The following is a 144,179-nucleotide window of genomic DNA, read 5'->3' as shown; positions in this document are numbered from 1 at the left end:
TGGGCCAAGGTTGTAGTTACGAACAAGGTTGATATTCAGGCAGGGGGTCTCAGTAGAGACTCTGATTTTATTAATTTTAGCATTATTGCAAATAATAAGTTGCTTGAAGAGTTTGGAAAGTTTTTGAGCGTGCCTATTAAACCGTTGCCTTCGTGGTGAACCGGTGCACCGACCGCCAACTAGTTTAACAAGAAAAAAGAAAACGTGGTGTTAAACAGTCGTGCACGATGACAAGATAGGACGCATACAAGCGCCCGTATCTGTCGTATCCCCGTTGTCGTATCTTGCCTCCGTCAAAGTACAGTTGCCAGCAAATGTTTGCGGGATGTGCAGCGCGTGGCCGAGCGGCGCAAAACTGCCTTGCTGCGCCATCTGTAGCCAGCGGGCGCCGGGCCGAGGCTCAAGTCATAGAGTTTCTTACAGTATACACTAGAGAGGAATCTGGCGCTAGCGTCTATGAGGCTCACATCAAGGTCGTCTGTGTCGTCATGGGCCGCCATTATACATCGCGCTCGCCTTAGTTTCATCATTGGCTTGGATTGAAACGTTTTAGTGACCGCAAATTTAAACGAAGTGCCACAAAAACGCGAAGAATAGTGTTCAATTATGTAAGTGGAAAATAAAAACAGGCTGTTTTAAAAATAAGAAAAAAAGAAGTAAAGCGTATTTTTGCGGAACGGTTGTGCCTGGCTATTCCGCAGGCCAAGGTTGTAGTTACGAACAATGTTATTATTTGGGGGGCAACTCATTAGAGAATGTGATTTTATTAATCTTACCATTATTTCAAAAAATAAGTTGTTTGAAGAGTTTCGAAAGTTTTTTGAGCGTGCCAATGAAAACGTTGCCTTCGTGGTGAACCGGTGCACCGCGACCGCCAGCTATATGTATAACAAGAAAAATGAAAACGTGGCGTTAAACAGTCGTGGACGATGACAAGATAGGACGCATACAAGCGTCCGTATCTGCCGTATCTTGTCTTCGTCGAAGTACGTTTTGTTTCTTTTTTTCGTCGGCCACAAATTTCGCGGCGGCATATTACCCGCTCAGTCATACGTCCTTCGACTGCGGCATGAGCAACGTCAGGTGCGATCACGCATTGCCTGCTGTTTAACTAAACACGGCTACCACAGAAACGGGAGGATTTCGGCTTCCTTGTAGCTCGTAAACGTGTGAATGCATAGTGAAGAAAGCAAATCCCAAAAACCGCTTAAGAATCCAGTTGTCATGCCAAGCCCAAGCCAAAAATGATGTCTTCCCATGAACCCCCATGACGACATGGCTTACGAGGCGCAGTTTCCTCTCTAGTATACTTACTAAGAAACTCTATGGCTCAAGTAACTGGCGAGCTACGCGCGCCTTGCGCTTGCCTGTCCTTTATTTTTTACCGGACATCTCTGATCACTCGCTTGCCCGTGACATGCTTTGGATATTCGCGGCAGCCGCGGTGGCGCCGCGTGACCATCGCCGTCGTTCTGCTATCACTGGTGCTACAAAATACGCAGCCCGCGGCCGCCGTTTGCGCGGCGCGCAATATTGTATAAATCTTAGGTTATTTTCAGACTACCGACGCAAAAGCCATATCGTGATCTATGGGCGTAAAAAAAACGGCGTGTCACGCAGTTAGGTAGCCTGAGACGTGAAATGACGTCATTCTTTATAATTATTACGACAGTTGCGGCAACAGTTTGAACCCGGCCTTGTCTTCCAAGAGGACCTGCTGTTTGAGCACGAAATATTTCTTTTTATTTTATTTTTGACCTAAGCACCAATAAACTGTTAGATGACCCACAATTGCCATTGTTTTCGTCTCAGCGGCTAATTATCACAAAATTCGTTATGGGGAGTTCTCCCAAAACAAGAGTATTAGCTGTTTTCTGTAACCGCACCTCCTCCTTAGGCTGTCATGTATTGACAACACACGGGAATTCAGTATCGTTTACAGCTTCCCTAAAAACTAACTATGGCAAGTAAGTGTGATTCGGCGTAGTGCTCACGTCGTCTTCGCGGCCAATTTCACTATGATGTTTTACGTGATACCTACATTAGACTGAGCGCTAGTTCATTCAGCAGAGAGTTTGCTTTGCTGCAAGATTAAATTTGGCGACGCGAGATTTTTCCATGCACCCCGCCGACGGACGCAGCTTCCGACAAGTTGCCTAAATAGCTTCTGTAAAATAAATTTAGTCGTGGGCCATTACATTACCTAGAAGATAAGATTTATTCGATGTTACGCGCCGTGCAAGCGGCGGCCGCGGGCTGCGTATATATTTTTTAGCACCATACAGTGATAGCAGAACGACGGCGATGGTCACGCGGTGCGACCGCGGCTGCTGAAAATATCGAAAGCATATCACGGGCAAGCAAGAGATCAGAGATGCCCTGTAATAAATAAAGGACAAGTATGCGCAAAGCGCGCCTAGCACGCCAGTTCCTTGAGCCTCGACCCGGCGCTCGCTGGCTGCAGATGGCGCAGCAATGCAGTTTTGCGCCGCTCGGCAGCGCTGCACATCCCGCAAACTTTTGCTAGCGGCTGTACGTTTTGTTTCTTCTTTTCGTCGGCTGTAAATTACGCGGTGGCATATTACCCGCTCAGTCATGCGTTCTTCGACTGCGGCATGAGCAACGTCAGGTGCGATCACGCACTGCCTGCTGCTTCACCGAACACGGCTACCACAGAACAGGGAGGATTTCGGCTTCCTTGTAGCTCGTAAACGTATTGATGCATAGTGAAGAAAGCAAATCCTAAAAACTGCTTAAGAATCCAATTGTCATGGCAAGCCCTAGCCAAAAAGGGGGTCTTCCCATGAACCCCCACGACGACGTGGCTTACAAGGCGCAGTTTCCTCTCTATACTTACTCACTATACTATACTATACACTCTTAGGCAAAAAGGACTAAAAGTTCGTCCTTTCGGGGACTAACGGCCTCTGCCACAATCATTAGTCCCTTTGGGGACTAACTGCGAGGGGACGAACGGTTAGTCCCCCACCCGGATGGTCCGTTCCGGTACTCCCCAAGGACGAACAGCGTAGAATGCAGAAAAAAGAAAAAAACTCAGGCACCGCCAGGGATCGAACCCTTGACGCACGGAATTATACACAGGAAGCCCGACGCGCTATCCACTAGACCACGCCGGCGGGTGATTACAGCGTTAGATAATATTCAAATCTACAGCGTGTAGTTCTGTGCATAACGCAACAGATCCACTGCAACTGGTGCCCGAATTTCTATCTGTGCAAGCGAACGTGACCGCGTTTCGCGCCTTGCACTTAGCGCTTTGCTAGGTTTAGGGACTATTGCTCAGTTCGATTCGAAGTAGAGCCTCACAACCGTAGTTTTTCTCGTAAATTACAATCAACTCGTCGTCGCCTAGTTGCGATAGGTAGCTGGGCGATCGGACGACTCATTTGTTTCCGCACAAATTAGCGCAAGCTAAGTGCTTTCTTAGTGTTCGATACATATGTTAAGTGCTCTATGTAACGTAAGTGAAAGGTGTCGTCTGTGTGAGTGTCAGAATAAGGAAACATGCCATATTTTCCTGCATCGGCGAAATCGAATTCGGTATTGCTTAGCCTGAATTCTTCAAATTCGCGTCGCTAGACGATTGCGACTGGGAAATGCAAGCGGGTTTTACAGCAGTTGCAGCATTGTCATAGCTTTGGTGCCCAAGGCAATTATGTACCGAGTGTAAAAGAGAACTTCGAGACGCTTACCTGTAGCGAGCATTTTTGTTTTGCAGTTGTCATCAGCAACATGCGTTTTTTCTCGTCTGTTAAACATATACATATTCATTACGCTCAGGAATCCACTTTTGCTATTGTCACTAATTTTTGCGTTACTGTTAAGGCGCTTGAGAGCTTTCATTGGCCGTTATTACCTTGCACGAATTGTATACAACACAGCGTATCAACATAACCTCGCTCCGTGCAGTCAACATAGGCTCCGTAACATAGGCTTCGCCGCTCCTTGCCATTACCCGCCGCTCTACTAACCCTAGGCGATTTTCTTATAACTAACATTAATAGTTTCTCCCGTGGCACCATCTAAAGCACCCAGTGACTGCAATGGCTTGTGTTTTGGAAATATAAAACTGTTCGCAGACATATGCGCGAAAGGGCAACGACGACGCCATTAGGGGATTAACGACGCAGCAAAGAGACTAACTGCGTGCGTCTTCCCGTTACTCCTTATAGGTGGGCGGGGACGAACAGTTAGTCCGCATTTATGCACACGGCACGTATTCTGCCGCAGATACTCCCCTTGAAGATGAACGGTCTCCCGCGAAGACTAACGGCTGTATTTTAGTCCCTATTTTAGTCCTTTTTGCCTAAGAGTGTACTATACTACTATACTTTACTATACCATACTATACTACTATAATATACTATACTACTGTACTATTATGCTATACTACTATACTTACTTACTTACTATAGTATACTTACTAAGAAACTCTATGGCTATAACTACCCTTAGCCCATCCCTTGAACGAGGCATGCGCTTTTTTATCGCTTTATCATTCCGGGAACATCAGGTGTCATACATCCGTTTCTAGTACACATCAGCTACGCCATGTAACACCATCGCCGTGAATCCCGAACTCACAGCTTACACTATAAAAAAGCAATATGGCGTACTGCTGTTGAACGTTGCTACTATTTTAACAGCTTCAGTTTTGCTAAAAATAAAGTTTGCCCTTCCTGCCTCGTTGTGAAACTTCGACGTACGCTGCTTCCTCTAAATTATTTTTCTCACAAGCGCAGTGCGCAAAGGCTATGCCTGACACTTCCTCTGTGTTCAACGGTACATGTCACCTATTACCTAGGAAGCATCCCACATACTAGTATTGCAGTAACGTTGTAAGCTGTTTCCTCTGATATTTAAGGCCGTGTCTAGATTGCGGTCCGATGGTATTATAAGAATGCCACTATATCGACGTCCACGGGCATTTTGTAACAAAATTGCCGCGTCTGGCACTACATCTCTCTAGATAGCGAAAGCTAGACAACCTAACATAAAAGGAACATAACATGACCTAATGCGCACAAAGCCATCAATTAAAACACCAAAGCTAACCTAAACCTTAAAAGTATAGTTGAATTTAAAGATGAAAAAAATACGGAGGTAAAAGTCGATTTCGAACAACCGTCCTTGGGATCAAGAAGCTAACACGGAACCGCTTCAGTGCAACGACAAACGCTTTGGCCAGTGATAGCTTAGCCTTAACTATTCGAGTGTCGTCGAACGGAACTGTAGCCGTGCTATAGCGACCAGCTAGAGTGCCGTCGAACGGCAGTCAAGACACCACAAATATTTAATGGTGGCGTACTCGCCACTTGTTTTCAATTGCCTCGTTTCCAGTGCCCTCGCGTGACATGCGTGATGTCACTTCGCGCTATGCACAACGTTAATTCAATGAGGTCGTAACATGAAACCCGAATCTAAACCAACCATAACAAGGCAAAATTGCCGCTATTAACAAAGACAAAAACGCGTAGAATTCATTTTAAAAAACGCTTTTACAATAAACAATAAAAATTGTTATACCCGCTGGGGCTCGAACACAGGCGGCCAGCGCCAGTGACCACAGCTTTACTTCGAGGCTAGAGCCCCAACAGCGGGGTTCTATTAACAGTTGCTCAAGAGAATTGCGCGCGACGTAACATCACACACGGGATGTGGGAGCGCTGCGAAACGAAGCTATGGAAAGGCGCGTCCCGGCAACAGCTACATCAAATCAAAAGCAGGAAAGATTACTGAATTTCAAGGCAGAAGCATCCCGCAACGAAATAGCTTTAGTGTGCTGAGGATAGGTTGTGTCATTTCGCCAAGACCTGGTGGCATCATTTTGTAGCAGTGTGAAAACTCAGCTAATCTGGACCGGACGGACGAGTGGTGGTAACGGGTAAGTGAGGTGGGGTGGAGAGCTTGAGCTTGGCACTGAGTTTGAGGTGAACACAATTCAACACAAATTTCTCCCTTAGCCCGAGGGACATTGGGAGCATCGACCGGCCGCATCAATTCAAATTATCGCCAGTGAGTTGTCAAGTAGCAAACGGTAAGAGTGTGCCGCCCTAATACCGAATAGTGAAACCTGTTACTTATAAATAAATTGCTCACTGAGCGAGAAACCAGACGTCCACCATCCCCAACACTAAAACAGCTCCCTGGGAAGCGTTTCCTAATTTGAGGCATGCCATAGTGCGCGCTAAGTCTCTGCTGCGCCAACAGGTGGCGTCCACGCCGGTACGCTTCAGATAAAAGGAGAGGAAGAACGAAGTCGAACGAGCGAAAAGCCAAACTGCGAAATTCCCTGTCGTCGTGGATTGCAACATGACCTGAATTAATGTGCGATGCGAGCTAGTTGGTACTTCATCATGGGAACAGGTTAAGCGCCAGGCACAACTGGAGGAAGTAAAACAGGACAGGAAGCCCCCTTTCCTGTCTGTTTTACTTCCTCCAGTTGCGCCTGGCGCTTAACCTGTTTCCAACATGACGGTACAGCCGAAAGGAGCACCGGCCGAGCACGTGAAAGACTGATCGAAGCCTTTCGAAAGCCCTGCGATTAATCGGAAAGTAATGCGCCTTAAGCGGCAAATTACAAAGCCCTCTCATAACGGGAGGCGGAAGTGCCTCAGCCATTCATGTGGACATTCAAGATTTCGCATTCAAACGTGCAAAACGCGCTTCGGGGTTTTTCGAAATCCGGGTTTAATGCAAGCGGTAAAACTATCAAGTAATGGAAAGGTATACACCAAACAACAATCTACACTCGAAACGACAACTAGCCCACATTGATGTTCTGCTAACATTACGTGGGGGCACGTAGCCACGAGAAAAGAGTCTGTAGAAAGTCGTATATATGGCTACTCGGGTCGACTGCGAAGAGGTTATGCTTACACAAGTGACGTTATCACACTTATAATCAGCTCGTATACTCCGAATGAACATAGCGTCGCTTTATATACGGCGCGCCCAAGAAAATGGAGGTTAAAAATGCAAGGCTTTTTTTGGTATATCTGAATACCAAACAGAGCTAATAGATGAGCCGACGAACTTCGTTCATCGCCTCGTCAATTTGTTTTGTTTTGAATTCGGATAGTTTGCACCAACCAGCCCATTTCTCGCTTAGAAACGGGTATGTCCTAACAGAATTCTATCTCAGGTGGTTAAAATGAAGGTACTCCCACTGTCTCTCCGCCTACATCACCGTCCGGGGAGTAAGGGCGTACAACCAATGCTAAACCCTTGACGACTTCAGATGAAGACACTTAACGACATATTAAACGTCTTGAAAGAAAGAAAATGTAAGCTATCAGACCATCAAACCGCCCAACGGAAAGAACGCAAGAGAAACGCTTAGGGACGGCAAACAAGCGTGTTTACACAGAAATATTTGGGGTTGAATGTATAATTTCTTCTGGCGTGGATCCAAAGCGCACATATGTTTCTCGCTGCAAAACGCCATGCTGCACAGCAAACAGAGGTACAGATGGAATGTCGTGAAATACCACAGACAGCTACAGCGTATATAGAAGTCGCGCAACCTAGCCTGGCTGTCAGAATCGACGCGCGCTCAGTGTTCGAAAGGATTGCCACCGCAAACCCACTTCGTCTTCTGTTCGCAGAGGCCAAGAAAATTGTATTCGGACTGCGTTTTTAGAGGCGAAGCTCATTCGGCGTGTCTTGTCGTCTCACGTAGTCAGGGTACTAAAGCACCGGGACACTCGTTTTTCAACGTCTCACGCTATAACGTAACGCGTACTAAAACAACGAACCGGGGCACTCGTTCTCCAACGCCTCGCGCTGGAACATTTCATCTCAACGGGCAAAAACGCGTACTAAAGAAACATACCGGGGCACTTGTTTTCAAACACCTCGCGCTGGAAAGCTTCGGGCTTCGAAGACACGAGACTTTTTCAGCAAACCTATATACCTGTACCAACCACGGTTCATCTCAGTCGGAAACGCCAAGGCGCTAATGCCTAAGACGCCGAGCATTCAGCATCGAAGCTGCATTTAGGATGATAAAGCACCTGTAAACAATGGGACCACCTACCCCCCCCCCTCCACCTCCCCCCCAAAAAAACACTTTGTTCGTGTTAAAGGTCATGTTTACAGATTATGTTTGACGGCTAGGCAGGACCTAGAGAAACTAGTTGAGCGCAAGCGACAAGCCGGACAAGAAGACAAGAGAAATTTCATCTCAAATTCCATCCCGAAATTGGTTTCAAACGCCACGTTTTCTCGTGGAAAGCATTCTCCTTAGCATGCGGCGGTGTGTGAAATGAAGAAATGAAGACAACTTAAGGCCACTCTGCCTCTCATTTAATGGATTTAATCCGGTTCAACGCAAGAGAGAAGTCGCCACCGCCTCAACAAGAGCGCGATTGCTATCCTCCCAACGGCGCTTCTTCGGCGCCCAATCAGCGAGGGCCGTGTGGCAAGAGAGTGAGAGAAAGACTTACAATATTCGAATACACTGATACATGGCATGCTTCAACCGCTCCGCAGGTTTCAGGTTAGTGGAGATGGCCAGGAATTTCTTTAATGCGTGGCATTCTTTGCCGAGTACCCCCACAGCCAGGACCGTGTAACGAAACGCATTTAAACAATATTGCCGATTTCGCGGAAGTTCCACTTTTAATCGTTACAATAGCGGAGACAGAATGGAGACAGAGTTATGAAGAACCAAAAAATAATAAAAATTAAGAAATGGCGATAATGCTGAACCGTGTGCATTTTCGCGAACCGTTATGCATATTTCGCGGAAATTCTACCTTCAAGCTTTACAACAGCGTAAATGGACATAATTGGTCGAACAGAAGTTTGATAAGCCCAAAAATGAGAACATTATAAAAACGAACACCGAAAATGGCGAACCGTGTAACGACCTGCATTTCCAATATAGCGCATATTTCATGGTAGTTCCACCTTTAATCGTTAAAAAAGCGTAAATGGAGATACTCTGTATAACGGAGTTTTGAAAAGCCGAAAAATAAGAAAAATACAAAAAATAAAAATGGCGAACCGTGAAACGCCCTTCATTTACACACAGGCTGCGTCTAATTCCACGCCAGCCCTGAGAATTACCTCCGGGGAATTCTCACGGCAGTTTCCATAAAAAAGCTGGCTGGCCTAAACTTTGCTCAATAATGTCACGTCCTTACGTAACGCAACATAATATTACCTCACCGAGCCTAGTGTAATGTAATCGAACGCGCCATAAATTACTGAAATCCAGACTAACTGCAATAAACCTGATCTAACCCAGCACAATGACACCGAAAAATTGTGAAAGCTAAAGAAAACATCGCAATGCCGGACTGGAAGCTGAGCCTTCTCGCTTAAAACCAAGTACCACAGCGCTACAGGCCAGCTGAAAACACGGCTTTTTAGGGAATATTTATCCCAAAGAATCTCCGCGTAGCGTGCTTAGCCAATAAGAGGCGACTGCCGTGAGAAATGTCTGACGGTAATTCTCACCGTTGCCCGAATAATAGACACTACCTTACACAAAAATGCAGCGTTGGCGGAGGGAACACCTCAAATTGTTATATTAACGTAAATTTAGATAATTGTTCGGACAGAATTAAAAAAAAAACAAAAAACTGGCTGTAAGGAACTCACACTCTAGACAAGTGGAACAAGAATGCCACGTGTTAGTAGAATACTCTCTGAATTTCGGCAGATTTCTCTATCTGCGCTAATCTCCGCTTTGTGTACGCGGCCATTCTGCGCTGTAAGAAAAGGAAAAGATGCAATGTTGTGAAATACTGAAACAGAGACAACGTACGTATATATGACTTGGTAGCGCTACTTAACTGTGCAGTTCGAATTGATGCGCGCTCCGTGTTAGAGAGAATTGCCACTTTCGGGGACACGCGCTTCCTAAGACGCCTAGCGCCCTCCTCGGCGGTAGCCCTCGACGGCGAGCGTAACGGAAAGGGAGGGAGCAATAAAAAATCGTAGCTCTCGAACGGAAGCAGGTTTTTCAAAAGTACTACACGAAATACCTAAAACTACCTAAAGTGCACTCGCGGGGAAATCTATTCCACTGACAGTATCGTTCACACACGCGGAATCGATATGGTGTAATATACATCTAAAAAATAATGGTCAGGCGATAACCATTGGTTCCTTTTATCGTCCTCCCACATGCACCAACCCGGATGTTTGTCGGTCCTTATCGGACTTCCTGTCTACTCTAAAAAACGATTACATGCTAGGAGGCGATTTCAATATGCCGCAAGTGCTATGGTTAAATCAGAAATCGGTCTTAACAGATTCGTCTGCACTTTCGTTAAGCTTTCACAAACTAGTTCTGCCCAATGACCTTTTTCAGTTTGTAAACGAACCCACTAGAAAAGGGAAAGAGCAAGCTTCTGTTTTAGATTTACTATTTGCAAAGAGACAATCCCTTATCAAAGATGTTAATGTCATCCCAGGCACCAGCGACCATGACGGCGTTCATGCCTATTTGTCCCCGCTTAACTGCAAAAGAGTGCACACCAATCCGAGAAAGGTATTTTTCTATAACAGAGGTGATTACGCAGCTTTATCGGAAGAACTTCAGTATTTTCTCCCAGAATTTAATGAAATGAGCCACTCACTTACTTGCAATTCATTATGGGACGCACTGAAACATAAACTGGAACACTTAGTAGAAAAATATGTCCCTAGTAAAGTTATCTCCCGTAAAAAAACGGGCTGATAAGCCATAGATGACTGGAGATACTTTGCTGCTAATTAAGAAAAAACGTCGTCGCCTGAACGCGTACAGGAAAAGGAAAAAACCTAAGCATTTTAATTGCTATTAGGAAGCTTGGCAACGATATAAAGAGTCGTAACAAAGACTCCAAGGAGAAGTACTTTTGTTCTCTAAGAACGAAGCTTAAAGAAAACCCCAAGGAAATGTGGAAATTTGTTAAATCTCAGGGCAAGAAACCTACAGGGGTACCCAGCCTCCAAGTTGATGGTGAAATACTTACGGACGACTCTGAAAAAGCTACTTGTCTTAATCATTATTTCAAATCAGTCTTTGCACCCACCTATTCAGGAAACCTCCCTCCTGTGCCTGAAACGATAGGCCAAGTTATGGGCCCCATAACTATCACCTATATTGGTGTCCTCAATCTGCTTAAATATGTTAAAGTTAATTCAGCTGGTGGACCCGATGGCATACCGAATTACGTTTTGCATGCTTGTTCTGAAATCATTGCCCAATTTCTGGTTACCTTGTTCACCATAACGCCCGCTACCGGTGAACTGCCTTGTGACTGGAAAACCGCTAATGTGGTCCCCATTCACAAAAGCGGCTCCAAAAGCAACCCCGAAAATTATAGGCCCATTTCCCTTACTAGCGTGTGCGGAAAAATTCTTGAGCACATATTTTATAGGGCAGTAGTTAAACATTTAGAAAGCAATAATTATTTTACAAACTATCAACATGGTTTCGGGGCTGGCTTTTCCTGTACGACTCAATTGCTTGAATTTAGTCATGACATTTTCTCCTCATTTGACCAAAACGAACAAATATATTGTGTATTTATAGATTTAAGAAGGTCTTCGATTGTGTTCCTCACGCCTTGCTTTTACACAAACTATCTTTTCTTGGTTTGACTGCAATGTAATGCAATGGATAAGGGTATCTTTGGAAAATCCGCACGCAGCGCGTTGTTTTGCATGGGTGCCAATCTGATGCAGTGAGTGTCTCTTCCGGTGTTCCGCAGGGGTCTGTACTGGGATCTTTTCTTTTTGTTGTTTTTATCAACGACATTGTAGCTGATCTTAACTGCAAAGTGCGTCTGTATGCTGACGACTGTGTCATTTATCACCGTATAACTAGTTTGCATGATACATTCCATCTTCAAAACGATCTACATTCAATTCAGCGCTGGTTTAAAAATAGAAAAATGACGTTGAGTGCAATGAAATGTCAGCACATTACTTTTTCGCGCAGTCGTCAACCCATTTTGTCGAAATATGTTCTTGACAATGTGTCCCTTAACACAGTTACAGATTTTAAGTATCTCGGCATTTACTTCTCATCTAACCTCTCCGGGAAAAGACAGGTTGAACATGTTTGTTCTTCCGCCCCCCGAACGCTTAACTTTCTTCGGCGCAATTTCAGGTCTGCCCCTCCTAAACTGAAATAACTTTTTTATTTCACCCACGTAAGGTCCATCATGGAGTATGCGTGAGCCGCTTGGGACCCGCCACTTGCCTACTTATGCGAAATGTTAGAACGTGTAGAAAACCGTGCCGCGTTTTGCCACAGGTGATTACAATTTCCGATCCAGTGTTACATTACTTAAAAACCAGCTTAACTGGGAACCCCTAAAAGAACGCAGGCAGCATGTCAAACTTAATTTGCTTTATCGTACCTATTTAAAAAAAACTGGCATTGATCCTGACATCTTTCTGTTTACCCCACATTTTGTATCTAGACGGCGTGACCATAGTTGGAAAATTCGTGAAATACCTCACCGTACAAATGCTTTCAAAGATTCGCTCTTCCCTCACACCATTAGTTTGTGGAATAAGTTGCCAAGTGCTATAGTTTATTGTACCACTGACGCGCTTTTTAGTAAGTATCTGTTAGACTTGTAGTTCTGTTTTTATTTTTGTATTTGTGACGATGTTCAGCGATGTATTGTAGCCTGACTGACTGCCACTTGTATATGACCACATGTTCAATTTCCCGCTGCTATAATGCCATCTTGGCGCTGCAGGAAATTAAATAAATACATAAAAAAGCATTATTACGGGTTCCTCGCGCGCGTAAAGTTTGCCAACCGGGGCCCTTGATTTCTTATTTGTTTCGCAATACGAGCGGTTACACTAGTAATACACATAAAGATTTTCAAAAACAACTTCGCGAAATACCTACAACTACTTAAAGCGCACTCACAGGTAAACGTTCAGCCGTGCAGAGTATAAATCGTTGGTTCCTCGGCCCCCTAAAGTTTTCGAATTCCCACGGCAAGCCTCCTTGATTTCTTCCTCGTGACGCGATACTGTAGCTGCAAATTGACATTTTTCAAATTGCATTCGGGAAATACTTAAAACTACTTAACGCGCACTCACGGGAAAGATAACCCTGAAAAATAAAAACGGGAGAGATCAGGTGGGGGGATCGCAAAATTGTTCACGGAAATTTATCAAACGCCATTTTATCGAACTCCCGGCGGCCGTTTCATCGAACATTTAAACGTTTGGGCGAAGTCTTTTCGGCCCCTGTACAGGCCGTTTCTGCAAGGTGTATTCTGTACACCTACATTTAAACGACACGGAGTCGAAGGTTAGTCCTGCACATGATTAGCAAACTAATCCCGGGTCATCTCCACTAACGTGAAACTTGCGGAGGGGTGAAGGGTGTATATGCTTGGCGTTTTTGCCCACGGAGATGAAACCATTTGGAGGTAGGATATACAGCTTTGCTGTAAGTCTCGTGTCTTTGAAGCACGAAGCGTGCTAGTGCGAGGCGTTGGAAAACGAGTGTGCCAGTGTGTTTTTTAGTACAAGTTTTTGACGACGGAGATGAAACGTTCTCGTGAGAAGCGTTGGATAACGAGCGTCCCAGCGCGTTCGTTCAGTATGCGTTACGCTCTAGCGCGAGGAATTGTCAACGACTGTCCCGGTGTTTTAGTGCCGTGACTACATGATGCCAGATACGACGACGACGATGACACGGGCCGCCGACATCCCGAGCCCCTAAGAGGCTTCAACACCGACGGCATAATATTATTGAAGGCAATTTTCCCAATACCCAATAACAACGCTCTGAATAATGAACGAATAACTCAATCAACCAATCAATCAATCAATCAATCAATCAATCAATCAATCAATCAATCAATCAATCAATCAATCAATTATTCCATCTATCTATCTATCTATCTATCTATCTATCTATCTATCTATCTATCTATCTATCTATCTATCTATCTATCTATCTATCTATCTATCTATCTATCTATCTATCAATTGATTTAAATAATCAAATTATTTAAATAATTGATTGATTGGTAAGTTAATCAACAAAGGCAATTATTATGTTTTATGTATATAATAGGTGGCAGGGATTTTTACTTTGCGAAAAGCTGTATATGGCTCGCTCGACTTCATTTCCACTTGTCGCGCCCCGTAAGCGGTATCGTCCAGCAGAACATGCTTTGCGACGAAGCCAACACTCCCGCGAAGCTTCTGTAGTTCTGCATCTCGGGAAAAAATCACGTTGCGATAGGATTGCCATGTCACTACTCCCCGCCCAGTTTCTTTACTTATCTTAATTACACTGAAACGAATGAATGACGCTCGACGGATCAAGCGGCTATACAATCGCAGGAAGTTTTATCCCAATCAATATTATGAGTAATTGCCAGTCGCAGTTTTAATACAAGTAACACAAAGCCGCTGCTCCTGAACCAATCCATTAGCATCACAGTGGTTCCGTGAAACGAACAGCCTCATGTTTGTCTGCTAGGATAAAACTGCCGCCTCCCAAGTTTCATTATTAAGGAACTGAGAAATAAGCTAAATAAGCTAAATCACAAATTAGCGACTTGTTATTTAGATTATTTCTGTTTTTTTTTTTTTTGTAGAATCAAAACAAGCTTTTTAAAGGTAGTTCTGCTCCTTACACGTACGCTTAGAGTGAGCCCGGTCAATGAATTCAATAATAAGGTATTAATAAATCGCAATGCCAAGCACATTACCAATTCATTTTGTAACACTATAGTTATTGGTATTTTGCAGCCTTTCTCATAATCACCTACCAGCCCCCTTGGTAGAGAGAGGGGGGTATAACTTGTTTTTCTCATGAAGACGACTGTCGCAGCTCTCGTCAAACCAGCCTATTCAGCCTATTCATTTTTTTTCTTCTTATAATAGAAGAAAGCGATGTTTATCTGGGGTGTCCATGATATGCGCGACTTGAAGAAATAATTGCCGATGGAGCTACCGAAGGCGAAGAAAGAGCGATTCCTGGACAGGAGGCGCAGTCGGTAGGACCCCACGCGCGAAAAAGTGTAGCCAGCAATGTTCCTCGATGGGGGCGACAGGCGCCAACGGTACTGGTAATTGTGTCTTCAGCGGTTTCAAGCTCGGGTGGCTTTCTGTTGCGCAATTGAGGTTGTGTGGGCTCATGGTGAACGTATAGCTTTTTCTTGCATCAATGCAGTGACGCTTCGGAGGCCTGTAAGGTTTTCAGGGGAAACCGAAAATATATGAGGGAAAAAGGAATCCGGGAGAGATTCAAACCTAAAGACGAGGATGCGTAGGGAATGGGTGGAGGCTGGCACAAAGAATTAAAATGAAATGAAAGTATGCGTGCAGCCCTAATACGGGAATGAGTGGTATTTGTAAGCACAACCCGCACAAGCTTTATCAGCGGTTTCCTCTGTAAAAAAGCTAGCGACAACAGTGTTTGCAAATTCATTTTAGCGTGACAGCCCAGCATACATACATCTTTTAGATGGGACTGCATCTCATTCACTCGCCTTGTCAATGCAGCGTCGTCGGCGTTGTTGTCGGCGTCCGCCCCTCCCCCATTCTCCTCGCCGCGCCAGCTGCGCTCTCCGCCGCTCACCCCCTGTCCTCTCCGATGCCCCTCTCTCCCGAGGGGCATTGGATTGGATTTCAATAGATTGGCTTGGCTTGGCTTGGATTGGATTTGGAATGGATTGGATTAAAGTGGATTGTGTTGGATTGTGTTGCGTCATATCCGCGGTAGACACATTGGCGCCGGCGCATGTGCAGCACTCTCTCTTCCGCGGTCTCCTCTCCTTCGGGCGCGCTGCGCATATAACCGGTGTGCCGCTCTCCGGCAGTCTTTCGGTCGACGGTTGCTCTCCGAATGCGCTTGAACCCCCCTCAGCGTCGCATCATACCAGGGTTCCCGCGAGGGGAGGTGGGCGTAATTTTTTTCATAAGATTTTCTGCCTTTTTGGGGGCAACGGAATGTTTGTAAAGCTCATTTAGAGAAAACGATATAAAAATGCATTGCCGCACCTTAAACACTGGCTAATGGACCTTCTTCCAATAGCGATCTGCGCATGCGCGGACTGGCAGTCCGCCATTCTTGGCAGTAGCCTCAGGCGAAATAAAGAAAAGGGCGCCCCCTCAGCTTGCTTCTTGGGGAGCGGTTATGCTTCCTAAGGCTGCAAGTTTTTATTTCCTGTTTTCGGACAGTTCGGAATGAGTTCGTACGTGCACACAAAAATGGCTTTCAAAAGAAAGGAGCGAAAATGTTTGAGGCCGACCACTCTGCGAGCACTTGACTACCAGTAAGGGAGAAAAGGAAATAAAAAAGTGAAGAAAAAGGGGCGCTCCGGCCACTGCAGATTTGTCACACGAGCGTGCGCACATACCGTGACATTCATGTGAAAAACGCGGGTGACGGGTGGGTGCGGGAGGTACAATCCTATTGTCGAAACACAATCCGAAATGCAAGCCTTTGAGTAATAATTTTACTGTAGACCACTCCATAAATATTTACTACGTTAGAAAAACTCATGGAGAAGTGCGGTAATTGCTGTTAACGCTTGCTTCCAACACATATGTACAGTTGCAGCACCTCGCACGCACGCTGCTGAAATATTTTACAGCGCAAGGAGCATATCCCGCAGGTTCCTATTTCAATGGCTACATTTGGAGTGCATTTCTAGAGGTAAGAAGCCGCATTCATTGGACCGAAGACGCCCACTGGCACGCCGCCCGCGAGCGCCCTTCCGTGTTTTTTTTTTTTTTTTTTGTAGGTGTAGGAAGGGTGGAGACCCAAAATTATTTGGGACTTTTGTGCACGTCCCGACCCTCCTATTTGCTTCTTTGCATGATTAGGCATGCTTCAGCGGAAAGAAGGGGGACCCTTGGGGCGCATTGGTAAGACCTGCTTATGGCCTCCCGAGTAGGGGGAGAAGGAAAAAGGAAAAAAATAAAAAAAGTCTCCTCCTCGGGACGCCACGTGGTGTCAGATTTTCGAAGTTTTCGGGATGTCCAAATGCGGTGCAATCCTCTCTGCTACTAGCCGAGAGGATTTGCACCGCATTGCGCAACGGTAGGGTCCAAACAATCACAATTTTTTTAGATGAACGCGAATTTTTTCCTCGTATACGAAGAGCCAAGCACTGTCTGAGATTTTGAACAGTCCGAATAGGAGCAGATTTATTATGAAAACATCGCGCGGCGTATTGCCTTTTTTTTTCCTTTCTCGTTTTATGTCTGTTTTTCTCTTTTTTTCCCGTTTCATTTCTTTCTTTGGTGTCAAAATACTCCACGTATTGAGTGCTACCTGCTTCGGAAGTAAAACACTATCCCGGGTACCCGAGAAGCTAAACTAGATAGGCGCAACCATGCTACGACGGCTCTTGGGACAGAAACAGCACTCCGTCAGCACAGAAGAACCTGGCCACCCTGGTGTAGTAACTGGCCTCCACCTCCCATAATTGACCAACCCAAGCCCGGACGCTCATTATCCAGTAGCTATAGCGCACCTGGCCACGGCAGCGGTCAGGCAAGCAATACATCAGAGAGTGCTAATAAGATTAGGTAAAGGCACAGCGCCCCGGGGACTTGAACTTGGCAACGTTCAACGCCATTAGAGGAGCTCTCGGACGTTAAGTGGGAGATAATTTGTATAAGTGAGGTTAGAAGATCAGGAGAAGGGTTCATAGAACTGACTAGCGGGCATATTCTGTGCTATCGGGGATCTCACGAAAAGAGCACGGGGTAGGATTTTCGATCCATCCGAGCATGGAACGCGGAAGAATTCTCCAGTATTAAGGAAAGAGTCGGAGTAGTTGTGATCAAGCTAAACGACAAATATAAGTTAAACAAGTTCAAGTCTATGCTCCAACGGCTGCCTACGATGATGAGGCCGTAGATAGTTTCTACGAAGACGTGGAGTGAGCAGTGGCTTAGTGAAAAACACAGTTTTTAATTGTAATGGGAGACTTTAACGCAAAGTGAGGCAAATAGAGTAGGAGAAAAAAAAAGTGGTAAATTTCGGAGGAGGCACTCCCAATAGACTGGGAGATGCACTGTTTGGATTTGCGGAGAGAAATAACCGGAGACTAATGAACACTTTCTTCCGAAAACGAAAGAGTAAGAAATGGACATGGAAAACTCCCGACGGGATGACAAACAATTGAATTTACTTCAATAAAAGTGACAACCCAGGTACTCCCGGGGACGTGGATGTTGTAGGTAAGATTTGTTCCGTGGTCATTGAAGGATTAAGCGCAGAGTAAGGCTGAATCTCAAACGGGAAAGAAAAAAGAAAAAAATTACACCATCTTCCGGTGGGGAACCCTAATGAGGATGCGAAGCATCATGGGGGTTTCGTGTGGTTCCATTGTGTTGCCGTTACGTTGAGTTATCTGGGCTTTAGTAGCGCCAGAGGGAATTCCGCATCCGGGTTCACACCGGTGGCCAAGGCACACAAGTACTGTTGTGTTACGGTGAGTAGGCGGTGGCTCTCGAGGCGCCGAAACTCGTCCATCATGTTCTTGTCGATGTTGTCGTCTCGATGGTAGAATCGGTAGTCTCCGTCAGCGTTGGTGAGGTAAATGTTGTTGACATTGGTGCACCGGCTGAGAGCAACGTACACGCCCTCCACTTCGCAGCTTTGTCTTTGTCTCCTTCTTCTTCTTCAGCGGTTCCCCTACGGGAAGATGACGATGGTGGTCGAACGCGTAGCTATCTCGTGATGGATTTTTTTGGTTGGCCAATCCCTAGGGCCATCCTGCCACAATCATCATCAGAGGCGATGCGGACGGGGCACGGACGCGGGACATCCCCCCGAGCAAGAGATGCTTCGCATCTACAAATGGTAGTGGCTTAGCTCTGATTACCTTGGATATGCAAAGCAAAAGCTTGGCTTAGTCTGATTGAGTATTGGTTTCTTTTTGTTAACCTTTGATGCAGCTGTATTGCCGACCACGGCCCAAGGGCGTTCGGCTTCTTTCAAAGCTCACAGAAGGAGGTCCGGCCTCGCTTTCGTTCTCGGAGAACGCGGCGTTCCTGTTTTACGGCGAACGCGGCGCAAAACGAGTCCCATATTCTGAGACGACCAAGTGGTACATGCGTGGAAGGCCGTGGTCTTGGTCGGCTGCCGATGCGGGACGCAGGACGACGGAGTCTAAAATAACCCTCCCGAACGGAGTCGCTCTTCTAAACGGCAAGAACAAGGAAAATGATGACACCCCTATAAAACAACCGAACAACAACAATAACAGAGTCAGCAGCGGCGATTTGAGAAGCAGCAGGTAGGAAACAAACTCATAAACGAACTCACCAAACAAAGAAACTTACTGCGAAATGTGAAAACATAAAAGTGTAGAGCACGGTTGATTAAATTGACTTAACGTAGCTGTAAAAATTGTTTTACAAATTCAGAAAAAAAATGACATCCGTTAGTATAACATGACAGACATCAAGGAAATGTTGGAAATAGGAGGAAACTTGAAGGCAACAAAGAGGAAGCTGGCTATTGGCAGATACGGAATGTACACACTTAGAGACGAACAGGGTAACATTACCCAAACATAGACGAGATAATAAAAAAGTGGAAAGATTCTACACCAGGCTATACGCCAGCGACGCTGGACCAGGGGGAACCACTGAGCCTACAATCTTAGCTTGCAATGTTCTGCCAGTAACAAACGAGGAAGTAGAAAGGGCGCTTGAGGGCATGAAAAAAGATAAAGCTGCAGGAAATGACGGTCTAACCGCAGACCTTTTAAAGGAGAGTGGATATATGTAACTAGAAAGCTTGATAAACGATTCTAAGAACGTTTAGGGACTTTAAAGTTACCCACAACCTGGAAAAACGCCACCACAGTTTTACTTCCCAAGAAGGGAGATTACAAAGATGTTAAGTACTACAGACCCATCAGACTTCTGTCAGTTGTATACATGCGGTTTAGCATGGTTATGGTTCACCGCAGAAACACCAACCTCGATTTCAAACAACCCAGGGAACAAGCTGGTTTAGAAAAGGATATTCTACAATGAATCACAGCCATGTTATCAACCAGAACCTAAAAAAAATTCCGATTGTACGGACAAAGCAGCTGGTAGAATGTTGCTCGACATATTTCCGTAATTTAAAAACCGGAGAGAAGTTTAATAACTGAAATTCGGAAGCACGGCAAGTCCGTAATAAATGTGGCAGTCCGTAGTTTTTCGAACATCACGTACTTAATTTCACGGACTCAGCGTATTGCGATTACAACTTTCTGCGAATAACAAAATGCAACGTTCGTAATATAACGGACGCACCGTATTGTTATTCCATCGTTTCCTGAATGATAAAAATTATGGTCGATAATGTAACGGACCCATCGTATTGCTTCGACCTCTTTCTGTAAATAAAAAGATTAAACTCGGTAATTAAACAATCCTGCTGTATTGCTACTTTATCTTTCTGTACTTCCAAATCCTTCAATACAAAAGGTAAAAGAGGGCAATGTCTTCTTATAGATTATACGCTAGAATCCCTGTAATATTAAAATAGAGCAGTGTTCATGCGATCCCATACCGTATTTGGTTGAACACGTGCAGCTCTAGGCTTGTACTCCAATCAATTCGACTGATTGGCAATGAAAGTGTATTTTATTTTACAAAAGTGCACCTGTCCTGTTCAGTTTATTCTTGAGTTTCCAGGCGTGTCCACAAGCCAGTGCCTGGAAAAAACAACTCATCAACAAGTTCAGACAGTCTTACGTAATTGAAACAACATGTTGTACTAGAAAAATTTGGTGGAAAACATTATGGTCACTATGGAACAAAATTCTGGGTTCGCGATAAAAAAAACACTTTACAGGACTACAGAAAGGCGGTGAAACGACAAATGTTGCTAAATAACAAGACACAGCGAGGACACACACCCGTGCATTTTCAAGGACGACATAAACCCGTGTACTTACATGTCAGTGTCTTGTAAGTGGAATGTTTTTTTTTTCGTCAAAGCCACTGTCACGGAGGTAAAACATCTTCAACCGAAGAAAGTGTGACATGAAAGTGTGTGAAAGTGTGAAAGTGTGAAACGAGACATATTAAGCTTTCTCGAAACATTTCCAGTTGAAGAAACATTCGTCGTGGTCCAGGGCAAATAAATTGGTCTTTAACAGCGAAGTTTCCGAGAAAGCTGTGTAGCCTTTGTAGACGCACGGCTTCGTCCAGGTGGATGTAAAACTTTCTTTTATGCTGGATGTAAAACTTAATAATTACATAAATACGAAGGAAACGTTTTGGAGGAGCGATTGAGCGTGATAATGACATTACAGTTCCTTATATAAAATTTTACAAAGAAATTTGGCTGTCTCAGAAATTTGTATTACGGGGTTATTTATAGATATAGATGAAAGAGCGTCTACTGTCATTTGAGGTGAATGAAATAACATAAATGTTCTTTTTGTTAGATTAATAATTAACAGGTTATTACTGCACCACAGATTCCCGTTATTTAGGTCTGTATCAAGTTGGTGTGCTAGTGTTGCAGCGTTTTTATGATATGCATAAATAGTTGTATCGTCCGCATACAGAAGGCATTTGGTGCGAGTGAGGGGAAGGGGTGGGTCATTCATAAACAACAGAAATAGCAATGGGCCTAGGATCGAGCCTTCTGGTACTCCTCTATAAATAGGTTTGGCGGATGATAAGTTATCGTTGACTTTCACTAACTGGGATCGATTGGTTAAGTAACTTTTGACAAATTGGAGTGGTGGCCCGGTTATTCCAAAAGATTCGAGTTCATGAAAACGTATTCGGTGATTAATTGTATCAAACACTTTGGTCAGATCAATAAACACAGCCCCAACAAGCAAGCTATCATAAATGAATTGTTTAATGTTTTCAATGAAGTGAATGAGTGCTAGTGATGTGGAGCTACCCTACCGAAATCCGAACTGTTCAGGACATAAGAGGTTATATTTGGTCAAATACGTCATTAGTCTTTTGTAAAATATTTTTAAATACTTTACTGAAGAAAGGAAGAATACAGATTAGTCGGTAGTTATCGATGGAAAGATGATCCCCCTTTTTAAAAAACGGTATAATTTTGCTAATTTTGGGGCAATCCCGGAACATGCCTGCTGTGAACATTTTGTTAATAACAATTGCGAGAACGGGTGATATAACTTTTGAAATTAACTTAACTTTAGAAGGATGAATAAAATCTAATCCAGCACCGGTATTCTTGAGAGATGTAATGACATAGAAGACTTCTTCAGGACACGTAGGACGTATGTACAAAGAATGATCACAAAGACTTAAGTAGGGTAAAGAAGATAAAGCTTGTGGACATTCAGAAGCGGCGAAGTGATGGCTAAAAGCATTGGCTATAGTAATTGAGTGACTAAATACTTCAGAGTTGCGTCTTATTTTTGTTAGGCAAGTTGGGTGATCGTCGCCATTAGGAAATTGTTTAATAACCTGCCTGTTGCACCGGTGTAATTTCCATTTTTTAAGATCACATTTTGATAATAGTCACGTTTAGCGTGCCTTATCAAAGTGGACAATGTGTTGGAATATTTATTTAATCGCGATCTTACGGCAGTATAAAAGGCTGCGATTTAAGTTTTTTGTGAGGGTTACTTTTCTTGTTAATTGATTTCATTAATACCGCAGTAATCCACGGGCTTCTGTGTGAACGATACCAGTGCACCAGTGCCCCATCCATAGCCTTAAGAAAAAGAAATGAAGTTTTTACAGGGAACCTGCACGCATCCATGATTATCTTCGTTAATGCTCATAGCTGACTCTGGTTCGCTACGTGCTGTGATCTTTTGTTTTTTGCTATATAGGGTGCTTTTTTCCTACCAATAAATGTTTTTGAAAGTCAGCGCTTGTGGTGTTACGTTCTTATTCGTCCTTCGTCTGTCTCCGTTCTAAACATCTGACATGAACCAACAAGCCCGGCTGGTTCTCAGAGACTAAGCCAGCTTGTTTTGACGTCATACGAAACGCCATAAAAAATCTTTGATTGATTGATTGATTGATTGATTGATTGATTGATTGATTGATTGATTGATTGATTGATTGATTGATTGATTGATTGATTGATTGATTGATTGATTGATTGATTGATTGAAGTGCTTAACGCGCCCACGCAACGCAGGCGATGAGGCGCGCCGCAGTGGAGAGCTCCGGATTACTTTTGACCAGCTGGGGATCTTTAACGTGCGTTTAAATCTCGTACACACGGGCGTTTATGCTTTTCGCCTCCATCAGAAAAGCGGCCGCCGCAGCCGGGAATCGAATCGGCGACCTCGTGCTCAGCAGCGCAACACCTTAGCCTCTGAATCACCACGGCGGTTACGCCATAGGAAATCGGCAATGAGGATGCAGAGAGAAGGACAGCATTTCCGAATTGCTTTTTCTACTGAATAAAGCGAAAAAAAGGTCGAAACAAGGCCTAGAGACCCCGGGCTACAATTTGTGCTAGTAATCCCGCAATTTTTTCAAATCAGTTCAGTGTCCATTTAAAAGGAATGGTCAAACTTGACGCTTTCTCCCGCGCAATCTCAGTCAATGTCGAAGTAAAACATCCACTTCCCCAAAGTCCAAATTTCTAACTGCCAAAGTCCAAAGCCAAAGTCGAACCTTGCTTAGAAAATGTGTTTCATCATCGTCATTGTTAACCATGTGTACTGCCAAACTATAAGTTGCTGATTACGAAAAGTCTGTGGTTTGCAAATACATCCCATTGTTATGTTATGCGGTGTATGATTGATGTACCCTTTCCGAAAACCTTTGTGTACAGCTGGTTTGCCTGCAGTGATGCATTGAAAGCTTCGCTTTAAAAAGTTTGAGTTTCTTGAGCGGGGGATCATACGTAGTGAAAAAAACACAGCACCACTGGTCGAGGGCCAGAAGAGGGCTCCGCAATTTGCCGATGCAGCGCCTGCCTGGAGATTAGGAAATTAGGAAAGGGCTGTCCAGGGGGCTGGTCAAGTGGCGTCGGGCGCGGGCGCCCAATTAAATACCAAGTTGAGCAGCACAACGATAGGCGGCTCCTGACGATGGCAAGCAAGCGGATCGAGTTTCGAAGACTGCTGTGCAAGGAGCTGGTCAAGTAGTGCCGCGCGGTCACAAAATTCAACAGAACGTTCGACAGTAGATCAACGAGAGTGCCAAATATGTTTTTTTCAGTGTCTGATAATTGTTAAGCACCACACAGTTTTTGTGCTATCAGTAGCCGGTTCTTCCAAGACGGCTATGGTTCTACATAAGTCTGCGTTGTGGCGCTCCTCTCCGGCAAATACTGTACGAACGCGGCTCCGACAGAGTCACAAGTTGCAGGTACATCCGCTCGAAACGAGGAAGTTGGAATAATAGCCGAGAAAATACAGTGTTTATTCGAGCACTGCTGTGCAACGGTGCTTAGGGAAACACGTAAGCAAACATGATATTCATCACGATACCTGCAATAAAGGTATAGAAATAATTGAATGTTTCAAAGCTACGGCGCAAGTACCACAAGTGCGAAATTAACGTATCAAACTCAACAAACCTAATATAAAAGGAACAATGCACAAAATCTCCTTTCAACTTATCTGGTGGTAGCGCACTAGTTGCAGCCACAACTATCATATATGCCTGCATGGCGTACACGAAACTTTGCTCATTTGCAGGGATTCAGTTTCACTGCTACAGACCATTTGTTTATTGCTGGAAACAAAGCTGGCCTACAACAATTACACACTCCCGTTGGGCTCAATACTCTTTTTTATTTATTCAACAGTGTATCCTAGGCATAAACACGTCCATAAACATGTCGTTTGGACGCCTAACATCTAACCCTGTAACAATCAAGCCACTGTTTGACCTGGTGATTCGTTTGTTGTCTTCAAAAGAGCTTCAGCACAAAGTTGATTCTTCATTTCTTCTTCCACCTAAAATATGGGGAATATTGCATACGTAAGTTACTTACTCAAAAACCGGAAAAAAAAACGAAAGCCATAACTTAGGCACTAAACAACTTCATAGAAATAAACCAACTTTTACGTAGGTATGAAATGGGTGTGATGGACATAACCACCGCTTCCTCCTTAATTGTTCTAGCCTAGTACTAGCTGAAAGCATCTGTACGTGCGGCTTTCCAATGTCTCCTTTCAAGGAGTTAAACCCCGTGAGATAGCCTGTTCAGCATGACACATCCGTCGAGAGACTAGAGATGTCCTTTAGGCATTCATATTTCATGAAAAACCCAGTTTAGCGTTAAGAAATGGTGCGCTAGAAGCCAACAGATTCTTCTATAGTGTATCAAATTTCCACGTTGCCGAGGTGGCTCTCTCTAACTAACGCACCCACATCCCAGTTATAAGCGTGCTGCAATTAAATTAGTGCTGGGAACAGAGGTGCCCAATTTCATAGAAGTTTGACGGGCAGGAACAAGAATAGGTTGCTTTAATGTTTTTTTTTCCAGAAAAATACAAACAATTGAAAAGAACTATTGCGTACAGATCTATAAAAAACTGGCACATTCATTGTCAGCGACAACAGGAATAGATACAAAGTTGCCACCGCTGTAAAGAGAACGTAAATAAAATTTAAATAAAAATTTACCGCTCATCTGCTCGCGTAGTTGCAATTGTCGTTGAAAGGCGACAGACTTCTTAGGCCCTGCCACGTAGCTACCTCTCCTGTCTCATCCGGCAACCTCGCAGGCTGTTCCCCTCTTATCTCGGTCAACCCATGGGGGGTTCCCGGAGTTCAATTTTGCTGCATTCGCATTGCTGGCGTGCCACGTGTTTTACTTTTGGGACTTCGCGCCCCACCACGAGACCGAGGCTTGGGCGCGAGCCTTTTTTATTGCATTTTGTGGTTAGAAATCTATTTTAGGCGTGTTTACTTATTTTTATTTAAAATAACAATGCAAGCACAACTTATGTATGCACGTTCTTTCTCAAATAATCGTAACATTATTTTAACAATGCTGTTTGAGCTGGCGTTGGGCCGACGAATGGGTCAAAGAAAACTTCGCCAAGCAATGATGTCATCGCGCGCGCCTGCAATGCTCGACCATCGACAACACTCTGCCCAGCATTCGTGGCCTTATCTACTCCGCGGTCATTTTCACGCCGCCAGTTCACGTGCGTTGGCGGCCCAAGTGGAAAGCGCAGAAAAGCGTGCGCAACAGACGCCGATTTCGCGAAACCGGTTGTCGCCGGTGCAAGCGCGTGCTAACACGAACTACTTTGGGAGAGATGTGACAGCCCACGGGCAAAACGATCCGGCCGTGCCAGTCATGGAGAACTTTCAGCGGCAATTTTGGAAATCCGTGTTACGGGCAACAGCTGCGTCTCCGACGAAGTGAGAGATCCCGAAGATGAGGAAGCGCGGAGTGAGAGCCACCCTGTCGCTAGCGACGACTTCGCTCCAATCATGAATATTGCACCGGTGACGCGACGGCGAGGCGTCAGCGAGTTGCACAAGATCCCAAGTTGCCAGCTCGCATACATTGTATATACTTAAACGATCGAGTATCCATTGCTCTTTGAAGGGTTCACAATGACACCATTCAGAATTCTTGTTAGAGTGCCAAAGCAAAATCACGCATAAACTTAGCCAAACCAAGAATATGCTAGGTGGAGCAGCCAGCTTCGCTGTTTACTTAGTGTTCGCGCCACTAGTGCGAAGCATGGCCTCCCTTCTTTTTGCTGAACCATCTTGACAAATAAGTAGCCTGTTCCAAGTTTATTAGATTGAAAACGATTCGCCTGTAAAAACGTCTCGCAAAACAATTCTTTGCACTGTGGCCAGTCGGCTGAATCGAGGGTCAGACAGGCAGACATGCAGCTGTACGGACAGAGGGACTAAAATGTTCGCGTCTGAGTAGCTCAATTAAGCCTACCGTCTACAACGGATATTTGGGCTCTAATGAGATTTGAACCCTGGTCGCCGGAGCAGCATCCAAGTGGGGTAACTATAGCGCTAGCCATGTACCCTTGCAGAATCCAACAACAATTAGTTTGATCCTTGATTGATTGTAAGGTTTAACGCGCCCACGCAACGCAGGCGATGAGGCGCGCCGTAGTGGAGGGCTCCGGTTAATTTTGACCACCTGGGGATCTTTAACGTGCCCTGAAATCTCGACCCACGGGTGTTTTCGCTTTTCGCCTGCACCTGAACGGCAGCCGCCACGGCCGGGAATCGAACCCGCTACCTCGTGCTCAGCAGCAGAACGCCTTAGCCACTGAGCCACCGCGGCGGGTAATTAGTTTGATACGTGACCCATGCCATGTTAACGTGACGGCACGGGCGTAGAACATGTGCAGGTGGAGGAGATCTGTCACTGTGGGGAAGATGCTCTGTAAATTCCGGCCGGTCCGCCTTTCCGGGCAATTCTCCTCAAAAGGGGAAGAAACTGAAGCGAAACAATAGAGGCAAAGAAGATGCAGCAGTGGAGAACCCTGATAATCGCTGTTTTTTTCCTTCAAATGATGTAAGCAGACCTAAGTGTCCCATGAATTTTGTCATTAATACCGAAAAGAATTTCATTGTTACATACTTCACCACAAACTCCCCGCAGAGCTTCTGGTCTTAACACCTGTGCACTACCTCACGCCAATGTATTGATTTCAGAAAGCGTTTCTCCTCCGCCCCCTCGGATTATTTTCGGGAAGCCTCACCTGCTTACGTGGCCTTTATGTGAAAGAAGGTGTAGCGGGTAGATTTGGCGGGTGTGGGGCCGGGGACTAAAGGAAAAGTATCTGTTGTGCACGAATTTCTTGAGATTTTTGGGGGTGTGCCGTCCTGCTTTTCGTTTGGCATGGCCACTTACACTAACTACTCCCCAGCCAGCACTCAGGAGAGGTGGGTAAGTTAGAACAGAAAAGCGGTGTCAAAAACGGTTATCTCGCTTATAATGTAATCTAGGAACTTTCAAGCACATCGAAAGTAGTAGCATCACAACAAACTTACTGGGAAAGCTGTATTGCTTTCTTCAGTTTTAGCCTGGCTGAAAAAACGAAAAACGCGGCTGCTTTCCCACAAATGTTTTTTCATACACCTGCGTCTCTAGTTGGGAACACGTAAATATGGAAACGATTCTGTTACGCCTACACAGGTCAAGATCTCCGTGACGCAAATACCTCCGTTCGGTAACATCACTTAAGGAAGATTCGCCTTCACTGTTTCGTACAAAATGCGACTGTCAAAGCTGCAGAGATGATCCAGCTTCACACAGGCATTCACCTTTGAGTATTGCGCAACATCTTGCAGTACGCTACAGACTTCGACAAAACCGTCTGATCTAAGCGACACTACCATTCTTTCCCCCATAGCCGCAGCAGCAGTGAGTTTTTGGTTCAATTCAAATCAGTGCCAGGGCCTTGGTGAAGCCAGTTGAGTCTGGTCCGTGCAATGGTCTTCCTTGCAAATAAAACACCTCAATACCTACTTACAGTTGGGTGGTTGCCGGCCTTAATAAACAAGAATTCCGACACTATAACCAAACCTTCCCCTGTACCCTGCCACAAGCATAGCAAAATCCTCTGTTCATTTTAAGCTATGCTCGGCCACGAAGCATGTTTTATTCCACGACGATCGACCTCGCCTATATGAATACATTCATTCCTCCTGTCATTCATTCATTCATCTTACCACGCTCATGACACCGGTATTTGTCCTCAGCTCTTCCTACTAGCAAAATGTTAATAGGTGTCACGCTTCATAGCGCGGGAGCCGTTAAAGCTTAGCCCGAACACAGCGTCAGGAGTAAAGAGCAAAGCCGCGCTCTAGGTCTCGCAGGTTTTCGTGCGCTCCTCGCTTGACGTGTCGAACGTGTCACCACGTTTGCGCGAACCACTCCATAGAGCAACAGATGAGTAGAGCATCGCACGAAAGGGCGAAACGCGTTATCAAGATGTATAGCATTTTCTCGGCAGGAAGTGTGTGCAATAATGCACTGGCGAATCGCATTAGATTGTCAGTCGTACGAAGTTGTGAGAAAAAAAAAACGAGATTCTCGGATGGCTCGCGTCTACGCACGAGTGTCAGTACCCTCGAAATGATCTTCGTTTGCTCTAAGTAAGCGCTTCACAGCGTGTTATCCTGGCTTGGGAGTACTTCCGATGAGCTACTTCATACAAGGCTATTACCCGTTTCTCGCTACAACGCCTCATGTATTGCTGACATATGAATGAATTATGTATCAATAAATTATGCATTGCTGAATTATGTACTCCTGATGATGAGGCATAATATTTCAACAGCCAAGCTGTTCTTACTCGAGGCTTTCATAGGACGAAATCTGGCAACGCAGTCGCAGTGATGTGGACAGGGCATAGCCTAGCGAGGTGGAGACCAAGCGAGAAGTACACATGCAGCAAGTTAACAGAATGCTTGAACGAGACCCTTATATAAGGGCAGTTTTTTTTTAAACTACTGAAACTGGCGACAATGCTCATACTTTCCAACGTTTTTGAGCAAAATGAAAACATTAAGCATAGTTGAGAAAGGACATCCATACATGAGTTTGGTTTGCATTGCTCTTTTCATTAAGTATACATAGCATGTTAGTGTTTTCGACAGCAAATAAAAAAGTATTCATTAAAAACCAGAAGCGCCCCTCGTCGCAGTGTTTGTAGTTATAAAGTAAGAAAAGGCTCCAGTAAATGGTGGATGCATAAGAATATGAAAAATAAGCGCGAACAAGAATCGAACTGCTGGCTTTCAGAAGTTCTATGACGCTTAGCCATGGGATTAATAACACCAGGCACCTTCGCTGTTAACATTAGCGTTCGCCACGTTTAGTCAGTGAAGCTGGGACAATTTTGTTACGGAGCTTCATTGAGGTATGAGAAGGTGGTTTTATTGAATGGGTTATTGTTCTTAATTACTTTATTTTAGTAGAACTGGGGTGTGGATTTTTAAGCATAAATTAGGCCTTTTTAATGATGTGGTTGGAGTACCCTATAAAGAACTCCAGATGTTTTTATAGGTAAAAATGTTTTGTGCTGAAAGATAAGGTTTTCGTTCAACGAGCGCATTTCGTGAACGAAAACATTGGTCACCAGTTGTCGGGTAGTGACAAGAGCGCACAGACGTTTATGGCTGATTTCAGTTCTAAAATTAGTATTTTCCGCACTTAGGTGGTTGCATAAGTCATAGGATCCCTGTTGTAGATGCGTAAATGAAAGCTCATCATGAGGAGTACTGTGATTTTTGAAAAAAAATCACATCAAAGATCTCTAGTGGTAGAAGAAAATTGACAGAAGGGTAAAGCGACTACCTCTACAGGTACGGTTGTTCAATGTAGAACTTTTTAAAACGTGATTAGACGAAAAGAAACGAAGGCAGAAAAAAAAACAAGGAAATATGTAGAAACTTAACCTACTTCATCGCGATGAGTTGGCTTCATAATTCCCAGCTTTCGCCACATTCGAGCAAACCAGTTATGAACAAGCTTGGAGTCTGCATAGGGATTCCGGTGCTCTCCTGTAATCGCGACAGCAACACATAGAGAATATAACTATTTTTGCACAAAATCAAACTGTGCTTAGTAATGAAAGGCTTAGTAATAATAACTTCCAGCACAGCAACTGAACAGCACATATTGTAAGTGATGGCCTAGGCAGAAAATGTGCATTAGGCGGGCCAAATCTGCTATTAGGCCCCGTTTCTCGCGTCTCGGGGCTGCGTGTTTTAAATGACGCGGTGTATATCATCATCATCATCAACAACAACATCAACAACAACAACATAATCATCAGCCTGCTCAGGTCCACTGCCGGACGAAGGCCTCTCTCCTTGAACTCCAGCAGCTCTTGTGCTGTGCTGCTTGAGTCCACAGTTTACAACGGAAGTTCTGTATTTCATCCCTCCATCGTGTTATTCGCCATCCCATATATTCTTCAATGCGAATATCCCGGTATCCACTCTATAACCCTACTTGCCCACCGTTTGTCGGTTCGTCTCAGTACATGGCCAGCCCAAGTCACTTTCTTTTTCTTTGTTTGAAATATTATATCATCAACTCTTTTTTGTTTTCTGATCCAGGTAACTCGTTTTTTGTCCCTGAGTTTTACGCCTAACATTATTTGTTCCATGACCCGTTGAACCGACCTACTTATGCTATCAAGTTGTCTAGTAAGGCTCCAAGTTTCAGCTTTGTAGGTCACAACCGGCAGTATGCACTGTTTGTAGATTTTTCTTCTGAGTGACAGAGGTAGTTTACTTTTCATTATTTGGGAGTGCTTGCCGTATGCCTCCCAGGCCATACCTATTCTGCGCCGGATTTTTCTCTCCTGGTTGGGATCAGCACTAACCGTTTGTCCCAGGTTTTTATATTCTGTTATTTCATCTAGCGTTTCGTTCCCTAAGCAGAAGAAGACGTTCTTGGCATGCTTAATCCTTATTGATTTAGATTTGTTCATACCTATTTCAACTCCAGGGCAGTGCTTTCTAGTTGTTGTTCGTCAAGCATTGTTTGCATGTTTTCTGCAGTCTCACCCAGAAAGGCTATGTCGTCCGCAAAGCTCCGCCGCCTCAAGTATTCCCGTTTATCCCTAATCATATGTTTTCCCAATCAAGCTTTCAAAATATCCCCTCCAGACACGCTGTGAATAGTTTTGGAAAGATGGCATCGCCTTGTCTTACTTCCATTTGGATCGGAACTTTATCGCTTCGCTTGTGGTTGGTTATCCTGCCCATTCGTTCCTTATGTCTTCTAAAAGTCTTATACAGGCTTCCTGTATTCCCGGGTCTTTTCGTGTTCTAAGACGGCTGCAGTGAGTTCGGAATCAAACGCTTTCTGGTCATCTACAAATACCATGTAAAGTTATTTAGTGCACTCTGCGGGTTTTTTCATCACCTAATTGACGACACGGATGGGATCGATGGTTAAATACCCTTTACTAAACTGCAGCTGCTGGGGGGCGTCGTTGGGAATCTAACCTGTCGCCTATGTGGCTAACTATAAGTTTGGTGAACAGCTTGTAAACAACTGAATCTGTTGATGAATCTGTCATTTTTGAGGTCATTGGGATGCTCTTTCTTGTGAATCAAAATAATGTTGGCGTTTCTCATGCTCTGGGCACTTTTTGAGTCTTCAACCAGCCCAAAAAGAAATTACTGCCACCTCCCCTCGCGGGAACCCCTGTGTAGATGCGACGCATAGGGGGTTCCGTTGTTGTTTTCGTTAGGTTGATTCTCCCATCGCATGAAACGTGCCGTGAACCCCCTGCCGCGGCTATGACGCAACGTTGCGCGGCTATGACGCAACACAATCCACTTTAATCTAATCCAATCCAAATCCAATTCAATCCAAATCCAATCCAATCCAATCCAATCCAATGCCCCTCGCGAGAGAGTGTTAGCTATCGGAGAGGAGAGGGGGTGAGCGGCGGAGAGCACAGCTCACGCGGCGAGGAGAATGGGGGAGGGGTGTGGACGGACAACAACGCCGTATGGAGGGACAAGGCGAGTGAATGAGATGCCGTCGCATCTAAAATAGTACAGCAAGCGTTTCCACAACAATATCTCCTCCCTCTTTCAAAATATAGATGGTTATGCCTTCGTCCCCTGTAGCTTTCCCTCTTTTCATAATTTTGAGACTTTCCAATATCCTCTTCAGTTACTATAGTGGGACATCGCAATTTGAGTTTGTACTCTAAACAGTTTCCTTTGGTCTAACGTCACTGGCCTACAGCGTGGTGTCGAATCGTTCTGCTTCCCTTATTATCTCGTCCAAGTTGTGCGTAATGTTACCCTGCTCATCTCTGTGTGCGGACATGTCTTTGCCGATGGCTAGCTTCCTCATATACCCCCGTCACACGGGCACTTTCAATCCGGATTGAAACGACGCGTGATTGCTTTCTCGAGTGTGCTCGACGCATCGCCGCTGCTACACGGCACGTTTTAATCCCGATTGAGAAGTCGCAGCGATTGCACTCACGTGCGCCAAAAAAATGTATTTCACGGCCGACGCCTGGTAACTTTACGTGGTTGTAGATATACGTACCTATATACACGCTATCGCACATTTATTGGAGTCAAGGTATTTGATACAGTTTGTGGTGTTAGTGCAGGGTGCCAAATTCTGTACCATTACTGAGCGGGGACGAGAGTATCACCGCTTTTGTCCGAATGCGCTTGGAAACCTCAATTGCACTTGGGGAACCAGAATTGAGTTCGAGCGGGATCGGGCACGATCGCGATTGAAACTGCCGTTTAGCCGTGCCCGATCGGGATTGAGCTCGATCCGCATCGACTCATTGCTATTGAAAGTGTCCGTGTTGCAGACGTATTAGTTGTTTTCAAGCTTCCCCTTCTTTGCAGCGTTTCCTCAATCACTGTCCTGTTATATGCCCGAATGTCATTTGTTTCACTTGTGCTAATCATTTTCGACAGCTGGGATAATTTAATCCCATCCGCCTCACTTGAAACTTTTACGTTCTGACTTAGCTATTGGTTAGATTTCAGCTGGTTCCCTACATGTTTTCTCTCAAACAGCTGCTGCTGATTTTTACTGACTGCCGATTTTAGGTTGTCACTTGGCCTGTCTGCACTGAACTCGCTCTGCTGCTTCAGAAGCACGAATTTGTTGTGAAGATTTATTTTAAACTTCTGCGATCTCACTCGCACTGACAGCACGTGGGGCTTCTTGATTTCACGAGTTTCCTGGCTTTCTCTTCGGAGATTCAGCCTTAGCTTGCATCTGCCCATCCTGTGATCGCTGCTCCGAATCTTACTTAGCACCTATACGTCTTGAGCGATACTCAAGTTGTTATTGACAAGGAAGTCAGTTTTGTTTTTTGTACTACCCTCATAACTTTTCCACGTTCATTTTTGCTTTGTTTGTAGAAGAATGTGTTCATCAACCTCAGGTTATTTCTCTCTGAAAATCCCACCACTGTATCTCCTGGACTGTTGCAATTGTCAATTCCGAAGTTCTCCACTGACCATTCTCCCGTTTGCTTCTTTTTAATATTATCTTCTTCTAGCATCTCATATGGCTCACACCCCCTTTCTTCACCCCGACAGCAGCAGGCGTTCCGGTGTCCTGCCCTAGGTGCGACAAATCGCACCTGCTTGTGGACCTTCCTTTCTACATGGCAGATAATGCATTTGCCCATTATTTTGCTGCAGCTCATATCATAAACTTGCGAGAAATCTGCCCTCGGAGCTCGTCGACTCAAACCTGCCCGTGCTTTGCCAAAGTCGTGAAAATCAAGTTATATTGGAGTGATAATGTTGTTAGTGGTGTTACCTCATGTGCGTGGTGTTACCTCAATGTTTGTTACCTCAAGTGCGCCAAGTAGCAACTGCTTCTGTCTTCATTTAAGTACTGCAATTTTTGTGCTCTGTTGGCCCCAGGTGTGGTAACAACAGGTGCGAAGAGTGGCTTGAATGCCCAAGCCGCACAGCCAAAGGAACACAGACACACGTTCCGGACAAACGGAATTTAAAGACGCTTAAATCACGTTTGAAAGGTCGTTCAGTAACCATGTTCTGCGATGGCAACACCCGTTCATAAATTGGTCTCGCGTACATAGTACAAACACAATTCTGTGCAACACAGCTTAGAATCCAATGGTTTTCACGTACCGGTCGATACGCTGACTACGACTCCTAGAAGAACTGTGCCAATAGTGCTGAAAAAGCAGCTCCAGAACGACGAAAGCTGAAACTTCGATGCGACTGCGTCAGGACTGCGCAAAACAAAAACAAGAAACAAAAACTTCTATTAAAAATCATGGCCACCGAATTAATAAATTCAGAAAGGTAGTTTTGGAGAATTTTATTCACAATTTCTATGTTCCACACGGTGAAGCTGTACCTGAACCAGTTACTTCTAGAGCTCGCGGTAATAGCAGGCTAGTTTAGAATTCGGCCAGATTAAAGTCCTGAACGTGCGGAGGAACCTCGCAACACGAGCGTTCTGCTGTTATAATCTACTAGAAAACGGTCGCGTGCTAAACCAAGCATATCCCTGTTGTGCACAGCATACGCAACGCGTTGACACTGAACCACTGTTGAGCTCTGTGTCATAGGTGAGCAGTACAAACACTAGTTTTAATGTATTTAAGCGCCTTACGCATTTGCAGACACCTCGAAAGGGTTCTATTTATGTTACGACAACGTTTTTTTAGATAAAATTAATATTTATATAAAATTTAGCTTGAGCCCCATCTAACGGGGCAAATGGTTTGCATCATCCAAGGTGAGGGTAAAGAACTGTTTTCTGTTATTAAACATGTTGAGGAAAACTGCATGCTTTCACGACTGGGGTCCTAGTCTTCATTTTTTGTGGCGATGAGTCCACATGTAAACAACGGAACGCCAGATATTCGGCCCTCCTCAAACGTTTCAGAGCCACGAAAACTCCGCAAGAGCTCCTCTACGTCGAGCAATGAAGTTGGTGTTTAGAAGTATCCCTTTCACATCATCCCACCCTCGCCGGTATACATACGGAGCCGCATTACCATTATAATTTTCCTAACCCTCTCCGGAATATTACAATAGAAAACACGCTTGAAAACACTGTCCCGAGAGCTTGAAATCCGAAAACATGCGTTCAGTTTTGTGAAACGCACAATCCGTTTTGTCCCTAACAAAGCCGAGCCATTCTGCTGTGTGGAGGGAGATGACAAGCCAAGCTGTTAAAACACACGATGCAGAGGGGACTATGAAGGGTATAAAATCATTCACGGAAAATAATTATGTCGGGTAAATAAAACTCGACATAACAACACAGTCTTGTTACCAACCAATTGCAGACTTGCCGACTTTTTCATAAACTAGGATTTACAACTGTTTTCTCTGAGCGTGCCCCTTTGAATACTCCAGCTTTGACAGCAAGTGGCAACTCCACTGCGAACTAAGGCAATGTCAGAAGTCAGTGCAATTCAGCGTAAACTTGTGCAGTCTCAAGCACGAACTCTCTAGCTATTCTTTTTAGAAAGCTTTCATAAAGGACGAATGACAGCTGTTTTCTGTCACCATACCGCTCCCGTCGATCCTCGATTGATACCCATGTATTTAAAGCCCACAGTAATTCTGCAACGTTTACAATTTGGCTGTAAGATGAGTAACTATGCAATGTAAATTAAACCCTAAGCAATCACCGAGTCGCCATAAGTGCCGATTGTCATAAAATTGTTTATGGAAAAGTTTTGCCATAAACGAAAGTTACCGCCGTTTGTTTCCTGGTTGGCTTTCGCGATAAAATTCGCTTAGCCGCACAGCGTTTTTCTTGTGTTGATCGAAGTGCATGGAACTGCAGCTTTACTGAGTGACATTTTAGAAAGTGCTCTGCTCATTCCAATTTATTGTGCTTGAGTTGAACTTACGTGCTGTGTAACGACAACTCTGTGTCATTGGCGGCTTGAAGGAGGTAAGATGTGTTTTCTGCTGGGCAGTATTCTGCTGTGACCGGCATGCGTGGTGCGGTGATTTCGCTTCGAATGGACTGCCACATGAGGACGAGCTGAAGGATGAGCATGACCAGCGTCGAAATGCCTGCGCCCTGCGTGGAGGCACAAAGCAAGGTTCAAGGGTAAGTTTCTGCGGAATCAAAGCATAAAAAATAAAGACAACGCCAAGTGCTGGAGTATTGCAGTCAAGCGATACCATTGGAGCCGTTGCGAAGAGTGCTTGCGATTATTCAGCTCAGTGGCTCACGCATTTGTCGTCTGCTTCCTTCAACCCGATCTAACTGTTTGGGCTACGCCTTCCGATTAGGTTTCGCCCTTTCAAAAATTTGTGTTAGTTTCTTCAAATATTTTTATGAGCAAAGTTGGAAATACTGTCAAAAGTATTGTTGAAGGCCCCCCTTCTCTGGATGTTTTATTGTTCTCCCCCGTTGTGGCAGGGCCTGTTTTGCCATATCCAGCGCCAGCCAGTGAACATTACGACATGTAATTCCATAAACGAAGTTCTTTGCGTTAGTTTCTGTATTCTTGTGACATTTTTTCGAAAGTAAAGAAGCCACCCGGTAGTATTCTCAAACAAAATAGGAAAATGACCTGACTAAAGTCAAACTAAGGTAACTGCGAGTGCTACAAAGCGCGACAAAAATGTTGTTCCTGTTAAAGAAAATTTCTGGTCGTAGGCAGCAGTTTCTAAAAGAGGATTATAGAGTGCATAAAATAGGGCAATGCTATAAAGGCACAACGTTTACGAATGTAAATTTAGGTTGCTGTGGAGAAAGAAATCGCGCTGAAATTTGTCAAATTGCGCAATACAAATTGTGGAGATGTGAATTTAGGTTTCTGTGAACAAAGAAATCCCGCTGAAATTTCTTGAATTGCGCAATACAAATCATGGTAACCGTGTAATCAAAACACTTTTTTTTTCTAGAAGACAATTTTTTCTACAAAACCAAACTGGTGTTCAGACACTGAACAAACCATTCGCTCAGCTCCTGGGAACGCTCATTATGGTGCTTTGGCATGAAGCCCTACATTGAAGCCGGTTACTATTATACTGGTGACAAAGGGAAGATAGTTTCCTCTGGATTTTCCAAACATCCAAGTTCCTCATCGGGGGAATCTCTGGGTAAGAGAAGTCACCCGCAGGCCCTCGTAATGTGAACTTCCCAAACACAAAGATGCGACGTTTCTGAACAAATGTTGGTGCTTCTTAAAACCACCTTATAGGAAGCATGTAGAAGCCAGAAACTGAATGATTTGTTTCCTTACGAGAATTTTAATACGTTTGTTCGTGCGATGCTGCCACATGTATTTTCAGAAGGAAGCCTATCTGCTTTCGTTTGAAGAAAAAGTGGTGTACCTTTGAGTGCACGAAGGGGAACGCAACGGCGAGCAAAAGAAGGCCGACGAAGGGACCTGTAGCGACAGACGACACCATGAGAATAACCTGCAAGGAAAAATGACAAGATGGTACGTTCGTATTTTTTTGTACAAGATGCATTAACCGCAATAAAACGCCACACCCGTATTGCATTTAAACGACACATCATCCTCCAGACGTCGTGTTCGTACATGATTCACGAGTTTCCACTTCAGGCTATATCTGGGATGTTAAGATGGCATACGAACATTACGGCCTCCTAATGTGCATTCGGTGGCGAACTCTAACACGAGGGGAGATGTAAAAACATGTAAGTATATTTTTCGACCCGTCGGGAACCCACAGCGCTTGAAAGGTATCGACCGTCATTTAGTGCAGGTAAGACGATTAACAACACGGAAAGATGACTGCTCGGAAACTCTTCCCCTACTGTGCAAAATGCAGAGTAATATTGGCAGCGTCAGTACCGTATGTAGCTGCCTACAATAAGCTGGTGTTTGCTGAACACGAGGAAAATTTACTGCCGTGAACATTAAATAATATGTTGAACAGCACAAATCGGGGTTTTCAACCCCCAAAATAAATTCGGGCTATGAGGAAAGCCCAGGTTAAAGGATTCCTTACAGTTTAGTGGGATCTTCAGAGTGACACACACAGTATAATCACGCAAGCGTACTTTTGAAAAGCGCCTACTGTGCGACAAGCTCCTATTGTCTGGCGCCATGCCTAATACAGTTTTGTAGAGTGCGTTTTAATGGGTTGGACGCCGCGCACCATGAAGTACACCGAAGCTGCGCTGTCTGTTTCCATTCGGTGGTAAGCTTGTCGCTGATAACAACATTTGTATTCTGTGCCCGCTGCCAGTAGTTTGCGGTAAGGAGGACACAAATGATCGCTTGTTCGTTTTTTTTTCTCGCTAACCAGTTTATATAATATTGCGTTTTCCCGTTTACGGTCCAGGTGTCCTGGTGCAGCTGTTGGGAACCTGTGGTTAGAGCGTGACAGGGCGGAGTAGCATGCGTATCCCGGGACTGCTTTAAACACCTCGGGTAGCGGCTGGGTCACTTTGGTTTTTGCAGCTGAAAAAACTAGGCATGCTCGCATGAAATGTCATTACCATCGAAAAAATGGCGTGTACCCAGCTAAGAGGGCTACGGATGCAATGCTAGTAGTATTTGCCCCATGTTATAGGCATTCGAGAACACGAATTAAAAACATTTCATCGGTCCTCCTTAGAAACAGCTTTCAGCGCACATCGAGCCAGCTTGAATAGAAATCTTGAATGGTGAGCTGACTAGCGGTGTCGGGATAATATGTATTAAGAACAGTAATTTTCTAACCACTATATGAAAACTGTTGTCGGTCACCTCCAGCTGTCCCTATAGGGGAACTTGTAGTTGCCGCGGTCGGAAGCCGCCATTTTAAACTCCTTCTATTTTGCTAAATAACTACTAGCCGCAAGCGGACCGCAAACAAACATGCTGTCGTGTGCACAGGGCTCGCCCGCACTCGGTGCAACCCGTTACAGCACATGGTGGAAAGTTTTAATAATGCATTGCTAGTGCGTTTGTAAAAGAGGCCTCCAAGGATCCCCCAAAAAAACACTAAATGTCTCTTCTCGAGCGGCATTTACCCACAAGCTGTTTGTTGCCAATAGCTGAAATTGCGTTTCCTGTTCAGAAGTCGCTGTTCTCGGAAGCCTTCGGCGTTGCACCATGACTCTTGCTACTGACCTAGTCGTCTTTCCCGTTTGTGGGTGCCTGTACTATAAAAATAATTGATGGTTATTGTGCGCGGCAACTTCAACGTGTAGCTTACAGGTGCTCTTCGTTTTATTCTTCAACTTCCTGCCGATAAAAAAATGCCGGAACATTACCGTGTGCAACATCTGTCATTGGAGATAAACAGCCGGAAATTCACGGAAAGTATAAAGCTGCCGCTAAGCAATGATTTAAACGTACCGAAGGTGTCACTTTCCCAGGTAATAATCTCTACACGGAAGCACAGCGGCCAACCTAGAAATGACTGAAGCTTAAAGTTTACTGCTTTGTTCACGTCAGTATCCTTTATAAAACGTTTTTTAGGTCACGTGTCTTATGTTTCACGACTTCTACTGTCAGAATATGAAATGACTCATGGAATCAAAAAGCGTGCGTTGGAGGTGGCGTCAAAGGACGAGAAACAACACGCACTCGACTGGGAAGCGTTTCATCGCACAAGCTCGTTCGCAACAATTACGAATTAAGCCCAGTTTCATCCTGCTTAAAATCTGCTGAAACAGTGTAGTTGTGTTTCTCTCTTGTCGGCTCGAACATCAACGAGTGCTCGCCTGAGAACGGCAGCGCCGCCTCCGAGCAACTTCTACGGTTCACGCACAAGAACCGGTAGGTAAACGCCAATACCGGGAAGCTCTCTCCCCTCTCTTTTCCCTTTTGGGAGAAAGAGGAACCAGCTCCTGCGACACCACTGCACCCTCTGTCGGGGAATGAAGGCACCCGTGCCATCCATGGGTGACACACGACTTACAGCTGGCTTAAAAAAGGCTCGACCTATAACAGCTAGGCTGTTAAAATACAAACGGGAGACCGCGTTTTATGCAACACCTGAACATCCGCTCAGCCACTTTCATCCATCACATCATGTCCACTGTGGATTTTCAGCCCCAAACGCAAGGGTGCCCGGAAGCAGAACGAATCGCAAAAGAGCAGCACACGTTTTTTTTGCTACTTATCTCTGTGAATCTTGCCCAGGTATACAAAACTAGACCAGCTGTTAGACCAACTTCCCAAGCACTGATTTAACAGCAATGATAGGCCTTTCAACAAACGCACCACTACCCCCATGACGGTATACCGACAGAACAGCACGCGACCAAAGGGCACGCGACAGAAGTTCAGTGACGTAGCAGCATGGCGTCAACAAGACACCCGACAAAACAGCACGCAAGAGAACAGCACAGCGTCAAGAGCGCACACGACAGAAAAAAACTGCGGCACAATAGCACAGCGACGAACGCTCACGCGAGAAAAGAGGACGGCGACAAAACAGCGCACTGCAAGAGCAGAGCACTGTAACAGCTGAGTGCGGGGGTGTAGCTTGGTAGTCTGGCATAGTGCACTCGCGGGCCGGGCTCGGGACGTGTAGCACGCATTTTCTCGGGCCCGTGTCGGCCTCGAACCAAAGTTTTTTTCGGGCCCTGCTTGCCCGGGCCACACCGCACCGGGTCCGTGAAGCTCGGCAATCCTCTGATGCAAATTCTAAATAGCTGACAACAAAAAGTTATTTTGTCGATCTTTCAGGTTAACTGAAAACAAAACGAAACGAAGTGCAGATTCACTACGGCGCTGTTAAAAATATGATAAAAAGGCGATTACGCTAAACAACCCTTCCTGACAATGAAAAACGTCCTTGTGTCTGTCCCTGTTATTTGTGTACTTTGAAGTTTTCAATCATGCAAGAACTAGCCCAACTTGCCGTTTAATTTAAAAAAAAGTTGGGACCCGTCAGCATAGTCGGGAGATGACAGGCCAGAAAACGAGCGCATTCCAGCCACACAGTATAACATAATTCTCTTTTCCCCTGCTTTTCAAACAAAAAAAAAACAGTGACCTTGTACTGTGTGCAGAGTTTTAGGGACCAATTTTTCAAGCACAGCCCATGATTTCTTCGGGTAAGAATTTTTTACAAAACCATTATTAAGGGCAAGAGGAAACAGAATCGCAGAGAAAATAATGCTGCCAACGTAACTAGAGGGAAAGACAAAACTGAAGTGGTGAAACTGCACAGATCGTCTGCTCAAATCTCAGCAAGTAACGGAACATCAAAAAGTGCAATATCTATTGAAGAATTTCAATATTAAAAAAAGTATCCACTTGCTCAGAATCATTTAAGGTATCATCGGTGTGCCTTGATTTCGATGACTGGCAAATGAAGCTCCACGACTGCCGAAAATACAGTTTCTAAGTAAAGATATTTAAGTTGTACAAAGTTTGCTCCAAGTTTGCAGGACATTTAAGTCCAAATTAGTCGTATGCGCTTTGTGTCTACGCTTTTTCGGGTAACAGCAGGCGTCTTCTAGTTCGTGTTCCCGTCGCTGTTCCCGTCGGAATAGCGATGCTATTTAACAATAGTCTGGCGTGCTCGGATTTCTTTTATTGAATTCTGCCAGGCTAAGGCCGGGCTCGGGCTCATATTTTAGTAGTTTGTCGGACTCAGGCCGGGCTCGGGCTCACATTTTAAAAATTTGTCGGGCCTGGGCCGGGCTCGGGCTGTGTCTCTATCGGGCCGGGTCGCGCCGGCCCTAGGAATATCGGCCCGTGGAGTGCTCTAGTTAGTGCACTGCACGAGCCCGTGCTCGGGCCAGGTAGCTCACATTTTCAGGGTCCCGGACCGGGCTCAACCATGAACAAAATTTTTTTTCGGTAGTCACCCTGGCAAATCCCTGAGTCTCGGCAGACGTGTGCCACAAATTTTAAAATGTTGATGACAAAAAGTCAGCTCATTGATCGTTTAGGTGAAATGAAAACAAAAAAGCTAAGCGAAGTAGCCGCGGTGCTGTTAAAAAAATTACAACATCGTGTACTGCAAGTAAAAACCCTCCAAGCCAACACAAGAAAACGTATGGGCGCCATCAGCATAGTGCGAGAGAGTCGTTCAGAAAACCAGAGCACTCTGGCAGTAGAGTGCACGATTTTCTTTTGTCCTGTTTTTCAAAGTACAAAAAAAAACGTGACCTGGACTTTGCTTTTTGTGCGGACAATACCGCCAAAGATAAGCTAGCCTACCCTTGCGTCTTTCTTACACCTTTTATACACATTCTTTGTGCAAATAAAAGCGACTTCTTGAGTAGATGACTTTGGTAGAATAGGAGGAACTTGGCTCCACTTGGATAGGCACCTGGTACAAACCGACAACGAACCTTAGCGAATATTAGTGAAAAAGTACAAGTTAAACTAACTTTCAGCAGAGTGTGCTAGCGTCAAAAATAAATAGGAAGGATTGTTCTTTGGCAAAGGAATTGAATGGAACAATGACAGGTGGAATATCTGCCCAAGAAATGCCTAAAAAAATCGACTTTTCTCAGAATCATTTAGGCGATCCTCAGTCTGCCTTAAGTTCGAAGACTGTTGCGAATGCAGTGCGTATATCGCCGAGATTCTCTCCAAATATACTCTTTTTAAGTGAAGGTATAAACCTTGCACAAATGTAGGTCCAAGTTTTAAACAAATGTAAATTACGTAATCTCACTCCATGCTTATTTTAGGTCAAAAAGATCAAACTTTCTAGTGCTGATGTTTGGAGTCTGGCGGACTCGGGCTGATCTTAAAGAGACACTGAAGTGATTTCTAAACATTGCGGATTACTAGCGCAACTTGTAGTCCGGACTCCATAGGAAATGTTTATACAATTCAGATCGCGTTCGCGCGAATTTATTTAGAAAAAAATTTATTCGAAAATGCTGTCCTCCTCTCTGCAACCTCGCCCATTTTCGGTAGCGCTTTTGTGTGATGTCAGGAGGAGATGAGCTGGCAATTGGCTGCGCTACTGCACGCCTCGCCGGCCTTACGATAGAGTCACTCGGCCCAAAGTTTAGTCCGGAGGCCGCTGACGGGTCGTCGAAATTCACTCGCTCAGTTTAAGCTAAGCCACAACACGTTTGTGAATGGAAGAAGGGGCTTTTGTTTACTTTGTTTTTTGTACACTGTATCAATCTCCCAGTCCGGGTCGCTCCACACAAGTGCTGCACAAGTGCGCATGCGACGCATCGCTGGCTGCTACGCTAGTAGGAAAACCTAAGGCCACTTGAAGGCGGGAGAAGAGTCAGCGACGTCAATATAGATACCAAGGAAATAAAATGAACTGAAACTTTTACCGTAGAGCGTAAAACTAGGAAGAACGAAGCACCTTTTTGCGCTGGGCGAACAAGCACAGCGGTCAGCCGCACGACCACACATCTGCGAACGTTTTTCCGTCTAAGAAGTGCAATTGCTAGACGTAAGATATTGTGGAAGTTCGGGGGACCCTTACTGCACGAGCGCTATACAACAAATACTCACCTAAGGTACTTGAAATGCTAAAACTAAATAAAAGCGTAAACTGGTTATAGCTTATATACCATATACAGGGTGGTGCGACGGTACTTGGAACAATTTAAAACAATTTCCTGAGCGTACCGCCGCTCTGTTTGCGCTCAAACTTACCACGAAGGTCGCATTTCGTGCTCTTTTTTGTTTGATACCGGAAACAACGATGGTACTTACCTGTGTATTTTGAAAATAAATAAAAACAATTTTCGCCTATGCGGAATGGCGGCTATGCCGAAAAGGGCACACTGATTCCGTATATACTGTTCCGTTTGCTACCTGCTGCACTAAATGTCGTTCATGGTAGGTTGTAGCCAAAGATCTCATTCAGTTTTATCGATTGATTGATTGATTTATTTATTGATTGATTGATTGATTTATTGATTGCTTGATTTATTGATTGATTGATTGATTGACTGATTGATTGATTGATTGGTTGATTGATTGATTGATTGATTGATTGATTGATTGATTGATTGATTGATTGATTGATTGATTGATTGATTGATTGATTGATTGATTGATTGAAGGGTTTAACGAGTCGATGGCTCCGGATTAATTTTGACCACCAGCGCATCATTAATGTGCGCCGAAATCTCGTGCACACGTGCATTCTTGCTTTATGCCGCCTTCCTGTTTATTAGCAATCACTCTATTGTATATTAAACCAACCATAAGTCACTACTTCATCGTACTAGGTGATGCGTATTTGCTTCAGGAATTTTTTAGGGGCGAAGCCCCTTAGGGGCGAAGCCCCTTAGGGGCTTGGGCTTTCTGCGTCTCCTGTCGTCGTCGCCTCCTCTCATAGTCGCCATTGGAGTCATGGTGCTAAAACACCGGGATACTTGTTTTCCAACACCTCGCGCTATAACGGTTCTTCCATGTGGGCAAAAAGGCGTGCTAAAAGAACACACCTGGACACTCATTTTGCAACGCCTCACGGTAGAACGCTTCGTGCTTCAAAGACACGACAATTTTCCAGCAAAAGTGTATACCTCTACCCCTCAACGATTTCATCGCCGTGGGCAAAAACGCCATGGCGCCAAGAATACACTTATACACTCCATGCTTTGCCCCTCCCCATGTTTCACGTTACGGAGATGACCCGGGAATATTTTTTTGTTCGGAAACACTGTTCACTATCATATTCAAACTTAGTGTGTTAGTTGCTATAAATTCTGTATTCTTGTATCTGATAAATTTGAATTTTTTACTTTTACAAGGGACACATTCTCGGAAACACCCTATTGTTCATATTCTAAATTTTTGCACACTGTAGGTGTCCTCTCGCTGGAAGAGTGAGCGAGTTCCTGCTTTTAAGGCAGGGTCGAAATTCTAACCTACGAACTACCGGCTAATCTCTATTCTACGCGTGCTTTCAAGCTCTTTCAGACAGTATTGAATATGCTACTCTCGTTAAGTATAAAACACATATTGATAGCTGAGCAACACGGTTTTTTAACTACGCCATCGCCCACTCCAATCTCATCAATTTCATGCTGTACGCGTCGGCAGCTGTGTCAGCCAACTTGATTTGCCTTATTTTGATTTAAGTAAGGCTTTTGATGTCGTCTTCCAGTATCTCTTATTTAACAAACAGTCTCAACTCGCTATACCCCCATCCCTTAACTGCCTCCTATGCAATTATTGACGTCAAAGGTTGTGTTTTTTTAGTGTAACTTGGCAGTCTTCACTTTGTTTCCTTTGTTGGTGTCCATCAGGGCTCTGTACTCAGGCCACTTCTCTTTTCAATTTTTATGAATGATGTTTTGCCGGTGTTTAAGGATTGCGATTTTCTCTTATAGGCTGACGACGTCAAAATATTTCAATTTATTTTGAACACTGCAAGCTGTTCCCCTCTCCATAGAGCAATCTCATCATTTGCGCACTGGTGCGCTTGCAACAAACTTCTTATCATTCCATCTAAAACTAAGGTAAAACATACACAAGAAAAACTGACACCTTGTTCCCCTACGGCATTAACGGTGAAGTGCTACCTCGTTTGGCAGAGGTAAACGGCCTCGGTGTCAATTTTGACAGCAAGCTGAGCTTCTCGTCTCATATACGTATGATCACTCGTAGGGCTCTTCGATCCATTCATGTTGTGTGCCGGATATTATAGAAGTTCAAAGAACCGAATTCTCTTCTGAACCTCTACACTACTATGTTTTCCACGCAGCTTGAGTTTTCTTGTGTTGTTTGTAATAGCACTTGTAAAACAAGCTGTGTGCTCATTGACAGGGTTCAAAATACGATTATATCTATCATTAACCATCCCTTCACCGGTAATAATGACTCTGGATCCTCTGCATTGACGCTACCACGAATAATCTCTAGGCGGATTAAGGCGGATCTCCTTTACCTATTCCAATTTAGTAACGGCTCAGTGTCTTCTGTAGTGCTTCTACAACATTTTCCACTGTTTGTGCCGCAGAAATTGACCGCGAAACACGATTTTTTTATGATCCGAAATGTCTGCGTGGCTTGTGCCCTCTGTTCCGAATGATGTTTTTGTACCACCGGCACTCTGAATGTTTAGATATAATTATTGATTCCCCCGACTCTCTTTCGCAAGCATGTTCGTGAGCTTGTCATGCCATAACTTTGCGCTGTTTCATTCTAGTCTTCGTGATGTGCGACTTTTTGCTGTTATTTCGGCGTGAAGAGCTAGCAACGCAAACCTTTTGCCTTTTTTTCTTATTGCTTTCTTATTTTCCCGTAGCTTTCAATGTATACATTCGTTTTATGCTGTCTATCTCGAGTGGGAGCCATCTAAGATCACTGTTTTTGTACGCCTTATATTATTCCACCAGCGTATTTCTCTTGCCAGTATGTGTGCATGCGTAAAAACCGTTCGCGTGCATTGCCCTATTGCTATAGGCACTACAATTTGTATTAAGGGCTGGCAGTCAAGAAAACCTGGGAAAGCAAAGGGGGGAGTGCGGTAGGTTATAGAAATAGATGAGAAATTTTTTGAGTAAGAAAAAGGTGAAAAAATGCCAGCCAGGTGGGATCCGAATCCACCACCTCCCGAATACCGGTCTGGTGCGATGGCCACTACGCTACCGGCGGGGCTGTTTCCCCACCACTTTCTCTGGTATTTATGTATATTGCAAGACTCGAACACGGAAGACTCGAATGACGTGTTTAATGACGACGCAACCTCGCCGAGAGGCCGTTGCAAAAAGCGATGGTCAAGAAGGCGCGAGGATGAAAGATAAAGAAGATGGTGTGGTGCACGCGTGCGCCACACTGATGATGAGTTGCTAGACGGGATTGGCCATTCGAGTAACAGTTAAGAAAAACAATGACGCCTGTGCTCACAATATATATATATATATATATATATATATATATATATATATCGTAGAGCGCACAGACGAATGGGTAACGAACAAACGAACAAAGTTTGTTCGTTACCCGTTCGTCTGTTCGCTCTGTGGTATTTTCACCGGGCCCATTGCATCATCTTGTGAGGTATATATATATGTATATATATATTTTTATATATATATAGTCTGAAAACAAAATAGGAACTAACACACAGAGAAGAAAAGAAAATAAGAGAAGTAGAGACAGAGAAACACGAGAAAAACGTAAAACAATAAAAGAAGTTGACAGGCGTTTCAGGAAGAGGACTTCCTTTTTTCAGAGTACCGAATAAGATGGTTTCAAGGTTATATATATATATATATATATATATATATATATATATATATATATATATATATATATATATATATATATATATATATATATACACAGAAACATAGGTCGGCAGTCTACAATGCCAAAGGAGGCATAGGGGTGTGGTTAGACACTTTTCTTTTTCACTACAGTTAATTAAGTAAACATTTTTTTTAAATATACAGAAGAAAGAAAGAAAGAAAAACACGCGCCCAGAGTGGGGACTCTGGGCGCGTGTTTTTCTTTCTTACCGTTGTGCCTGTAGCGCACGGGCACATAGCTTCTAAAGCAACGCGGCTTTTTCGACTTTCCCATGACGAAGGGCGCGCAGCGGTCGCTGCCATCCGTGTTAGTGCACAGAAGAGCTGTGACGCGCACTTTGCTATGGTTCCCGCCAGTGCATGTGTTGCCTTTCATAGCGTGCGTTTTAACCGGCAACATCTGAGTTTCATGTGCGTTGTAGATGTCGCGCTGCGCATAGCTTGAAATAACTTCTCCGTTTTTTTTCAAGCCACGCTGCAACATCTTGGTCACTTGCGCAACATCTTGGTCACTTGGTCACTAGGCATCAAGGCTGCCAGAACCGAGACCCTCGCTAGGCTTTCGCAGAATAATATAGTAAGGAAAAGAGGGGCTCGTTGAGGAAACACAGAAAGATAGGTCAGCAGTCTACAACGCCATCTTTCTGTATTTCCTCGACGAGCCCCTCATTTCCTTACTATATTATTCTGCGAAAGCCTAGCGAGGGTCTCGGTTCTGGCAGCCTTGATGCCTAGGTAGCATAAGAGGGCTTCCTGCCAGTAACCCACTCATGACAGGCTGTAGACGTTCGAGTCACGCCCCGGGGGTTGAAAAGAAGGTCCCCTTCTCCCCGTGTAGTCAGAGTGGCGCTGGGTACCACCCTCCAGCGTCAGATACACTTCTAGTAAATATAAATAGCCCAGAAAGTGATTGACAACACAGTCGCCCAGATAGCCGAATTGGTAAGGCATTCGACATGTAATGGAAAGGCGTGGGATCGGTCCCCACTCTGGGCGCGTGTTTTTCTTTCTTTCTTTCTTCTGTATAATTAAAAAAATGTTTACTTAATTAACCGTAGTGAAAAAGAAAAGAGCCTAACCACACCCCTATGCCACCTTTGGCGTTGTAGACTGCTGACCTATCTTTCTGTATATATATATATATATATATATATATATATATATATATATATATATATATATATATATATATATATATATATATATATATATATATATATATATATATATATATATATATATATATACAGATATATATATATATATATATATATATATATATATATATGTGTGTGTGTGTGTGTGTGTGTGTGTGTGTATGTGTGTGTGGTGTAGGTGTGCTTGTTAAAGCGTGTAATTGTTGATTGATTGATTGTAGGGTTTAACGCGCCGACGCAACGCAGACGATGAGGCGCGCCGTAGTGGAGGGCTCCGGATTAATTTTGACCACCTGGGGATCTTTAACGTGCGCCGAAATCTGGAACACACGGGCATTTTTGCTTTTCGCCTCCATCAGAAAAGCGGCCGCCGCGGCCGGGAATCGAACCCGCGACCTCGTGCCCAGCAGCGCAACTTCTTAGCCACTGAGCCACCGCGGCGGGTAAGAGAGAGAGAGAGAAATAACACTTATTTAAAGAGCTCCCCCTCATGGGGCGGTGGCGGCTGCCCACAGGGCCGCAGCGACCTGGAGGCCTCGGGAGGCGACTAGCACCTGGTCCGAAACCTCGGAGCTCCGCATGGCCTGCTCCCAGGCCTGGGGGGTGGGGAGGGGTGGGTAGGGATTCAGCGTGTAATTGTTCAGCGTAAGCAATATTTTCTCGTGTGAATGAGAGATGTGCACATCTTGCGTCGCTGTTTCCTTTTGTTGTGTTTTTGTTTGGCACAATTTTGGCACAATAATAAACATTGATTGATTGATTGATTGATTGATTGATTGATTGATTGATTGATTGATTGATTGATTGATTGATTGATTGATTATACTCCGTTATTATCCTAAAAATTGTAGGGCTACTTCAAAACGTTTAGTGTAAGTGATCGTTTCTATAAACCCTTATGTTTAATTGGAAACAAAAGCCATTTTGAGTTTCATGCTAGCCAAGTCATACTTTTTTTCTGAATTTTGTGGTTTATACAAGTGCCTTTTCTCTCGGTTTCCGGATAGTTTCCCAAATTCGGCGCTGGCTTTCGGTGCTTTCATTTGAAACATACTACATAATGTAATAAACGGGAACATTTTTTCTGAGATAGGAAAGTGAAGAGCAAAACTCGTAGAGAGCATTGTGCGCCTTCTATAATCTTTGTATCAATTTTAAAATCTCAACAATTGCCCCATTTGGCGTTCCAAAACACGTGTCCTTCTGTCGTCGTGCTGTTTTGACGCTGTGCTGTTTTTTTATGTGCTCTTCTGTCACGTCCGCTTTTGACACCGTGCTGTTATCTGGGTGCTGTACTGTCGGCTGCCGTTTTGTCGTGTGGTGTTTTGACGCCGCCCCCACCTTCACTCCCACTATTTTCGATGTCGAGTTTGAAGCCTACTCTTGATATGTCCTAGAAAGGTCTAAATTTATTCGCGTTCTTTTAACCACATAAATGCATTTAGGTCACTCATGTTACAGGTGAACAAATGTAATAGATAATGAATAAAGTTGTGTCACAGTGATAAAAACAGAGATACTTTATTTTTTCACCTTGAAGTGACCCACTACACCCCCAAAAATTATGACGCGTCAATGATTTGAGTATTACCTTAAAGTAATTTTTTTTCATGAAGTTCATGGCCAAAGAGCTAGACTTAACGTTTATATGGTTGAATTTGAGTGAATCACACTAGGAATGTTTCCACTTCCGGTCAGTCGGAGGAAGTTTTATAATGAATCCGCAATGTGGACTCGTCATAAAACCTATTGATTTTGCGAACTTGTTTTCCCTGATTCCATAGTAGTAAAAACCAGCAAAGGTACTTGCCAAGGCTCATTACTTTTGAGGACCCCTTAATCTTAGCAGCCTTAGCGCGGAATACATTGTAAACAAGTTTAGAAGCATATTGGTAACTGCTAAAATATTTTTTCTCAGAATATACGAATGCCCTAACTTGCATTCAAAATTCCCCTTTTTTTCAAGTTACAAATGAATAAACGCCAACGAGAAACTAATATGAAGTTTTGTTTCAGCTTGAAAAATAAACCGTTCTATTTCTTTGTAATATTGATGCGCTCTGAAAATTGTAGGAAACCAAGAAAACAGTTTTCTACACAACCAAATTTTCCTTTCTTGGACTTTCATATAAAAACGGGGTACCTCTGTCGAGAAATAAGAAATGCGAAAAAGTAGACAAACCCTAATAATGGATCCCATGTAGCCGCAGACACAACTGTACATTGTCATAATGGCGCCGATTCCGAATGCTGTAGACGGTAAAACATAAAAATTGCGTTATAGGACCACACGAATTCACCGAAAACAGTATAGTTATTTAACAGCCTTGTTTTAGGAAACGCGTGCGATGGCTGTTTTTATTCTTATGTACAACAAACATCCGTGAGAAATACTGGCGTATGTTTTTTTTTAAAAAAAGCAAGGTTTCGTTGCAAAAAAGATACGTAGCGGTAAATATAGCTGAGGAACTTACCCAATCCACGTGTCACCCAGCCTATTCGCGAATCCGGGATTTTCCAGTGCTGAGACAGAACATCCACGTAAAGAACGGCAGCCTGGGAATTGATCACCGACGATATTGTGCTAAAGAAATTGAAATTGCCATTAGTCGACGGTCTCCAAAAGCACCTTTGGGCACTATCATTTCCCAAAGAACAAAAAAATCAATGAAGATTCCCACAGCCGCATTGCAGGCCACTGTTTGCGAACGCATCTGTACAGATTGGCACCGTTAGGCGTGCGTGTGAAGCAAAACAAAAATCGCTGTCTTAGGACAGTGTAGGAACTGGTTCCCAGATGATATCGGGTAGCAGGAAAGCGTTAACATCACGTCTTTGTTTACTACACTATTACGGCGACAACACAAACTGCAATGATACCAGCTGTAATGCTAGTTGCACTGGCCGTTCTCCCCCCAACGTTGAGAAATTAATCTTAACGTAATGGAAAAAATAAGTTCGTGTCGGAGATAAAAAAGGGCCATCTTTCTTTTTCTGAAAAAGAAACAAGGGTAAACATGGCAGCTACTAAGACAGCAATAATTGAGCTATTTGTTTATTTTTGACTGTTTAAAGCGCCGAAGCTATAATTCCGCTTTGACAGCGCTTGTTGTGGAGCTCTCCGGAATACAGTTGACCACCTGGAGATCTCTAACGTGCGCCGAAATCTGGACACAGGGCCGTTTTCTCGCAGCGGTCGGTATCACACTCGCGTCGTTGGGCTCTCCTGCACAGCCTCCTCGGCCACTGAGCCACCTAGGCGGCTCGCCACACAACCTTGTGAAGTGGAAAGTAAAGCACGGTAAATGTCTTACCTCGTTGAGGCGCTAACAACTGCCGCTAGGAAAAGGCCCGTAAAGCCTGCAAACTCCACAAGGTTGTTCTTCACGTAGAACGGCAAGATCTGCGGTAAAAACATTTGAAAGTTTGTTTATGCGTATATATGCATGCCTTCTTACCTCGTCTGGGCGAGAACTTAATAAAGCGACACAAGCGGTAAATACGTTTACGAGATATCGCTGTACTGCACTATATGTTTAATGGTCATTCATTCCGTCGCAAATTACCTGCCACAGAACGGCATGGTGGACTGTCTGTGCCGAACTGTCTGTGCGTGTGCGTCAGCGCAAGTGAACGACGGGACTACGCGACGTTGCGAAGGGGCCTTCAAGACAAAATGCACGTCCGGTTCATTAAAAAATGCTGTTTGGTCTCCACAACAACAATGTCAGTGTTGTCGCAAACTTCAGAGAAAACGCAATACTGACAAAATTACGCACACCTCCCCTCGCGGGAACCCTGGTGTGATGCAACGCATGTCATGGGGGGTTCCATTGGCGTTTTCCATCGTATTGATTACGCTTATAGCAGGGATTCTCACGCGAAGGGGAGGTGGGCACATGACCGTCGACTGAGACCGCCGGAGCGCGGCATGCCGCTTTATATTCAGAGCGCCCAAAGGAGAGGAGAGCGCGAAGAGAGAGAGAGTACTGCACATGCGCAGCGCGCGCAGCGCCGCCCACCGGCGCCTAGCTATGTGTTATTTATTTTTTTTATTTACAAGATACCTACATCGCCTTGAAGACATTTTTGTATGGGGTACATGAAACATGTACAGACCCGAGGAGAAAAATACATTCATACATGCATCTACACTTTTTTCAAGAGCACTAATTTGTGTTAGTTCAAAAAATGGACACCACCTTTATCATAAACGGGAGAAAAAGAGATCGTTCTTTTGTATGCTAACCAATTCCTCTGGCAAAAAATTACAATCCCGCATTGGTCTGGGAAAAAATAAATAGGAAAAATGTTTATTCTTTGGGATTACTGTACAGTTTTCTGGAATTATCATGACGCATTGATATAGTTTGGCTCGAGGAGGTGCTGTTTTGTGTCAATACTGATTTTATTGTTGTGAATGCAGTGAAAAACATTCAACAATTTTTGATTGATTGATTGTGGGGTTTAACACGCCGACGCAACGCAGGCGATGAGGCGCGCCGTAGTGGAGGGCTCCGGATTAATTTTGACCACCTGGGGATCTTTATCGTGCGCCGAAATCTCGTACACACGGGCGTTTTTGCTTTTCGCCTCCATCAGAAAAGCGACCGCCGCGGCCGGGAATCGAACCCGCGACCTCGTGCTCAGCAGCGCAACGCCTTAGCCACTGAGCCACAGCGGCGGGTCATTCAACAATTTTTGTCGTCTGCACTCTAGTGGTTGCCAGCTCAGGGTAGCTATAATCGTCGAGGTGCTGGCAAACCGGTCATAATTGTTAGTAAAAAAACGCGCTGCCTGGATTTGCAACTTTTCTAAAAATCTTGCTGCGAGATATTCTTGGTGTGGGACCCACACTACGCTTTGGTCTACACGTGTGTTGGTCTGCCTTTTCGGCAGTGGCAGCTTCAGATTGCAGTTGTGGATGTGTTGGTGAGAATCTTCCGAAGGATAATCGGTAGTGGGCAAGGATATCTGTGTAGCTGAGAAAAGCAGTGGGTCGGGATGAGAGAAAAGGCAATGTGTCGTGGGTCGGGGTTAAACTGGGCGGTGAACCTGATCTCGGGGACCGCGGCATAGGTTGCTTCGTTGCCCCGCAGGCCCGCGTGGCCAGACGCCCATACCCCCGGGTGTCCGGTGAGATAATTACGGCAAGCTGTTTGAGGGTCCTTGATGACAGTGCTGTATTCTTTATGTGTGGCTAGGTCGAGGGCTATGGCGATTTTTAGAGCTGTCTTGGAGTTTGTAACACCACAAATTGTACTTCGCAAAACTGAATGGTGGGTTGAGAACCTGTTTGATCTTTTTGCCATTGGCTGCGATTTTAAGCTATTGCTGCAGCTTTAAGAGCTATATTTGTGTTCAGGAAGCTCTAATAAGATAATATTGGCCAAATTTATTTACTATTTAGGGTCCCTCGAATACGTTGTATACGAAGCCCGAGTGGGAACAACCTTTAATGCCTTTTGGTCATTTGTATTTTTCAAAATCTGTAGCCCGATTTTGAAATCTCCGAATAAAAGGATTACTCACTTGATCGTAGCTTTGGATAGACCCAGTAAGCTCAGGATCACACCCACGGAACCAGATAACTAGGGCTAGCGACATTCCAACGCTCACAAAATAAACCGCAGTAAGCATGAAGGAGCCTATTATCAATGTCCTGCAAAAAAAAGTACATAACAAAATCTAAGACTCTAAACAAGCTTTAAGTAAAATATAAGAGTCCTGTCTCCAAGCAAGAAAGCATAATTTGTCTCGGTATTTGTGTCTGTCTATTTCTGTTTTTGTTGTGAGATTTTACTTTGTCTTCACCCGTCATACATAACCACTGTTTGGCGCTCTTTGCCCCGGCTGGCCTTGCGCCATAATAATCGAACCATCATCATCATCATCATCATCATCAACGCTTAGCTCAAGTAAGAAAAGGAATTACTTAGTTACCACATCTGATATAACGATTTTTTAAGAAGAATAACCCTATTTTTGTAAAGAACAGTGATCATAAAAGATAGCACCAGAAGAAAAGCGGAACGGCCATAAGATGGCGCAGCACTCTCACATGCAATTTGATCGTGCACAGTTCTGTATCATTTAGGGGGTTCATAAATAGTGGCGCAAACTCACTTGACCTGCGCGAACAAGTTCAACGTTTTAGTACAAAATCAAAACCTCTTACTTCCGCAAAAGATGGTTAAAATGTGGAACCTAATCACACCACCTGAGTCAAAGTAACAGTCCAAAATTTAGACTGCTTTGACCATACCGGATCGCACAATGTTTTTTTTTTTATTTTTTCTATTGCATTTTCAACAAACAGTCACATCAGTGTCGGTTTAAAACCCGCCTACCGAACTTCGGTGGGCGAAAACTATCATAAACATCGAAAGTACACAATTTCTCCAAAATGGGTAACCACGTAAGCTCCGGGCACTGCATATTAACTACTTCCTTCAGCATACAGAAATTCTGAGCGATGTACTTGCTGTCAGTCTTCCCGTCAGTATCAGATGGGCGCACCGCCATATGACTCGGCCAGAGGGCGTGTAGGCCCAAGAGCATTATCACATCATACGGAACACTGTCATGTTTGTCCACAGGAATGGAACGGGTTCCATTCGGTGTCAAAGGCAAGTCTTTTTTCGGGGTTCGCTGAAGGACTTCCCCCTAAAAAATACGGCATCCCAGCAGTCACTGAAGACGTGGTCTATAGTTTCGGGTTCCTCACACAAAAAAAAAGTCGGAATGGCCCAATCGGATAGACGTCGTGCACAGTTCTGTATCATTTATAGGGGTTCATAAATAGTGGCGCAAACTCACTTGACCTGCGCGAACAAGTTCAACGTTTTAGTACAAAATCAAAACCTCTTACTTCCGCAAAAGATGGTTAAAATGTGGAACCTAATCACACCACCTGAGTCAAAGTAACAGTCCAAAATTTAGACTGCTTTGACCATACCGGATCGCACAATGTTTTTTTTTTTTATTTTTTCTATTGCATTTTCAACAAACAGTCACATCAGTGTCGGTTTAAAACCCGCCTACCGAACTTCGGTGGGCGAAAACTATCATAAACATCGAAAGTACACAATTTCTCCAAAATGGGTAACCACGTAAGCTCCGGGCACTGCATATTAACTACTTCCTTCAGCATACAGAAATTCTGAGCGATGTACTTGCTGTCAGTCTTCCCGTCAGTATCAGATGGGCGCACCGCCATATGACTCGGCCAGAGGGCGTGTAGGCCCAAGAGCATTATCACATCATACGGAACACTGTCATGTTTGTCCACAGGAATGGAACGGGTTCCATTCGGTGTCAAAGGCAAGTCTTTTTTCGGGGTTCGCTGAAGGACTTCCCCCTAAAAAATACGGCATCCCAGCAGTCTCTGAAGACGTGGTCTATAGTTTCGGGTTCCTCACACAAAAAAAAAGTCGGAATGGCCCAATCGGATAGACGTCGTGCACAGTTCTGTATCATTTATAGGGGTTCATAAATAGTGGCGCAAACTCACTTGACCTGCGCGAACAAGTTCAACGTTTTAGTACAAAATCAAAACCTCTTACTTCCGCAAAAGATGGTTAAAATGTGGAACTTAATCACACCGCCTGAGTCAAAGTAACAGTCCAAAATTTAGACTGCTTTGACCATACCGGATCGCACAATGTTTTTTTTTTTATTTTTTCTATTGCATTTTCAACAAACAGTCACATCAGTGTCGGTTTAAAACCCGCCTACCGAACTTCGGTGGGCGAAAACTATCATAAACATCGAAAGTACACAATTTCTCCAAAATGGGTAACCACGTAAGCTCCGGGCACTGCATATTAACTACTTCCTTCAGCATACAGAAATTCTGAGCGATGTACTTGCTGTCAGTCTTCCCGTCAGTATCAGATGGGCGCACCGCCATATGACTCGGCCAGAGGGCGTGTAGGCCCAAGAGCATTATCACATCATACGGAACACTGTCATGTTTGTCCACAGGAATGGAACGGGTTCCATTCGGTGTCAAAGGCAAGTCTTTTTTCGGGGTTCGCTGAAGGACTTCCCCCTAAAAAATACGGCATCCCAGCAGTCTCTGAAGACGTGGTCTATAGTTTCGGGTTCCTCACACAAAAAAAAAGTCGGAATGGCCCAATCGGATAGACGTCGTGCACAGTTCTGTATCATTTATAGGGGTTCATAAATAGTGGCGCAAACTCACTTGACCTGCGCGAACAAGTTCAACGTTTTAGTACAAAATCAAAACCTCTTACTTCCGCAAAAGATGGTTAAAATGTGGAACTTAATCACACCGCCTGAGTCAAAGTAACAGTCCAAAATTTAGACTGCTTTGACCATACCGGATCGCACAATGTTTTTTTTTTTATTTTTTCTATTGCATTTTCAACAAACAGTCACATCAGTGTCGGTTTAAAACCCGCCTACCGAACTTCGGTGGGCGAAAACTATCATAAACATCGAAAGTACACAATTTCTCCAAAATGGGTAACCACGTAAGCTCCGGGCACTGCATATTAACTACTTCCTTCAGCATACAGAAATTCTGAGCGATGTACTTGCTGTCAGTCTTCCCGTCAGTATCAGATGGGCGCACCGCCATATGACTCGGCCAGAGGGCGTGTAGGCCCAAGAGCATTATCAGATCATACGGAACACTGTCATGTTTGTCCACAGGAATGGAACGGGTTCCATTCGGTGTCAAAGGCAAGTCTTTTTTCGGGGTTCGCTGAAGGACTTCCCCCTAAAAAATACGGCATCCCAGCAGTCTCTGAAGACGTGGTCTATAGTTTCGGGTTCCTCACACAAAAAAAAAGTCGGAATGGCCCAATCGGATAGACGTCGTGCACAGTTCTGTATCATTTATAGGGGTTCATAAATAGTGGCGCAAACTCACTTGACCTGCGCGAACAAGTTCAACGTTTTAGTACAAAATCAAAACCTCTTACTTCCGCAAAAGATGGTTAAAATGTGGAACTTAATCACACCGCCTGAGTCAAAGTAACAGTCCAAAATTTAGACTGCTTTGACCATACCGGATCGCACAATGTTTTTTTTTTTTATTTTTTCTATTGCATTTTCAACAAACAGTCACATCAGTGTCGGTTTAAAACCCGCCTACCGAACTTCGGTGGGCGAAAACTATCATAAACATCGAAAGTACACAATTTCTCCAAAATGGGTAACCACGTAAGCTCCGGGCACTGCATATTAACTACTTCCTTCAGCATACAGAAATTCTGAGCGATGTACTTGCTGTCAGTCTTCCCGTCAGTATCAGATGGGCGCACCGCCATATGACTCGGCCAGAGGGCGTGTAGGCCCAAGAGCATTATCACATCATACGGAACACTGTCATGTTTGTCCACAGGAATGGAACGGGTTCCATTCGGTGTCAAAGGCAAGTCTTTTTTCGGGGTTCGCTGAAGGACTTCCCCCTAAAAAATACGGCATCCCAGCAGTCTCTGAAGACGTGGTCTATAGTTTCGGGTTCCTCACACAAAAAAAAAGTCGGAATGGCCCAATCGGATAGACGTCGTGCACAGTTCTGTATCATTTATAGGGGTTCATAAATAGTGGCGCAAACTCACTTGACCTGCGCGAACAAGTTCAACGTTTTAGTACAAAATCAAAACCTCTTACTTCCGCAAAAGATGGTTAAAATGTGGAACTTAATCACACCGCCTGAGTCAAAGTAACAGTCCAAAATTTAGACTGCTTTGACCATACCGGATCGCACAATGTTTTTTTTTTATTTTTTCTATTGCATTTTCAACAAACAGTCACATCAGTGTCGGTTTAAAACCCGCCTACCGAACTTCGGTGGGCGAAAACTATCATAAACATCGAAAGTACACAATTTCTCCAAAATGGGTAACCACGTAAGCTCCGGGCACTGCATATTAACTACTTCCTTCAGCATACAGAAATTCTGAGCGATGTACTTGCTGTCAGTCTTCCCGTCAGTATCAGATGGGCGCACCGCCATATGACTCGGCCAGAGGGCGTGTAGGCCCAAGAGCATTATCACATCATACGGAACACTGTCATGTTTGTCCACAGGAATGGAACGGGTTCCATTCGGTGTCAAAGGCAAGTCTTTTTTCGGGGTTCGCTGAAGGACTTCCCCCTAAAAAATACGGCATCCCAGCAGTCTCTGAAGACGTGGTCTATAGTTTCGGGTTCCTCACACAAAAAAAAAGTCGGAATGGCCCAATCGGATAGACGTCGTGCACAGTTCTGTATCATTTATAGGGGTTCATAAATAGTGGCGCAAACTCACTTGACCTGCGCAAACAAGTTCAACGTTTTAGTACAAAATCAAAACCTCTTACTTCCGCAAAAGATGGTTAAAATGTGGAACCTAATCACACCACCTGAGTCAAAGTAACAGTCCAAAATTTAGACTGCTTTGACCATACCGGATCGCACAATGTTTTTTTTTTTATTTTTTCTATTGCATTTTCAACAAACAGTCACATCAGTGTCGGTTTAAAACCCGCCTACCGAACTTCGGTGGGCGAAAACTATCATAAACATCGAAAGTACACAATTTCTCCAAAATGGGTAACCACGTAAGCTCCGGGCACTGCATATTAACTACTTCCTTCAGCATACAGAAATTCTGAGCGATGTACTTGCTGTCAGTCTTCCCGTCAGTATCAGATGGGCGCACCGCCATATGACTCGGCCAGAGGGCGTGTAGGCCCAAGAGCATTATCACATCATACGGAACACTGTCATGTTTGTCCACAGGAATGGAACGGGTTCCATTCGGTGTCAAAGGCAAGTCTTTTTTCGGGGTTCGCTGAAGGACTTCCCCCTAAAAAATACGGCATCCCAGCAGTCTCTGAAGACGTGGTCTATAGTTTCGGGTTCCTCACACAAAAAAAAAGTCGGAATGGCCCAATCGGATAGACGTCGTGCACAGTTCTGTATCATTTATAGGGGTTCATAAATAGTGGCGCAAACTCACTTGACCTGCGCGAACAAGTTCAACGTTTTAGTACAAAATCAAAACCTCTTACTTCCGCAAAAGATGGTTAAAATGTGGAACTTAATCACACCGCCTGAGTCAAAGTAACAGTCCAAAATTTAGACTGCTTTGACCATACCGGATCGCACAATGTTTTTTTTTTTATTTTTTCTATTGCATTTTCAACAAACAGTCACATCAGTGTCGGTTTAAAACCCGCCTACCGAACTTCGGTGGGCGAAAACTATCATAAACATCGAAAGTACACAATTTCTCCAAAATGGGTAACCACGTAAGCTCCGGGCACTGCATATTAACTACTTCCTTCAGCATACAGAAATTCTGAGCGATGTACTTGCTGTCAGTCTTCCCGTCAGTATCAGATGGGCGCACCGCCATATGACTCGGCCAGAGGGCGTGTAGGCCCAAGAGCATTATCACATCATACGGAACACTGTCATGTTTGTCCACAGGAATGGAACGGGTTCCATTCGGTGTCAAAGGCAAGTCTTTTTTCGGGGTTCGCTGAAGGACTTCCCCCTAAAAAATACGGCATCCCAGCAGTCTCTGAAGACGTGGTCTATAGTTTCGGGTTCCTCACACAAAAAAAAAGTCGGAATGGCCCAATCGGATAGACGTCGTGCACAGTTCTGTATCATTTATAGGGGTTCATAAATAGTGGCGCAAACTCACTTGACCTGCGCGAACAAGTTCAACGTTTTAGTACAAAATCAAAACCTCTTACTTCCGCAAAAGATGGTTAAAATGTGGAACCTAATCACACCACCTGAGTCAAAGTAACAGTCCAAAATTTAGACTGCTTTGACCATACCGGATCGCACAATGTTTTTTTTTTATTTTTTCTATTGCATTTTCAACAAACAGTCACATCAGTGTCGGTTTAAAACCCGCCTACCGAACTTCGGTGGGCGAAAACTATCATAAACATCGAAAGTACACAATTTCTCCAAAATGGGTAACCACGTAAGCTCCGGGCACTGCATATTAACTACTTCCTTCAGCATACAGAAATTCTGAGCGATGTACTTGCTGTCAGTCTTCCCGTCAGTATCAGATGGGCGCACCGCCATATGACTCGGCCAGAGGGCGTGTAGGCCCAAGAGCATTATCACATCATACGGAACACTGTCATGTTTGTCCACAGGAATGGAACGGGTTCCATTCGGTGTCAAAGGCAAGTCTTTTTTCGGGGTTCGCTGAAGGACTTCCCCCTAAAAAATACGGCATCCCAGCAGTCTCTGAAGACGTGGTCTATAGTTTCGGGTTCCTCACACAAAAAAAAAGTCGGAATGGCCCAATCGGATAGACGTCGTGCACAGTTCTGTATCATTTATAGGGGTTCATAAATAGTGGCGCAAACTCACTTGACCTGCGCGAACAAGTTCAACGTTTTAGTACAAAATCAAAACCTCTTACTTCCGCAAAAGATGGTTAAAATGTGGAACCTAATCACACCACCTGAGTCAAAGTAACAGTCCAAAATTTAGACTGCTTTGACCATACCGGATCGCACAATGTTTTTTTTTTATTTTTTCTATTGCATTTTCAACAAACAGTCACATCAGTGTCGGTTTAAAACCCGCCTACCGAACTTCGGTGGGCGAAAACTATCATAAACATCGAAAGTACACAATTTCTCCAAAATGGGTAACCACGTAAGCTCCGGGCACTGCATATTAACTACTTCCTTCAGCATACAGAAATTCTGAGCGATGTACTTGCTGTCAGTCTTCCCGTCAGTATCAGATGGGCGCACCGCCATATGACTCGGCCAGAGGGCGTGTAGGCCCAAGAGCATTATCACATCATACGGAACACTGTCATGTTTGTCCACAGGAATGGAACGGGTTCCATTCGGTGTCAAAGGCAAGTCTTTTTTCGGGGTTCGCTGAAGGACTTCCCCCTAAAAAATACGGCATCCCAGCAGTCTCTGAAGACGTGGTCTATAGTTTCGGGTTCCTCACACAAAAAAAAAGTCGGAATGGCCCAATCGGATAGACGTCGTGCACAGTTCTGTATCATTTATAGGGGTTCATAAATAGTGGCGCAAACTCACTTGACCTGCGCGAACAAGTTCAACGTTTTAGTACAAAATCAAAACCTCTTACTTCCGCAAAAGATGGTTAAAATGTGGAACCTAATCACACCACCTGAGTCAAAGTAACAGTCCAAAATTTAGACTGCTTTGACCATACCGGATCGCACAATGTTTTTTTTTTATTTTTTCTATTGCATTTTCAACAAACAGTCACATCAGTGTCGGTTTAAAACCCGCCTACCGAACTTCGGTGGGCGAAAACTATCATAAACATCGAAAGTACACAATTTCTCCAAAATGGGTAACCACGTAAGCTCCGGGCACTGCATATTAACTACTTCCTTCAGCATACAGAAATTCTGAGCGATGTACTTGCTGTCGTCTTCCCGTCAGTATCAGATGGGCACACCGCCATACGACTCGGCCAGAGGGCGTGTAGGCCCAAGAGCATTATCACATCATACGGAACACTGTCATGTTTGTCCACAGGAATGGAACGGGTTCCATTCGGTGTCAAAGGCAAGTCTTTTTTCGGGGTTCGCTGAAGGACTTCCCCCTAAAAAATACGGCATCCCAGCAGTCTCTGAAGACGTGGTCTATAGTTTCGGGTTCCTCACACAAAAAAAAAGTCGGAATGGCCCAATCGGATAGACGTCGTGCACAGTTCTGTATCATTTATAGGGGTTCATAAATAGTGGCGCAAACTCACTTGACCTGCGCGAACAAGTTCAACGTTTTAGTACAAAATCAAAACCTCTTACTTCCGCAAAAGATGGTTAAAATGTGGAACTTAATCACACCGCCTGAGTCAAAGTAACAGTCCAAAATTTAGTACAAACGCGAGCGGCCCTGGTTCAATTCCGGCCACACGAAGCGCTTTTTTTGAGGCGCTTGTTGTATCTTCACTTATCATCATCATCATCGTCGTCATCATCATCATAATTGTTTTGGAAACCCATTTGTCTAACGTTGGCTTTTCTGCAGTGCGTTTTGCGCAACAAAAGCCCTTATAAGTGAGGGATAGGAAGCCTCGTTTGAAAACAAAACGCCACAAAAGTGCAGCGTCAAGAGTTGGCGGCAATAGCATTTGTGGCACCATTTACCGCATAAGGTGTAGTTGTTGCCCGTGTTTTCAGCCCCGTTATCGCGGAAGAATGGATAACCACAATATGCGAATATGCAGGTGTGGCGTCAAGGTTACTGCCCGATAATTTGAAAAATAGCCCGCGGCACAAATGATATACAAGTAAAAAAAGTGGTAAAATAAGCTCTGATTAGAACTCCACGCCTAACAATTGTGGATCCGATAGGAATACCCGCACTGAGCGCGTCCCTTCGTCTGTCTGTATAAAGATGAGTCTGGTTAGTACGTTGTGGCCTTGCACTTGTAACTGCGTTTTCAAAGGATCTACGAAGCCTTGAATAGTAGTTAGAGCTGCTAATTACAAAATTTGCAACGAACGTTTCCGCAGATAGGGCATATCAAGGGCTTAATACCACAAAAAAGAAAAAAACGAAACAGCAGATACCGACGAAAAGAGAAAGTACTGCGGTTGCTTCGAACTCTTTAAAAACGTGACCGCGAAAGCCTAGTTCGACCGCTTCATGAGCCTTTGGTGAACTTTCTGTTTAAATTTTTTGTTGCTTTTGTAGGGCCACTGCCGTAGCTTCTTCCATGTCCAGCTCCTCCCGACGGCGGTTGCAGGAAGCGGGATTTCCAGCTTCCCCAGCCTGTTCGGCTGGAGCGTACTTCCTCGGTTTACAGAGCTAGGGACTACAAAAAAGTGCACCGCCAGACATAGAAACGCGGAGTGAAGTGTTGCGCCCATGCGGCCGCGTATAGACGGGTCTAGAACATTCTACGGTCAGTACTCCTTTCTCAGAATTCTACGCTGATCTTTTTCTTTTCTTTCCCGGCGCAGGCTTCGCCGATGGCGCTTCGATTTTATGAAGCACAGATTTTCTGTACGCTTTTCTCTACCTCACGCGTTCTAGGTAACATAGTTATATCGAACAGTTTTTCAAATTACAGATCCTAAAAAATCTACACAAATATCTTCGTCCAACAAATCAAGAGCGAATTTACAAAGTCAAAGATACCCACGAAGTAATTTTTGCTCACACCAAAGAGCACGCTGGTGTTCTTGGTAACGAGATAGCCCAGGAATACGCGAACCAACGAGCCGTTATTGGTAACAGTAAATACCCCATAGCAACCCAGTTCTGTGAAATATTACTAAATGAACCAGGTAACGATAAATGAAAATAAATACGAAATGAAAAGGCCAGGGAAACCGCAGCTTATCAGTAGCAAAAATGTACAAATTCTACCATCAAATGTTGGGTTGGATTACTGAACAACACAAGTGACGTTAGGCCATGATGGGTTGCCATTTTAGTTCAAAATATTTGAAAATGGCTAGAAGATTACAAGAAGGAGTTCTCTTTTTTTTAACGCGACAGCATTTTTAGGCTGATTTTTCGATTTGTCGTAGCTTGCAATCCGTGCGCTATAAACCATGCTCATCATGCTTCCGCTGAAGTACGTCATTGGTGCTAACAGGAAACTGCAACTGGGGCAACCAGATACGAAGGGTACCGTGAGTACAGAGCAGCGGAAGATTGGGGAAAGAAGGACAATAATACTACGGCCCATACAAAAAGGATGCGATTTCATCATTCGCCACGCCTGCGCATTAGTGTTCTTTCTACGCCCCGTGTGTACTCTTATGTTCAGCATACACTAGCCCAAGCCGTTGTCGCAACATACACCACCACCAAATCGCCTCTCTGATGACAGAAAATGAGGCTGGCGTCAACATTCCGTCAGCTACCTAAAAAGGCGACCGAAAGAATAATGCCAGTGGCTCAAAAACGAAGGAAGGCCTGGAATATTTCCAGAAAGAAACCAAAATGTATCCCAATAAGAAATAAACCGGAGTGTATGGTGTCTAATTTTACAAATTTTAAAACCCCTTTTCGAATTTTTGGTGGCTTTCTGACCGGTGCAAGCGACGCCGTGCGGCCAACTAAAAACACCCTAAAAATAGGCCAGCACGTCATCTCAGAAAACAGTCACGTAGAATCACTGGAAGGCCCCTACAGAGAAGCGGCCGAGCCGACCTCACAATCGCTAAAATACTGGAAATATTTGACCATTCGGACCACATTGTAAAACACCTGTACAGCAGAAGAGTGGGAATGAAAGAAAGGACAAAACGTATGCAGGCAGTGATTATTGGCCAGATATCGTGCCGCCTGCCGTACTTGAAAAATACCCGCACTGAAGAAGACAGCATATCAGTGCAGTATGTAGGGCACCTCTTAACCACTCAATTTTCACCATCCATTTAAATATTCCGCTTCATTACCCAATCTTTGGCAAAGAGCCGATAAGGGAATGCGCGGTAAGCATGCCTTTTAAAGCAAAGCTTTTTACCTCTACCCCCCAAGGGTTCTTTCGCGACCGTTGGTGTCACCAGAAAACTCCAGTGAACAAATAAAAGAATTTACTGGCACCGCCGGGAATCGAACCTGGAACTAATCGACTAACAGAGCGAGAGCCCGTTGTCTTACAGATTTAGCTACGAGCCCACTTTTTTTTTTCTTTAATACATGGAAATTTTAGAGAGAAGTCAGCCAAGACAATTGACACACAATATAAACACTAACAGACAGCAAAGGGTAAGCACGTCAGTCTAACAAAGGTCGGCACCAATTCAAAACTCAGGCAAGCAAACGCACGCATCCAAAAGATGCAGCCACTCTGGTGGATCACTCTGCGCAACGTAAACGCTCCGTATCAACGCCGCCTGTTCCCGAAAAATGACCTAGGTCGGCTCGGCCTAGGTGGTTCAGCATGCCGATCAGTCATGCGGCACTTCCACAAGCTAAACAAACCTAGGAGCACAAAAACGTCATACGGCACCCGATTAACGTCCTCAAATGGCAAGAAGCGAATGGTGTATGGGGTGATATCAATGTCCTTTTTTAGTGTCCGTTGCAAAACGTCCCAGAAATACACCGCGTCACGGCACAGCGCAAAACAGTGGTCAATAGTTTCTGGTTGGTTGCACAAGCGGCAATTGTCTGACCAAGGGATCGACGTTCCTTTGTCTCGCAGCCATGTTTTAACTGGAAGCGTTTGCGAATGAAGCTTAAAGAAAAACGTTTTGGCATTTGGCGGCACGCACATACGCTTGACACGGTCTAAAACATTATTCGTATGGTCCCGCAAGTATGGCTGGCGATAAAGAGGCACGGGGAATAGATTATGAATTAAAGTGTTCGTCATAGCCGTCCTTGAAAGACTAAACAGGTACTCCAGAGAAAACCGCGCAGTAAGGAAATGAAAAGTATCTACAACTTCTTTTAGAAAACCCCATGGCGGCTTTTGGTTCACCTCACCCGTAGAAACAAGGAGAAACGGCAAATGGTAACTCATGCGCTCTTGAATTACAGTACGTAAAAATGGATGCTCCGCCGACTTGTAGAAGAAAAACGCGAAGACGGGGAAGACAGGTGGTGTACTCAACAAGCACATCTACGGGTTTAGCCGCTGCGTTCTCGCTGAATGCCACGTGAAAGCGTCACGCGACCACTCACGCCCTTCTAGCTGCCCTGTGCGCACCTTGCTCATGTGCTAAGATTTACAAAAATTAAAGGATGCTCACACAAATGCATGGCATCTCACTTCTAGTATATACGCCAACGTGCTAAAGCCTGTGGCCTCCAGTGTTCACGTAAAAAATCACAGCTTCTTGTCGTCCGCCCTCAGGCCAAATCCAGGAATACATTCAAATACTCCTTGATGGCCAGGCCATTACTCCAAGCCCCAGCATCAAGATCCTGGGCCTATATCTCAAGGCAAACTCCAAGAGTGACGTCTCCTTGCAGAGCCACAAAAACAGCATTAATCAAATCATACACATGATCAGGCGACTTGCGACCAAGAAGCGAGGCCTAAAGGATTCCGGCGCCTTTCGATTAATTGAAGCTTTTGTCCTCTCGAGAGTCTCTTACGTCAACCACCTGTCTTCTTCTCGACAAGGAAGACATAGAGATGCCTTATATAATGATTAGAAAGGCGGTCGAGCAGGCCATTGGTCTTCTCATGAGTGCGTCCACACAGAGGCTGCTTAGCACAGGGCTCCACAACACGGTGGAAGAGCTGAGGTCATCTTTCTAACAAGATCCGACTCAGAACTTCGGTGGGTAACCGCATGCTTCACTGGATTGGCTGGGCAGCCCAGAATGTCACTCTGCTTGACGTACTCCCAGACTCTTGGCGACTAAAACTAAACATGCTCCCTTTGCTTAGAAATATGAACCCCTGACATGACGAGGGTCACCGAAAAGCACGGGCTCAAGCGCTAAACACCACCCTCGGTGGGAACCATGCAGTTATCTACACAGACGCATCCAAACATCGACGGCAGCAATACGCCATCATCGTGGCTACCTCCAGAACCAACCTCCTTGCGTGTACCTCGCTTAGGACCCAAGAAATGACGGCAGCAGAAGAGGCAGCCATCACCTTGGCTCTCGCTCAACCAGAGGTTCGGAGGGTAGTCACCGATTCCCAGCAAGCCTACTGGAATTACCAGTAGGGTTGGGTGTCCTGACCTGCACTGCGCGTGCTAAAAAACTACTCCCCGAACGGTTCCATTCAGCTCATCTGGACACCCCCTCACGCTTCACTGAAGGGCAACAAATACGCCTACCCAACAAGCCTGCGCTTTTACCTCCCGTGCTATGGAGCTGCACGAGGACAGTCACCCGCTTGTCACGTTCAGGGAGATGACCCAGCATTATCGCCTTCTTAGACAGACCGTACCTTCCCCTTACCCTGACCTTTCGAGAGAAGAACAAACTACCCTACGGGTCATATAATCCGAGCTCCTTCCCACAGCCTACGCGTCTTCACTTAATGCATCCGAATCGCTACGACGCTGAATGTAAATTTTGCTCAGAAGTAGGAGCACTCCGCCCGGTAATCGGGGTGTGCGACTTTAGCCCTGAGCACCCTCCTCTTTTTCCGTCAAACACCCAACTAGAGCAATGGGAGATGCTGCTGTCCAGGCCATCTCCACCTACCCAGCTTCAGCGGGTGGACAGAACACAGGCCGCGCGGACTGCATATGGGCCCCACAGAAGAAGGAATCATTCCCCAGGGGTGCACTCTGGGCCGTTCAGAAATCTGAACAGAAGTATTTCTTCCGGCAGAGAAGGAGGAGCTTCTCTGCCGCAAATCTCGTCGCCGCCGGCCGCGGCGCAGAGACGGAGAAGTCAGATAGTCTAACACCGGTTTGGAGCTTACTTTAATTTTATAGAAAAAGTTTCCACTCTTGTGCTACACCAATACAACTCAACCAAACACCGTTCATGCATCATGCATTGATTTAACCTTACCAAGAATATCTCTTTGAAGTAATAAATGGTGTGGTTAAGTGCATTTCACTTCTCTCTGGTTTTACTATTTGTAGAGCGATGTGAGTGAATTTAAGTGACGTCGCATGGGTAATCGTTTACAACTTTGCTTTCCAACCACATTCACGGGGTGGATTGGCGCGATTTTTTTTACTTTAGCTTTTAATGCGCATGCATTGACGTTGTTATTTTCTTCAGTGTAATTCGTTAAACCGTTGCTAGTCATGGCGTGTGTCTTGTTCTGCTCTCTCCTCGTGTACGCGTCTTCAGGGCTGCGTTCCACCATTCTTCAAAGTATGTACCAACAGTGCCACCACCAAACTCTTCTACAATATACTTTGCTTCAAATGTACCTGCAGTTTCCTTTGCGCTAAATAACGGGGACCCATATTACCAGTGCCAGCGCTTCGAGGAGTTCCGAACGGCTCTGGATGTATAAACCTCTTCTTGAAGTTTTAGATGCAGAGCATCTCATTCACTCGCCTTGTCCCTCCGGCGTCGTCGTCGGCGTTGGCCGCCCCTCCCCCATTCTCCTCGCCGCGCCAGCTGCGCTCTCCGCCGCTCACCCCCTCTCCTCTTCGATACCGAACACTCTCTCGCGAGGGGCATTGGATGGGATTCGATTGGCTTGGCTTGGCTTGGCTTGGCTTGGCTTGGCTTGGCTTGGATTGGATTGGATTGGATTGGATTGGTTTGGATTGGATTGGATTGGATTAAAGTGGATTGTGTGATTGTGTTGCGTCATAGCCGCGGCAGACGCACTGGCGCCGGCGCATGTGCAGTACTCTCTTTTCCGCGGTTTCCTCTCCTTCGGGAGCGCTGCGCATATAACCGGTGTGCCGTTCTCCGGCGAAGCAACATCCACGCTTGGCTCAAACACCTAGAGTCCACGCCGCTTTACAAGTACGCCAACGTCGTCATCGACTGGGACCGGCTTATGCAGTCCCCTCAACGTTATGCGCGCTATAAAACGCGGTCCCTTCGCCGCTCCGCCTATGCGTCGCATCTACACAGGGGTTCCCGCGAGGGAGGTGGGAGTTTTTTTTAAGCATGCTTGAGTGGTTATCAGTGGTGGCTCGCGGTTCGGAGCCATGGTCACAAAAAAACGGAAGAATTGCGACAAAAGCGAACATTACTCGACGGCTACAGGCCGGTGAAACTATGTCGACTGCATTTCTCGCCGATTTTTTGTGCGCGATACTGCGCAGTAAACCTAACGTACAGGTGAAGGCAGCGAGACCCCGGCCAGGCTGTTCCGTTGCTTGCTGAGTGCAAAGCGGCTTTGTTGCGCGGTTCTTACTCAAGTATATAGATGACAAGTTGGGCTAGTTTGTTCGGATTAAGATTCATGATAAAAAACAGCGCAAGCAACACAGGGACAAAGGACGCACGACGCACTCAGAACTTTGCGTCGTCCTTCCTTCCTTTGTTCCTGCGTTTCATACGCTCTTTTTCATCTCGAATCTTGGTTCCTAATGTATGCGCCACACTGATGAGAGAACGCCTTTAATTGCTGCGCTATTCTTTACATTGAACAAACAATTCCTGTCATTTATAGTCGGAGATAAACTAGGAAATTTTTCCTATTATCTCGAAAGCCCTACAAAAAAGGGGGCGGAAGCGACGTCATTTCAAGGATTGCCCTACACAGCTTTGCTTGACTTTTACAGCTACGGCGGCTAAATCTGGATAAATGGCACGGACAAGTTTTGCTGCGCCTCGACAGAGCCATGGCTCTGAACAAAATTAGCAATGGAGTGCCGCTAATTGTGGAGCGATTTCGCGACATCCTTAGGTTTCCCCGCTGTGCGCCTACTGCGACGTGTAGCTCCGTGAACGGCTTGACATTGTGGCAGAGGCATCACCAAAAGTGACGCCTGCGCTCTTCCGAGTATTTAGTATTCCGTAAGGAATACTCGACAAATGCCCTGACGTCACTTTTTGTGAAGGAATTCCTCTATATTGTTCAGGAAGTCCTAGTGGATCGTGATCATTCTGTTAAAGACGGACAAGTGCGTGTCATGCCGCCCGTCTCTGGACTCATGAGCCACTGCGTGGCATGAGAATGGCCCGGACACTCGCTACGCTTGTCGTAAATGTGGAGCAAACAGTCTTCTAACTAATGGGAGCGAGTCAGGATAAGGGCAACAATAAGACATGAAGTGCGCATGTACTGGCGGATTTTCTAGTGAATTCCCTTGGTTTAAGGTAAATGTAGCCAATATTATAAAAATAAAAGTTTCTGAAATAACCTTGCTTTAACGATTCTTACCTCTGCGCGTTTTTGAGACTCGTAGACGCCATGCACCTCTGTACAACCACTTGATCCAGACAGACTCGGTACATGGCAGCAGTTGTCGAGGCAATAAGAACGGACCACACATTCTCGTCATGAGTCACATCTATGTGGAAGCTTTATTTGAGAATAAGGAAAAAACAAAGTGAGATTTTGACCTTCTTAGTGAACAATTAGTTTAATACAACGCCTACTGGTTTAGGTTATTTCTAATTTGTGAAGTAGCAGCGCGTCCTTTTAATTAGTAAATGCAAGTTAGCGTTTGTCGTCGGACGTTTGTACAGATTAGGCTGTCAAGTTAATTGAACACGTATAGTTTCGAAAAGCACGGAAAAACTTATTGCACAAGCAAGAAATCTGGTGTCTGCATTCCAGATTCTCGAGCACTGAAGCGGTTCGTACACGTAACAGCACACCAACGCCTATCACAGAGATTTTATATTTCATGCAAGTCCTAATACTCGAAAAGCACTATGTGTATACAAAGCGCCGTAACCCGTAAATTAGCCTTGGCTAACATTTACCCCAAAGTTTTCTGTAGCGGAAACTAAACTTACATTATATGAGGCGCGTAGCTTAGTGCACGTGTTAGAATAAACACAAAGGAAGCGATCACACCGATTCGCCACGAAGGAAAGAATGCACCGCCATGACTTACCCATTGGCTACAAACGCTACGCGATGAAAAAGAGCACGGCGGTCAATTGCCCCGCAAAGATTACCACCCCAACGGCGCCGCACTCACCATAGAGGAAATGGTATCTGCTTGGTGGGTATCCGCGATAACAATAGCGGTACATTTGCTCTAGAATTGGGTTTGAATGAGCGAATCATTCATCCATACACTAAGCTGCAAGATTGTGCGCCATCCGGAGGGTCTCTATATTACCGCTGCAGCACCCGGCGGCGCAACACTCACTAGCACGACAAGGGTATCCGCGCAGAGCACAATGGCGCCCACAATTAAGGCCTATTCATTTGTCAATCTGACTTTTATGCTTTCGCATTCACATATTATAAGAGGCCCTGACGCGTTCGCGCATTTCCTGTCACGTCGCGTGGCCAGCACATTAAGAGCAGCGCGCAATTTGAGGGTGTTTGCATGTTCGTGCTAAAATACTAACCGAATGTTTTTTTTTTTTTTAATTCTCAGGACAGACCGTAGAAAAGTTGCAACGCGCCTTCTATTGGTTGCGCGTGCCAAAAAACACTTCATTTTTTTTTATCGAATGAGGTCAGCAATCATTGTAAGCCTTTTGAGAGGCAGCTACCGACTGCGTATGAGCAGTCGGGTTAAGACTAAGAAGAAATGTACGCCCAGAGTACAAGGATTTTAATGGGAATCCTGCATTGAACGCTTTTCTCTTAATAAAACTGTCAGGCACGCCGGCCGGCTTGGAATTTATTATTTCATGCCCAATCAATCGAATAAAAAGCACACCGCTTCAATTCTTGGGGTCGGTAAAAGAAAAATATATTTTTTATAGCGTTAGGTTTATGAAATCTGGTGCCTTTTCGCCGTGGCCATAACATTGTCGGCGTCTCGATAATATATTAAATTGAATTGATGGCTGTTCATTTAGGGAGGAAATAAGACCTTGAAAAGGATGGGGGAGAGTGGGAACATGGAAGAGGCATAGAAATAAAAAGGATCAAACGACATTTGTACTTCGTTTTGTCACATTATTCATTCATTCATTCATTTTTATTTCCTTAAGGACCCCACTGGGGGGTATTACATAAGGGGTGGATATACAGAAAAATACACATTTGAACGCATTAGTTCTATGAACACAGGTGACATTATAATGACATTTGACATTATAATGTCAAATCGGCCGTTGCCAGAGAATCACTGACCCATACAGGGCTGAGCTTATAACGAATCAAACATATTTATACCGATCATTCTAGAGACAGAATTCTACTATTGTCTGCAATAAAGAGCGATCGGCGTGAATTTGACGGACGAGGTTCTGTCCATCAGATTGAATGGAGTGTGGTGTTAGAAGTTCCTATCGTCCGTGTTAAAAGGCGAAGCACATAGAAATAATTGGTGAATATTAGAAACGACTAATTCCTCACCATTATAATATTTATAGGCTATGTTTGTTTTGGTGTTTTAAATGATTGCTTTGCGTTCGTTACGCTGCGTCAGTTTAGGTTAACTTTCGTTACGTGTTCTTGGGATAAACGAAGTAGTGCCAGACGCGATATTTTTGGCGAAACGCCGGAGTACGCCACTTTAGTGGAAGGCTAATTGTAGCGTTGGGCGGCCCTCTAGAAACAGCCTATTCTCAACAGCTTTAGTACCAGTTTTGTCAAGTGGCTTCCACCATGCAAGCTCACAAACTCGGCCAATCAGCCACCACGTTGCTCCGGTATGCGCCGTCCCGACGTTGCCATTGGCTACAACAAGTCATGTGACAGCGAAGGGTGGTATGCGGTGGACTTGAGTATCTCTCCATTGAAGGTCGGACGGCAGTCCTGACTTTACTCTTTGTGGCCGAACGTTACATGTTACCTGCAGTTTTACGTACAGAGAGTTTGGCGCTGATTAGCTCTTAGTTAGGCCACGGTTGCAGTTACCTGATGGTGGGGCTGGAAACAAGTGAAAGAACATTTGCACACGCCCACTGAGGGGGGTTCGCCAATGACGAGAGCGGCTGGCGTTATAAGCTTGCGACCGATTAATCAGCTCCCTTTCCATTGCGACCTCGGTAAACCAACCCACAGTGCTGCGTAAAATGTGGTGTCCTTTATATGTACAGCAGAAAGCATGGCAGAAACAGTGCACGCTTGCGATGTTTTCTGGCGCCTAAAAACTCAACCGGTTAAAAAAATAAAGAGAAATTTGACAGTGATCGCAAAGTTGCGCCGGAAAGCGCGCTGGATGCTTCTGGTGTTTTGTGGCAACCGACGTGTTTGTTGTGAACCTCCGTTCGAGGTTGGATTTGTTCTTTGCAGGGTTTGATTATTGCTGGACACCACCGTAACTGTGCCCTCAGAAACCCTGTTTAACACACCGTATTCCACAATGACGCTTCATGCCTGCGCCACGCTATTTGCACTGTGGCTTGCACTATTTGCACTTATTTAAGCCACGGCGTGGTCGCCGGCCATTTGTTGGTTTCGTAACTCACGTGCCCGAGTAATTCTCGAGGCGCACGTGATCAGGAACAACGCCAAGTCTTGCATCAGTTTGTTTTTCTCGCCACGCAGCCAATAAATCTCGCTGTACATGACAGCCAATTATATCCCCTCACAAGCGGCAGGAAAGCTCCCTACGTTTGATACGAAGGCTGTGGTTGTACATGCGTTTGTATTTGTCTTATTTATCTTTGGTGGAACCGTTCGTCGGCATTTTTTTATTGCACAACAAGGAACTCTGACGCACCGAACGGTCTTGTCATGTGCCCTTTTTTGCAACCCCCTTCGTTTGGGCTATCCTCATTCATTAATGACGTATCTGCCAACTAGTCAGGTACTTTTAATCAAACTCTGCAATGCTCCAGATTCCCACCGTGTAATATCATCACCGGAGGAAAGAAAAATTAGTTTCACTCCTTTTTTGTATTGTGTATTTATATTGCCCTCGAAGTCAGCCTTTCAACTGAACACATGTAAATGAGTTATTTTAGATCTCTGAGCTTGCGTAGTGCTCCTTCCTTGTCAGGCATTCAAGTACGTGCTTTTCACTGCATTTTTGAGACCTACCCGTTTAAGAGTTGCAAAAAATATATCTGCTGTACGCACGCTTTGCAGTATGCTTAACTTCACATTGACACGTTTCGAACCTAGGTGTGAACGTCCACTTACTTTGCGATGTATGGGCGGATACTGAAGTCTTCCAACGGTTGTATAGTACTCTGGGCCCCGCTTGAGTTTACAATTATCTTCACAATCACGGCTAGAGGCCCCAGCAATATGAAGATTAACTGCATACAGTCCGTCCACACAACTCCTCGAAGCCCTCCCTAGATATAAAAAAGGCAAAGGTAAATTCTTGATTATGGGAGTATCAGACCATCATTTCATATTATACAACGGAAGGGCTTGTATTTTCACCCGTGCTGTCATCATTGCAGGCACTCCTTAACGTGCGCATTTTGGGTTACATCTATGCATTAGCAGCGTCAGAAGCGACAGACAAAATGAAAAAAGCTGATATGGTCAAAATATTATATGTAGCGAGTTATTTGCTAGGATACCCTTTATTTATCCCCATATTTAGGCTTGAAATACTTAAATTACCATATATCGAAGGCAATACCAACTATTGTAGAAAGTTAATCTTTTCTGTGCGTTTTCTTTCGGCCGTTTATTTTGTAAGCAACCATTGTTTGATCACCCTCAAGTAAACGAAAGACAAAATTTGGTAAATGTTAGACAGGCCTTAAGCATTACATATTTTTTGGCTCCACCCAAAGATACACACAGCGAGTGAATGACTTGGCAGACATAGTCTTACGTAAAGACTTGTTCAGCAGTTTGGACCTCAGCGCTTAAATCTACGTATACTAAGGGTGTACAAGTTAAGCTAAACGTTCCAGTTTATATTACTACGCGATATATATAAATCCAATTTATGCTTTATCACCAGTGATCTAAACTCAGTAGGCGGTGTTGAATTACCCAGACGGTGTTCATACTGGACGCATATTTCTTTTTTAATTTCTTTGTTAAAAAGGGTACTTTCACTCTAACGCAAAGCGATGGCCTCTTTTTTTAATTAAAGGGGCCATGGAAATGGCATAGAAAGTTGTTTTATTCAAAAAGAGTTGGTGCTTCATGGTGCCTTCAGCAATTGTACAGCCACATAACGATGCCTTATTCACTCAAGAATTGAACAATGCCCAATTTTTACTTCTCCCGCTGTTATCGCGTATGTTTCGGGCATTCCGCAATAACGTATTCTGGGCAAGTACCTGACACGGAAGTTAGCACGTTGACGTAGGCGGCCGCTATCAGGAAAAGCGTGTCTTTGTTACCTTGGTTACCGTGCGCTTCCCTAGATGGCGCAGTGATATCGCTCAAATGCCGCTGTCCTCCATCTCCCTACGTCTGACCGGATTTGTAGCTGGCGTGTGTTGTTACGACTGCGTTTATTCGGTTATTCCTTTCGTGGAACGAACATCGGTTACGAGGGTATAAACAGGGTCACGCAAGGGGCACTGCCGGTTAGGCCATTTGGTTAGTGTCCTATCGGCTGCACGCACCCGACTGCTCTGCAACTTCAGCGGGCGTAATGCGCGGAGCACGCAGTCCTTCTGTTTACGTGTTTGTTCGTACCTTCCATTGTTTACTACAACATTGCTGGTGCACTAAAATGTATGTGAAATATGTTCAAACGCGAGCAGGTCACGCGATTAGCTTAAAATCCCTGTTTAATTTGCGTTGGACTTTGTAGGCCTCAGTCAATTGCAACAAGGAAACATAAGGACAGGGACGAAGCAGCTGGCCACTCGCGATCCTATAATCTGTTTTTCTTATTATTTAGCTGATTTTTGCAACTTTACTTCAAAATTTCTGTCCATGGTATTCTACACAGGAAGTCTTTCGACTGCAGCAAATTTGCATTTTGTCTTCATGACCCCTTTAATTAAAAGCAGCGAACAAATGCGCGAAACATGCCGGTGTTTCCCTACACACTAAAGACAAAATTATGTTGCACCTCCAACCATATCGCCAGTTCCTTCAAGTCGACAAACACGCAATAATGCTGTCAAGAAACGCCCTGGCTACTTGAGTAGCCACAGAGGGTATAGAATACGCCCCGTGGTATAGAAATATCTGCCTGGTAGCTTGATAATGTTAATAGTAAATTTTCTTTTCTGTTTATATGTCTATCTTTAATGTTTTAAGCTGAAATGGAATTACCTAATGCCCTAAGAGGCAATTAAACTAGTTTGTGTTGGTGACTGAAATTTTTAATGTTGGGATTTGAAGCAAGTGCGTCTCACCTGCAACAAGTTTTCTTATCTATGGTATACGTTCGGAAAATACACAACGCTAAAGCAAAATAAAGAAACAGTTACCAGTGCTGTGTAGAGAGTTCCGCACGAACCAATTACGATGTTGGACCAGAACAGAGGAACTTCAAACACTGAAAGATAATATTGCATCAGCTAGAATACGCATGTGGAATATGGGATACGCACCTTTCTAACTTACCTAATACACTTAAATGTGTACAAAACTAAGCGGCAATGTTTATTTTTTAGGACTGCTACTATCTAATCAGCGTCACTAAAGTAAAAAACCAAGCTAATCTCACTCCTTACGAACCAAGGCGCAATGGTAGGCAGCTCTGCTTGTTATATAAGTTATATCATTCTCAAACAGCTTCCAACGTCATTAAAGAAGTACTTCGTCGCTCTGACCGTATGTGACCACCCATTGGGTGCTTACCTAGAAAAGACGCTCACCTTTGCCCATCAGAATTTTTGTTTTATCAAAACAGCGAAAGACTGGAATGATCTTCCCAACGACGCCGTGGTCCACTCTAGTCCAATTTATTTCCACGAAGCCATCGAAGATTCTTTTTCTACTGACTCAAACCACTGCACTATTTGCGTATGCCCACTCCTCATGTGAAATCTCTGTATAGGGGCCTTCGAGGTGTAAATAAATGAATAAATAAGTAAATAAATAAATAAATAAATAAATAAGAAATACCATTTACCCTGTTTGTCACACACCCCGTAAATTAAAAACAGGTTACAAAACATGATAATACGAACACGGTTGTCAGGTCGCAGGCAGTGGTCGAAAATTGAATGTAGGCTTGATAAAACAAGGTACAATCATAACATACAAATATAAAACGAAAACATACAATCACAATAAATACAATAATAACTTGCCATGCATTTTGTTTATACCACCGCCATTTTATCGCTCGTCCTATTTTGATCACTTGCATAAACTTGGAATCACTCATTGTCAAATTAGCACAATTTTTCACTCGTTTCTACCCAGCACATCAAATGACTGGAACTGCCTTCCTGAAGATCCAGCGCAAATGACACATCATGCACGTTTTTGACGCTCAAAATATGCATTTTTTAGATGCGACGCATCTCTTGCTCTGAGGCATGTCCCTCCTGCGTCGGCGTCGGCAGCGTCCGCACGCCACCTGCGCATGCGCGACTCTGCTCCGCTCTTTTCTCCGACAGCTGTGCGCAACACTCTCACTCCGTCTCATTATCATAAACAACAGCTGCGTGCGCGCGCTTCGCTCGCTTCGCTCCGCTCCCGTCGCGCAAGTGCGCCCATGCGCGACTCTCCTCCGCTGCTCCTCTCCTTCAGGCGCTGTGAATATAAAGCGGGTAGCGCGCTGCGGCGGTTCAGTCAGCGCTCGCTATCGTTCGACTCCGCGTGACTTCGATTGATGACTGCGTGCTTGGCTTGATTCTTCCGATGAAGACGTGATGGAAGCGACGGTCCCTTCAGCGAGTGGATTGACGCAATCCAATACCAGCGTCACCCCAAACGCTCAAGGCAACGTTACGACCATAGAGAATCACCCAATGGAAACGCCAATTGAACCCCCCGATGCGTCGCATCACATCAGGGTTCCCCTCGCGGGAAGATGGGCGTAATTTTATTCCAGATGACCCGTCATAATTAATTTCTTTTGGTTTTGCCGCACAGCTGCGCTTGTATCTATCTGTATGTATTTCTCATTTTGTATGCTTTGTTCAGTATAGTACACCACTCTGTGTCAATGCTTCCCTTTGAGATATGCAAATGCACCCTTGCGTTTCTTTTTTGCTTCGCAATGTGCATACACTTCCTTCTGCCTTTTTGATGTGCATGTTGTTGTTTTTACAAATTAGTCTTTATGATGTTATTTATATCGACTAAATGTAATTAGCCAACTTATAACAGATTTCAGCTATTTTACCGCTTTTGTCCTTTGTTGTGTGCTCTATAAACCACTCCTCTCTAGAATGCTTCAGCGATTGACAGTAAGTGAAACAAATGAAAGAAATCAATAGGAACAGTCCTCACTAGCTCCGCTGTGGTAAGTGAAGATGAATTTGCTGATGGTTATTTCTAGGTGATGTAAAAAAAACATTCAGCTTGCGCGAAACTATTTAAAATTATAACTCCACCATTTCAGTGCGATAATGAGGTCCTGGTCATTTCTCTGATCCGCCAACACAGTCATTACCTGCAATAACTGTGTTAAGACTACCCGTCCTGTTTCGGCAACTTCAGCCAAAGCCCACATGACCTTCACAGCCGAGAGGCGTTAAGATCACGTCCGACCTTCGCTATCTCATGCATGTCTCCCTGCGGAGCAGAGTTGTTGACACGTGACGAATCCTTTCCAGGTACACACTTTTGATGCTCCCTTTGCCCTTTGCTTGGTTTGTAATCATCCAGGTATCTTGATATTATTGCGAAAATAACAACGCCCTTTGTCAGGACAAGCCGACGTCCGGTGTCGGCTTTGGCGTCTTGGACCAAAACAAAATTGCCGAAGCATGCACTAGTGGTCCAAGGCTGGTGACACAGCAGAGGTGGTGACCCGGAGACCCGCCTGTGGTACCTCACATTTATTTATGAACTTGCCGCTGAAGGTTCTCCGTGACTGGCAGGTCCGGATCGTTTCGTCCACGGGCTTTCACATCTTTCCCAAAGCGGACCGTGATAGCACGCACTTGCCACCCGTGGCCAAGTCCAAAGCCAACTCCCGCGCTACAAATGCTGTGCGCTGAGAGAAAGAAGCCGTAAATTTAATGGCTGCTCGCCTCGCTGCTGACTCTGCGTCCAGAATGGGGTGATTGTTCAATGGGCTAAACGCTGTTTTCATGACGCGAGTGACCCAGATTCGACTCCAACCACGGAAAGCGTTTCTTTTCCTTTCCAAATAGCTTCCAACATCCCACCCTTCCCATTATCCGCATCGTGGAAACACCAAGTCAGACCTTACTCCCTGAGAACAAAGTGACTTACGCCACAGCCTGCGATCTCCTTACCCGGGCACTCCCAGAGTAGTCCGCCCACCCCAGTCCGCCCGCCCAAACCTGCTCTGACCCCCTCCCACAAACCTACACCGACATCCTGAACCACTACAGAGCCTGCAAGCACACCAATCCCCCTCCTCACTCTTCGCTCTCTGTTTCCGATACCCGCATCTGGGCAAGGACTTCAACTCACACCTACGGCAAGCAAGCATGTTGACCTCCAGCGCATCTCCCCCACCTTGTCTAGATGGGCCCACTGAACCACATACCACCCTCTCCCCCTACCATAGGGCGATGCGAGAGTGCCTTGCGCAGTTGCTAGCTCGAGGACAAAGAAGCCTTGATCTCTCGGGTGAAGGCGAGATCTTGATCTCTCGGGTGAAGGCCGCTCCTGACTCATTCTCTTCTCTCCTCTTTTCTGAATAAACGTTTTTCTCTCCCTCTCTCTCCCTCCCTCCCTCACTCACTCACTCCAATTGGCTGCACATGTTATTGTTCGTCGCCGTTGTTAACCCCGCACTTCTTGGGCCTTTGGGGTGGCCCAGTAGTGAGGTTGCCGGTTCCACGGCGTAAAGATCCCAGGTTCGATTCTTGGGACCTCATTACCCATATTTTTTGTTGAGACGCGCCCTCTTCCCACCTGCTGGTGGGCTCCTTGCCTCCTCGCCACGTTCCCTCATACTTCGAGGTTTCGTAGTGAGACGGGCCTGGCGTAAGACTGTTGAGTTTTCGGTGCGACGTCCGTTTTACAAATTATCTAGAATATTTGCTTCACGTTTGCGATATTATTACCCTAGTGAAACGTTCCGCCTCTACGGAATTATGTGAATACGGAATTCATACGGAGTATTGCGCAATGAGGCTTAACAAACAAAGATAATATTTTGAAAATTGATTCATCGAAGAATCAAACGATTTGTCAAAATAGAAACGTTTGCACCGTTTTGATGTTTCTATATTATTTAAAGCGCCATATAAGGCACCGTATGTTTCCCGCCCGTTTTCTATGTGGGCAGCACTGTTTTCCGAAGTGCTGTAGAACCTCATGAAATGTTCAAGTGCAAAGCTTTTATTGGGCTCCTACTCCCGAAAACGCAGGTTGCTTTCACCGCCAGCGGGGACTTGTACTAGGGCTTGCTTTGTTGCGTTTATCTCCCGTTGTACGTCAAAAAAATGCCGTTGCTGCACACGGACACGATTGGTAAGGTCGATGGAGCGAAGGCATCCATGACCTAAATCCCGATTATCTCTGGGGAAGGACATTCGTATAGCTGAGTATGTTTCCCTACTGCGGATACTTGCTTGTAAACAAGGTTGTAGATTCGTTGCACCAACTGAGAAAAAATAGAAAACCAGAGGTTATATCCGGTGAACAGAAAGACTGGAATTACAGCCTTTCAGGTGATGTGTATTTACCTAGGCTTGTCATATCAGCAAGGAGAATTGAAACTGCCTTTCCTGCGCGCAAGAGGCCGCAGTGTGGTTCATTACGTGGGCTGTAACCGCTTCCTTCCTTAGGCGACAAGGTCTGCCAGAAAAGTGGCTGTACGTATCAATGCGCGACATGCAGAACTGTCACGTGTTTAGGTGTCGTCACGGCCGCTTAAAAATATTATGGCAAAAAATGTAGCGTTCACCAAAAAATTCACCCGCATTTCCCCGAAGGGGAGCATGGGGAAGTGCGAATGCACGGGTGATGCTATGAGGGGGAGTTATGTTGAACTGTGTTGGCATTCGCCCGTTAGTTGCATTTAACACCCCCGCGTGATCAAGTGGGGATTCACCCCCCGTTAGTCGTTCTCTGGAAATCTTGGTGAATTAAAGTGTATGTTCGAGGAGATCACACACACGCAAGTAAAGTGAAACGACAGTATTCTTTATTCAGCACTTGTTGGTGTTGTCGTTGTAGTTGACGGTCATTATGACCGCCTTGTGGTCACTGAAATGTACGGTCTAGAGTTGTTGTAAGACCGCGCGTATCAGACAGTTCCTCGCAAAGGCCAGGTCGATGTAGCTGCCGTTGATGGTGGTGGGAGCCTCTAGCGGTAGGCACGTCATGGAGTGGTTGGCGAGCATGTATTCCATCAAGCACTCGCCGCCCTTTCGCACGTCCACGTTAAAGTCCCCAACAACCACGACCGGGTCCGAGGGCTTTACGCGCCTGGCCACACTCTCCATCGCCGCGTCCACGTATTCGACGACGTCGTCACGCGAGATGTTTGGCGCGAGGTAGAGGGTGACGACCACGATTCCGTCGCCCGAGTACGCGTCGGTGTAGACGGCAGTGTACGGCGACTCGTCCCTGACCGGCGAGGTGGACACGGCGTGTGACACGAGGTTCGCGTAGACGTGACCGACGAGGTAGACGCCGCAGTACTCGCCCCGACTTCCGCTCCTGGCGAAGCAGCAGTCGTCGATGGGGAAGTGGGAATGCACGGGTGATGCGAAAGAATTCTTCTTGGCCAATCGCCCTAAGTGGGTATGTGCTCAAGAAATTAGGAACTCTTCTTGGCCAATCGCCCTAAGTGGGTATGTGGTGCGGATGGACGGACGGCGGTGGACGCGTAACTGAGGGTCGCTTAAGAAGTGCATTCGCACTTCTTAAGCGACCACTTTTTAAGCATTCGCACCAGAAAAGCATTGAAGGACCCTGGTTGGGCGGTGCCGGCACGCTAGATGACGTCATAGCTAGGCGAGGCTTAGCTCCGCCTACGCAGCTGGGCTAAGGTCGGGCCAAGCGCCTCATGCCGGAGGGCGCCCTTGTGACGGGGCCTCGCGCACCAACGGCAGCGCCCCGCAGCACACATTCTCGGCACGTGATCAGTGGTGTACAGATTGACTTTGGTGCCTCATTTCGGTTCATTTCCTAAGATATTCCTATTGATCCAGCCCTGGCTCTCCCGGGGAAGCACCTGGTACAGTGGCACCTGGCACTAGACCAGATATGACCATTTTAATCTCGAAATAACACTCTTTTATTGCCTTTGCACTAGAAAGTGCATATCGGCAAACATTTTCAACGTCAACTCGCCGACAGAGTGTGCCAGAGAAACCAAAAACGAAAAAGTGCGTGTGGATCAGGGGACGTCAAGTCAAGACGGCAACGACGTTGGCTTTGGTAGTGCGTGCCTCAGAAGGTGAAGTTGCTAGGCGTAATGTCAAGTGGTTGCGTTTGCGGCGTTTAACGATGTTTAGGCGTCTCGGCACCGTCTGTCAGCATTGATGCGCAGAAGTAAATGAGAGTGCGGAGCGACTGCACTCCGAGTAGACGGCAAATGAGGTCAGATTGTGATCGAAGGCACCCGGATTGTGTCAGAATGCATCGAAGACCTCCGGTAAGCACGAAAATCCGGCTACTGAGTCTGCAGGCTAGCGCAAACTGAGCTTACTACATTGCGCGGATTCGCCTTGCAAGCCGCATGTGAGAAACTCCAAAATGCGGGCCTTCCAAGTAAGCGAAAGTGTTCGTGGTGGGCCGATCATCAAGTTGAGTAAGCAGACGAGGCTGCGAAAGCTGCCCCTTCTTAATAAAGATCTACCATTAAAGATCCACCTAAGCAATGACGCATTAAGGATTGAATGGCTTTCATTGCGATGTTGAAGTTTAGTGCCGAGTACATGCGCCTTTTGCAGCAGTTGGGCCAGATAATTCGCAGTACATGTTGCCGTTCGCATGTGCGAGCGAGGGCATGGATACCTGTGATCCTGTCTGTGAGCGAGACAGGCGCTCACTGCAAAATATTATTGTCGGGCTGCTATAATTCTAGATTCACTGAGCGTGCTCACCGTGACTAATTGATTGGTACGCCATGGATTCCTTCTTCGCAGACTTGACGAAGCAGTTCCTTTCGCGAGGGTTGCTTTCGTTAATATACGAAGACAGCCCCCCCCCTCTAAAATTATCACTTAAGTTTTCTTCGAGGATTTGAAGAACATGCTTTCCCTGACGACAAAAAGTTGCGCCAAGTTTGCAAACAAGGAATAGTTTTTTCTAGATTCTGGTCTTCATCGTCAAATGACTTCTATATTGAAAGATACTAATTAAAGATTTCATAGTGTAGTCATTTGCGTGGTGTACGTACCTGTTACGATTGTCAGGCTGGCTGCGAAAATAGACAGCGCCCCAATGCTTTGCTGAAAGTAAAGAGAAATGTACAAAATATACTTTCTGCATTGTTTCGCCCTAAATCCTGAGATATTGACCGTAAATAACAGATCTCTCTGACAGTTCATAATATAATATTAATAATCCCCAGACATTTTTTTCTTTCTATTGTTCTTGCTCTGAGCCGCTCTGTTTTACCTGTGGAATCTGTAGATGGAAATTCTGAAGAAAAAAACGTACTGTAAATTAATTAACCTCGACACTTGTTTTTCTTGCTATTGTTCTTGTTTTTGGCGGTTCTATTTTAACTGTGGATTCTGTAGGTGGAAATTCTGAATATAAAAATTCTGAAAATTATCTAATCTAAACACTTTTGTTTTTATTCCTGTCGTTTTTCCTTTGAGCGGTTCTTTTTACCTGTGGAATCTGTAGACGGAAATTCTGAAGAAAAAAAAACGTACTGTAAATTAATTATTCTTGACACTTTTGTTTTTCTTGCCATTGTTCTTCCTTTGAGCCGCTCTAGTTTACCTGTGGATTCTGTAGATGTAAATACTGAAGAAAAGACATTCTGTAAGTTCTTTAAACACAGCCGAATTCTTTTAAAACTCGCAACTGGATATTATATTGTGCTCCAAAATCAACGATGTGATGTGCTTCTCGTCCTTGACAAATTGTGACATGAAACGTAGATTTTGTAGTGTCAAAATTGCTCTATCAATTTCGAGCGTAAACCTTCCGATCTCCGACCTTACTCATCGCTCAGTCCGGCAGGTGTGCTTGTCAGGAGATTTGTTTCGTAGCCCTGTACGAGGTACGGGCCATGGTGTGCCTGTTTGAACTAAGCTTCGACGACACGCTCGGCCATAAGCCGTAGTTGACATCCTAAGGTCAGAAAAAAAGTCAGCCACAGTGACGACGTCGGGGCGCAAGGTTTCGCACGTGTGCTTCACAACATGTTGACGCTAACCGCTGCGTCATTCTCACTTAGGTTAGAATCGCAGGCTCCGGTGATTTAGTTTGTCCTTATGTGCTGGCAAAGAGGATGTTAATTTAATAGTCGCAGCAGTTCCTGCTTTTTATTGTGGAATTGCACTGTCAACTACTTTTAATTCCGATGGTACACTACTCTATTATTCGACCTTATTCAGGGAATCACAATAAGTGCTAGGTAATTTAAGATGCTCTGAATACACTTTTAGTGCTTGAATACTTGTTTGCCGAGTGGTTTTAAAAGCTGTCGTGTAGGATGTATTAGACATTGAGAAATGATTGGGTTGTGATGAATTATATTATATGCAAGGAAGATGTACTTCCAGTGGGCACATTCTTCATAACATTAGGTAGATCAGCACTTCGTGAATAATTTATTTAACCAGCGTTATTTATTCAACTACACTAGAGTTAACAGTCATCTCGATGTGCAAGCAAAAAGAAATGCCCCAATATGCTCTTTCACGCACTGCTGTAAAATGCTCTGCATTTTTGGGAGGGCGCTTAACACGTAAACCAACTTTCTTCAAAATAAAAAGTTTTTTTTCCACCGATATAGCAGTCGCCAATGCAAAACGAATCAGCGTTTTTTAACAAACGAAGCAGAATTGTTAATAATTTTCCCCGCTCTAGTGTCTAGTAAAGATACGGATGCTGACGGCACGCCAATTAAACCATTTAGATACGTTATGATTTTATGAGCTTCGATCTTCACATGATACACAATTTTGAAGAGAATTTAGTACTGTTTTTTCAAAGCAGATGAAAATTACAAGGATGGTCGCTATACACAAAGGTGGGTGTAGGTTTAAGTTTTTGAATTAGAGCTGCGTATTCATATTCCCACGCAACAAAAAGAAGTTCAAAAATTTCTCACTCTAGTGATTACTTTTAGAGCACTCAGTTTTTTTCGATTTGAAATTACGTTTCAGAAAGCAGGAAGCCATGGACATCATGCTTACTCAAAGTGCAAAAATCATGATTATTTTAGCTCAGCAAAATTCCTGTTTCTTGGAGTGCATGTGGATTTTTCAAATGCCACCGACCTAGTCAACAGCAACGTCTCGCTGTGTAACCAAAGTTACTAGGGCAATAAAGGCCGCTGTCTTTCCTTAGTACAGTCTTGTTTTTAAATACAGGATAGATGCACTAGCTCAAAATTCCTTGCTGTCTATTGAGACGCCAATTTTATTTTGGAGTACCACAATGTACCATTTTGAGTCCGATGCTCTTCTTACGTGTTCACATGCATATCTTCTGTAAACCTCTTTCAGTTAGTTTCCGGCTTACGCCGATGAAATTAAAATGTTGGTGATTGGGTCAGCTGTGGAAAAAATATCGATATAAGGCCAATATCTTTTATATACCCATCGCAAGGCTACAACAAGAACTGCCTGCAAAGTAATAACGAGAACTAAGGGATGCAATTTTTCAAATAAAATTATATTCCCGGTAGCAATAGTTATTTTAGGCTCGGGAACGATGGCATTGACTTTATGCTGAGTGTGAAATGCTTGGACATCGTATTGTCGGAAACAATAAACTATGAAATGAATATCGAAACCTTGGCGATAACCATCCGAGGGACAAATGGCGCGCGATGTCGATACCAATACTCTTTTTGCTGGACGAATTCAGTTGGTAATTTATAATGTGTTTACAATACCTGTTATTGGTTATTGCGAAACAGTAAATTTGCAGCTCTTTGTCAAAAAAAGGAAAAAAGGCTTATGCGCCATGGACATTACAACTCGCGTAGTGTGCAATCGCTGAATTTCGCATTTTTTAGAGTGTCTTCACTCAACGCTTTCAGACTACATTCTGTTTTAGAAAAACGCGGTAGTTGAAAATAAAAATGCAATATTGTCAAGGTTTCAGTTCGTTTGCTATGAACTAGCTGTCATTTCAGCTCTTAGACAGCCCGGGATTTTTTGAATGTGCGCAAAGAACTAAATATAAATCTAGATAAATATTTTCTTGTGTGTTTACGGCGCCGAAGCTCCACTTGGCTATGAGGCGATCTGTGTTGCAGGGTTCCTGGTTAAGTTTAACCAAGTAGGGATCTTTAACATGCGGCCAAATATCGGCACACTGGTGATTTTGGTTTTCGACTCCATCTGAAGAACGGCCGATACGTCTGGGAATTGTACCCCGCCCTTGGGCTCGGAAGGACACCTTAGCAACAAAGCGTGGGCCGTGGATATTGAGCGGCCTCACACTTGCATCTACTCTTTTGCCCTTCAGTGTACTTTAGTATAGTGTTTTCAGTTTTGTTGAGACGAGGTTTGTCTACGCGGATCTTTGTCTATCTCAAACATCAGCCATGTCTCAGGTAAAGCGGTATCAGAATGAAAAAATGCAAAGGATATGAGTAACAGTCCTTGTTGAAATAATGATTTTAGAATTCTGCGGCAACCAGCTTCATCGTTAGTTGTTTTTAAGATTGGTCCAAAATACACCATGGTGCAGGAACACCCTGGCGCCGCAACAACTAAAGCGATTTTTTGCCAAACTGCAACATACTTTTCTCACACGGGGTTGTCAGTGCCAATCACTTCGTGCAAATACCCTTTCAAAGTACACAAATAAGATTTAGTGCAGCCAAAGACACGGACGGTAAAAAGGACGGGACGGGCGCCCCTCCCGTTCTTTCCACTATCCATGTCTTCCGCTGCGCTAAATCTTATTTATGTAATACTAGCGGTAGTACCCGGCGGTGCCCGGGTGGGCCATTATATTAAGGACAGCAATTGGTATTTGTTAGTCGCCATATTAGGCTGCTTCATTGGGAAGTGGTACACACTCGGGAGCGCCTGCCTGCTGTCAGTGCATAGGCTCCTACTTCAGGCGCGTCGTGGTAATGTGAAACGACTGGTACTCGTGTTTTACTCCAGCTCTCGCTAAACAAATTGCACCAAGATGGCGCGTTTGAGCGAATGAGTCAGTGAGTGAAAAAGGTTTTATTGGGCCGGCCAAGTGGGAGTGGTTCTCTATTTCAGAAAGCCATGTGATGAGTGGGCAGCCTTCACTCTGGAAGAAGTATTGTCAGGACATCCAGATCGCTGATTGTCACCAGGTTCTCCCACAGCTCAAGGTTTGGAAAAGTGGATGAAAGAAGGAGGAGCTTGGTTTGTTTTCCCTAATAATATATGAGGAAGAGTGCCAGGTTGCAGCCACAACTTGAATTCGGCAGGAGACTGCGCTGGGAACACAGGATGGAGGCCGGCTGGGTGAGGGGTATTCTTCCTCGTAGGATGTGCTATCTCAGAAGATATGAACGATGTTCATCGGGACAGTTTTATCATAAGTAACATGGGCTTTCCGTGGGAGGCGCGAGGTTGCAGAAAGTCCCAGCAGATGCTGAGGGCTAACTTTTGCGCTGTTTACTGGTACATCTTCTCTTTTACATTTATAATATATGACACCTGCTCCTACTGGAGACGCGTAGTTGCCGAAGGTGTCAACAGATGGCGACCGCTAAGCGAACGCGGGAAAACTCAACTGAATTTTACGTCCAAAAGGATGCAGATTAAAAAATCTCGCTGGCCTTCTAATCCGCATCTTAGGACAAAATCCTGAAAGTGGTTTTCTGGCAATTAAATGGGCAGCATTTTCAAGAAAAAACGAATGGGAGATATCAACTGGCTGTGTGATTATTTGTGAAAGTGTAAAAACACAGTGTTTTCCCGAAATCCCGCTTGCCTCTATTGGGAGGGTGTCATTGAAAAATGTTGTATAACAGTGTTGAGATAAGTGAGTAAGTTGCCTATGTCAACAAAAACCAGTTCGATATCTCCGATGGCGGGCGGTAAAAAAATTAATATGTGAAAAACAATTTTACCGCTTTTCAGTCTCTCCATGGTGGAGTTTTTAAAATTTGAAGAAACATTGACCTCCAACACCGTAATCAGAACGTGCCCTTGCAGTCTGTAGCCATTTGAAAGAGCAGTTTGGCTACACGTGTACATAACCTGTCGGGCTTTTTTGGCTCATCAGCCCTGTAATTTGTAAAAAACAATTTGACCCTTTTAGCGGCGTCGCAGAGCGAAAACCTTAAAAACGGTTCTGTGCATTTGTATGAGTAACATATTCTAGCAAAAATCAGTTGGATTACTGAATCGGTGAAAGATTTATTTGAGAATATTTAGGAACACCGTTTTAGATCCGGAATTCGGAATCACCTCGCTGGTGTAGGTTAGGACGAAATCCAAAAACTACTTTTTAGGTATTCTTAAGGGCTACTTAAATCAGCAAAAAGCGCTTCGACAATTTCGCCCTTTTCTTTTGTTCGGAGGGCAATTTCTGGAAAACCCGCCTTAGTGAGCACCTACTCAATGACGCAAATAAACTCGTGAAATTTCAAGTCTCTAGGTCTAACAGTTTTGGCTGGGCGTTGATGAGTCAGTCAGTCAGTCAGTCGGGCACTTCTTTTTATAGGTATAGATGAACGAACTCGCCCAACAGCACGTCTTACTGAAGCCGCTTTCAAGGGTCGTTTCCAGCTGGTAAGAACGTTTCGGTTTCGTATTATAATATGTATGCAGTCAAAACTCGATTTAACGGAACACGACTTAACGAAAGTACCGATTTAACGAAGATATCACAATCCCCCTTCGGGCTCACATAGCGCCGAATGCTTTGAATAACTCGAAATAACGAAACCAATATCATCATCCGCCCTGGTTTAGCGTAGCTTTTTATAGAAAATGCATCTCAAAAGGGGCTAGTTTTGGTTTACTTTGTAGAGAACGCCTCAAAATTCACTCATGCCTCACCAAAGATGATATCGCGGAGCACCTTTGCCCTGCTTTTACTAAATTGCGCGGGGCAAAACGGGAGATCTAATTTTGAGTTGAATTTCCAGTTGACGACAGCGGTAAAAAAAAAGTTTCGGTCGAATTTTGTTGGGCGTGCTTAGTGTTGTTCGTTCGCCATCCTACCGCGGGTAGCTCCCGTGCTTTCACCCTCCTTTTACATCGTTCTCTATGAGAACTCATGTTGTTTTGTGACGTTCAGGTTGTTAAGCCTACAGTCCGTCTAGCATTGCTGCTTGTATGCACGCAAGTAGTGCGTGCGAGCAAGTGCACCGCTAAAACTTGTGACGAGCGTGTCAGACATGGAGCCCGCCTAGTCACCTGCACCAGCGTGCAGATAGATGCCCGAAAGCACCTTCGTTCAGGGACCGAAGTGCCCTTCGGGATTCGCTTCTCTGACTACGGGAGCGCCAATGCAAATGCAGTCACTACAGACGTTTCTGGTGACGGAGCTATCTTGCGGGTGTAGGAAGCGTGGAGGAAGTTGCGGCTGGAGGCGCCGACGAAGACGTTGAAGACTGCGCAACTGGAGCTCCGGTGCCTACACCGGTTCAAGTGATGGATGCCTTTTATCTGCTGCGGAAGTTTGCCGGGACGCACTAGAACACGGAAGGCGCACTTGACCCGCTACAGACTTACGAGACATCCGTAAGGCTGTTGCTTACAAAGCGTAAGCCAACGAAACTCACATACTTGTTTTGTGGGAAACAAATTTGTAGTATCACCACGGCCTTCCTTCTACGGGTTACAATTTTGGGGGTTTCCTTTCATACGCGCGGGCAGCAATTTTATTTTTGGAGCATTTACGTTTTCGAAATATGAAGCCGCATAAGCTTTCTGCATGCCGCTACAGTATATATTTGCATGTACCGAATGAAGTGGCAAAAGAAATGCCGAACTCGATTTACCGAAGTTCTCGATTTAACAAACTATTTCACGACTCTCCTGAACCTGTTTGAATGTAGTTTTGACTATATTGCAATAAAAAAAGGAATTTATGACGGCACCCGTTTAGTTGCGCTGCTCTAAATGTTCCAAGTAAAATTCAAGTTGTTATGTGATTGTACATTGTGGTAGTTCACACATAGTGTTACATAACAATGACAGAATAAAAAGTATGCAAGGTCAGCTTCTGGGCATTTTTTGGCGCTTCAAGTTAGATGTGTTTTTTATTAGATATACGGGGGCTGACGGAACACGACAATAGGCAGGAAGCAATATGAGGCCTCTTACCGTGAGAAAAATGTAGGCTGTACAGGCGGTCAGCGAGATGGCCGAGTTGAAGCGCATTCGTATATACTAGAAAAAAAAAACAAGCAAGCATTTATTCTCTGCCCGAAGAAAATGGTATTTAAAACATCTTTGACGTTAAAACACCTTTTAAAGTACCTTTCTTGACGTTAACGAAAGAGAGTACAATTTAATTGGCCCTGAAAGTAGTTGTCTTGGATATTTTTGTTTTATGATAAAGATAGCCAGAAGGCGTGCTTCCATCAATACATTGATGCTGATATAAGTCAACTGACCGATGATTCGCCAGTTTACATGGGAAGGCTTAAAATGAATGAAACCCTTTTATACGCACGTTCTGCTATGAAATAGAAACTACGTCCAAACCATCCTCTTTTCCTCTTTCCTCTGTTTTTGTGCAAGCTGTGGGAGATCTTGATGACCAGCGATCAAATAAAGGGCCATTTTACCAACAAAGCCCTTACAAAAGCGAAAACCTCCTTTTTGGGCGAAGCTCAACCACCCTACATCGACCTTCAGCCGCCGGCGTTGAAGATGCGCCGTGCTTTCTTATCGCTTGGCTTCCCGGTGTCGAGCCCGAAACAGGGCTCGACGTACAACGCTGTTAAAAAAACATCATGTCTTGCTCTTGCTCATGAATCGGACAATGTACTTATGTGCGATAGCCATGATAAGGCTATAGCTTTAAGGGGACCCTGCAACACTTTCGATAAACGCGTCCACTCGTTCCTTCGCATCTCGAAGCACTGCGAAAGCTACAGTTATCGCCAGCACGGAGCGGCCGTGCGCGATTTGCTCGTCGCAGCAGATACACTTTCCGTTTCTGCTTTGTTTTTGTGGCTTTCTTTTTAAAGTCACTATCGAAAAGCCTTCTTTACTGCAACTAAAAGAAAATCGCCCAACAGCGCTACTTGGCCTCGGTGACGTCATTCGGGCTGTCGAAGAACGCCAAGACAACGAAAGAGAAAAATATTTTGAGCGAGTTCCTAAGTTCTCTGAGGGGCATACAGCAGTAATTTCTGACTGAGGTACTTCGCGACCCCCTAATCTAAGTACTGGGTGTGTTGGGTGACTACGTTCTGCAAGCAAATATGATGTCAAAAAAAGGTGAAAAAAAGGGTTGCAGGGTCCCTTGAATGCGCTTTTCAGCGCCGGTTTTTGTGAACGGTGGCCTGAACTCGGGTCCTTTATGTTGGGTTTGATTTGCGCTAATCCCGTGGTTCATAAGAATATCGAATGTCACGGCATGGCGCAGCGGCTTTTTTGTTTGAAACCTTGCAGCGCCACAGGGCAGATGATGTACACCCGCCCAATTTTTTAGCAATATCACGGGAGCGTCGACCGTTCGGTCGATCAGCGCCGCGTGATGGAGTGATACGGCAAACTGGGCGAGAGTAGCCGCATGCGCACTAAGCAAAGGCCGCTGGTGCCGTCATCTGCTTGGCTGTTCCGAGAGTGGACGGCCACCCCCGATTTTTGTAATTTGCTTATCACACTGCCTAATGTACTGGAAATTTTTCTTCAAGACCAGCCACGTGGCGCCAACTGGAAACAGAGAGTCAGCATTGACGAGCGCAAGGCTCGTTCGGCAACGCTTATTACTTTGTTTTCAATTAGCGCCACGTGGCTGGTCTTGAAGAAAAATTTCCAGTATATCAGGCAGTGTGATAAGCAAATTACAAAAATCGGGGGTGGCCGTCCGCTCTTGGAACAGCCTAGCAGACGACGGCACCAGCGGCCTTTGCTTACTGCGCATGCGGCTACTCTCGCCCAGTTTGCCGTATCACTCCATCACGCGGCGCTGATCGACCGAACGGTCGACGCTCCCGTGATATTGGTAAAAAATTGGGCGGGTGTACCTACGCCATTGCTAACACCATGCGTAGCCGCATTATCAAAATATTTTTGATTTATCCAAGATTACCCAAAGAAGGAATCATACGCGACTATTTGAGACGAGCAGACGTGGTGCCATTACACAAGATCGAACCACGGACCAACGTATGCAACTCTCGCCTGGATTCTTGCACGAGTGTAGCGTGTACAGCCTCCCAAATTTTTAATAATAAAGCGGGTGCAACGACCGATCGGCATGTCAGCGCCTTATCACGGTGTTCTGCAGCGAAATAGGCGAGAGTACACGCACACGCATAGAACTGCCTGCTGTGTGAAAGTTGTCTGCTACGCTGTTTCCTTTAGAGTGGTACGCCCCCTGCCACTGCATCTAAATGACTTCGTCCACGAGAAACGGTAGTTATCTGAAGCGCATGCGCATATCAAATCGCCCCTGCTACTTATAATACGATAGATACACAAATCTAATAAAAGTTAAAACTTGTGCCCCATGCGGCTTAGCTACCTTTGGCGGTAGCGAAACGGCCTTGCAAGATAAGAAAAACAGGGGGTGGGTAGCCCTAGGAGAACAGCGGAGCAGACGACGCTCCCACATCAGATAGTTTAAGCGCAGGCGCGTACTCTCGCCTATTTTGCCGGTGAACACCGCGATGAAGCGCTGACATACCAGATCGGTCGTCACTCCCGCTATATTATTAAACATTTGGGAGGCTGTACACTGATCCATCATGTGCTCTTTACACTCATTATGAACCTCTTCAATTCACGTTCTTTATTGAGCCCACAAAAACACAGTTATCATGCTGAATTTTTTTGTGTCATGCAACTAACGGACTTAATTCATAATATTGCCGAAGAATTCAATCAGGGTTTCTCTGTTCACTATGGCTTCCTTTAACAATGAATTTAACATTGTTTCTTATTAAAGACCTTTAGAAAATTTGTGGGGGTATAAACGCTGAAATCGTCGGTTGGATACTAGAATATTTGAACTGCCGGAACCAGCGTGTTGTCATAAATGTCACATGTGTCAACGTAAGCTTAGGAGTACCGTAAAGTTCTGCTTTGCGTACACTAATTTTTCTAATTTATTATGAATAAACGTTATACTGGTATTTTCTCTTAAATACGGCTCTTTGTAGGTGGTTGTGTACTATATGAGTTATCTATAAACGTTGTATAACTTTACCGTCCTTCAAGATGCTGTGATTAGGATTTATAACTGATGTTGGAGTTATGAGTGTAGATCTACCTACAAGAACTGTTCGTATGTGCATCCCGAAAAAGCAAAAACGTCGTGTTTGTTCCTATACCAGTAATAGCATATCCATTAACTCCACATTTCAAATCAAATATCTCGGTGTGTATATAACCTCTAATCTGCGTTGGCGCCGTCATGTAAATTATGTTTGCGTAAAAGCTTGTCGTATTATGTGTGTCCAGCGTCGCAACGCGAAATAGTTTCCAGTGGAAATTAACGAATTTCCATTCATGACCAATGTACGCTGCATACTCTATTTTGCTTGTAAAGTATGGGTCTCACGTGTTAAAATTGATTTTTGGGAGCTAGAAACGATGCAAAAGTTGGCTACTTGGTTTTCTGTGCAGAACTAGTCAGGTAACTTTAATGTGTCGAGTTCTAAGAGTAGTCTAGATTTGGCTTCACTTTATTACCGTAGGTACGTCCTAAAAGCAATTTTTTTCCACACTATATAATAAAACCTAGATTTGCAGAAGCCTAGATTTAATGACGCCAGAGTATGTTTTTTTACGTACCGATCACTCCGGTAAAGTAAAGGAAATACATTGTAGACCTAAAGTATTTAAACACTAATTTATTCTTAAAACAATAGGTGAATGAATTAAGCTAAAAAACGAGGTGCCAGTTTTGTCTAATGGCGCATTTTTGTGTTTTTATATGTTTTCTTTGCCAATGCTCGTTGTTGGCTTGTGAGTAAAGATTTAAATCAAAATTGTCTTTGCCTGTTTTTGCTATATATGTATTTCAACCCCCCCCCCCCCCCCCTGCAATGCCTTTGGAAACACTCGGCGAGTACCATGACCAATAAAATTGAAAACGAGCACCTGACTGTCTTTTGGATCCCCGTACAGAGGGAGCACTTTCACAGGACTGCTCAATGAATGTTTCCACCACACCAGCCCCCGCCCTCACGATAAATTGCTAGATAATCTAGGAGCCTTCTAGATGTTGTCTCGGCATCAGCACCACCGGTGCAGTACGGCACCCACATTCCTGCGTTTTCTTCGAATTGCAGGTGGCACTTGTAAGAATAGTAGAGGTTGATGAATTCTGGACCACCAGTGTGGCGTGGTGGTTCTATAGCGAATCCACTAGGCCCTACCAAATTTTGTGAAATTTAATGTACTAACAGGCAATGATTACACTAGAAATAGAGCCCGTAGATTCTAGGGGGGCGTGCGTTTAACAGTTGTGAATATTTTGACCTCCCATATACTTTTGCGTGAAATGTCCCAAAATATCCACAGTGTGCCGTAATAAGGTTCGTACCCAAAAAGTACTCTGGGCCACTCTCTCCGTGCCGCATTCGCTCGGCATGGAGTATTTGTGAGGGTTGTCAGTTGCATGAGAAACATTTATTGAACTTTTCAAAAGCAGGAGTGTGCTTCAAAACACTACTTGTCACAAGTTGAGACTGCTCAAATTACAAACGCGTATCAATAAATTTTGACATCGACAGAACAACAGGTGTCTTGCATGAAGGCTCATGGTTTTATTTTTTGCTACGGTGACACGTGCGAGGCCAACAGTCTTCTGCACTTGTCTTTTATTGCGGAGAATCGACTTCCAGCGCTGTCAAACGCAATAAGCAGTAGTATTGAAAATAACAAGAAAGATACATACAACCACACGGAGGTGTTCATCAAAATGCCTCACCTCGAACACGGAAGTGATCCCAAGCTCGTAGAGCACAGGCAGGAAGAGACGGCCAGCTAGAGGTGCTACGGCAATGATCGTGAGACCAAGCCACGTTTGATGAAATCCATACGCGTAGAAGTGTCCCGTGAGGCCTACGATGCCCGTAGAAGAAAACAGGCTTGCCACAACAGAGGCAGCTAACGGAACGGCACGCAGAGCTCGGCTTCCCAGAAAAACTTCCGTCGTGGTTTCAGCCGAACGCGCCTTTCTTCTCATCGAGAAGTACAAACCTAGGCCAAGGTTAAGGAACATGAGGATGCCAAACACGGCATATTCTACAGCCCCGGACATGACAAACGGTGGTATGGCGAATCGCTGCCCGTGCACCTTCGACAGCTTTGTCGTTGACCGAACAAGCTGTTCCCGGGGTTTGTTCTAGAGTGTTGTGAAAAAAACACGAGGTGGCGTGGAAATCCGAGCTGTCACTCTCTTCTGTCAAACTGTGGAAAGAGAAAGCGTCGCCAAAACGGTGAAACTAAAGAGACTACAAATCGGGACAAAGTTTTCCGGAAAGTGCTTTTGATTTTTATCTCTCCGCCGGCAATTGTCATAGATAGTGAGCCATCTGGCGGCACAGCGATGAGCACTACATGCAGAAAGTCACGGCAAGCGCTCTTTCACAAGAGTAGTCTTCTATACAGTAAAGGGACTTCTGCGCCATTGTCTTCGAACTCGGCACAGAACTATGCTGCCAGCCGCGGCACTGAAGAAGACGGCTTTGGTGGCTCCAGGTCAACGATGCATTGATCACGGGTTCGATTGGCGAATTTTACCGAGAAAGAGCCTCTTTATTCACATGCGGGAACGAATCTTTATGTCCGACTACATACGGTGTCAACTTTTTGATGAGACCACAATCGGAATGAATTATTCCAGACACGAATTGTAAAAATGCCTGTTGTAGAAGATTGCCTACTATCGGAACATTTTGGCTTCTATAAACTCCTTGCATCGCGATTGATTGTAAACCCATCAACGAGAGCGTCTATAAAAAATATCGACCAAAACGGCACTAACTGGCGTTTTAATCCGTGTATTGAAAAGCTAGTCTTTCTGGTGTGAGAGGTAGGAACTGGATGCCTTTATACTCCCGCTGAGTTCCAATTCATGACAAAGCCATTTTGATGAAGAAAGATAAGGACGCCGACCACAAGTTAGTTGAGTTGAAAGAAAATTAACGTTTCGGCTCCCACACGGAAGCCTTGAACCAGGACGCCCACCACGAGTTAGTTGAGTTGAAAGGAAAACGACGTTTCGGCTCCCACACGGACTCCTAGGAAGCCAAGGCTTCCGTGTGGGAGCCGAAACGTTAATTTACGTTCAACTCAACTAATGTGTGCTCGGCGTCCTTGACTTTCTGCATCAAAATGCATCCCGACCAGACGGGCTTCCGTTACACCATTGACCTAAGGACTAAGCCATGTTTTAGCAACAGCAGGTATCACACATCATCTGGTGCTCCCGCTTCAACTTCCGTCCGACGGGCGACATTTATCCCGAAAACGGTCACAGAAATCTTATTGCCCATTGCAGATATTTATAAACAAATACCGTATGTTTTGACGTATGATATTTTCGTAACCCTTCAAAATTGTTTCGCTAATAAAATCTAAAGTATTTCGAAAGGCGGTTTAGTTCTGGTGCGGCTCCTGTGAGATTAGCTATTTGTACCAGCCTGCTTTATTGTCCCATTGCCGACACGAGCACTATCGTACGCAATGCTAAAAGCGATTTGAACCCTAATTTACAAGATTCATCACTTGGAAGTGCATCTGAGCAGAACAATTAGTAACAGGCACCATGTGCCAGCTAACAATTTTATACGTCTCATCACTTGGATATGCATTATGTGGGAATTAGTCACGATAGGGACTTTTCATGATTACTGGGGTAAACAGAAAAGTGTTCGCATGTACCGTCAAGAAAGGTGATCACGAAAATGTGAAACAGAGCGCACAAATAGTGTGATTTCTTCCCACGCAGGTCAAACAGACACGTATCTTAATTACAGTAACAAAGTTGGCTAATGTAGCTTTCAAATATCGCAATTGCTCGTCATTACTGGACCCACACGCACAGTATTTCCCAAATTTGTATGTTCTGGTTTATATTTTCGTGTTCGCATTTCATTTGTTCATGACTGTACATGTGGACCTTCCTTGCTAATGCACGCCATTGCCGCTTAGGAAAAACAACATTTCACTTTCCCAAAATCATTTCACACCTCTATGGAAGGCGCTGCCGAGCTTCACTGGTCATTTATCTCCAGAGAGTGGAATGGGTTGTTATTGTTTTCTTAAGAGTCACCTAAAGTGCGATTCCAGGGACAATCCTTATAGCAAACTTTAGATGGAAGGGCATCTCTAGGTACGACAGCTTAAAACGAATAAATCTAGTTTTGAGGCTTCATCATTGGGCAAAAGGCACCTTGGACAGCTTTTTTTTCAATCTCATGGGAACTAACAACTTGCGAAAATTGAAAGATCTGTAATATAATTGCACACTAAAGATTATGCGCGTCATTTTAAAGAATAATAATTGTCGCTGTGTTTTTCTAGCATATTGTAGTTATTGCCTCTTTAGCTTTTTGTTATTGTGATATTGTTAGTTTAGTTTGATCTTTTTTACATTTATTTTACATTATACAGTATAATTTCGATAAACGGAAATCGCTTAATTGGAATTGCCGCTTAAACGGAACAGCTGCCTTGAATTTGGTTGGTTTTGTATTCAGGTAACGTGAAAAAACTCTCGGTAATCGGAACTAAAATGTCCGCATCACCGTGTAAACGGAACCAGAAATGGAACTTCTTGTGAAATCCACTGGCATGAGAATCAGCTTTTTACGGTTCCGGCTGTTGAGTTCTTGTTTTTTTTCTTCCTCCGTGCTTTTTTAGCCTTGTTGGCCTCGTAATCGTAAGCCTCGTCTCGTAAGTGGTTAGCCGAGTTAGCGCAACGAATGCAACATCGCACTCCTTGTTCCAGTCGTTCGGCCTCGATTCTAGACGCCGAGGCTACAGGGCTCACCTCCTGTCGCCTCGTTCGTGCCATCGTTGTGCTATTCGTTCTTCATTACCACGTTGCCGTCTTCTAAATTCGGTGGCTCGTAAGCACTCGCGAAGTTGAGGCCTCTAGCCTCCGTGAAGATGCAGTTGCAAGGACTCAAACAAAAATAACTGACGCATTTTGTAGTGCACAGCAACTCACTGTTGCCAAATCAACTTTGTGAATGCTGTCCCTACGCTTCTTGTAGTTTTCTTGCTTTCTGAAAACTATCAGCTACAGCCACTTTCTAGTGGTTAGCGTTCCATGAAATGCCCTTAGAAGTGTGTACGCCCATAAATTTGCACCTTAGAACATCTCTCTCAGTAAACGGAACTCCTGTTAAACGGAACTAATTTTTCCGGTCCCTTCAAGTTCCGTTAATCGAGAGTGTACTGTATTTGCATTTCAGTTACACTTCGATTGTTTTCAATCTATTGTAAACCCAGCAACAATTGCGCTTTTCACTATTATTGCAAATAAACGTCTCAACTTCCTCACTATAGAATTTTGTGGGCCGATGCAAGACGTTATGAAGAGATTCTCCAAAGGTATCGCATAAATCTGGCTTTCAGAGGCTAAATTAATCTATGCAGCTTCTAATAGTAGTGCCAGGCTGGCAAAACAGCCGAGCTGGCAGCCCCTCCCTCTTCTTCAAAGACCCGGTCGTCGCATCTCACATAGATTGCCAAATTTTCCTCCGAAAGTTCTCTATGTCTGGCAGGCCCGGATCATTCTGCCCGCATTTTAAATGCAGAGCATTTGTATAACTCACGATGTCACCCGTGCGTCGGCGTCCGCACCAGCCAGCCTCCCCCTACACTATAAAAAGAAATAACAGTTACCGGCGCCTGGTTTCGATCCCACGACCCTGCGGGCGGAACGCAAGGTACATGGTGCTCTATCCACTGCGCCACAAAACCGACACAGAATGAAAGGCTACGAACGCGCCTTATATCCTTGACTCATTCAAACTACGTCAAGAAGCTGCTGATACAACGCATTCACTACCTGTGGGCGGAACGCGAGGTACATGGGGCTCTTCCCACTGCGCCACAAAACCGACACAGAATGAAATGCTACGAACGCGCCTTATATCCTTGACTCATTCAAACTACGTCGTCAGCGGCGTGCGTTGGCGACTCGGCGGCGTGCTAGCGGCGTGATAGCTGCGTGGTGTACACGTGATAGCACCAACCCCCCAAACACTAAACGTTAACGCAATACACCCACCCCCTATGCGACGCATTTACTCGAATCCCCCTCGCGGGGAGATGGGCCCATTTTTTTCACATTTCTCCCAAAGTGGGCCGCGTTAGCACGCGTTGAAACCCGCGGAAACCCACTTCGCGAACTGGCTCTGTGCTTCCCACTTAAGGCGCGAACGCACGTTAACTGTCGACATGGACTGCACGCTAGAGATCACACCGCAAACGCTGGGCAGAGGGTTGTCGATTTTAATCCTGGCCGACGTCGGGTGCTCCACACGAGATGCACGCTCACGTGCGCTTGGTATTTTTTGCTAGCTCCTCACTTGGCGCAAGCCCACGCGCAAGCCTGGACGACGCCGTACACTCCTGACGAGGCGCACACTCATGTGCACTCGGCTGCGCTAAGTCTTCTGGTAACGCTCGTCGTTGGAAATAAAAGCCTAAAGCTCTGTTGTTGAAATAGTGCTGTAACCGTACAAGTTTCAAAGCACAAAACGTGGCGCCAACAAAGTTAATAACAAGCGCGCTCATGCCTTTGTATCCGATCACTGGAACAACTCTTCACAAACTGGCAAGCTTCACGTAAAATGTGCCCGTTATACAAAGAGTGTCGTCATTACTCAAACATTTACTCTTGAGTATACAGGGAATGTATGGCTCAACAGCCCATTCTTTAAACGTCGAAGAGCCCCATTTTACCCGCAGTTCACTGGGGGAGACACACGCACACCGCTCACGTCAAGTTACTCTATTGAATTGCTTGCGTGTCATGAGAAAACCCTTTCGACGAATAATGGATGACCGGTGTGCATAAAAAAGCCAACCAACCCAGAGACACATGTGAGAATTTTGAATAGTGTTGTTTAAATTCAGATCGCCATTCACCCAACAGCGCCGGCCATGAATAAAAGTAATGTGAATGAGGCGTTTCTTCTTTCTATCCTGATAATAAACAAGTAAAAACAGTTGTCAGGAGCCACAATAAAGCTAAAACAGCTACAGAAGTTCCCAGTCCTGATTTCAGAAAAACAGAAATAACCACGTTGTGACAGATCATGTAGCTGCTAGATTTATCACAGTGCAGAGCGCTTTCATTCGAAAGTGCATTTCATATTTCTACTTTGATTACATGCACAACATAAATATAAAGATTGTGGAAACTAACTAATGTAGAGTTTGTTTTCTCACAGTGCAGTCGTAATCAAGAACAAAGTCATCCCGACATACAAGCCGGGTCGATGGGGTTTCTCAACCTGCCAAAAGAACCTACGCGTTCATTTGACAGAGCACTAGGCAGGACGATAGTGGTGAATTTTGTAAGATGTTGGTCGAACTGACGCTCTCGAGCGGGTTTAATACCATGAGAAGTGAAGACTTTCTATACAACTATTCACATTATACTACATTGTACATGAACAATTAAATAAAAACTCCAGTTCCACACTCTAAGTTCAGTTGCTTCCAAATTGCTTTAGCGCGGCAAGTTCGAAGTGTACCTCACCTATCGTAAAAGTCTACACAAATCACTTCAGCGACCTCACCCTCGACTTGTTGCGCCGCGGAGTCGTATTAAAAGGACACTGAAGTGATATGTATACATTGCGGGATTACTTGCGCAAATTGTAGTCCGGGGTCCCCAGACCATGTTACGACCACTCTGGGCGCGTTTACGCGATTTTATTTAGTAGAAAAATTAATTCGAAAATGCTGTCCTCCTCTCTTTACGCTCGCCCATTTTCTGCGGCGTTTTCCTGTGACGTCGCGAGGAGCCGAGATCGCAATTGGCTGCGCCACTGCACGGCTCCCCGGCCTTCAGACAGAGTCAGTCGGCCCAGCGTTTCGTCCGCCGGCCGCCGACGGGTCGTCGCAATTCGTTCGCTCAGTTGAAACGAAGCCAGGACACGTTTGTGGATGGAATAATGGGCCTTTCTTTACTTGGTTAGTTTGTACACTGTATCTAGCTCCAAGTCAAGGTCGCTTCACACAAGCGCTGCACAAGCGCACATGCGACGCTTCGCTGACTGGTACGCCAGTAGGAAAATATAAGGCCTCTTGAAGGCGGGAGAAGAGTCAGCAAAGTCAATATAGGTACTAAGGAAATAAAATCAACTGATATTTTTACCGTACAGCGTAAAAATAGGGTGCGGGAAGCACTTTTTTGCGCTGGGCGAACAAGCACAGCGGTCAGCAGCACGACTACGCATCTGCGAACGCTTTTCCGTCTACGAAATGCAATTGCTAGACGTGAGCTATTGTGGAAACTCGGGGGACGCTCATTGCACGAGCGCAATACAACAAATGGTCACCTAAGCTGCTTGAAATGCCAAAACTAAATAAAAGTGTGAACTTGTTGTACAATATATACCTTATATTACGAAGGTCGGCGAAGCCCGTCCTGTGGCCGAGTGGTCTGGGGCGCTAGGTATGTCGCCGCAAGTGTTTTGCAAGTCACGAGTTCGAGTCTCCGCGGGTACGTCCTGTGGCCGAGTGGTCTGGGGCGCTAGGTATGTCACCGCAAGTGTTTTGCAAGTCACGAGTTCGAGTCCCCGCGGGTACGTGGTTTTTTTTTTCGTTTTCTGCCGATGTTTTCTACATTGAGTTCACCTTTTTTTGGGCCGCAACGTTCATGGCTCCACGAACTAGTTCACAGAACGCGCGCAGGCTGGCACTGGCGCGCTAGCGAGTTCTCGTTGGCGTGCTGTTGCCACTAGTTCACAGAACGCGCGCAGGCTGGCACTGGCGCGCTAGCTAGTTCTCGTTGGCGTGCTGTTGCCATAAGCACCGACTGCTTGCGGGCAGTGGGCACAGGCCAGAATGAACAGACCCTTGGCCTGGTGCGAACACGCTTTTTACGGTACAGGCATGAGTGAGGCAAGCTCCAAATATGGGGGAAAAGCGCATGACATTTGGGCGTCTGCAGGTACGCGGAGGGCGTCCATGCACTGCGTAGGCCTCGCCTAGTGAATGCTACGATTCCAAGCCGTCCTGAGAGGCTTATCTTTATGCATTTTTACAGCTGACAACATGGCAGAAGCGCGGTACGATGATTACTGAGTTATTGAGAATGCCCATCCAACAACGCCACCGGTTGTGTTTTACAGAACGGAAACCGAAACCGAAACTTATTTGGTTGCTCACCTTGGGCATCGTCCAATCACGGTGCCCGCTCCTCCCAACGTCACAGCTTTATTTGGTGCGGCCGCCGCAAACCGCGCATGGTAGTTTTTTTTTCTTCGCGCTTTGTAAAATAATTACCGATTTGTCAACCGAATAAACGATGAAAAGTGTGCTAATTTGAGCCAGTCTACGCAATGCAAGCAAAAACGGGAGCTTGAGAAATTCACTCAGTGTTCCTTTAAAGCATGGTACGCAAACGTACACTATACTTTCCAGGCGAACCTTCAGGCTAAGTCTTGCCAACGGAAGAACATGAATCATATTTAGTGGTATCTGACTATATACCACGTCTCTCTGGAATCTCCCTTGCTCGAATGCTCCACAAGAGCGCTCCTTTTTGGAAAAGTAGGTATTCATAAATCCCGCATCATTTCTTTCTCTAAGAGTCACCCCTACAGCTATTTTAATTGCCTCAGGGAGAATCGTAAGTGGACTCATGGTGTTGTCGCTAATATTGATCTCCCGAACAGTTAGCGGCAACAGCATGCAATGTAGAAGTTTGTACCTTACACGCGACAGCGAGAACACACGCCGATTGTGAGGGCAGGAAGAGTGGCGGTGCATTAAATAATTCCCACGCTCAAAGAACTGAAAAATACCAGATTCCCAAGTAAGACTTTCCCGCCCTACTGTCGGACTTCCGCGGTAAAAGTTGCGGCTCGAGCGCCGCTCCGAGGGTATAATTAGCCGTTTCTGTCCCAATGCACTGAGATTTTCAGAATTCGATGGTACGGTTTGTGGCGCGAGACAGCGCGCTGGTTCGGCGCCTTACTTCAACTGACTCCATGTCGCCATGAGGTGCCGTAACTAAGGAGGCCGCTACGCAGCGTGGTTTTTACTGCGCTGAGGGTGACAGCACGTTGGAACGGCTGCGTTTCTTTCCTGTCCAAGGAGGGGGCGTTTCGTCGCTGCACCGCACAACTGGTCGTACGCGGACCGACACAAAAATTGCTTGAAGGAAAACACTTAAAACTACTTGACGTCGGTAACTATTGTAAATAAGGAAAACAAGGGAAGAACCCGCCTATATACTTACCTGCCGCAGTGGCTCAGTGGCTATGGAGTTATGCTGCTGAGCGAGAGGACACGGGTTCGACTTCCGGCCGCACCCGTTGCTTTTTTAACCTCTTATGACCGGTTGTCGCGATTTCGCCTCACACCAATTGTAAGCCGCGCAACCAGAACAAATAATCAGTAGCTGTCAAGCCTGCACTCAAATAGAATCTACAAAAGGACGGCAACATATGGCAGAAGTAGTATTATATACCTCCCATTCAGTAAAGTGCTGACTGCCGTCATTTCTCGAGTTTATGCAATTGATCACCCTCCACACGTGGTCACCCATTGAAACTCGTGCTTAATGGATGCAAGTATTTTGGTTGCAAAAAAATGTTGCACTATAGATACTTCGTTGAATAACCCACGCAGTTGGCGTAACTAATTTGTTCCTGAAGAACATATCCACGCACTGGTTTATTATGACCACTTGTTATATAATTGTGCCATAGTATTAACCTCGTTACCAAAACTCCGGCGTGTGTAAAAGTTTTACTGTGCCTTCCTTATCAGTAGACGCGAAAAATCGAAAGCAAAACATTTTTTTCGTGTCTTACCTTAAATGTATGCTAGATGAGGATAAGTTCTGCGTATGCCAAGGTGGCCTGCGATGGGCAGCTCGTGTATTTGGTACAGGGCGCTCGAACGCAGGTGGCTGGGAACGAGGAGAAGGTCAGGACCGTCAGAAGGGAAGTTGTGGCGAATAAAACAATTTCCGGAGGGTGAAGTTCCGCACGGAACGGTCTGGTGACGCAGAGGTCAGACGTTGAATGAGTCGACGAGCGACGCGTCACGGCTCTGTTCGTGACCAATGGTAAGGAAGTCAGTTATTGCGAAGACGCAAGCGACATCACCAAATAGGGTTTTCTCAGTTGGGTCATCAAGGTGAAGTGAGGGACAGTCGGCAATAGAGTCGGATATATGCCAGCGACCCGACTTATAGGCGACGGAAAACGCATATTCCTGTCGACGTCATACCCAGCGACCAAGCCTTCTGGTTGGGTCTTTCAAGTTGGCGAGCCAGCACAGCGCGTGGTGATCGGTGAAGACTGTGAAATGTCTGCCGTACAAGTGCGGTGGAAATTTTGTGAGGGCCCAGACAAGGGCAAGGCACTCGCGCTCTGTAATTGAATCGCTGCGCTCCGACTTAAACAGCAACGACTGGCATACTGAATCACACGGTTCTCACCCACTTGCCACTGGGCTATTATGGGGCCGATTTCATGGCCACTTGCGTCGATGGGAGCGGAAGCGTAGAAGGGGCCCAAAATCGGCGATAGGTTTGGTCGGAACAAAACGTCTGTGGAGAAGACGAGGTAGCTCGGCAACATTTTCAACAAAACGGCGGAAATAGCAAGAAAGTCGTAAAAAAATTCCCTCGCACTTCCCCGAGGGGGAGAGTGTGTAAGTGCGAATGCACGGTTGCATTCGCACTTAAAAGAAAGATGCATTTATTCACAGACACCTATTTGTGTTGTCGTTGTACTTGATTGCTAGAAGGATCGCTTTGTGGTCCGTGAAATGGACCGTCAAAGGGTCTTGGAGGACGGTGCGGACTTGGCAGTTTCTCGCAAAGGCCAGGTCGATGAAACCGCCGTTGATGGTGGTGGGCGAGTCGAGGGGTACGCACGACATGGAGTGCGTGGCCTGCATGTAGTCGACCAACCACTCTCCGTCCTTGCGGACGTAGACGTTGAAGTCGCCGACCAAGACGACGGGATCCAAGGGTTTGGAACGCGCGCAGACGCTCTCCATGGCCGCGTCCATGAACTGGAGGACCGCTTCGCGCGAGAGGTTGGGGGCGAGGTAGGCGGTTAGCACAAAGATACCGTCGCCGGAGTATGCGTTGGTGTAGACCATGCTGTAGGGCGACTCGTCCCTGCCCTTCTCACGCCCGATTCCTGGTCAATCCCTCACGTGGGTATGTGCCATGAGGAGGCGGCCAACACCCGCAGTCACTGAGCGGAGAGAGGAGGAGGAGAGTAGCGCGCGCCCATCTCCCCCCGTTGCTAGGGAAGACGAGGAGGAAGACGAGCAGCGCGCGCACCCGCAGCTGTTGCTATGCGGACTACGGCGGCGGACGATTCAGGCTCGCTTAAGAAGTGCATTCGCACTTAAAAGCTACGGCCATCGTGAGTCGAGCGTGGCGTGGAGACGTTGATGACGGCTCGAACTTTTTCAGGGTCAAGCTGCATTCCAGAGGCCACGAAATGGTGCCCAAGAATTGTTATCCGGCAGTGGTAAAAGCGACAATTCTTTGAAGTCAGATGGAAACCGAAGTGCCAAAATATCTCACGTATGGGTCTCAAATCTTTGTAAGAAGATGATGACGTCGCCGAGGTAGCATAAGCGTGTGGTCCACGGAAAACCGCGAAAAAGGGAGTCCATCTTTCTCTCGAGTGTTGCCGCAGCATTGCAGAGAACAAGTGGTGTAACCCGGAATTGCTATAGGACATACGTGGTCACAAAGGCAGTTTTTTCGCGCTCTTTCTCGTCGACGGCTATCTGCCAGAATCCAGGCTTAAGGTCTGTGTACGAAACATATCTGGCACCATGCAGGCAAACAGTAGCGTTGTTAGTGCGTAGAATCCTGTAGGCATCTTTCTTCGTGATCTTACTTAAATGCCCATAATCCACGTAAAAACGCCACGTTCCGTCTTTCTTAACTAAAATGACAGGAGCCGGCCATAGACTTGAAGACGGTTCAATGGTATCTTTGCGTAGAATTAGTAGGCCCCTTGTTGGATCACGAGACATTCGGCATGAGATACGCGATAGGGCCGTCATCGCACAGGTGCTGCATCACCAGTGTTTATGCAGTGCGTCACAGCGTGCGTCGTACTAAGTGGACGGCTGCATGAAACAAACGTCTTTATACTGCAAGATAGCGAAGAGCGTCGGCCTCCACTTTCAAAATATCGGGTGTTCTCTTCGCTGTGAATTCATTCGCTGGGAGTGTCGTCTGCAAGGTGGGACCTAAAGAAAAGGCATGGTCTCTACCGGGGTAGTTGCGTCATGCGCTGCCAACGGGCACAGTGCTACAGGCGCCATTCCCTATGGAAGCACTTGAGGGGAGGAACCACATTTGAGGCAAGGGAGACAGGTGTCGTTGACAGAAATAGTTACTATAGTATGAGGCAGAGTGACCTCGCGTGTCAAAATTACATTCATAATTGGTGAGACGGCGTAGTCGCCGTTTCCAACAGGGGAGCTCGGTGATCAGAGATGTAGCTTACTGCGTTTGGTGGCAAACGGGCGTGTTCGGTGTAACACATGGGGGCAGGGGGGCGTCAGGGGAAGGTGGGAAAAGAAACTGAAGGAGTAGGAGTCTATTGGAGCAGTCAATGAGAGCGGCATGTTCGGCGAGAAAATCGAGGCCCAGAATGGGGTCATGAAGACGGTAAACATAAGCATGAAGCATGGTAAACAGAACAGCTGTCTCTGGATCACCGATGAGTTTGCCAGCGGTGCACATTCCGACGACCGGAGGCGTGCTGCCGGCGGTGACGCGAACAGCACGGGATGTGGGCGTGGTGAGGACGGCGGTGGAGGCTCGAACTCATTACCTAAGTCTGGGCGCCGGTGTCAATTAGAGTGCGCACTTCAGCTCTACCGACAAGGACGTCAAGTAAATTATGCGTAGTCGGCAAAGTCCGTAGAGGACGTACGGGCCGGGTCCTTAATGTAGCGTAACCTCCATGAGCTCCATGACAGTTTTCCAAAGGAGGTCGATCGTAGTCGGACATCAGGGATGAGCGGCAAGGCTGCGGGGATTGGGACTGGCGGCGTTGGGCGACGGCCATCGGTTAAATCTATCTTTGTGACTGTTAGAGTTGGTTGGGCTAGGCTCAGTACCGCAAGAGAAGCGTTGCTGAAGCGTCATCGGAGTAGCCAAAGGGTGGGCGAGGAATATAGTCGGCGCAGCTGTTGCGGAAGAACGAGGACCTGCGGCTCCGACTGTACCAAGCAATGTGGTTAACTCCGGAGCAATTAAAACAAATGGCTTTATCGTCCGGGGTATGCCACTTAGCGTGGATGAAGATGTTGGTTGTGGGGTCCGGACAACCTGAACCGTTGTGGGAACAGACATCTAATTGCTAACACAGGGTGAAGGCTCATGCTGGCTATTTCGTAGCTGACAACGGCTTGGATGACCGAAACGGTGTGTAGCTCGTTCCGATGAGGCGCGTACGGCTCTGCACTACTAGGGGCCCTAGACTCCTGGTCTCAGTGCGCGATTTTGGTTATATCCTCTGGCGACGGAATGGGATCTTGTATGCGTGGAAGACGTGCTGGTAGGCTTGCATCTTTCCACGAAGATGTCTCTGCTGTTTGAAGAAGCCGTGTGAAATTGTGGGCTATACGGCGTCCTGTGTCCTCTTCGAATCGCTGACATTCTCTAATGATGGAGTTCACAGGCCCCAGTATTCGCAAATACGAAAATAATAGGCGCCATGCGCAATAGCCTTCAGTATGTGGCCCACTTTATCAGACTCCGCCATGGCGCTTTTAGCCCTCGAGCAAATGACCAAGACGTCATGGATATATGCGGCGTAACGGTCGGTCGACGGCTGGGCGCGTGATTCTAGCTCCTTGCGGGCAGATAGCTGCGACCAAGTAACTGGCCGAACAAGTCTCTAAGCTTCGTTTTAAACACTTCCCAGCTGTTCAACTCGGTATCATGCATGTCGAACCATTTGCGTGCAGAAATTTCTTCTTTCAGGTAAAAAAATCCCATTAGTCAGCATATTGGTACGGTCCCTCCTGCTGTGAGCGCCGAGTCGCTCAAAGAGACTGAGCCAGTCGTCCACATCAATGTCGTCTGTACCGGGGAACATTCCGGGGGTTCCCGGAGATGAGATTCGATGAAGACGGGCGTCGTCCACGCGGTTGCTCCATCAGCACACATTGTTACACAAGGAACGGAGCATCCACTCCGAAGCTCCGTGGTGGGCGCAACACGGCCGGGCGAGCAGTACGAGATTAGGTGTTGACAGAAGCTCCGCAACCACTACAAAGACCTTTAGGGGGAAGGATACGTATATTTACAACTATTTACAAAGCAGAATAAGCTGGCAAGGGTTTGGGTAACGAGCACCGTAAGTTTGGACCCGAGGGTCGTGTTCTCGTACTCTTCTACTAGCAGCATAGCGCCGCTCATATTTTCATGTCTAACAGGAATTGTGCCGTCACAATATTACCACCATTCTTGCCCGTATTGGGGCCTCTACCCGTTTGGCATGGGTGCGGGGTCACAGAGACGCGGATGGGAGCAACCTGGCATGGTCGTCCAACACTCCTCCCGTGGACAACCACGCCTTACGCCCGTCCCCCTGCCGACGCCTTCTACTTGACAACGCAGTCCGGTCGTGGAAGCTCCTCTTCATTCTTTTACCATTCCCCATGGCTACCTGGCTCTAACTCCCTGGATGCCCCGCTCTGCGGAAATATTCGTCAACAAAGCTAGGGCCAACGCAGCGCTTACACCTCACATCACTAAAAAATGGACTCACCCATGGGGTCTCCACCCCCTTACTGTCCCAATTCCAGATGACCCTACTAACCACCCCCGACCACCTAATATGGCGCTGCTCAGCGTTTTCTCTTTGTCATCGTATACCCAACAACGCTACGCCTTCCAATGCCTCCCAAAATGACCCTCAATTCGATGATCATAAATTTCTTACAGCCCTTGAGCTGTTCGGAGCAGCCAGTGATCTCTCAAGATTAGTGTAGACTGTGGTCTATACCCGCTCGTGAAAATTCTCCTATAAAATATGGTCTCGTCCGGCCTTTGCTCTCTGAAGGGAACTCCTGTGTGGCCTTCACGGACACATCCATTCTTCAAATGTGCCACTCCTCCTTTCCCCTAATTCCTCCACCCCTATTTTGGCCGCATGGCCTTCCCTTCATTAATAAGGGACTACAACCACAACAAGAGCCGTTTATCGACTCAGAATGGCCCACACTCGGGATACCTACTCGCAGCAGAAGACTTCATCTTGATGGATGCGCGTGTGAAGCTTCCGTCCTCGATAACATATGCAAACGTACGGATACCCATTGAACATATTTAGGGAGCTGTCTTGCTGAAATATGTCGGTGCATATTATACTTGACCACAGTACCTCGTGACTGAATAATGAACATTGGTTACTCTAGGCTGGCTTTAATGTACCCCAGCGAAGCTCCCTTTTCGAACTCATGTTTACGTTCAAATTTAGATAAAAACTTTGCTTATAGCGATGCGGTAACAGCGGGATTTAAACCAGCTTCATTGAGTATTGATTCTTCTCAATTGTCTCCGAAACAAACTTACAGTTCAATATTTCCTTGACATGTTACCCCTGTTTTATTGCACACTTTCCCGAATCAAGAAAATACACATGCTGCATGTCTCGCACCAAAACACAAAACATCTTCTGCGCAGGACACGCTTTATTAGTCCAATAAAGCGTGTCCAATAAAGAACTAATATCAATCTAACGAAAACGCTTTATATCAATCATGAACGCTTTAGTAGTGCCCACCATCTCGACGTTCACGCAATAACGATCATCACACTCCTAGGTAACGTCCTTCATTCTTTACGGTTTGCATGGGGAACCACTGCTTATCTTGTCTTGCGTAACAACGACGTTTTGAGATTCCCGGTGCCGGAAGCCGCCGTTTTCGCTAGATGGTCAATTTATATTTCAAAATAGCATACACACTCTCACCTATCGCGCCTCGTAAACAAAATTTATTGATTAGCGCGTTGCTGCAGAACAGTTGGACGTTGGATACTTTGTGACGGTGGACAGTTTTACCAGGCGATTCATCTTTTACAAATTACGTCTCCCATTCGGCGAAAAATCATCAGTGTTACTGTCGTAATTATCGCTATCTGGTAAATGAAATGGTCGCCTCATTGAAGAACAAACAATTAATGAAAACATGTGTGATCCGGGGGGATGTTTATACAAAGAAGCAGCCCAGTGCTCTGCCACCGGTGCTATCTCCACACACTGCCAGCGTTAGAAAAGATGTTATTGTGGGTGCTGTTCGTTGCATTGTGCCACTTGCCCCCTCTGTTAATCGCGCAGGAACAGGGAGATTTGAGGGGCTATACACCGCTTTCAACGACCTTACAAACTATGAACTTGAAACGTAACTATTGTTGTATAACGCATTGTCCGCGACAACCGACACGCATGAAGACATGAGTAGAATAGGTGCACCCCAGCCACGCACAACCTCTAGGGAAGCTTGGCATGTGAATATTCGCGCCTTATTTGTTATTCGCGCCAAAGAAAAAAGACGAGAGCGAAAAAAATTCCCCCGCATTTCCCCGAGGGGGAGAATGTGAAAGTGCGAATGCACGGTTGTCGGCCCGCTTGCGGCGCTTGCGCTCGGCCCCCGCAGCCCACCGCCTCGCCGCCTTCTCTTCCATCTCTTCCATCGGGTTTGTAGTATCACGTGTACACCATGCAGTTATCAAGCCGCTATAACGCCGCTCAGTCGCCAACGCACGCCGCTGACGACGTAGTTTGAATGCGTTAAAGATATAAGGCGCGTCACTAACACTGACATCAGCGTCGCGTCCGTGGCTTGGTCGGTAGAGCGTCGCGCTGCGGCCGCAAAGTCCTCGGATCGAAACCTGGCGCCGGATGCTGTTTCTTTTTTAAATATAGAGGAGCACTGCGGACGCCGCCGCCGACGACGCCGCCGCCGCCGCCGCCGGCGGTGGATGGTTTGGGGTCGCTTATAAAGTGCATTCGCACTTAAAAGACGCATACGCGATGTAGTGAAGGAGCAGGAGTAAACGTCCCTATGAAGCAGTTGGACCTGGGGAAGAGTCCTTAATCCAGGAGTCCGTCGGGCTTCTTGGGCTCTCTTCCGTTGCCAAAGCTGGTCGCAAAGGTCTGAGCTCGGCAGTGCTTTCTCCCAGGGCTCAGGGTAGGGGAAGGGCAGAGGATAGGTTGCGGTTCTTGTCCCAGCCCCACATAATATGGTAGAGGGCGCCCGGAGACTAGCAGAAGTGGCATTGCGAGGGGTACAGGGTGTGGGCCAGAACGTGGGCTCTATTTGTGTGGGGAAAGGTGTTTGTTTGGGAGCCTCGAAGGTGGCGTTCTTGTTCTTTTGTGCAGTTGTTGTGGGGACGAGGGTACAGTGCGGCCCACTGTTAAAGGGAAACGGCGAGTGCGTGGCCGTTGCGCTCCGCGAAGCGCCGACGCCGAGAAGTGGCGAGAATCGCAGACAGCCGACACATGCGCACTGACCACTGCAGGCGGGAGAAGCCGCTCTGTCGTCTGCTACGGCGCTTCGCCGCGCCGCTCAGCTTGCGATAGCTGTGGAATGCTGTGGAATTTCGCACTCTTAGGATCTGAGCGGCACGGCGGAGCGCCGTAGCAGACGACAGAGCGGCTTCTCCCGCCTGCAGTGGTCAGTGCGCATGTGCCGGCCGTCTGCGATTCTCAGCACTTCTCGGCGTCGGCGCTTCGCGGAGCGCAACGGCCACGCGCTCGCCGTTTCCCTTTAAAGGGACAGACAACCGATTTTTGTCGAGTATATATTCTCTATCCCAAATGAAAGGGCATCACTTAAAGCACCTTGACGAGAAACGGTTTTGCTGATAACGCCCTACAACTTTTTAAACCGAATTTTTTTATCTACGAGCCGTATGTGTCCCTCCCAAAACTAATGCTGGCAACCATGACATAGAGTAGCTCGGCAACATACTTTTATTTGTATGCGAAATAAAAAACGATATTTAAAAACTTGTTTCCAGCTAAAAAAGTTTGAATGGCAGGCTTTCCTGCTCCTTTTATGTGTTTTTTTAATGCAACGGTCTATTTTGCACGAACGCGCCATCTGTTGGGATAGACGATAGGTAGAATCTGGCCGCACGTTGTGGAGGCGGGAAGTTCGATTCTCCCCGGGCGCGACGTTTCTTTTTTTTTTTTTATGCTGCCGTTGGCGTATTTGGAAACTGAAATCAAATATTTTGGCAGAACAAACGCCCCTGACTCAGGCAGAATCGTCAAAGCTCCTTCGCTGGGTCTGTTTACTGAACGCTGCCGTTGATTCTGGGCATGGAGGCTCAATTAGCCACACTGAGAGGCATGCTGAGAGGCACCCAGCGACGGCGGGCGGCGTGTCTTTAAAAATTTCAGAATAATGTTTAGAAATACATATGCAATTTAACCTTGTACAAATACTTGTTTTAAAAGGTTTTCAATACGCAAATAAACGTTTCAGCAGTTACAGTAGCTGCTAGGTTTGCAGGTCACGTGACAGGGACACATATTGTAGTGTCAAGTTTCGACACTACGAACCGCCACCCTTCCGATTTCAGGAAGTTTGCTGCCAAATTAAAATTATTTCCGCCAGTTTGTTTAGAAATTGCTTGTGGTTATCGGGCTATATAAAACGCTGGCTTTCATATGAGCTAGAGAACATATACGCGACAAAAATCGGTTGTCCGTCCCTTTAACAGTGGACCGCACTGTACATTGTTCGCTGCAGGCGGTAGATCGGCATAATTTTTTAAGGACAACAGGGAGCAGACACGCTCCTGCTCAACGAAATACTGACTAGTCCGGTGTGTCAGATCTTGCGCATGCTGGTGGGCAGCGTCGTTGCCCAGCTACTCAGTGTTGTGGAGGGTGCTGCAGTAGAATTTGTGTGCCGGACGGTGCGATGAAGCCGCTCTAGAAAGATAGGCATGCTCGTTGGCAGTCCGTACTAATGATTCCTGCAGGGGTTTGGGCAATTGCTAGGGCGATGGCCACTTCTGCCTGCAGTGAATGAGTCGCAGGAATTGATGCGCTTGTGAGAAGGGCTTGAGCTGTCGTTGCAACAGCGGTCATAGCTCTCCTCCCGGGGTAGGAGACTGCGTTTCTGTATACTGTGGTGGAGTTGAGGGCGTACCGTTTGAAGATAGCTTTCTCACTGGCGTCTCTGCGATCCTGGCGGTGTGTCGGATGCATGTTTCGGGACAGTGGGGCCACATCAGTGAATTGGCGAACATCATGCAGAAGCTAGTCGTGTCGGCCTAGGGTTGTTAAAACAGTGAGCGCAGGCACACTTGGTGCAGAATTGTTCTGCCGGTGAGGTAGAGCTAAGACCTAATAATTGGTTCATATGATTAGCCTAGAGGAGTTCGTCCAAGGTGTTATAAACTCCCAAATGGGTCAGTTTCTGCATTGAGGTGCTGAAAGGTAGTCCAAACGCTAGCTTGTATGCCTTGCGTATGATAGGTTCTACCTTGTCCTTTTCAGCCTTTGAGAGCACGGCATAGGGGAGGGCGTGAGTAATCCTAGAGACAACAAAGGCTTCGTAGTCTAAGCACACCCGCCTGTCGCATACCTTTCGTTTTTGTGCTGACCCTGCGAATCATATGGGAGACTTGCCCCGTGGGGTGCTTAAGTCGTTCAAGCAGTTTGGTGTTGGAGCGATCCGTTTCTAGAAGCATGCCCGAGATTCTCACGTGCTGAGTTGTAACAATAGGGTGGCCAACCGCTTCTAGGGAGATGGTTGGCGTCCCAGGAGGGAGTTCCCTTGTGGTGAGACGATCAGCAGCTCAGATAATTGCGGCGCACACGATAGGCCAAATTGTCGTGCGTATTCACTGAAAATGTCGGCCAGACCAGGCGTATGCCTGGTATGGCAGTCAGCAGCAGCGGGAGGCCTGTGAGAGCGATATTCAACAAAAATGGGGACAGGACCGCACCCTGGGGTGTGACCTTGTTGCCGAAATAAACTGCACGGGACTTGAAATCTCCAACCTTCAGAACGTCTTTTCGGCCTTCGACGAAGCGTAGAATGTATTTGTGGGTGCGGTCCTCGCAATTAAGGCCATTCAGTTTAAGTATGGCTGTATGACTGACATTGTCAATCGCCCCTATTAAATTCAATGCTAGGATGGCTTTCGAACGGCAATGCTAGGATGGGCATGCGAGGATGGCCTCGACGCTTTCAGCATAATCTTTTTCTTCAGTTGAAAAAGGTGGTCCTGCGTGGACAGGTGATGGCGCAGTCCACATATGGTATGTGGGAACATGTTATTTTCGAGGTACTGCTGTAGCCTTTTGTGGATGACGTGCTCTAGAAGCTTCCCAAACACGAAGATAGTGATATAAGGAGCAGGTTCTCTGTGCACTGCGGTCTTCCAGGCTTCGGAATAAGGCGCAGCTCTGCCATCTTCCATTCTTCTAGAAGTTGTCCCGACATCCATACAGTGTTGAGATGGGCGGTGAATTAGATAATGGAGTCGTCATGTAAGTTTGCTAGAAGCGTGTTGGTTATGCCGTCCGCCCCGGATGCTGTGTTGCGTCTTACGGTTTGCAGTGGAGTTTTTATTTCATGCACGTAAATGTCTTCATCCACTTTTGAGATTTTGCTTTCCCGAGTGTGGCGATAGTGACGTTTGCCGATGGACGGGGGTGGGGAATTTCCCGCGAAGGGCTTCATGAGGGCAGTAGAATCTCGTGGATGAGAGTAAATTAGTTTTATTTTGCGTGGTCTGATCGGATTCGGTCTGGCTTTTTGAAAAGCCCATATCTGAGTGGTATCCAGGTCTTTGATGTACTGAGTTCGCCCCGGAGGCTGTCGCAAAGTGGTAGCCAGCTTTCTTTGCAAAGGTGAGCCGCATAGCGTGTTGCTTCTTCTGTTAGAACGGCTATCCTCCTTGTCAAGCTACGATTAAGGCGCTGTCATTTTCAGCGTTCGATAAGGCTTCTTCTAGCTTCCCATAAGTGGAAAAGGTGAGGGTCTACACACGAGGTTGTAGCGGTTGTCCGAATTTTTGTGATATAATCGATATCCTTGCGGAGTTGGATGGTCCATTCTTCTGGAGTGAGCAATGGGACGGTTGCACTGTCAAGTCGGGCTTGTTCCCTTCGCTTACGAATTTAGGCCAGGTCGTCAGGCTAGCCCTGCCCAGAGGCGTGGCGCATTCTCCATGTATTGTCGTGGCTACGATCGAATGGTCACTTCCCAGGTTTTCCCTGGTGTGAGCCCACATAGGCGTGACGTTCCCACTGGTGATGGTGAGATCAGGGGACGCGTCTTGGGAGACCTGTTACCCACGTGCATTGGAAGATGCAGGCCCGACAGCAGGATAAAGTTATCCTCTTTAAGGACGGAATGCAAATCAGTCCTTCTCTTGTTGATGTAGCTGTATCTTCATAAATGGTTCATAAATGGTTTATAAATGGAGCAGCGGTTGTCTGTCCCTGTACTTCTAATTGTTATAATCGTTGTGTGACTTATTTTAACATGAACATTATTCGCTTTACGGTTCCGGCGATTTGGGTATTCTCTAGAGAAAGCGGGAGTTCTATATTGGTCGTAGATTGGTAAGTGGATTCTGGAATGGATGTTTGCGGGGGTGTTGGTTTTTTCCCGTTTCTCTGGCGTAGTGTTTACCCCCTTCCTAATTTATACCTCAGCTCGAGTCGGTGGAGTTGTCGGTTTTCCTGACGTTCCTGTTTCCAGGGGGCCCTCCAGGGACCGGAGCAAGACACGGTAAATATCCAAGTCTTGTAGGAGAACACCCAGCGTCAAGCGAAGACCCGCAAAAAATGCGACGGGAGTACAGGTGAGCTGGGCTCACATGCACAGCCCCTCCGCGTCCTCCTTCCAATCCACTGAAACATGACGAGCTGGTGGAGCTTGAACGACTAAGCGCGCAGCTTCTTGCCGAGATTACACGATGGAGAAGAAAAGCAGGCGGCTGACGTCAGTCGTGGCATAACAACGAGAAACAGAAGTTAAAAAGCGATGGAAATGCAATGTTGCAGCAAAGAACTTTTAATAAGTGTCGCCACGCTTTCGTCATCAAGGCATGTAAGAAGAATTACGTGCCCATAATATTTCTTCTTGCTCGCAGTTTTCAAACGTTGGTGAGTGAGCCCTGATAACCAACTCGGTTAACCATCCTATGAACGTGTAGACGGATATAAATAGAACTGCATTTCTGTGGGGGTTAGAAAAAAATCATTTTATGCGTTACACCTTGCTGTTACCTTAGCTATGCCGGGAGAAATGCAACTGGAAATTGTGTCACTTACTTCTGAGCTTATTATCTAAATGGATACCTCCTACCAATTCCACAGTGGTGGATTCCTAACAAGCCATTTGCTGCTTTATCTCTGCATAGGTCCGCATACGCCGCTGAGTAGAAGTTGTGTACACAAGTAGAACGTTGTTGTACTTAGCGCTGTGTTTTTAACCCATAAACATGCTTACAATGATTACCCGTCCGTCATACCTGTCTTCTTATCTCTTTGCAAGCCCTTTTCAGAAGGTGTGTGCAGTTTTTCCGCATGTCCTGATGTACCAACGCTGTCAGTGACATTGTCGGAAGTCATGTACTCTAGTGATGTTTGCGAAGGCGCACTTGTTTACCAAATGACACAGAACCACGCTCTATCCCGATGCGCAATGCTCGGAGCCGCCTGTCCGTCAAATAGAAGCAACTTTTCTGTAAACAAGAAAGAGAGCTTTTACGCGTCCGAACAACGCACGGCTGAAAAGTGCCTCGTTTATGGAGGTCTAAAAATATTTTAGACACCTGGTAATAGTTAACGTGTGCCTAAATCTTGACAAACGGCGTATTTTCTTCTTGTTTTCTTCCTGAGCGCAACGCCGTAGTCCAACACAGTTGCGTGAGACTTTAGGGACTGAGGAAACAATGCAGATCTTTTTTTTTAATGCAGAGTAAGTCATTTCAGCGGGTGCGATTTTCTCCACCGTCAACAAATTCCGATGAGAACAGAATTATTGTCCTTTGTGGGGAATGCACAATCTACAAGGAACTACTTTAGGTGTTCTTTATTTATGCTACTCTACGTTGAAACGTTTTGGGCAAGCTCATGATGGTATAAACGGAGCATGTAACGCATAGCAAGTCAAGAAACGTTCCCTCGAAACACTCCAACAGTCTGCAACAATCCTATCGTGGAGAACACTGTAGGGGCGCCCCTGCATATTGAAGCGTGAGCTGCACTGGCCGAGGGTGAGCAGTTTCGCATGGCTCCTGGAGAGCCGTGCTGCGCATGCGCGAGGAGCAGGGACGTCACACGGCGCACAGAACGTTGCTCGCTGCCCGGTGTCTCGCACATGCCTCACGCACCCAGCGTCCTCGCCGACCTCCGCTCCGCACGTGGCGGCCCGGTCCACTTGATGATCATGCGCGGGATGGCCGTAGGTGGCACCGATGGATTGTGCGTCGCAGCAACACCGGTGTGCGCCTTTGGAACCAGCTTAGCTCTGGGGCGATTGGTGACACTGCGCTGGAGCCGCTTGATAAATATACATGTGTCACATAAAGTGTATACCGTGTGCATGTCATTGAAGCAGGAGTAAGCATGATAATCAAGCTATCCTAGACAACCAGGAAAGCTAAGCTGCGTTAAATTCCTCTTTCCCATACTCAATATATGGGCCAACTTGCAATACGAGTAATGTCCCTTCATCAAGATAGGACACACCGGGCCACGATCAATGTAGAGGGGATCTTCCCATCCTTTATGGATTTAGTGAATGAATTGTCGTTCAAAGGATTTGCAGAAAGCTGGTGTAATGCACAGTGGGATTCGGTGTTACAATCTCCAATGAAGATATGCTTATTCCAGGCTAAGTTTGTACCATGTACTTTTTTGCAAATGTTTGATCACTCCCCACGATAGCCCTTATAAGGGAGAATTGCATTTATGCTGTATCGGTTGCATTAGTATTCCAAAGTTGTATATATTTCAGGTAAATATACCTTGAAAATGTTTCAATCAATGTTTTTAACTTGGAACCCCCAACCTTTCCCCTTTATTGCGCAATACTTTGATTGATTGATACGGGGTTAAACGCACCGACGCAACGCAGCCGATGAGGCGCGCCGTAGTGAAGGGCTCCTGATTAATTTTGACCGCCTGGGGATCTTTAACATGCGCCGAAATCTCGTACACACGGGCGTTTTTGCTTTTCGCCTCCATCAGAAAAGCGGCCGCCGCGGCCGGGAATCGAACCCGCGACTTCATGCTCAGCAGCGCAAGATATTGCACAATAGCGCGTTCAAAACACGCGCGTGGAAATACATACCTTCACAGAAATGAATATGATTAGCTTAGCCCTCTGCGGCTGACGAAATATATTCATTGATGGCTTGAAATCCAGCCATCTATAAAAACGATAGATAGGTCGTTTTCATGCAGTGGAAGGCTCGCCCAAGGATATGCGTCCCCTGAACCCTAGTTTACAAATATTTTTTCCTTTCCGATGACCGCCTGGGCGTTCCGGATGTTTAGCAAGAATCCTAACAGAGCTGCTCTGTAAACAAGCTTATCCAAGACTGATGTGCCAAACGGCTGTATATTATTCGCTCAATGTCATTTTCTTCCGCCTTTGAGCGCGAACTTTATGCTGCAGGATTTGCGCTAATAGTTTGTGTTATCCTTCGCGACGGCGTTTACAGTCTAAATAATCTAATCTAATCCATTTCACACCGAGGTATTCCTAACGTGCCACCCAGAGCTTCATCGTGACTTGCGTCGTCCCAATTAGCAGCGCCTCAGCAGCACACATGACAAGGGATATACGTTTCGCTTTTTGTTACGGTCTGCAAACTGACAACCACGCTTCAAATTAAATTTCAGTGACGGCTGCCCTGTCACGCCGTTTTCAGCTCATCGTGTGGCCTTCGCGTCACATGCGCAATTGTTGCACGTGTCCTTGTGTTGTCAGCGCTTTGTTACTAAACGCCGCAAAGTTCTCCTGCCAACTGAGATTCCCGTGAGAAATCGATTGATTGGGGGGTTTAACTTGCCGAAGCTACACCCGGGCTATGAGTCGCGCCGTAGTTTAACTCTCCGGATTAAAGTTGATCACCTGGGGATTTTTGACGTGCGCTGAAATTTGTACGCACGGGAATTTTCGATTTTCGCTTCCATGAGGAAAGCAGCCACCGCGGCCGGGTTCGAAGCCGTGCCCTTGGGTTCAGAACCGCATTCTCCGAAAAACCCAAAGTAAATAACAACAGCAATTCAAACCACGAGGAACTACTGATAGCACACAAGGTCACGACAAGACTGAAATTCGGCATTATGGAACATCAAAATCAGGACAGGAACACCGCACTCGTAAGAGCATCAGAATCAGATGGCAAGAATACGACACGACGGCAGTACGACACGCGAAAATACGTCAAAACTACATCCATTCTTCTTGTCGACTTTTTCGACAAGAAAATTGCGAAAGGAATACCCTACTTCTGAAATGATCACAACATTCTGCACTCTTCGATGTGCAGTGCTCGCAGCCACATTGTTTGTGGAAAAAATTACTTTTATATAAAGACGAAAATGTGATTCTAGGTGCCCAACGAGTCCGTCTTCTTTGAGGGCAAATTCTTCTACAAGAGGTATATATAGTGATTTTGATTGTATGATTAATTTTAGCACCCGAAAAATTCTCTTCACGCGAGCGTTCTCGTGTATTGTTTTCATTTTCGAAACACACTCGACGTCGGACTAAACAGCGTGAAGCCCTAGACCATAAGCCGCCGCAGCGGGTTTTCTTCTGATTGTATAATAAAGAATTTCTTCTCATTAATTTTCGCGACATACTTCAGCATCGCATTCGAAAAACATGCAAATGGTGTTATTGCTGTGAAATCGTTGATAATTATGTTGGTTGAAAATCGATCGTTTACGGCATCCGAAATGGCTGATGTACACCGCACCAACTGGCCAATCCTCAGAGGTTCAAGACTACGTCAATACGTATTGCAATACGTATTGCAAGTCTTGCAATACGTTCACGGCGTTTCCTACATGTTAACAAAGTCGGGGAAAGCATAAAGTACCCGTTGTTTTCACTGCACCTTTAAAGCTCGGTAGGCTTGGCAAGGCTTTGCAGTTAAGAAAGAAAAGGGAGCATCTAGGGCAATATTCAAGGTTCGGCACGTGCTCAAATTTGTGAACTGCACGCAGGGTATTACCTGAAATACCTTTGTCTTGCGGTCGTTTCTACATCAGATAATCAGGCCGATGTATCAACGGAACACTGCGTGAACATGGATACGCCTGCAAACAGGTCAGCACAGTGGGAAATGTTGCGGCACACCGTCCGAGGTGCAAGTGTGAGGTTACGTTTGAACAAACCACCATTTTGTTCCGTGCTAAAGACAAAATGTCTCGTGAGATATATGAAGCATTTTCTATGATATCAGGACATCAGGGTGAATGCGTTAGCACCCCTTAGATTACGCTCACCCAGCGTAAGATCCAGTTTTTAGAATCATCTTTTTAACGCCAGCACGTGGGCCGCTTTCGACCACCGCTATCTTTTTATCTTATATTCCACCCGTCTGACTTCCCTTCGCCACTTATCTGGAATTTGCTGTTGCATTCTGTGTTGTTCTATATGTATGTTCTCGTCGTGTTCCGAATAAATCAGTTGTTAGTGCGTCGTCTTCTCATGAAAGTATACATTTTTTTCCCGTGGCTGCCTCTTTGTTCCCAACAAGCGCAAGTTACCTACAAAACCTCAGTAGTGTACCACGTAGACGGTTGCATAGTGGCGTCATCGAAATTTCACTTCTGGTTGCAGTCTACCGATTCATAGACAATGCGGGCTCGTAAAGAAATGTTCTAAACGATCTAAAAAGGTGCCGGTTAAGACTTCCCCTAAACGTTTATTCTTCCAACTGCACACCGGAACACTCCCGGTGAAACCATGGCTACAAGAAAAGGAGATTTTTATGCCCTGGGACGTCACTTGTGACTTTTGTCATAGGCAGGAAACAGTCGAACATATTTTCTTGGATTGTTCCGAGGTTGTGTTTTATTGGGACATTCTCCCGGGAACGTTCAAGAAGTAATTACCGGTCACACCGTAAGGCATACGTTTCTCGCCTAACAAAAATAAAAAGGGTGTTCCTTTGGTGATGTTCACGCTCCTGAGCCTGCATAGTCTATGGAAACCTTGTATAGATATCTAAGCTATAAGCTTGGGCGTGTTGGTATAGCATTCTCGGAACAGCGCAAAGGGACGAGGACAAGGCGTAGACGGGACACAGCGCAGAATGCTTGTATGGATGTCAGGCGAACTGCGCTATGAATTCAAGCGCAAGTGGGTCTATGAACCCGCCTTATATCTTTCCCGCAACCTTCTTCATTCAGATGGTGCTGCCGTCTAGGAGAGGCAAAGCGAAGTAGTTCATGTAGTTCATCTTGACGCTAATGTGCGCCTACAGTTGGCGCCTCGATACCAGCGTCTTCGTGCACGCGGGATGCGGGTGAATTGAGGCACTCTCCGCCACCTACTGCTTTCGGGCTCGGTTCGGTTCCGTTCGGACGGCTTTCAAGAGGCTACGGATTCAGTCAGACTTACGCAATGTTCCGGCGCGTGCAAACCAGTGTTTAACGTTGATGTGTCTAACGGTGCCATACCGACGTAATATAAATAGCTATGTGCAAGTTCATATGGGTGCACAATAAACCTCAAATGCTCCTGTGAAGGCACATTTCTCTTTCGTCATTTACCGATTCCTATGAAAGAGGCCTCAACCACATTTTTTTGCATCAGAATCAGTGTCAGAATCAGATACGAGGCCCCTGGCTATGATTTCAATAACGTACTTTTTCGAAATGCCTACAGCAGTTCCCCGAAAGGACCAATTAACCTAAACCTAGAAGTTATTATCGAGCTTCAATAATTCGTTACAGTGGAGACACACCCATGCGTATTGAATAAAACACATGTACTGTGTGATAGTAAAACTACTCATGCAAAAGTTTTAGTTAAGTTAGTAGGCCGAAAAGGCAGCATCATTGCCAAAAAACAGCGCACGAACTGACCAGCGGGTGGAGCAAAGCATTGTCAACTGTTTGAAGGATAAATTATTAAGAATGCGTGAACAGGAATTATATATAGGCAGTACGGTTGCACACTAAAGCTGCTCACTCCACTCATTCTTGACAATATCGTTGCTGAGGTGTAGAAAAACCTTAGGCATTTCTAAAACAAAACACGGATGCATATAGTACAGTAGTACTACCGCCCTTTCAAAAAATACGCGTTTGATGGGTTTTCATGAGAGCAAATGAAAACACCCTGGTGAGAGACGGCGTCAAATATAGTCGACATCGAGGTAAACAGAACAACCCTGCAAGCTGACACTGCTTATAGCTCGAAAACGGAAATATACAAAGAAATGCTCGCGCTGTCCCAACAAATAGCATGCGAGTAGTGGAAAGGCGGGAAAATTATGTTTATTTGAATTAAATTCCTGACAGAATGCATGGCCTAAAACATAAGTGTGGAAAGGTGACAATGAATGTAAACGGTGAGGGCACGTGGAGGGAGAAAAGGCGCTAGAAGAGGAGGGCTATGATCACAGACCGGATGTTATGCAAATGCCTGTTTTTTTTCCTTACACCCCTATCGCGCCGCTTTGATATATGAGCATAAATTAGAGGTAAAGAAGGGGATTTATGTTGTTTTTGTAGTTCCAATAAAAGGCCTATTATGGCGTTTGCGCCTAAATACCTATAAGTGTATATTAATGCTTATTCTCAAAATCGGCGCATATGTGGACACTATTTAGCCTCAACCTTCACTTTCGAGTAGAGTTTGAGATCGTTATTCGTTTACCGGGCAGCTGGAATTGACTGTTATGAACTCTACTAGGCTAATCCTAGTTCTATAGTTCAACCAGCCCTCAGAAAACTGCTTCTAGCAGCGGTGGAACTGGATGCAGCGACAAGTGGCACAATGTTTCATTTGAAAATCTGAAGATGGTAATCCAAGGTTACTATTGCTTCCACAATTTAAACAGTGATTCTTATAGGCTATGTTCCGCACTCTCTCGAAACAGATTTCTTCAAGCATGTGCAGCCGCATCCTCGTTTCTAGAAGCATACTCATATGCAACTCTATTTTCAACGCAAGCATTAAGAATTCAAATAATAATAATAAACGTAATATTTATTAGTCAAACAAAAGTCATGTACATTATCAGGCCTACCTAAGCCGCAACGGGCTTCTCTGCCAGAGCCTGGGAGGCGACAAGCGTTAAAAAAAGTATATATATAACAGCACAGAGTACCAACCAAGAACAGATAACCATGCGGTATTCACAAAATCTCTGGAAAGCTCTAACGCATGCGCCGTAAAGCCTTTTTCAGTTTATATTTCGAAGCATGCCCAAAAAAGTCAGATGGCAAAGTGTTAAATATAGCTGGCACATAATAACCACGTGTTCTTTTCCCGTACCTTGTGGAACAACGAGGAATTGCGTAACGTTGCTTCCGTCTCCGGGACCGAGCAGGAGTTTAACAAGTTTTGAATGTGTTATTTTGAAAATGTTTTAAAATAATCGTTTCGTTTAGGAGCGAGGTAAAATCGGGCAACGTCAAGGTTTTGAATACATTGTCATCTTTCTCAGTACACAAGTCATATGCAATGGCACGCAGCAAAAAACGCAAAATGGAATTGATTCGCTCTATCAAACGTAAAGCACAGTGACCATATACTGTGATACCGTACCTAAGCACACTATAACAAAGGGAATGTACAAGAACTTTTCGCAGCGAAAATGGAATAAATGTTCTTAATTTGTACAACAAAGATTATACAGCACGACTTTTTTTACACACATAAGCTAGTGGGAATTCCAAGAAAGGTCGCTATCGAAATACAGACCTAAATACTTCACAGTGGACATATAATTTACAGGAATACAACAACAAGAACAGCAGGCCGCTGTGTGTAGAAATAAAGATTGCGTTAAGTCAACTTTTTTCAACGCTTCAAATGTTCCGCTTTCTCTACAAACAGATTTCTTCAAGCATGTGCAGCCGCATACGCGTTTCTAGAAGCATGATCAAATCGAACTCTATTTTCAACGCAACCATTGAGCATTGAAACCTTCCGCTTTCTCTCCAAACAGATTTCATCAAGCATGTGCAGCAGCAGCCGCGTTTCTAGAAGCCTGCTCACATCCAACTCTATTTTCAACAGAACCGTTGAGCATTGAATACGCCTTTTTAGCACATCATTGCAATATTTAAAAGCAACGGCGAAACCTCACTGCACAGCTGTATTTCCTTACGCATTAAAATTCACACTGCCGACGGGAATTTAAATAAGCATTTTCTTCAAAAAATTCTTCGGATGCTAAATACCTTTCGAAAACGCTCTTCAAATGTGTTGAAGTGTATTTTCCGTGTTGGAGTGTCTTGCCTGGACAGTTCCGCTAATGTCAGTGTATATGACAAAGTTGCTAGATTTGTACCTAACAGTTCTCATCTAGGATTAGTTCATTCCCGGATAAATCGTCGTCTCTCGAGTTTATTATTCTCTGCTCTTATTGTGTCCTAAATAAATTGCGTCAGGCAGACATAAAGTAGCCTTTTTGTAATCAGTATTTTCACCTCTCAGTTATTCTTCTTCATGCCTGTTTCATTACATGTGATGCTCGAGCAAGCGACAGTTCCTATTGAACGTGAATATGAGCAGTGCGTTCTTTGAACTAGAGCTATGTATCGCAATTACTCCAGTGGTAATATGGGAGAACTGAACGGCTATCATCAAGTTTTCGCACCTTTGTGATATCGTAAACAGTAACATTTTTGGTTTTCCTTTCGTTTGTTATTTATTATTTGCGTTTTTGTAAAAATTATGGTGCCAATATTTACGCCACTGGAAGCCGAAAGCGTTGTTTCTTCTGCCTATTTCCGACACCTAAAACGCTCTTTTTTAACGCGTAAATATCCGGCCCCTGGTTATCATTTATTTGTATAACGTGGTCAGGAACTGGACGAACATACGTCTGCATTCAAAAGCTCATTCGATGTGCTTAGGTGACATCATAACAAAATAAAAAAGAACATGAAGCAAAAAGTGAGGAAATTGAACTGATTTTTTTTATGTCAGTAATATAAAACACTTTTCCCGGCTTGTCTATTGCAACAATGAACCTACAACGCCCGCCGAAGAAACCACCTACAAACAAAATTATGTCTGGTTTTGTCACCAACCTATTCACTTATATCACATTTGAATAGTCTGAAATTCCCGCACCAGAATGAGAAGAGCTGCGGTATTCGCAATAAATGAACTAACCACGCATTAACGACCAGCATTACACGCTCCGTCACATTTGACAATCTTTCTTTATGATCAAGCATGGCTTTAACTCCCGTCCTCATTGAGGCTGGATTGACAATTTCATTTCGTTGGGTCTCTTGTCTCGCTGACAAAGTAATTGAGGGGATCTTTCATGTCAACAGCTACTACGCTTCCTCACATTATCAGGCCCTTAAAATGTTGTTCCTAAATGACTCCGTAATCCTTATATGCCACCACTTTAGTAATGAACCATCTGGGCTTTCAACTGCAGCCAGAAGTTATCTGTGAACGCGCCAACTCCAGCAAAATATTAAGCTTAAATTAGGAGTTTAATAAAGAACAGCTGATCGAACCTACTAAAAACCGATGGGGATATTGTTACGAGGGGTGGGGACACATGGCGGACTCGGGATAAGCTGGTAGAAAAAACCGTTGATGCTACTCTCAGCCATTCAAAGCACAAGCTTTTTCTTCCTACGGCATGTTTTTTCAAAGCGCACTCATTCTTATATACGGTATACTAATCACCGTATAAACCGCGAGCAAAGCCCATAGTGGCCACCGAATTATAAATCACTGTCGAAACAGTGCCCTGAACTGAAAGGTTGTGATGTCAAGACATTGAAATTTTAAAACGATAAGCTTTATTCGGTTGTATTCCTGATTTTCGGAGGACTGCCGCAGCTGCTGCGACTGCTTTCTACCAGGACGCGCCGGTGGTTACTATGTTACACCACAGAACGCTGGATTCCGCGCCGCGCCAATTAGACCCCAAAGTGACTGGTGCCACAAATTCGGCAGCTCATGCGGATGTCACGTTTTCTTCACTTGACCCTGGTAGCGTCTCAACAGCGTTCAGGACAGCTGGACAATCTTCGCTGCACAAACCGCGAATGTAAACATGTCGGCCTAAGTGAACCACGACCCTTCCGTGTAATGGTTGATACCACAAGGAAGTTTATGTCCACCGTAAAGCATGCGCACGTACAAACGCTCCGTATTTTTTTAACTCGTATGCCACCTACGTATGGCATCCGCCAATCTTTGTTTTAGTCACTCCTGTAAAGCTGTAGCGATCTGAAAATCAGCGCATTGTTATTGCAAATCTTGCGGTTTGTTGCGATTGAAGAACAAAGGTTGTTTTTGCGTGCCCAATTCTTCTTGTTGCCCTCGGCTTCGACCGTAGTGATTTTTTTGTTTCTTTGTTAACTTGGCTGTGTCGGGGTTTATTTTACCTTTATCTCTAAAGGAAAGGCCTTTCGGCCGTGATCTGCCACGCTCGCGCCTGAAGTCTCTGGTAGCCTTTGGCATCTATCCCACGGTGTGCGACAAGACCGTCCATGAATTCAGCTGCATTAGCTAAAATACTCTTGTATTGGCGGTCTTTTCCCCAGGATTATAATATTTTAGGTAGTCAAGGGCAAGATCTTTTCAGGTGCGAAGACTGATTCACATTATTGGAATTACTAAAATCCTGGCGGCCTTCAGCCACTCATCATGCTAGCCATTAAAATATAAGAAATCTCGGAATAAAATGTCTCGTCTGACAGGCGGTAATTATGCGGAATGCTAGGTTTAACCATGTCGCAGATTTTCGCACTCTCTCTGAACACTTGGACCTTGGCCTCTTCTGTCATGGCGAAACTGTCAGTGAGCACAGCGACTACGCCTTACGGTGAGTAATGGACCAGCAAGCACGGCCGCTCTAAATTGGCGCCAAAAGATAATTATCTTCTCCTACCTTGTGATGTAGCATGTCACCTGTCATATGGAACGGAGGGCATGCACTCGCACCGGACGGTAAACTCATCTACACTAAAGGACTTGACATAGACAGCTCAAAAACTTTGAACTGTTGTTTTTGTCCCGCGCTCTGTACTTTTTCTTCTCTTTTTCTCCTCTTCATATTTTCTCCTTGGTTGTGCAATATTTTCTTTCTTTCCTTCTGCAGTCGTTTTTTCCGGTCCCCGGAAAAAAATTCCGCCATCTCCACGAAGTGAATGATGATGAGAGGGGCGAAGCAAAAATGCTTATGGATTAAACCGTGAAACATTCCCCCGCACATCATATAAAGACTCGACACGTCAAGCTTTCCACCGCTCCGTTGACAAACCTGTCGAAGAGGTCGATGTTTGTGGTGGTTATGTAGGGGTTGTTTTGGACGATGAGAATCTCCATGGGTAAGTTGGTGAATTCGGTGTGTGACTTTTTGGCCACCTTGGCCGTAGCCTTCTGCAGAGCGTCTTGTGTCGTGTACCCCCGGTACGTGTCTTGAGCTCGCAAGCGACGAACGACAACCTCTTCTTCTTCCTCTTCTCCTTGTTGGGTAGCAACGAACGCGTTGAACGTTTTATCCTCTTCGGCCAATCTTTGGTTGGCTAATCCCTAGGGGGATCCTGCCACAATCATCATTAATGTGCCATGCCGTATACAGCAGCAACAAGGGATGGGACAGGGCCCGATCAAGAGGAGCTTCGCCCCCAAAATGCCTGTCATTCATTCATTCCTTGCGTTGAATTGTGGGACATTCATTTTTTCCGTTTCTCTTTCGCAGATAAGATCAATGCATTCTCATTATCGGCCCTTGTCAGCCTCAACAAAGCGTCTTGCACCTGTCACCTCTGTCATGCCCAGTCTTCTGAACACCCAAAACAAAACACTTTGCAAGGTTACAACAATTGGGTTTACTCAAGGCTATCGAATTCAAGGCCTTGCGATGCACTGCCTTTCCGAAGGTTCTCTAATAGTCTTCACTGAAAAAGCCATCTTCGTGAGACAAAATGTTTCTACATTCAGCCGCAGTACTCCTGTTGAGGAGCTGTTACCTCCGTCACCTATGTAAAAAAAAGGACTTTAACCCCCCATGATTGTGTCCTTTACAGAATATGGTATCGCCCCTCCGATGTGGTATTTGACCCTATGATTGGGGCCAAATATCACTTTCTTAATCATTTGCAGAAACGTTCGAGCGGCCACCTAGCTGTGCAAGACGACAACATTAATACTATTTATACAAACCAAGCCACTAAACAACATATTCGTGAAAGGTAGCGTCTTACGCATGCCACGTGTTGCCGGTGGTTGTGGGTGCACTTAACAGGCACAAGCCAGCTTAGCACTACTCTTCGCTACTTCTACTCTTTATGAGGGCTTGAAGTAAGCCAAATGTAACGGTCAAACTAGAAAGGCTGTGAAAGATACCTTTAAGAAAATGTATAAGAGAGGTAGAAATTGGTGGACACAAGCACCTTTGAGTCACATATGTTACTCACACATGCTTATGTCTATCAGTTTCTATAAAAAGGTGAAGCGAATACCTGTTTGCAAGCTGCACGGACGTAAAATGGTTCCCTGAAACTGTTGCACGCTGTTACATTTTACCGATAGATTCCAGATAGGGCTGGATTCATACTGGACGGATATTTTTTCGTGGGCGCATTTGCATTTTAAAGAGCCATTGTTCACAACACTGCCGGTAGCATGACGGGTGACCGCTCAATTTCTGGTGGAATCATAAAGCCGCTTCCATTCGCCCTCTGTAACCTGTGTCTGCACTTCCAGAGGCTTCCCAAACCTTCGCTATATCGTCCCAAGCAGCAGGTTGATCACCAAAGTACAAAAAGTAAAAACAGTCATGGCTACTAACAGGGGCTTAACCAGCAGGGGGTGGGGTGTTTTGGGGTCAGAACCCACCCTGAAATGTAAGTGTTCAAAAAAATGGCATACATTGTCATGAAGGCTGCCGCAGTCTCTCTTTGTTTTTATTTTTCCCGTGGCGGGTAATCTTCGCGCGTCCCCGATCGGCCAGGCCACGATGGTTATGGCCATGCAAACCACCGTGGTAGGGGAAGATATCTCCCCCGAGGAATTTAGTAACGGCGCCGGATGGACAACATCGATTAACAAGAGCAAGTCGGCTAGCAAGGACGCGCCCGAGCAGCGTCGTCCGCACTGCGAGGCGGGAACAAGGGCCCTGCCTCGGCGAACGTAAACAAACGTATCCACGCCGCTTTGAGGCTGCCCGCGTTGCCAAGGAGCATATTAGAATCATGGCTCACCCCCGCGGAGGCCAGGACATCAGGAAGGTGGGCCATCTTAGGGTCGCGCAAGCCCTAATAACCGCAGCCAACCTGCAGGAGACGGACGTCACGGAAGTCTTAATATGTCCAAGCAAGATGTAGAACATCATGGCAGCGAGCACCCCCTCGAAACGCAACGCCATGGGTTCGCTGCGGGGATGGACATCAACATCGACTAAGCCAGTTACGAGGTGAATGCTTACTTTGCTACCCGAGAACTCGTGCAAAGGGGCCACACCTGGCCTCGATCCCGCCATAGATCACCAGGAATTACCGCGCCTCATAATTCAGCCCAACAAATCCACTGCCCTCGAGGTGAGAAGAATCAAGAATACGAGCACCATCTTAATTCTTTTCGGTGGCCTTAAAGTGCCGGATTATGTTAAATATGGCCCAAGCCTCGTGAAGCGCTCGCTCTACCGTAGACACACCGATATCTGCTACGCTGCGGTAGAATCGGCCATCGAGCCGATTTATGTCCGGCACCCGAAGACGTTATCTGCCGAGGGTGTGGCGAAAACAACCCGGACAACAAACACGACTGCTCTCCCAAATGCACCATCTGCAGGTGGCCTTACATGACAGCAGACAAGGCCTGTAAGCAACGTTACCAGGTGCCCTTCCTGGTCCGTCAACGTCGTAGGGAGAGACGCAAGCGTGGCCACGGCGGCAGCAACAACTGTAGCGTGCATACGTCACGGAGTCGTTCAGGTGATCGAGGCGGCTCCAGCAACGAATCCAGAGGACAGTCGAAAGAGCGCTCATCTTCCAAGGGGCGCAAGCTTTTGAGGACCAGACATTGCTCCAGGAAGCGGTCTCGCTCTCACTCCAAGGGACCTCCTGCTGTTCGCATCCAGGTGCCAGCCAGCAGCAGCCAGGACACAAGCTGGGCTGATCGAGTGAGGGACTCGCCCAGAGAATAGTAGGGGACCGAGTACACTGCCGTGTGGGACACCTGAAGTAACCGACTGAAGAATTGAATTTTGGTCATTAATGCACACACACTGCGAGTGGTCAGACAGTAGTTAGAAACCCAGGCTAATAGAAAATTGGGAAGTTCAATAAGCTGTAATTTAACCATACGTCTATCATGAGGGATGCAGTCGAAAGCTCAAATTTAAGAATATGACGTCGACTTGGCCGCCTTTATCCATCATAGATGCAAGAGAATGAATGACTGTACATAAGTGAGTTGTTGAGAAGCCTTTCGAAAACAATGCTGGTACGGAGATAAAATGTTATGCTGGTCTAGGTGTTTTCATATGAATGTTGTGACAATGTGTTCTAACATTTTTCTACAAGATGATATAATCGACATTGGCCGATAATTGGAGACAAGAAGAGGGTCTCCCTTTCTGGGAATGGGCTTGGCACGAGCTATTTTCAATTCTTTAGGTAATGTTGCAGTACGGATTGAAGCTTCAAAAATTGTAACAAGGTATTTGGACAAGGGCTTGGCGTACCGTCGCCAAAATTCATTCGGTATTCCCTATGGACCACCGGAAGATTTTACTTTTATTTGAATAATCCTGTTTCGAACTTCTTCATATGAAATTATGTTATCTGGTGGAATATCTGGATCATGTACAAAAGTCGCAAGCTGAGAACACTGACAGAAAACACTATGACAAAAGGAGTTAAAATGATCAGCAATCGCTTTCGCATCCAATATCAGAGAACCGTTCACGGAAATTTGTTCTACGTTCTTTTTGCGAAAGCTAATGTAGGCCCAAAACTTCTGCGCGCCATCTTTAATAAAATTAGCCAGAGTAGTATTAAAATAAAAGCTCTTCTCGCGTTGAATCGCTTGTAAAGCAGACCGAACTTCCCGTAGTCGGTGGGAAGCTACCCTGTTTTTCGTGCTACGTTCAGCCTTCCGTTTCAACTGCAGTGTAGGTCTCGTGACCCACGAATTGAGCTTAGTGCGTTTTTTTAGTTTGTTCGGAATGAGTGTACCTAAACAAAACTTACAGATGGCCTTCAATTTCTCCCAAAGGGGTTCCACATTGTCGCCACAAAGGTTGGCCACATGATCATCCAAAAACTAAAAATTGCGCGAATCTTGAACGTGCGCAAATTTTTAACAGATTTTGTGGCGTGCGTATCCATAAAACGGTTTACATGCAAGGGGAAAAACACTAACCAAACTGTGGTCCGATATGCCAGTGATTACGGACGCGTCGTACTGAACAATTGATCGATGTAAAAATACCAGATCAAGCAATAAAGATGTTGACTCTGCAACACGTATAGGATCAACCACAACTTGCACAAGATTGTTGTCAAGCATAATATCAAAGAAACAAGAAATAGTGACAGATTCAGAGCCTCCTTCTAATCTTTCCTAGTCAATGCCAGAAAAATTGAAATATCCTGCTAATATTACTTTTCGATCGGCGAATTTTAGCATGTGCGTATGCAATTTGGTCATATAGGCGCTTTTTGAGTCATGAGTCCGGTACGCTGCGTACAACACGAAGTCCTGGCCGCCAAGTGCCACGTTTAAACACAAGCACTCAAGATCGGGCACATCAGATAGAAGCGTAGCTCTTATACAGTCTTTCAGAATAACCACCACACCACCCCCGTAGTTGCCCTGTCCTTTCGAAAAATTTTGAAACCGGGCGGCACCACGCCATCATCACTGACGGACGTGTGAAGCCACGTCTCGGTAAGGACAACTAGGTAAGGATCGTGTGCTAGAAGTAAAGCTTTAAGGTTTTCAGTTTTTTGTTTGTAATACTACGAGCGTTTAGATTTTGTAATCTTACACGTTGGTTGGTCGTATGTAATGCGCTTCCATTATCACTACCTTCATGATCACTGCTCACAACACTTTCTGCGTTCGCTGCATGCGCATGCTGTTCTTTTCGAGTGATTTGTCTACGTTCGTTCGCTGTTTCGTTCAAAGGGAAAACTTCTTTGTCAACATGCAATTTATCGTGAACTAGATAAACGTTTTTTCCTTCGGATTTTTCGTCTTTTGCACGGTCCAAAAGAAGTTTTTGTTTTTTCAAAGTTTGCTTGGGGTAGTCGTTTCGGACGAATATTTTAGTTTCCTTGAGTTTTTTGACATCTTTTATAAGCGGATTTTTCGTTGTAGTCTTGAAATAACAAGGTTTCGGGTCTTTTTGTACCTGGTTTCCCTATTCTATAAATACGCCTTACCGATTTGCACGTGACACCAAACTTATCTTTAAACGTTGCGTCAATTACTTTTTGTTTCAATTCCGCTTCCGTCTCTTTGGGTCTTTCTGAATTACCAAAAACCACTAAAATCGAGCGCCTACTTCTACCCTCGAGGTCAGTAACGTTATTTGTCTGAAAGCTAACTGCTTTCTGGTATATTTAAATAGGATTGTCAAGTTCGTCTAGTTTGGATGATTTGTTCTTAATTTCAGTGATATGTTTCTCAATACCAAGGAACCGCCGTTTGATATCCACAAACATACCTTTAAAGCCACTGATTTCATTGCGCAATTCGTCTTGACCTACTAAAATCTTAAGCAATTCTTCGACAGTAGGTCCGGGATTAGATTCAATGTCTCCGCACAATAACAACCGCATGGCCCAAAAGCATTCGTAAGCAATCACAGAACACTGCTGGGGGAACGACAGAATTATAACAAAGCGCGAATCGCTCTTAAAGAAACCGAAACAAGGACCAACCTGCACAAGGCAGAAGAACGGCTTGGTTAGCGACATGCCGCTGGCATGCCCGCCATGCCCACTGAAATTGAATTTCAGAAGCGGTTCATATATAGGCGCTGTATCTGCTGACGTCACGGCTTGGACAGAGATAGCTGAGGAAGAACAAAAGAGGATGTCGCTCGTTGTTGCGTCATGCTGCAGCAAATGCATTGCCGCATAAGCTGGTTGTTGAAGCATCGGCAAGGTCGAGTTTGGAAAGTGGCAGCACTGCATAGCCAAACCTGCGCAGAAGAGCCCCTGCACAACGCAGAAGAACGGCTTGGCTAGCGACATGCCGCTGCCATGCCCGCCGTGCCCACTTCGGGCATGGCACTGCACGCATGATGTGCTCAAATAATCAAAGAAGGGTCTGCGTGCGCGGGACTGTGTAAACGAACAGCAAAAACAAAACAATGCATTCATTCCGTACAAGCATGAGCTATCGCACCAGTTAAAAAAAATTGGAGCCTCAACTAACGTCAATGTCGTGTTTTTGGCACCCCTGAAGTTTGGATACTTGTGCAAAAGGAGCTACTGTAAAGACAAAAAACCATCTTGTGAAGTCAAGCGCAGGGTTAGGTTCGTTGACTGCGCTACGTGTGTAGTGTATGTCATTCCCTTAGACTGCAAGGAGATATACGTGGGGCAAACAAGGAGATGTATCAATGATCGCCTTCGCGAACATGCCAATATAGTTAAAATTGTCAACTTAGGACATTTGGCTATTCACTGTCGGGATTGCAAATGTACCCCCTGTTTGATAAGTGTTATATTATAGCGACGAATAGGAACCAAACGAAGCCCGAGATTATTGAGGCCAATGAAATAGCAGGTGCTGGGGACTGCTGTGTAAGCACTCCCTCCCTCGCACTTACGAAAAAGGCGATGCACTTGCTTGTGTAAGACAGCGCTTTATCGTGAAAGCGCAATCGCTGTGGCATGTGTATTAATAGCGTGGTAATGCACAGAGGGGAGGAGGTGATTGTTCCTTGTTTTTGGATGAGCGTGTATGTGAGAGTGTGGGCAATATAAATCTGGTTTCTTTCTAATGAAGTTTGTTGAAAGTGCGCTCTGTCTTGTGTCGTCTCTCTCCAGTTTTCGCTACTTTTCTGGGCAATTAATGTACAGCATCGTTTTGAAAAGATCTAGAAGGCGACGGGCAAAATGCTAGCAGTTCTAGACAAAGTCGTGAAATCTATTCAAACCTTCGTGGCCAGGTGCGACAGGATAGACACGGCAGTTTCGAATTTGTGCATCCTCCTGGGGCAAAAGGCAATCGTTAATAACATTCAACATAGCTGTCCAACACAATAATATAGAAGTCTCGCAGTGAAACTGTAGAGGCTTCCCCCGAAAAAGGATGTCCTCAATCAGTTTGTTCGATCAACATCGAAGACGCCCCACATTATTTTGGTTCAGGAATCTCTGACAGACAAGGTTTCGCTACCTGGGTACAGAGCTCACACTTGTCTGGGTGAGGGGAAAAGAGACAGCAGTATCCTGGTAGCAAAGCACTTCACTTTCATCGTGCACGACACCGGCTGCGAATACTATATGGTTGAGCACTCGCTGATTGAAATTATACCTGGAAGGCATCTTAAAAACAGCATTTTTGTTCTTAACATGTACAGCTCGCCAACCGACCATAAACAGAGGTTCACGAATATCATAAATAAGGCAGTCAGTCTGGCAGGGTCCAGTCCGCTTTTGGTACAAAAGACTAAAACGCCCCGCACCAAGCGTAGGGCTACCCCCAGTCCACCCATAAAGGGGTAGACTTGTGGCAGGTCACAACCAACCACAACCTTCTGCTTCTGGTGGATTCGGCGTTTCCGACTAGTACTGGTAATTCATGTACGAGGGATACTACTCCCGACTTGTGTTTCGTCAGGGGCTTCCATTCTGCATCCTGGACAAATCTCACTGAGAATCTGGGAAGTGACCACAACATTCTGGCGACAATTCAGGAGATAGGGTGTAAGGCTACCAGGTAATTCGTAATTACTGACTGGGACGCCTTTAGAAAAATCAGGAAAGAACACTCCCAGCATGAGCAGTGCAAGATACCTAAGTTGGGGGAACGGACGCAACAGATCAGGGAGATATTAAGGCAGCGACCAAGAAGGTCCACACCGACCTCGAGTTCGAAAGGATCGATAGTCGGTTGGCGCACCTTCTTGAAACAAAAGAATCGCTAACCTACAGGTGGAAAACGCAAAAGCTCAATCGACGCCTTAGAAAAAAGATTGTGATGGTCAACAAGGCCATAGAGGATCACTGTTGGTTATTAAACAAACAGCAGTGGGACAAGGTATGTAACTCCGTAGATGGACAAATGAAGTTGGGTGCTAAGTGGAATCTTGTCAAGCACCTGATAGACGAAAGCAATATTAGGTTCAACCAGAAAAGTACTGGAGAAAATCTTGCATGAGGCCACACGAAAAGAAGACGTGCCGAAAATCCTGGATTACCTGGCCTGCAGCTACCTCCCGTTGGGCACGGCCGGGCCGAACGACTACCCAACGTACAAGTGTAGATCGTGCCCCGAGCTAGACGCTCCTTCAAAACCTATGAAGTCAGGGAGGTCTTACAATGTCTCAATTCCAGGTCTGCACCGGGGCCCGATTACGTCGCGAATAAGGCTATCAGGAACTCAGAAAACTACTCCATACAATGGCGCACAGAACAAATCAACAAGCCTTTGCAGACGGGCAAATTACTGGGGACTGGAAAGTAGCCCTCGTAATAATAATTCCCAAGCCCGGCAAACATCCTAACCTGTCCAATCCTAGACCGATTTCTATCACGCATGTGTCGGGAAGGCAACGGAGCATGTAATTAACAATCGGATAGCAAAGCACAAAGGACAGAATGATCTCCTGCCGTATAACATCGTCGGTTTCAGACCAGGCCTCACAACACAAGGTGCAATAAACCGCATCAAGACGCAAATCATAGACAGCGATACTAGGGACATCTGTGGCATTCTCGGGCTCGACTTGGAAAGGGCTTTCGGTCACATATCGCACAGGCGCATTCTAGAACCCATCTCGGAACTCAACCTAGGCCAGGCCTTTCACGGCTATGTCGGGTCGTTCCTGGAGGGTCGCAAAGGTACGTAAAGGTCGGAGAAAACAAACTGAAAGAGTACTCGCTCGGGCCCAGAGGGACGCCTCAGGGAGCCGTGATCTCACCCTTATTGTTCAACCTGGCTATGAGGCAACTGTCCGTATTCCTTTCTGGTATCGAGAGAGTTAATCATACGATATATGCAGACGACATCGCCATCTGGTGTACCAGAGGCAGCGAAGGTGAAATCGAATCGAGTCTCCAGGAGACGGTAGACCAAACCGAAACAATCCTCGAGGCCACAAGGCTAAGGTGCTCGACGAAAAAGTCGGGGCTACTTCTCTACAGACCGGTCAGACAACGTCCCAGATCCAAGGGGTGGAAGCTCCTCGATGAGGTTAACATTAAGCTTCACACCAAGAGTGGTGCCCACATTCCAAGGGTAGACACTCTAAGGGTACTCGGAATGTTCATTGAATCTAGCGGAGTTACATTACCACTCTCCGTAAAATCACAACCAAGACGAAGTGGATGATCGGCCTGATCACTAAAACCTCTAATAATATGGGGGGTTGGAAGGAAGATAACCTTTTCAGACTCTTGTAGGCATTTTGCATGAGCCACATCATCTACGTGGCTGCAATGCACAAGTGGTACGCATCCAAAAAGAACAAGTCGGACGCGCTAATCCGCGAGAGCATCAAGGAACCATAAGGAGTTCCGGTAAATTCCAGCACAGAACTTTTTCTCCAGCTGGGTGTACGTAACATACTTGAAGAAATCATTTAATCCCAGGAAACGGCTCAAATATCGTGCCGCTCCAGCATACCCGTAGGGAGGGAGATCCTCGCGGTTTTGGGAGCCGGCCCCACCGTAGTGGTGGAACGTACCTAAGGGACAACATCATGGTTGCTCCATTTCATCAAAACCTACATCCGCAACACAATGCGGGTGGACGCAGAGCAAGGGCTGTGGCACTGCTCTGGCAGGTTAAGAACTCCCCTCACACGGTCAGCTTCGTGGATGCTTATCAGTACGGGCGCACATCTAGCTTCGTCGCAACAGTAGTCAACCACGAAGGCCAGGTCACTTGCGCAGCCACCATCAGAGGCTCTACCCCGGCTAGGGCAGAGCAGGCAGCGATCGCTTTGGCACTCCTGGACGAAGAGAGAACTCAAATCTTCACTGATTCGACGGCGGCGGTCAGGGCATTCACCTCTGGCTCCACCGGCGAAGAAGAATATAGAATCCTTTAAGGCAGAGTACTCCATCCACACACTATCACGTGGCTCCCGGCACGTCTCGACTCCAAGCTTGATTCATTCGCCAACCTCTACGACATCGCCCACGTCCAAGCGCGCGTACTAACCCACCGCGCGGACGCGAATGCGAGCTGAGGTCTTGCTGAACCTAGGTTTGTCGAGTTCCGAGACATTCTTTGCACCTTTATTGAGGTAACTAAGCACTACTACCTTGACAGGAGAGTCTACTCTCCTCCCCACGTTAACTAAACAAACCACAGGCTCTGACACTCCACATGCTTCAGACAGGATCGTATCCAAACTTGGCTTTATTTCACTTCATCAGTCCAGACGGCTATAGTCCGGACTGCCCGAGATTTGGACAGAAACGTAATTTACAACAGATGCTCCGGGGATGCCCTTCGTTGCAGACAGTCTCCAATGGCTGCACCAGAGAATAGTGGAGCTATGCGCTACGAAGCTCCGTGTTTTCACATCAGTTTTGGCGTGTCCAGAGAGCCCACGATGCGGCGCTGAAATTTGAACTTCCCGCCGCAACGTGGGAGTGGCCCGCGGCTTGATCACCCCCCTGAAAAGGGGGTCATCGGAGTTTCTCAGGACCGCCAATAAGGTTCCTTGTCTGTCTATTTCTCTGTGGCGTGAGGACAATGTCGGCACAAGTGGTTCCACGTACGCTGCAGGAGCGGCCATGTATTCCACCATGACATGTAGGCCATGCCATGTATCCCACTCTGTACCCTTCTACATTCCAATCCTCCCCGCAACCAGGCACCCTGTACCACATAGCATGAGAGTGCCAGCAATCCCCTGCCCTCACCCTAAACCCCAACCCTACCTATGAGCAGTCGGTAGAGAGCTGCTTACCAGCTCCGAACTCTCACACCAGCGTCGATTGGGGAAGAGGGCACGGATGGCTAGCATAGTCCAAGGCATCCCGGACGAAGGATGCCTCCCGCTCGGCGGGTGCCCTAACATCAGTACCTCGACTCAAATAAAGTATATTCATCATCATCATCATCCCGTAGCGTGTAATACCCCAAGAAATATATTACAGCAAAGCTTTACTGTCCCCACTGATGCCGTTGTACGCCAATGCGCCCTCCAGAGAAGCCAACTTTCTGTTACGATGAAGAAGAATGATCGTGGGTGAAGTGAATGGAAAAAAGGGCTTCCCATGGCCGGAATCAAACCTAGGTCCCCCGCGTCATGAAACCGGCATCTATCCGAATGCACCCTTTCCACACGGTCCAAGCGAACGCCAAGCATCAGACACCGACTCCAGCCATACACCCCAAACCAAAAGATTAGGCCTACGGATTGCACACACGAGTGTCTGTAGGTATTCTAGAAAAGTGGTGCGCACCTCTAGAGTACCAGATACTCGCAGTGTGTGATTGCCCCACCAAAGAATTCATCACGAGAGCACTTCGCGTTCAACCATAATCGTCGTTAGATGGAGGGGTTCATAATGTTTCGTGATTTTTTCTACAGTAATAAAAATCTTTGTTTATTATCAAGGTGTACATACAGAAGCAAAAATGGGGCCGCCAAAGCCTATAGGTGGGCTTGTGCAGCGTCGCCCGGCAGCAACGGCCTTCAATTCTGTAAAAAACACTCATTGACAGTGGTAACTGAATAGGAAGTTTAAAAAAAGACAAGCAAACAAAAAAGAGAAGAAGAAAAAAAGAGAAAAAGGGAGAAGACAAAAAAATTACAGGGAGGAAAGAAAAAAGGAAAGTTAACTGTCGGACGGAATGCTCGGTGACAAATTGATTTGTACGTGGTAGAAATGAACGGGCTTAAGCACATAATTTGATGACGGCTAGCTTTTGATAGGATAATACCCACTCGCGCCTCACACTACCCAAAAAGCAGGGGTGTATTGAAGGAAGAATTTTTAAGTACGCGTGGAGGATTGCGCTGGTTATAGTACAAGACGGACAAAAAACAGGACCCACGCACTCGCCGTAAAGACTGCGCTCTAACAAGTGTTCATTAAAAATGAAGTGCAAAACATACATACGCCATAAAAGCAAATAAAATGTTGAGAAAAAGCCAGATGCCAAGAAAGGTAAGGAGAAGAGGTTATTGGTATGTCTAAAAGACCTTTCCGGTGGCACGTGCTGCATTCACAATGATTCTTCTAAAACTGTCCGTGGTGTAGTACGGCAACAACCAAGATTAACGGGGTTGGAAGCTGGAGTTGAACTTTTTCGTGCTTCCGAATATTTTTTCTAGCACCTAATTGGGGGGGAGGGGGGGTTTCATGCAGAGCATTTATATCCACCGCTAATGGGCTTTGCCGCGATAGACTATTGAATCGTTTGGGGCTGCTTCGTATAGAGCACCAGTGGCAGGCCTAAAATCGCTGTTTCGGAGAAAGCGGAGAACCTTAGGGCAGCCCAGGGAAGATTGCAGATTTAAGCGAAATTGGAGACTTTGAAAATGATCCTGAAGTTGTCGAACAGACATAGTTTCGCATGACAGCTGTTTCAGCGGGCAAATAACGTGTGTGGAGCAGCCGTGCGTTGACGTGCACTATAAATAGAATCGCATGTCTGAGGCTTCGCCGATGGCCAATCATTTATTGAACAGCACAAAATGAACAGTTTATCAGGAAGGGTGCAAAGAAAGGTAATTCGAACGCCAGGGTATGTTCTAACGCCAGGATTCGAACATACTGCTCTCGGGCTGTTTGATGATGTCTCCTACCTAATTGGTCTGCGACGTGGGATGCCGATCCGAAGGTCGCTCCCACGGAGAATCGGCGGTGGAAAGTTCATTTGGTTAAAATCACGTTTTAGTTGATTCCACTCGGTAAGCACTCGTCCCTAGGGAGAATGCTCCACATAATGCGGAAATCACAGCTTGGTTTCCTCTGTAAGGGTATGAAGGCGCGGAAGGGGGACCACTTGATGAAGAATATCGACTCGCGTGAAGTTAGGAAGGCCACTAACCGCCCCGAGAAGATGGAAATTTAGCTTGTGAAGGGCATTAACATTAGACGGACATAGATCATACACCAGTAAGCCGTATCATATTTGCCCTTGTGCCACTACACGAGCGAGCATGTACAAGCGTGTTGGTGTGCCCCACCATATTTATTGGACAACCGGGTGATCAGGTGTAAAGTAGGGCACCAGGTCTTCCTAGGGAAGGCTATCCATTCTTTCGGGCTGTTGTAACTCATAATGGGAAAACCCAGCAGACTAATAGTGCCAATATGAGATTTTGCTTGAGTGTCTCCTACGTGAAGAGAGATGATCTGGTCTTTATTCTTTACACACTTACCGTCGAAGCTGAGCAGTTGCGTTTTGGCAGGAGATAACTGAAGTCGGAAGCGGCACAAGTTGTTCTCCAGGATGAAGATCGCAGCTCGCAGTTCAGACTGCATGGACTCTTTGAAAGGTACATCGGTGACATCGGTTCATGCCACAACATCGTCGGCATAGAAAGCAAACCGGGCGGCAGTGTCTTGCTCCAGAGTACGAGCTACGCGATTCATCGCAAGATTGAAAAGTAGGGGCCCCAAGATTGATCCCTGAAAGACACCCCCTATCGAGATAGTAAATGGTAAACTGATGTGCCTGGGGGTTTAGACGAATCGGGCGTTGCTGGAGGACGTTCCGCATAAAGGCTTGAGCCTTCTGACTCGGAAAGGCCAGTGCGAGTTCTTGTAGGATGCCTGGTTGACTAACGTCGTCAAAGGCTTTCTGGATATCTAGTGCGAGAACATAGTCAGCAATTCCTTGCGGGGTGTCCTATTAATGACACGTCTAAGCACCCACAAGTAGTCATGGGTACCAAAGTGAGGACGAAAACCTGTGAATGCAAGATGAAACTAGCCTGTAAGTTCGAGTTGATAAACAAGCCTATTATTGATAAGTCGTTCAATAAGCTTACAGATGACGGGAGTTAGTGAAATAGGGTCGAGGGGCTAGTGATTGCGAGAATCCTTGCCGGGTTTGGGAATAGGGAGATTGATCGTGAACCGGAGAGAGTCAGAGACCTCCCCTGAGTCCCATAGCTTGTTCACCAACCGCAGTAGAACATCTAGGCCTTGCGGGGGAAGATTGCGGAGGCCCCGCCACTTGATAAGATCATGGCCCGGCGCCGACTTTGGTGTTCCCTGCAAAATGGGGATCTGCAATCCTCCCATGGTAAAAGGGGAATCTAGTTCTTGAAGTGAGTGGTCGACGTCGATGACAGGAAGAGCCAGGAGAGTGGAAGCATCAGCCACAGCGTGCGGGAAAAAAATGTGGGGATAAGGGTGTCTTCCACTTGACGGTAGTCCATTTGAAGAAACATCTCGTCCAGTCTGGGGAGATGTGTCTGCGCACGACGATTCATACCGCGAAAAAATGCGCCATAGTCGAGAGTCCAGTCTCGTAGCCAAGTGACTGGCAGAAATTGTGCCAATTCTCACTTTGAACCGCAATTAGATTTTCCCGAATAACAAGATAATGATGTTTCAGCCGCATAAAATGACGGTGACGTTTGCTTTGTGTTCTATAACGCTTGGTAAGGCGTTCAGCCTCGCGAAGAAGCTGAAACATGTGCGAATGCAGGCGGCCAACTTCGGCGGTACTGGTAATTATTTCAGTAGCGAGTGAATGGGTCATGTTCAAGGATGCGACGAAATCATGCAAGGTTGAATGGGGGCCAACCACGAATCACTCTCGAAAAGAGTTCCAGTTTACTCGATGGTATGTTGTGCTCGTTCTTAATTTCTTGCCCTTAATGTGAAGCAGAATCGGGTAGTGATCACTTCCTCAGGTACTGTCCAATGTACGCCATGGCCTAACTGCTCCGGGGGTGGTAATGGTCACGTCCGGTGTTGTATCGTCCTGGAAATGGTGAAGGTCAATACTGGTGGGGACACCATGTTTATTGCGGAGTTGCAAGTGCCCGAATTCGAGGTTTTGCTCTAAGAACTGGCCCTGGCGGATCGAAGAGGAATAACCCCAGAGGGTTTTTCGGGCATTAAAATCACCCCCTATAATGATGAAGCCTGAAAAATTAAGATAGAGGATATGCGGTATCCAATGATAAAAAGTGGAAGAGATGGCGCCCGAGTTCGGTTTGTAATACACCGACGCAATCTACATAGGTTTGCCGCCCGGGGGTGTAATACGTGCAATGATGACTTCCCTGGTTTCATTGTAAGGGCCATCCAATGTTGTACCGCTTTGCATGAATTATGCACTAAGATCGCAGCCTGTAAGGGTTTTTTTTATTGGGGCATCGAGTATAATGAGGTATAGCTGGATCCATAAATGTGGTATAGTTTGGTATCTTGCAGGGGCCTCGTGTTTCTTGGAGTAGGAGGACGAGAGGACGCAGAGTTGACACCTGGGATTTTAGGAGCGGTCCGCACTGTAGAAAGCTACGGCAGTTACACTTTAAAATGCACCGATTTGGGGGGGTGTACGGAAGACATATTGGATGGTTAATGTTTCTTCTTCCTTCTCGATTCACTCGGAGAGGGCGTTAAGGGACAGAGGACTTGAATGCTTTCCTTCACTAGTTCCATGAACTGGCGAAGTTCTTTAATCCAAATAACCTCGCACTGGAGGGCGACTATCTCACTTGAAGCTGTTGGCCACTCGTTGTTATTTCCGAACTTGAGACGGACGTTTCGCTGTGTAAGCATCTGTTCGGTGATGTTGGTTGGGCTAGGCTCTCCAGTTTTCAGCACTGCATCAGAAGCGGGCTTGCGACGACTCGGGCGCGAGCGACTACGACGTGTCGGGGCGGACCTGTTCGGTGCTGGAGACAACGACTAACGGCCCATTGAGACGTTCCGAAGGGCTGCGAGCTCCTTCCTAATGGCTGCCAACTCGACGCGTAGCTCGAAGAGGGTGCAGCGAAGTTGAGAATTTTTTATCACCAGCGGGTGATTGTCGGGCCCAATTGAAGAGAACGTCGGAGTGGTTCCTGCTAGAGTAGAAGCACAGGTGACGCCCTGCGGTGTAGAGCGTGGGCCAGTTGACAAAGCCGCCTCAGGGAGCTCTTAGTAGAAATTGACCTAG

General features: G+C 45.7%; 1 protein-coding gene across 2 annotated transcripts; it reads right to left on the bottom strand.

The window, feature by feature from the left end:
* Positions 1-24,775: 24,775 nt before the first annotated feature.
* Positions 24,776-133,844, bottom strand: LOC144153817 (sodium-coupled monocarboxylate transporter 2-like). 2 transcript variants are annotated; one of them, XM_077685548.1, is made up of 15 exons: positions 133,796-133,844; positions 90,618-90,683; positions 83,555-83,606; positions 76,533-76,600; positions 74,314-74,471; positions 70,471-70,611; positions 54,265-54,394; positions 52,047-52,135; positions 51,207-51,316; positions 50,915-50,982; positions 37,744-37,830; positions 36,303-36,478; positions 34,558-34,661; positions 30,347-30,447; positions 24,776-24,899 (listed from the first exon to the last, which is right to left on the bottom strand). In XM_077685548.1, exons 1-15 carry the CDS (start codon positions 133,829-133,831, stop codon positions 24,816-24,818), a joined length of 1,470 nt encoding a protein of 489 aa, XP_077541674.1. In that variant the 5' UTR covers positions 133,832-133,844; the 3' UTR covers positions 24,776-24,815. The 2 variants fall into 2 exon arrangements, with proteins under 2 accessions (XP_077541674.1, XP_077541673.1); XM_077685547.1 differs by lacking the exon at positions 133,796-133,844 and adding an exon at positions 95,407-95,838.
* Between the last annotated feature and the right edge of the window lie 10,335 nt (positions 133,845-144,179).

Source organism: Haemaphysalis longicornis, unplaced genomic scaffold (assembly GCF_048455015.1).
Source record: "Haemaphysalis longicornis isolate Haplotype H1 unplaced genomic scaffold, Haemaphysalis longicornis Haplotype H1 scaffold_9, whole genome shotgun sequence".
NCBI classification, from domain to species: Eukaryota; Metazoa; Arthropoda; class Arachnida; order Ixodida; family Ixodidae; genus Haemaphysalis; species Haemaphysalis longicornis.
This window is presented reverse-complemented; position numbering and strand designations above follow the sequence as displayed.

Coding starts and splice junctions, on each gene's coding strand:
- LOC144153817 (XM_077685547.1), bottom strand. CDS start 95,739: ATGTCCGGGGCTGTAGAATATGCCGTGTTTGGCATCCTCATGTTCCTT. Junction 83,607..90,617: donor CAGCCTACATTTTTCTCACG/GTAAGAGGCCTC, acceptor CTTTACTTTCAG/CAAAGCATTGGGGCGCTGTC. Junction 52,136..54,264: donor CTATCCAAAGCTACGATCAA/GTGAGTAATCCT, acceptor TTTTTACCGCAG/ATCTTGCCGTTCTACGTGAA.